At 40.8% G+C, this 122,810-nt stretch overlaps 1 protein-coding gene and 1 pseudogene across 2 annotated transcripts; both read right to left on the reverse strand.

The window, feature by feature from the left end:
• Positions 1-36,891: 36,891 nt before the first annotated feature.
• Positions 36,892-40,765, reverse strand: LOC113177105 (HLA class I histocompatibility antigen, A alpha chain-like). Of its 2 annotated transcripts, XM_077802150.1 has the most exons (8): positions 40,657-40,765; positions 40,097-40,363; positions 39,608-39,883; positions 38,733-39,008; positions 38,489-38,605; positions 38,047-38,079; positions 37,847-37,894; positions 36,892-37,686 (listed from the first exon to the last, which is right to left on the reverse strand). In XM_077802150.1, exons 1-5 carry the CDS (start codon positions 40,727-40,729, stop codon positions 38,517-38,519), a joined length of 981 nt encoding a protein of 326 aa, XP_077658276.1. In that variant the 5' UTR covers positions 40,730-40,765; the 3' UTR covers positions 36,892-37,686; positions 37,847-37,894; positions 38,047-38,079; positions 38,489-38,516. The 2 variants fall into 2 exon arrangements, with proteins under 2 accessions (XP_077658276.1, XP_077658277.1); XM_077802151.1 differs by lacking the exon at positions 38,733-39,008.
• Positions 40,766-58,970: 18,205 nt separating this feature from the next.
• LOC113177102 (patr class I histocompatibility antigen, A-126 alpha chain-like) lies at positions 58,971-114,676 on the reverse strand (annotated as a pseudogene).
• Positions 114,677-122,810: the final 8,134 nt, after the last annotated feature.

Here is a 122,810-nt window from a genome sequence, read left to right on the forward strand (position 1 = left end):
AGACTCTGATATCTTTTATCATTAACCTCATCTCATATTCAGTATATTTTATATCTTAGACATTTTTTCCTCAGAAGTTTCACTTTGATTTTTTATATATCTTTCATGTCTCTTACTTACCTTATTGAATGTATGTCATATACTAACAATAAGCATTTTAAAATCATCAGCTTCTAAATTCAACCTTAGTGTCAGCTCTAGGTTAGTTCTGATTGATGCTTTTCTCTATCTTCTGAATTGCATTTTCTTATTTTTATTGTATTCTTTGTGACTTTTTATTTGATGCCAGACATTCTGACTTACTCAAGTTAGGTGCTAGATATTTCTGCATCCCATAAACATTTTTCAGCAAATTGAGTCATTTAGAATCTGTTTCATCTTTTGTTCTATATTTTAGCATTTTTCAGGTAAATCAGAAAGTGTTGAGGCCAGGATAATTATTCACCACTACAGACATGAGACTACTCTGAGTATTCTGTCCAATGCTCAGGAAATTATAAGCCTTTCCAATATTGCTAGTGGAAGCAGACACTGTCATTAGCCCTGTGTATCCCTACGTACCACTGTGCCCTCTCGTCATTTTTGGTCATTCTTTCCCTCTCCTTGGATAATTTTCGAATGTGCTTTTACTGAGCTGAATACTGAGGGGAGCCTCCTGAAGACCTCCATTACTTTTATTTCAGTGATCTAGGGGCCTTCATTTTTCATATTCTGGCTACCTTGCAATCTCCAAATTCACAACTTTCCAACCTCTACTCACTGAGAGAGTTGGGCTGTGTAGGGCTCCTTCTCCCTGCACTGTGTCTTGGAGATTCTGCAGGAAGGAAGATGGACAATGTCAGACCTCACCTCCTTCATTCTCTTAGTCTCAGAGATGGCAGTCTCTGAGGTGCTTGTTGTGCAATCTGAATACCTATGTACTTTTACATATTTATTTTTCTGAATTGTTTAGTTTAAGGTGAGAATAAATCTGGTTTCATAGCTTGCCTATTGAAAATTGAGCTGCTATAAACATTGATGTGGCTGCATCACTATGGTATACTGATTTTAAGTCCTTTGAATATAAGCTGATAACTTATGGGATAACCTCATGGTGGTTCCACTCCAAGTTTTCAATTCAGAATACCCAAGCTATGGAACCAACCTAAGTGCCTTTCAACAGATTAATAGATAAAGAAAATGTGGTATATATACATAATGGAATATTACTTACTATAAGAAGAATGAAATTATGGCATTTACCAGTAAATGAATGGAACTGACTTTGCTAAGTGAAAGAAGCCAGTCCCACAAAACCACAAGTAGAATGTTCTCTCTGATATGTGGATGCTAACCAGTAACAAGGGAGGGTATGGAGGAGATGTATAGAAGTTCATTGGATTAAAACAAAGGAGAAGGAAGAGAAGGGTGGGGGAGATGGGAATAAGAAAGACAGAATGAATCAGAGATAACTTTTCTATGCTCATAGATGAATACATGATCAATGTAATTCCACACAGTGTTCAGCCACAAAAATGAGATCAAACTGTAATGGGTTGCACTCCATGTATGTATAATATGTCAAAATACACCCTACTGTCATGTATATCTAAAAACAATATATTAAAAAATGACAAATCTGTCATTTGCTTTGAATGATTGTATTACTAAGGTGAATTCCAGGAAAGGAAACCTCAGGGTCAATTATAAAAATAGGTAGTTATATAAATAAGGGGTTTCAGGAGTATTGCCTTTAATTTTAACAAAAGCAGAAAAAGAAATTTCACATACACTGACTAAGCAGCATCTAACTGTAGTCCCATCACCCTTGGCATAAGGCATTTGTAGTATGATGTGGAGAACACAGTGGCCTCTAGGCTCAGGCTATCTGGATTCAAATCTTGGCTTTATTATTGACAAACTGTGGGAGACCAACCTTACACGTGACTGGGTCACACTCCCCAGCTGGGTGCTGAGGCACCCAGTCGCAGAAATGTAGCAGAGCTTTCCCCACCCTTCTTGGGTTAGAGGATCAGTGTCTCCTGCATGGGTGTGTCTTGCTGCAGCCCCATGGGTGAAACTATGTTCACCTTTCCTTTGTAATATAACCCCTTGCCCTGTTTAGGATAGAATCTTCCATGGAAGTACCTTGTGTATGTCCCTTTCTCTTACTTGCCCTTGGGTGTGGCCTAACCAGGTGTCAGTCAACCTGCTGACAGTGGACATCATGAAGACAGACTCAGCCCCCTGAAACCTAACCCCTTGCCTCATTTGAATAGCTTCTCCTCAATAAAAGGGGTCAGCACTTGCTCTCGCTCTCTCTTTTCTTGTGGATCCTTAAGGTCAGAGGAGCTGTCACAGCGACCCCAAAGAAAAAGGTATTTGTGTCTCTTGTGTGGTTATGTTGTGCAGCCCAGTTAGCCCAGTTTAACTAGAGTGACCCCTGAGCCTTTTAGTCGTGAGAACAGAAACCCGGCACCATATGACCTTGATCAAATCTCCAAACCTGTATTTATCTTTAAAATGAGTATGATGATAACACTTGTTTCATCAGGTTGTTAAGATGAAGATATTCTGTCTGTGCAAAATGTTTATCACAGGTTGGTCATCATTGCAAAGGAAGGTGTTGGGTCACATGACTAAACCAGTCAGGATCACCCCAAGTGAATTTGGGGACTAAATAAAGACACAGACACAGAAAGTACCTTTTCTTTGAGTTCAGTGACCACTCCTCAGCCACAGCTCCCACAAGGGGGGGCAAGGCAGGGAAGAAAGAGAGCGAGGAGCACCATTGAACCCTTTTATTGCAGAGAAACCATTCAAATGAGGCAAGGGGTCAGGTTTAAGGAGTTGAGTCTAGCTTCTTGATGTCTTGCTGTTAGCAGGTTGACTGACATCTAGGAAGGCCACATCCATCTCATGTGCTGTGTGGGGGATCATAGGCAGAGATAGCAAAAAGACAGTTATGTAGCCTGCCCAAACAGAGGGGCAATGTCAGTTCCGTCCATCCTGTGCACTCAATGCTCTTATTTCACACACACACAGCCCATGTCTGGCTTGCCACATCTCGATGCTCTCATAGCTCAAAGCTAAGGGGCGCTCGGTTCCCATGTGGCAACTCCCGACAGGAAGGGACAGTGACTGAAATGCTAGAGAGAGAGGCAGGACCACTTATTTTAATAGGGTATGTTGAGTAGGAACCGCATGCTAGTCGTTATACTTTCTTTTTGTTCTGACCCCCAAATCCCACCTCAAGCCTGATCCTTCTTACTAGGTTTCCAGAGAACATGGGATTTTGCAACACACAGAAAAACCAGCAGCATATTCCCGAGGAAACCTGGCTCAGTACAGAAACCAAGTATGATCAACTTGCTTCCTTTTGGTCTCTTCTTGATGAGGTCCACAGAACTAGATCGGGTAGCACAGATGGAGTCCCACTTGTAACCATATGAACTGAGCCTCTCTGTGTTCCTGAAATGGGGTTTTAACCTGGTGTAAACGTTGGTACTCTTAGACAATAACAGGAAGTATGATTCAATCTGGGGTAAGTTCGAAGAAAAGCATGATTGTGAAACATTTTATACAAGTTAAATCCTATAAATATGATAAATAATAAATATTTATATTCTGAAAAAAAATCTGGGTTTTCTTCCTTCACCATGATGAGAGGCCGTCACATCATATGACCAGAGTTTTATTCTCCTGATTGGTTTAGGCACTGCAGGTCACTACCTGTGATCTGGCCACTTTGAAGTAGCCGAAGACAGTAGCCCTGATCTTGAGAGTAGTAAAAATGCAACCAAATGTGTTTTCATGCACAGGCGTGCCTTCCTGCAGCCTCATGGGTCGAGCTACGCTCACCTGTTCCTTTGTGATATAACCCCTTGTCCTGTTTGGAATAAAATGTTCCATGGAAATGTCCTTGGTGTGTCCCCTTCTCTTACTCTGCCCTTGGATGTGGCCTTCCTAGATGTCAGTCAGCCTGCTGACAGCAGAAATCATGAAGGTAGACTCAGCCCCTTGAAACCTGACCCCTTGCCTCATTTGAATGGCTTCTCCTCAATAAAAGAGGTCAGCACAGGTGCTCTCTCTCTCTCTCTCTCTCTCTCTCTCTCTCTCTCTCTCTCGGGACCCTTAATGTCAGAGTATCTGTCACAGGAACCCCAAAGAAAAAGGTATTTCTGTCTCTTGTGTGGTTATTTTGTGCAGCCCAGTTCCCCTGGAATGACCCTGAGTGTTTTAGTCGTGTGAAACGTGGCAGTTAGCTGCTAGGGAGGCTCTTTTAAGGCAGCACCTATACTTTCACGGAAGAAACTGCTGCCCCTTCAAATGCCAACATCCATTAATTTTTTTTCCTATTTATTTTCTTCTTCTTTTTTTTTATTTCTTTATTTCTGATAAGGCCTTCCAGAGTAAACCACAAGGAGTCTATTAAACTGGCCAAAGATGCCCAGCCCCTCTTCTAGGTAACTTAGAATAAACTTTACTCCTTATAATGCTAAATCTCTGTCTTCTTTCTTATCAGGCCACAACAAGATACATACAGAAATGGTAAGAGTAAGCAAGTAAGCTTCTACTTTACCTTGTCCACATGGTAACAGTCAAGCAAAGGTATGCACATATGTTGAGTCTTTGCATCTGCTAGGAACAGTTAAGACATCAGCTGTCAATACGCCAGTTTGGGTAGCCAGGCAGCTACACCAGCAGGGTGCTTAGACTTTTTTGGGCTGTCAAAGAAAAACAACTGATGAATATTATGGACACTTTCCCTATGTGAATGTACAACAAAATATAAAATGAACATTAATGTCAGACCATTCATTCATCCTTAGCTGTTTTCCAAACCTGAGTTTCTTAATTCTAGCAACAGACAAAGACATACTGCCTCACTCACAGTCAGAGACCTTCCAATACCTCCAGGTCCACACATTCTATCTGTATTGACAACCTCCTCTTGATGACTCTGCTCCAGTGACACAAACTTCCTTGTTCTTCCGGAATGTGTAGACTTGAGCTTGCCCCAGTGCATTAGCACTGACTGTTCCCCCTGCCTAAGAAACAATTCCCCAGAATCCTCATGACAGATTTCTTCATGTTCCTCAAATCTTTCACTTTCCCAACAGGCTCACACTAACCCTAGGGAAATAGTCACCTTCCCTGTCCCCACACACTCACACTCTGGATCACATTCCCTGTAACATTGACCACCTCCTCACATTAATTCTTTCCTTACTCTGCTTAGGGTATATCATCTACTCGTTCCTAGTGAAACACATGCTTCACAAAACTAGAAATTTTACTGTTTTGTAGTTCCAACATAGGTTCTAAATGCAAAATATATTTATCATAGACAGTGCTCGAAAAACATCTGTAGAATAAATGGTCCTTGTAGAGCACCTCCATAACCTAGAGACAGTATCTTCATCAGTGGAAACTTAGAACAAAACTTCTCTGTGGCAATTGTAGGACAAAGTCCTCTCATACCAATATCAGGGCTGCCTGGGCCTTTTTTCTCCTGATGCTTGCCCTCCCCTTTAATCCTAGGCTCATGGGTCCTGTTTTCTAATCAAATGAAAATCTCAATTAGACTTTGGCTTCATCTACCTATGGATTTGGATAGAAGCCAGTACTAGGATTACTAGGACTCTCTCAAGTATTAAGAGTTGTCCTCTGTTTTTAACAAACCCATCAACCACATCTCTTATTTTCAGTAGAAATGTTAGAAGTTACAGCTGAGTGCACCATGAAGTTGAGACAGGGATGGAGATAACCCAGCCACATCTCTGCCGGAACAGGAAAGTTGACAGGGAAAAAGGGCAGGGATCAGTGTGGGCTGTGGTTCTTATTGCTCTGGGACAGACCACTGCCCCATTTCCTTACATTATGTGAACAGAAACACACACACACACACACACACACACACACACACAAACACAGACACCAGTTGCAAAAGAATTCAGGAGCTTTTCATGTCACAGTAGGGATGGGGGATAGACTACAACAAATCTTGTGTTATCCAGTCCCCCACAAGGCAGATGTCTCACACTATATAGGAAAATAATTATGAATGAATTCAGATCAGTTTGTGTAAGAGGTGACACTATGAACAACCCATCACACAATCAAATAAATGTCTATACCCAGAGTCCCCATAATCCAGTTGTGTTCCCATTGCCCTGCCTGCTCTCCCCTTCAGGACTCCAAGGACTCACATTTACAAGTGATGAGAGAGGCTTTGGGGTTGAGGCAGACAATCACTATCTGGGTAGAACAGAACAGGAACTGATCAAGCCCACAGAAGATGTTACTAAAAGAGAAATTGCATGGTAGGTGAGCTCCCCCAGGGGCTCCCATCTAACTCACCCAGAGATCAGGGATCAACTCTACTCACATGTACATGGAGCCTGAGCATAGCTCTCTCTTTCCATCTGTAAGAAGAAAACAACTTAGGAGAAGCCAAGGAGGAGGCAGGGCCAGGAGGGCCTAGAAGAACCAGAAAATCCTGAACCTCAAGGAGTTTTACAGAACTGTGATGGCAGACCCACAAAAACAGAAAATAAGAGGAAAGAAATGTGAAGGGATTGGGACCAATTTCCCTCCTGGAGATTCCCCTCTGACCTCTGACTGCAGGGAATCAGGTTCAATCACTCCAGGCATCAAGATCATTAATCTGTCCTTTACTTTTCCTCAGGATACACTATAATCTCTGAGGAGAAAGTTAGAATTTTGAAGAACTTGTATCCATCACCCCAAGCCTGACAGCTTCCCCATAATTATATTCTGTTCCAAGGCATCAGCGATAATGTTAGCAAATGTGGACTTTTGATAATTTGCTGTTAAGTATGTCAACAGTGGAAAAAAATTTTGAGCAAACAATGCATTGCTTTTTTAAAAACCATACTTTAGCAAGAGATCCATTCCATGTGTAAGATAGAAATATGGATTTTAACATGACAGAATATGAACTATTTGGTGATAGTGTTCTGATTTCCATATTATTGCAAAGAAGCTTTAAGTTAACACTTGTGTCATTATAGTTATCTCAAAAAGTTATTAAAACATTCCTCCTACACAATTGTGTGAGGTCAGATTTTTTTTTCACTTGCTTCAGTCAAAATAACAGGATAAGTGCAGGTATAGGTATAAAAATCCAAGAATCTTCTAATGAGACAGACCAAAAATAAATAAATCCATTGGCAAGCAATGCATTATCATTCTAAATGAATTAAAATCTTTTAAATGGTTCTAATTTCAAATATTATAAACATAAAGGTAAAATTTACATAGTCAAAATTACCTTGCAATTTATACTAATTTTGAGGAAATTCTGGGGTGGGAACCCTAGTGTTGGAAAGTGAAAGGGATGGGGACATCCCCTCACAATGTCACTTTCTCTCTCCCAAACTTAGTCAGATCCTTCTGCCTGGATGATCAGGATGAAGCCCCATTTCTCGTTCTTTTGGGTGCTGGGGTTTTAGAGAGGCCGATCAGCATCACTGTGGTTCCCCTTGTTAAAGTCCTCACACACCCACCTGGACTCAGATTCTCTTCAGACCTGGGGGATGGAAGTCCCCTCCTGCTGCTCTTGAGGGTCCTGGCCTTGACAGAGAGCTATACAGGTGAGTGCTGGGTCTGCTGGGAAAATGTCCCTGCTGGAGAGGAGATTGGGGTCCACCTGGCCTCCAGACCCAGGGGCTGTGGAATCTGTGCATCCCTGGTACAGACCTCCTGCCACACCTTGGCCTCTCCTTGTCTTTTCCTCTTGCTAATCCTCAACTCCCTATTTTCCCAGCCACTCCCCACCCCACCTCTCTCTGGCTCTTCCTCCTCCTTTCTCCACTTTTCTCTCTTGAAAACCAGATGCTCCACCTCTACTTCAAGTGGCCCCAGCCACCTGCTACCTGGGGTCTCAAAATCCTTGATGTGGATTTGGAAGGGAACTAAAGTTAGTCTGGCAGCAGTGCTGTTGGAGAAAGCACTCTGTTTTGATGAAATAGTTCTATCTCTGCACCTTCCAGTAGGGTAGCCTCTAGTTTCCTGTGACTATTAAGCACTCAGATGTGGCTGGCCCACTAGAGAATTAAGTTTTAAGATTCTTTTGTTAACTGAAATGTCAATAAATATGTGAGGCTCACAGTTACTCTTTCTGACAGTGCGCATCTAGTATATTGTTAATATTCAGTCTCCCACCCAGAAAGACACACTGGGACTCCTAGATGGGAGTCTGTTAAAGTTATCTTCATATGAAAACCATGGTCTGTCTTAGTAAAAAGGTGTTTGAAGGATGTGATTTGGGATTGGGAGTTTGGTTGGATGATATAGGGGATGGCTAAGAAAATAGGGGTTCACTCTAGATTGGGTGTTGTCGAGAAGCAGGAGCAATTGTAGGATGGAGTGTCTTAGTAAATCTTAGTCATAATAAGTATTATTATGACCAGAGCAAAGACAAAACTAATTTGTAAAAAAAGCTACTATCACTCATATCAACCAACCTAGGGAACTGGCTAGTGTTTTGTGACTTGCACAGTTCCTTATTTTGCATGTGCTTAAGAAGTTATGAACTGCTCTTGCTTTGTCTTACTTTGTGTGGTTGTAGAATGAACATGTCTGACATTGCTTCTTAATATGCCTTTTGTCCAGCAGGGAATAGCATGGCCTCACTGTGAGCAGTAGGACAGCTCCTAACTACTCTGATGTCTAGCTCTGAGTGTCAGACCAGTTCCCAGATGTCAGGATCTTCTTATTCAGAATTTTTTAGTGCCTACATCCCTACTCAGAAAGAATAAAGAATATTTGTGGGCAATTTGGAAAAGAAGAAAGGCACATGTTAAAAAAGTTTGTTAGCAATAATCCATCTTAGCTGCACTGTAATGAGGGACATGCACATTCAGCAGAAATTACAAAGATAAATTTAACATCACTCCCAAGCCATACAGTGTGAGAAAAGTTTATGGGTTCATGGGGGAAGATAAGCAGAAGACCTCACAGGACCACTGCCACTATTCTCAATAAAATATAAAAGATGCAAAAACCTCTGTAGAATTTATGAAATAAATGTGGAGAAAAGAAAATATGACATAACAGAGTTTATTACAAATAGATATACTCCAAGAACAAAAGAGCTTGGAAGTTAAAAATTGATCATACAAATGAGTAATTCAATACATGATCTGTCTGGGGACAAGTGCATGGAGTACTGCAATGAGGCATATGTTAAGGGCACCTGAGTGGCAGGCCACTCCCCTGTGCTAGGTGCATGAGTGGCCACCCCGTAGGCACAGCCCTGGGTGTGAGGCCACGTGTTGCAATCCCTGCGCTTGCTCCAAGATCTGCTCATCGATTAGTTGCTGCAAGGACAGCTGTCCAGAAATTGCATTGGTGGCTGCCTGTAATCTGCTTAGCTACTGCCTGAGTATACGTACATGGTAACTGCACAATAAAATCAGACCTGCTTCCAGTTTAGTCTCTGGAGGTCTTGATTCGTGACTCCACAGCCACACTTTCCTCTACCCATTTCTGTGGATCTTTTCACTGGACAAGAGACAGCCCATACAGATCTGGAAGATTAAAGTTGGGGGAACACAAAGTATTACAAATGAAGAATCAAAGGTAGGTAGGACAGAAGTACTGCAAGGATAGAAACTTAGCAATCAAGAATCTCTAACACCTTGATAATATAAGTTCCAAAAGAATGGAGAAAAAGAAATGATTTTCAAATGTGTGGAGAATGAATGAGCCCTGGTCATTAGCTGAACTTGCAGTTTCAGCAAAAGTCAAGTCTGGGAGACATTCCTTGCCAAAGGCAGGATATGTGAACAGCCTTGACAGTTGGCTCTGATGCTAATAGTTGTCAGACATTGCAGTACAATAGGTTTTCTGGGTACAGCAGGATAGTCATAGATGGTTCTAACACTGAAACATTTTAGTGCACAAAGAAACCCTTTGATAACTCAAAGGCCTTGAGCAATTTGCAGAGCTTCTGTAGATGATGAGAACCTATATAATAAAAATGCTGAGCTAGTTCTGGGTCACTGTTCCTCTGTCAGAGGACATTATCCCACCTGGCCTCAGCTTTCCTTAAAAAATATCTTTTCTTTTTTTCTTAATCTCCTGTTGCCCCTCTTGGAGATTTTTTGTTGTTGCTGTGCAAGTCACAGCACAAATGTCAACAAATATTTCCAGAGTTTATAGACAAAGGTTTTCACTTTGAATGACTGCAATCAAGTGCTTAGTGCAACGAGGAAAGCAGACCCCCACTAGGATATATCACATTGAAATTTCAGAAAGCCGGGGGAAAGAAGTGACCTTAAAAACTTTGAGAGGCAAGAAAAACAACTTGACAAAGCTAGAAAAAGTTGATGTGATGTCATACAAGTTCCAAAGGAAAGTATTCTGAACAAAGAAGTCTGTACTAAATCAAAGTTGGAATAAGTTCTGGGGTGTCCTAAAGGCATCATCAGATGCTTAAGGTTTCAATATTGTATAGCTCATAAGATCCTGCTAGACAAAGTGGGGAACAAGGGGTTGAGGATGTGGCTCAAGCGGTAGCGCGCTCGCCTGGCATGCGTGCAGCCCGGGTTCGATCCTCAGCACCACATACAAACAAAGATGTTGTGTCCGCCGAAAACTAAAAAATAAATATTAAAAAAATTTCTCTCTCTCTCCTCTCTCTCTCACTCTCTCTTAAAAAAAAAGTGGGGAACAAATAATGAAGAAAACCCAAATGGGACACATGGGATCCCAGCAACAGAGGAGCCAGCATGAAAGTCAGGCAAAGACTGCCCAGGATGAAGTGAAGGAGACGGGAGATGTCAGCCCTGCCCCAGGTGTGCAGGCATCCTGTCCAGATGTGTCAGGGCTGAGGCCTCAGCACAGGCATCTTCTCAAAGATGAAGCTGGTGGAATCCTGGATGTGTTTGCTGGTGTCTGTGTTGGCCCATCTGTGCTATCATAAGATGGTCATACAGATTGAATAAATTATAAAGAACATAAATTGATTTTCCCACAGTTGTTAAGTTTGACGAGTCCAGATCAAGGCATGAGTATCTGGCAAAATCCTTCTTGCTGTGTCTTCACAAGGGGGAAGGTGGAAAGTGGAAGATAGAAGGACAAGAGAGAGGGTTGGAGAGGCAAGAGGGGGCAGCATACCCCCAAGAACATATTCTTATGGACCATCATCCTATATGTGCTCTGTCATTGATCAACATCCTCATGTGATCAGTGATTATACGACTTATGTATTTTGGGGGCAGGGCATACTTGCTGTCTGAGTTTTTTTTTTTCATTGCTAATAATAAACCACAGACTGGATAATTATAAAGGATGGAGGTGTAATTTGGTTCACAGTTAAGGTCCAAGGTTGATCAGATGCATCTGTCCATGATTTTATGCTGGCAGAATCCTGAGGCAGAACAGCACAACACACTGTGATAGACAGGGGGTGTGGGTGTCCATGCTCTGATCTCTCTCTCCCTCCCTCTCTCTTTCTCTCTGTCTTTTCTTTTAAAGTCACCAGTATCCAATCATGAAGCCTGAAGTATCCACTCTGAAGACCTGGTCTAATCCTACCACCCCTCCATTGCCCCACCTTTAAATACCTCCAATTGAACTCAGTTTCCAACATCTTTATAGCTCACGATGGGGATTAAACTCCCACATAAGCCTCTGAAGGGACAAACTATATTCAAACCACTGTAGTTGTCTGTTTTCATTATTGAAAGTTCTTCTCTGTCTCCAGCAGTCCTCCTTGTCTTGAAGTCTATTTTGTCTTATAACATAAAAAGTCTGCTTTAACTGTGCTTACTCTCTTATAAGACCTTTTCCTCATCCTTTAACTTTCAATTAATTTTCATTTTGAACTTAAACTTTCTATTATACATAGTATATTTTCTGTATTGATTCTTATCCAGTGATAAGCTTAGCCTTTGATTTGAATTTTAGTACCGATGTATTTTAATGTGATTATTAATACCACTGTATTTCGTCAACCATTTGGCTGTTTGTGTTTGAAATGTCTTATTTCTTGGTCATCCTACTGTTCCTCATCTACCTTTCTTTGTTTTGAGTAAATATAATTTAGTTTGTGATTTTAATGCCTTTACTAGCTATTAGTTGTATCTATTTGCATTCATTTCTTATCATTTTTGAGAAATTGAAACCTGTGCCTTTAACTTTTCACAATCTATTTAAGGTAATGTTGAACTGTATCCAGTAAAATATAGGAAACTTATAGCCTCATGTTTCCAGTTAGCCACCTTTCTGGTATTATCACCATGTATACTACATCAATGTTCATTGTAAACCTAACCAGACAATGTAATACATTATGCTACAAAAAGTCATCTGTCTTTTTAAAAAATTAAGAAAAATATATGTAATATTCTGTTGTTAGTTATTTCTTTCTGTATGAATTAGTTACCATCTAACATCATTACACTTTAGGCTGTTCTTCATTTCAAATTACTTGTGTTTCTATTTGTAAGTGAAGAATTGCTAGCAAGGAATTGCCCATTTTTGTCTATTAACAGATATATGTGAAATAAAATTCATTAATTTGGGGTGTAAATATTGGCTATTTTTTAGAATCATTAACCATCACTGTGACCAGGATATGCATTCCCTACCCTTGCCCTAAAAAGTGTCACCATGTTCCTTTCTATTTGATCTTCTTCTGTAAGAGGGGTCCGGCGGAGCGTCGGAGGGAGAGACCATACACAAGAGACTTACTCCATGGAATTGGCAAAAGGGGATTTATTGGGGATCCATTCCAGCGCGCTGGGACTCAAGAAGGGAGCGCAGCTCAGAGCCCCGAGCAGAGGTTCAAACAGAGCTTAAGTACACTTTTTGGGGAGGGCGGGAGGCTTTGCATACATCAGAACAAATCATCATGAGGCGCGGGGAAATTGAACAACAACTCTGAAATGTGATTGGCACATTCATTGGTGGGAACAGATTGGGCGCGGGTTGATTGGTCATTCGTAAGCGGGTTACACATTCAAACTGATTGGTCCAGGCCCTGTGACGAACTGCACAGGGCCCTAGGCTAAATGGCCAGTAGGGTGTTGTCTTAACTATCTCAGGAATCTGGGTGTAACAGAGGAACTTAATAATACCTAATCTTTTATATTCAAGCTTTCCAGCTTAGAAACTTTACCCTTTCACTTCTACACCCTAGCTCTAGGTGACCACCAATCTCCTTTTTGACTATAATTTTGAATAGTCTAAAAATTCTTGTATGTGCAATCATATATTGTCTTTTTATAACAATCATTTCTAAGCACTGTTGTACTATTGTATGTGTATTAATATTTTGTCACTTTCCACGATTTAAACACTCAAGGTCACTCCAGGTGAATTGGGCTAGCATGAAATAATCACAAAAGACAGAGAATTACCTTTTTCTTTGGGTTCTGTGATGGCTCCTCTGACCTTAGGGGTCTGTGGAAAGAGAGAGAGGAGCACATGCTGAACCATTTTATTGGGAAGAAGCCATTCAAATGAGGCAAGGGGTAGGATTACAAAGGAATAGGTGAGTATAGCTCAACCCCCATGGGAGACACCTATCCTGAAGGCATATCTTGCTTTCTGAGTTGGGACAATGCCTAAGTCAGCAGGAAATGTAGTGATTAGTCAGAGCCTTGTGCTTCAGGACTGGAAGGCGTGGTCATTCAGAGCGGCTCCCCACAACATTTTATTTATTTTTGTTAGTGAATGTTACTGAAATACTCGTATCTATTAGATTTTGTACTGAAAATTTGTAAAACAGGTGGGTAATTCCCAGTGTGGATCTGCTATAAATAATGGCAACTGTGAGTGCTTGAGCATAGTCAGTTGGTGTAGGTATGTTTTCCTTCCTTCTGGCTAACGCCCAAGACAGAGGTTGCTGGCTCATAAAGTCAGGGTATTCAATGATATTAGGATTTGTGATATTGATTTACAAATGTGTTGTAATTTTTTTTTTGCATTTCTAGCAGTGATGTATCTGATTTCCAGTTGTTCCACATCCTGTTGATATGTGGTATTGTCACAGTGTTTTTAACACTATCTATTCTAGTTGAGGTGAAGTGGTCTCTCATTGTGGTTTTAATTTGTATGTCTTTGGTGACAAGTGGTGGTGAGCATCTTTTCAATACTTATTAGGACTTTCAGGGTTATCCCTACCCTTATCTCTCGTCCATGGAGCTAAGGGCTGTTTGCCTTATTATTGGTTGTAAATATTCTTCATATATTCTGGATACTGGCTGTATGACAAATATATTCCTGAAAAATGTTATCCTTTTCTGGGTCTTATGTTCTTATCTCCTTTACCACAGTTGTTAAAAGGTATGTTTTAAGCAAATTTAAATGCACTTCATCACTTTTTGTTTTATTTTATGCATTTTGCTTTATGCTTTGTGTAGTCAAAAGTTTTGGTTAACCCAATTTCAATAAATTTTTCTCTATGTTTGTAAAAATATGTTTAATAATTTTGTTTATTAGATATATTGTGATTTAATTCTTTATTATGATGTGAGTGAGAATTGAGCTCCATTTCCCATATGGATTTTCTGGTGTTCCAGTAACAAATGTTGAAACTCTACATTTTCTTCATTGAAATATATGGGCATCTTTGTCAAAAAACAATTGATAATAAAAGTGTGGTCCCATCACTGGATTTTATCATGTTAGAAATGATATATGTGTCTATTCTTACACCAATGCCATGTTTTGTCGATTACTGTGATTTTATGTCTTGAAATAAAATATTTTAAGTCTTTCAACTTTGTTCTTATTTTTCAAAATGATTTGGCAATTCTAGGTTGCTTTTAAAATGCATGGGGAAAGGTATAATACCTATGTATGTGTCAGTGTTCTATGACTGTGTCTAAAGACCTGAGATTTAAAAAAAAATTATGAGGGGCAAATCTTTATTTGACGTCAGAAGTTTTAATTCCATTGCCTTTGTCATGGTGGGAACTCACAGATAAGAAATCACTCACATCATGATATCCAGGAAATAAATACAGAATAAAGAAGGAGCTGAGTTCTCAATATCCACTACAAGGGCCAACAATCCAATTACCTAACTTCCCTCCATTAGGCATTTAAAATAAATGTTCCAGGACCTCCTAGTAGAGCCATGGGATTGAGGATCAAGCCAACATGTGGGAAGACACTGAAGCTCCAAACTAGAGCAACCTAGAATCACTAAATGACTCCTTTGTGGTGACTGTTCAGTCAAATATCACTTAGCCAGAAATGAATGCAAGAGAGAGCAAAGCAAGCAGGTAACCCCATGTCTTTTTGTTAGAACATCCAAAAATGCCAGCAGAAAACTTCTAAAACTCATATATAATTCATCAAAGATGAATTATTTTATAAATTAAAATAAACCATAAATTAATATACACTGTTTTTGAATCAGCTGAAAAAGAAATTAGGGAAAAATTCCTTTCACAATAGCCTCAAAAAATATATATATCTTGGAGTCACTCTAACAAAGAGGGGAAAGACCTCTACAGTGAAAACTACAGAACACTAAAGAAAGAAATTCAAGACAACCTTAGAAGACAGACAAATCTCCCATGTTCTTGGATAGGCAGGATTAGCATTGTCAAAATGGCAATTTTGGCTGCACACCATTGATTCTGCTTTGACTCTTCCCTAGAGGTAAATTTAATAAGTCCAGCCACATTCATGGGGAGGGGAACTAGTTTTCCTTCTTGAGTATCAAGGAACTTGTGATCAGTTAAAAACCACCATAGACATCCTTCTAACCACAAATTATTCATATTCCTTCCACATGAACAATAAACTGCTTTCCATTCCAGGCCTCCAAAAGACTCATTTCATCACCTAATCAGTGCAAACCCCAGAGTCTCACCATCTGAATCAGATTCAGCTACTGATGAGGCTCCTTGAATGAACTGAGGTCAGTGCAGCTCTCCATATTCAGTTCACAAGAGCTCACCCTGTGGACTAAGAGAAGAGCTAGCTGCACCATGACAATCCTAAAACACCATGGTGAGGCATAGATGCTGGTCCCAGGATGTCCTGGCTTCTCTGGATATTATAAGAAGTCTCCAGGGACTCAGAAAGAGACAAACAAATTTATTTGGGCCACATTTACTCTTAAGGAGGTTAAAACGTGAAAATTTTTCTTTCTTCCTAATGCACTCCTCCCACTTTTAAAAGCATTTCTTGTCCCAGGGCTTTTCTGACATGGAATTTTTGAAACAATTTATATTTTGTTCATTTTCCTTCAAAGATGGCTTTGAATAAAACCCATTTTCCACCAATTTGATTTCAAAATGTTGTGGGGCAGAGAGCATTATGGCCTGGAGCTCCCACTCCAGTTTCCACAGGAAATATTATAGCTGCCCAATAACAACTTGAGTCCTACCCTCTTCTTCCCAGACTGGGATATTGTGCTGCTTGGTAACAACCTGGCCTTTTTGTGTGGGTTAATGGAGAGAGAGAGGAGAAGGAGAAGCAGAAGGAGAAGAACTCTTTTATTACTCTTATATGGCACCATTTTTGTTAGTTTGGGGCTGCACCATTTCCCTCCCTCCCTCCCTCCATTCTTTCCTTCCTTCTTCCCTCCCTTCCTCCTTCCTTTCTTCTTTCCTTCTCTCTTTCCACTCTAATGATCATATTTAGCCTCAATTATCTCTTAAAGACCAAATCTCTAAACACAGTTACATGGGGATTAGAAATTCAACAAATGAATTTTTTGTGGGCAGGGGCACAGGGTTTTACAAGCACTCTGTCTCCCCCAGACCCTTGTTGCATGCAGAACATTCATCTATTCAATAACTGAATCATAACTCATCTGTTCAATAACTTAACTTCAAATCTTAACTCAATCCAGAATCATTTTTAATATTTTATGTTTCTAGTGTCATCTAAATGTCATTTAAATTATATATGGGTCAGACAGACACATGGTATAATTTATCTTGAAGTGAATGTCTCTCCAGCTGTGATCCTGTGAAACCAGACACCAGGGCTCAGTGGGCACTCTGACCCCCAGGCTCCAGGAGCAACAGCCTGGCCTGTGGAAAGTGCAGTGGGGTCTCTTTGAGTCCTAGTTGGAGGCAGTCTTGTCCCCAGGCCTGTGTACTCTTATGGAGTGGTGGCCTGTGCAGGGAGTGGCAGCCCTGATTTTCTACTGCCATGGAAATTCCCTTAGTTAATTCTCTTAAAATTTTTTCACTCTCTCTCTATATTTTTTTATTGGTTGTTCACAACATTACTAAGCTCTTGACATATCATATTTCATACATTAGATTGAAGTGGGTTATGAACTCCCATTTTTCACCCCAAATGCAGATTGCCAAATCACGTCGGTTACACATCCACAATTTTACATAATGCCCTATTAGTAACTGTTGTATTCTGCTACCTTTCCTATCCCCTACTATCCCCTCTCCCCTTCCCTCACATCTTCTCTCTCTACCCCATCTACTGTAATTGATTTCTCTCCTTGTTTATTTTCCCATTCCCCTCACAACCTCTTATATGTAATTTTGTATAGCAATGAGGGTCTCCCTTCATTTCCATGCAATTTCCCTTTTCTCTCCCTTTCCCTCCCATTTCATGTCTCTGTTTAATGTTAATCTTTTCTTCCTGCTCTTCCTCCCTGCTCTGTTCATAGTTGTTCTCATTATATCAAAAAGACATTTGGTATTTGTTTTTAGGGATTGGCTAGCTTCACTAAGCATAATCTGCTCTAGTGCCATCCATTTCCCTACAAATTCCATGATTTTGTCATTTTTTAGTACTACTAATACTCCATGGTGTATAAATGCCACATTTTTTTATCCATTCATCTACTGAAGGGCATCTAGGTTGGTTCCACAGTCTAGATATTGTGAATTGTGCTGCTATGAACATCAATGTGGCAGTATCCCTGTAGTATGCTCTTTTAAGGTCTTCAGGGAATAGTCCGAGAAGGGCAATAGCTGGGTCAAATGGTGGTTCCATTCCCAGCTTTCCCAGGAATCTCCATACTGCTTTCCAAATTGGCTGCACCAATTTGCAGTCCCACCAGCAATGTACAAGTGTACCCTTTTCTCCACATCCTCGCCAGCACTTGTTGTTGTTTGACTTCATAGTGGCTGCCAATCTTACTGGAGTGAGATGGTATCTTAGGGTGGTTTTGATTTGCATTTCTCTGACTGCTAGAGATGGTGAGCATTTTTTCATGTACTTGTTGATTGATTGTATATCCTCCTCTGAGAAGTGTCTGTTCAGGTCCTTGGTCCATTTGTTGATTGGGTTATTTGTTATCTTATTGTTTAATTTTTTGAGTTCTTTGTATACTCTGGATATTAGGGCTCTATCTGAAGTGTGAGGAGTAAAAATTTTTTCCCATGGTGTCGGCTCCCTATTTACCTCTCTTATTTTTTCTCTTGCTGAGAAAAAACTTTTTAGTTTAAGTAAGTCCCATTTGTTGATTCTTGTTATTAACTCTTGTGCTATGGGTGTCCTATTAAGGAATTTGGAGCCCGACCCCACAGTATGTAGATAGGAACCAACTTTTTCTTCTATCAGACACAGAGTCTCTGATTTGATATCAAGCTCCTTGATCCATTCTGAATTAACTTTTGTGCATGGCGAGAGAAAGGGATTCAGTTTCATTTTGTTGCATATGGATTTCCAGTTTTCCCAACACCATTTGTTGAAGTTGCTATTCTTCCTCCATTGCATGCTTTTAGCCCCTTTATCAAACATAAGATAGTTGTAACTTTGTGGATTAGTCTCTGTGTCCTCTATTCTATACCATTGGTCCACCCGCCTGTTTTGGTACCAGTACCATGCTGTTTTTGTTACTATTGCTTTGTAATATAGTTTGAAGTCTGGTATCGCTATACCACCTGATTCACACTTCCTGCTTTTGCTATTCTGGGTCTTTTATTTTTCCATATGAATTTCATGATTGCTTTATCTATTTCTACAAGAAATGCCTTTGGGATTTTGATTGGCATTGCATTAAACCTATAGAGAACTTTTGGTAATATCGCCATTTTGATGATGTTAGTTCTGCCTATCCATGAACAGGGTATATTTTTCCAACTTCTAAGATCTTCTTGTACTTCTCTCTTTGGGGTTCTGTAGTTTTCATTGTATAAATGTTTCACCTCTTTTGTTAGGTTAATTCCCAAGTATTTTTTTTTTTTTGAGGATATTGTGAATGAGTGTTTTTCCTCATTTCCGTTTCAGAAGTTTTGTCGCTGATATACAGAAATGCCTTTGATTTATGCGTGTTGATTTTATATCCTTCCACTTTGCTGAATTCATTTATTAGTTCTAGTAGTTTCTTTGTAGACCCTTTTGGGTCTTCTAGGTATAGAATCATGTCTTCCACAAATAGTGATAATTTAAGTTCTTCTTTTCCTATTTTTATGCCTTTAATTTCTTTCATCTGTCTAATTGCTCTGGCTAGTGTTTCAAGAACTATATTGAATAGAAGTGGTGATAGAGGGCATCCCTGTCTTGTTCCAGATTTTAGAGGGAATGCCTTCAATTTTTCTCCATTCAGAATGATGCTAGCTTGAGGCTTAGCATAGATAGCTTTTACAATGTCGAGTGCCGCAGTCTGACTGGGCACAATTCAGGAGCCACTTGTCAAAAGAAACAAACTTTATTTTTAAAACTACAAACGCCAAACAAAACAGCTCCTCAGGAAAAACCCTCAGAGCCCAACTGCCACCACCGGCTTCCACAAGCCTCTCCACACACCAACCACCACCTCCCACAATCCTCCTGCTCTTGAGGCCGATTGGCTAGGTCGCGTGGGCGGAGCCAAAGAAGTCCCCCAATGAGCAGTTCCGTAGTCTGAAGGGCAGGGAAACAGCCCAATGAACATGACTGCAGAGGAGCCAATCAGCTAGATGTTGCTGGGGCCACTGTGAGCCAATCATCAGCTGGCAGCTTGAAGGGCAGGGAAACAGCCCAATGAACATCACCGCAGAGGAGCCAATCAGCTAGATGTTGCTGGGGCCACTGTGAGCCAATCATCAGCCGGCAGCTGGAAGTTTGCTGGCAGCTGGAAGTTTGCTGGGGCCCCTTTGGCTGTGGCTCTCAACATCTCCCCCTCTCTGTTTAAACGACAAGCATGTGGCTTAGGGACCGTGCCTGCCTTAGGTTGTCCAATACTACATATGGTCCTTACCCGTCTTCGGATGAGCTGACCTCAGGGCGTCAGCCTCCTGTCTTAGGTTGGTACCATTGTAATTGGATCTTACCCGTCATTGACTACCGGTCCAGTATACAGCCACACCTGTGGAGAGGTACCAGCGGGGGGGGGGTGAGGTTCTTTGCCTCACCTCTGTTGGCCCCCAAATAGCTGAACGATCATTACAAGCAGAAGGGAGGAAAATATACCAAATCAATACTCCAATACTACCACAAGTCGCTGCACCAACAGATAGTTCACAATGCATACAAGTGAGTTCACAATGCATACAAGTGACACATAGTTTAGGCAAGTTCTGTAAGCGGTTCAGTGATGGCTATTGCAGAGACTGTAGATTAGTTTTATCTTTGTCTTCACCGGCACAGGGATGAAGATAGGAATTCTGGCAATAATGGCTAAAGAAAAAATTATATAACATTCTAGAAGGTACTAAAAGAAAACAATTTTCTTAACAATTTACATTGTCTTCACCGGCACTGGGATGAAGATAGAAAGTCTGGCAATAATAGCTAAAGAAAACATTGTGTAACATTCCAGAAGGCACTAAAAGAAAACAATTTTCTTAACAATTTACATTATCTTCACTGGCACTGGGATGAAGATAGAAATTTTGGCAATAATGGCTAAAGAAAACATTGTGTAACATTCCAGAAGGCACTAAAAGAAAACAATTTTCTTAACAATTTACATTATCTCCACCGGCATTGGGATGAAGATAAGAATTTTGTCAATAATGGTTAATATTAATAATTGTGTATCATTCTAGAAGGCACTAAAAGGAAACAATCTTCTTAACAATTTACATTATCTTGAAAAGAATTATTAAATATAATGAAAAGGATAGGTGAAAGTAAACAAACAGATCTGTTAACCTTTTTTTGTTTACATATTAAAACAATTCTTAACAGTTATTTACCCAATTTAAATTAAACCATTTAAATCACGTGAATAAAAAAAAAATTTTTGGATCCTTTTTTTTTTTTTATGAGCGCTCATCATATATGATATATGGACATATGTACATTCAAACACATAACACAAAACACAAGTGTGCACACATAATACATACAACACATAACATAATGGTAAAGGCCTTATAACTTTTTACAGGTGAAATCTCCATTGCAATGTTTAACAACTCTATAGTAAAAAAAAAAATATATAGAACTGATCAGCAAAACATTAACCTAGGTCTGTATGAGCTCAAAAAACAAAATAGAACTTCATGATATGGGAAAGGGCAATAATAAAATAGATATTGAAAAAAGCATCCTGGTTCTGTCGCAGATGTAAGGATAGCCAAATTGGAGTTTTGGATATCAGCTGTTATGGATTTGAGCCAAATCATCTTCTTTTTGGTCTGTAGAAATTGCTTTAGTTAATCTCTCTGGAATCCAAATCGGCTGCTGTTCTCCCTGTGGAAACACAAAAACAGGCCCCCGACTCCAGACAATCACTGGGTCAGGACTTTAGTTAATCTCTCCGGAATCCAAATCGGCTGCTGTTCTTCCTGTGGAAACACACAAACAGACCCCCGACTCCAGACAATTACTGGGTCAGGACCTTTCCATTGTCCTGTTAGAATATCTTTCCAAAGTACCTTGGGCTTATGTACATTTTTTGGACACATATGCCTTTCTGCAGCACTAAGTCCTGATGAATCCAAATTTAAAAAGTTTAGAGTAAAAAGGGTTATTTTAAGTTTATCTTTGGGGAATATATACCCCTTCCCAATTCCGTCTTTTTGCTTTAATAAGTACATTTTAATAGTTTGATGAGCTCTTTCAACTATGCCTTGTCCCTGTGGATTGTATGGGATTCCTGTTATATGAGTAATGCCAAATGATGAACAAAATTGTTTAAAAGAAGTAGACGTATAACCAGGGGCATTATCTGTTTTTAACTGTTTTGGAATGCCCACAGTGGCAAAATTTTGTAAGCAATGAGCTATAACATCTTTAGTTTTTTCTCCGGCATGAAGGGAGCCCATCAAAAATCCAGAAGAAGTATCAACTGTAACATGCAAATATTTTAATTTTCCAAATTCTGGCAAGTGTGTGACGTCCATCTGCCAAATATGGTTAGGTATCAATCCTCTAGGATTGACTCCAAGATTAACTTGTGGTAAAAAGGTCACACAATTTTGACATTGTTTTATTATTTGTCTAGCTTGTTCCTTAGTTATTTTAAAACGCTTTTGTAAAGTATTAGCATTGACATGGAACCTTTTATGAAAATTTATAGCTTCTTCTAGTATAGAGAAAATATGAATGTCATGTGTAGTTTTATCTGCTAAATCATTGCCCAAACTAAGGGCTCCAGGCAATCCTGTATGTGCCCTGATATGTCCTATAAAGAATGGATCTTTTCTGTCCCAGATTAAACTTTGTATAGTGGAAAACAAAGAGAAAACAGTAGAAGAAGGGGAAATCCTACCAGCATCTTCAAGGGATACTATAGCATTAACTATATACTGACTATCAGAAAATAAATTAAATACAGAATCTTTAAACATCACAAAAGTTTGTAGTACTGCATTAAGCTCTACCTTTTGAGCTGATTGTTTGGGTACTAAAAATGTAAAAGTTTGATCAGGGGTAACTATTGCTGCTGTACCATTATTTGATCCATCAGTGAATATATTTGGAGCATTCATGATAGGTGTTTTTCTTGTTATTTTTGGAAAAATTACAGGATGCAATGACCAAAAAGACAATAAAGGATTAGATGGTAAGTGGTTATCAAATAAAACATTAGATTTGCACATGATTATTGCCCAAGTATTTAACTCATTAGCTAATTCATCAATTTGATTCATAGTATATGGAGTAATAATTTTATTAGGAGAAATTCCAAACACTGCCTTTGCTGTTTTTATTCCTTTGAGTATTAATTGTCCTACAGCCTCAGGATACCTAGTAAGAATATTGTTAGGAGAATAAGATAAATGTATCCATAATAATGGACCTTCTTGCCAAAATACTCCTGTAGGAATATTCTTTGTTGATAGTACAATAAATAATAAAGGCAAACTTATATCAATTCTATCCAAATGCATATTTTCCATATATGTTTCAATGATTTTTAATGCCTTTCTTGCTTCAGGCGTTAACATTCGGGGTGAATTTGGATCTGATGGACCTTTTAGGATATCAAATAAAGGTCCCAATTCTCCTGTTGGAATACCTAGATAAGGCCTTATCCAATTTATGTCTCCTAATAACTTTTGAAAGTCATTAAGTGATTTGAGTTGATCTACTCGTATTTGAATTTTTGGTGGACGGACCATGGTTGAGGATAATAGAACTCCCAAATAATTAATTGGAAAATTTAATTGTACTTTATCTATTGCTATCTCTAGATTATAATTTTTTAATAAGTTTGTAAGTGTGGCATAACATTCTAGCAATGTGTTTTTAGCTTTGTGTGCTAATAATATGTCATCCATATAGTGAAATATTTGTAGCTCAGGATTTTGATTTCTAAGTGGCTGGATTACTTTGTTAACATAAATTTGACACATAGTTGGGCTGTTAGCCATCCCTTGAGGGAGTACTTTCCATTCATATCTCTGATCAGGACCTTCATGATTCAGTGCAGGGATAGTAAATGCAAAACGTGGACTATCCTCAGGATGAATTGGAATTGAAAAAAAACAATCTTTAATATCTATAACTAAAACATACCAAGTTTTTGGCAAAGCAGACAACTGAGGAATCCCCGATTGAGCAGGTCCCATAATGACCATTTCATTATTAATGGCTCTTAAATCTTGCAATAATCTCCATTTACCAGATTTCTTTTTGATGACAAAAATGGGAGTATTATGGGGAGATACAGAAGGTTGTATATGTCCTTCCACTAATTGTTGTTTGACCAGATCATGGGCTACTTGTATCTTTTCTTTAGTCAAGGGCCACTGAGGGACCCATACTGGTCTTTCTGATTTCCAGGTAATTTTTATTGTCTCAGTGGCCCTTTGTGAAAATCCAACCCATGTCTGTCTGTTCCTTGATTTATTTGTATTGGTGCTGCTATACCTTGTTCTTGTTTTTCTAATCTTTTTCCTTTCCTAAAACCTTGTCTAGCCATAATAGTGGGTGCATTTTGATTGATATTATTTGTTAATGTCAAACCTAATTGATCTAAGACATCTCGTCCCCATAAATTTACAGGAAGATGATCCAATACATATGGCTGTATAGTTCCTTCACATCCTTCAGGATCCTTCCAATCTAATACCATTGCACTTTTATCGGGATTATTCGCCACTCCTAGGCCTCGAAGCGTTTGAGTGGCTTGTTGTAATGGCCAATGTTTTGGCCATTCTTGACGAGAGATAATGCTAAGGTCTGCACCTGTATCCAGTAGCCCATTAAATTCATGTCCTTGAATATTTAGTTTTAGCATGGGGCGAGAATCTAAATTTAAAGAAAGCATAGCCCAATCTACACCTGTGGAGCCTAATCCCTTGGAACCTCTTTCTACAGTATGATTGGAAAATTTATCATGTAGGCTTGGTATTATTAGTAATTGTGCTATTCTATCTCCTGGTGAAATTACTGATATACCCTTTGGAGAACTGGCTATAATTTTTATTTCACCTTCATAATCGGGATCAATTACCCCAGGACTTATCAAAAGTCCTTTTAGAGTAGAAGAGCTGCGTCCCAATAATAAGCCTACTGTTCCTTTGGGAAGAGGTCCTTTCACCCCTGTGGGAATGATTTGAACTCCCATCTCTGGAGTTAGTACTGCTCTGGCAGAGGCGCAGATGTCCAACCCTGCGCTCCCTCTGGTTTGTCTGATGAGGGATCTGATGCCCTGGGCACTACCCTGATGGGGTTGCTGGGGTTGCTGGGTTCCTCCAGAGCTCCGTATATTTGTGGTTTGGGGCCCCGGAGCATTGGGGCCCCCTGTCCGTTTTTTGGCAACGGAGCCCGATGCCTTTGTCCACGATATTGTGGATAAAAACCTTGTCCTTGTTTGTTTTTTGATAATGGAGTACCCTCTATGGTGGTTTGAGAACGGCATTCATTAGCCCAATGTCTCCCTCTACGGCATCGTGGACAAATACCCGGTATTCTATTCCTTTGATACCTAGTATTGTTAAACCCTCCTCCTATGGGGCAATTCCTTTTAAAATGTCCTGCTTGTTGACAATTGTAGCATGTTCTTAGCCCGGCATCTAAAGCCTGTTTTACTGCAGCTGCCACAATTTGCCCTTGTTCATTAATGTCTCTGGCATCTAAAGCCTGTTTTACTGCAGCTGCAACAATTTGCCCTTGTTCATTAATGTCTCTGGCATCTAAAGCCTGTTTTACTGCAGCTGCCATGACTTGCTCTTGTTCATTAATGTCTCTACACAATTTAATATATTTGTTTAAATCTTCCTGTTTCCATGGTCTAATGATATCTCTGCACCAACGATTCGCTTGGTCATAAGCCAGTTGTTTTATTAATGGCATTGCTTGTTCTGTATTCCCAAAAACTCTGGTAGCTGTTTGAATAAGCCTATCTACAAATTCAGCATAAGGTTCATTAGCTCCTTGTATTATCTTAGATAATTGACCTTGTAAACCTCCATGTCCTTGTAAAGTCTTCCATGCCTTAAGTGCATCTATAGCAATTTGTGCGTATACACCAGGATCATATGCAAGTTGTTGCTGCCGATCCTCATAAGGTCCCTTTCCTAACAACATATCTAGATTTCTCTGAGGATAACCAGCTGCTGCATTTCCCATAGCTGTCTCCTTGCAAAATTCCTCATTAGCAACCTTCCATAACAGGTATTGTCCTCCAGTTAGCACAGCTTTACACATATTAGCCCAATCTGCTGGCGTCATGTTTAAGTTGGTAATGGATTCGATCAAGCTTACAGTGAAGGGTGCTTGAGGACCATAGGTTGTTACAGCCTCTTTTAGCTCCTTCACTGTTTTGTAAAATAAACCCTGGTGAATTCGCTGCCCTCCTACCTCAAATACAGGGCATACTTGAGATCCTGTCTCAGGATCCCAACTATCAACTGCGGGGGTTGGGAGTCTCTTAGCATATGGAGGTGGTGCTGTTGATTGGACACTTATGCCCTCTGGTGATAGAATGCTGTTAGTAGCAGTCTCCTGTAGAGGTGGTGCTGTTGGTTGGAGACTTTCGCTCTCTGATAGAAAGGTGTTATTAGCAGTCTCCTGTTGTAACTTTTCCCCTGATGGCTTTTTCTGCTCTAAACTTCCTTCCTCTGTCTCACTAGCTTGAAAGACCTTCTCTTGTACTTGAATCTTTTCCTCATTCTGACTAACTTGAGAGACCTCTTTTACTTGAATCAATATGTCTTCTCCTTCCTCTACCTTTGTCTGATCTGAAGGCTTTGGACTAAGCAAACCAGATACGTTCGCCCACAATGTCAATGTGCCAACTGGCAGAGTCCCTGGGTTGTACTTTTCTATTCTTTTTAAATCTTCACCATGATGGTTCCATTGTGATATATCTAACAACTCCTCCTTAAAAAGCCATGGGCTATATTTTTGTATTGTATCAACGTATGCCCTGAGTATTCTTGATTTTACTGAGATGCCTCCTTCGTCTAACAATTTACTTAACACTCTTTCGGTTTGTTTTTTACTAATTGCTGATCCCGTATTTCTACTATAATACAACCCAGCAAGATAACACCAAACCAAACCGAGACAGAATCCAATAAAAATGGAACAACAAAATTTCATTATAGCCTTTCTATCCTCCTGACATGTGCATCCGTCCTTTCTCCCTATCTGTTCCTCAGACGCAAATAGTTTTTCCTCAGTTGTGAGCGGTTTTTCTTCCGTCTCACTCATCTCCAGGGACTGAAATGTCCATCCGACCTTTCTCCCTATCTGTTCCTCAAACGCAAATAGTTTTTCCTCAAATGTGAGCGGTTTTTCTTCCGTCTCACTCATCTCCAGGGACAGGCAACTTAAAACAAAAATGAAGCAAAACAAAAGAGTAAACTTAGAATGGCTACCCATCCTCTCGCCCTGCCCTCAGGGGCGAGCAGTTTACTTACCCTCAGTCGCTCCCCGTGCGAGCCACCAAATGCCGCAGTCTGACTGGGCACAATTCAGGAGCCACTTGTCAAAAGAAACAAACTTTATTTTTAAAACTACAAACGCCAAACAAAACAGCTCCTCAGGAAAAACCCTCAGAGCCCAACTGCCACCACCGGCTTCCACAAGCCTCTCCACACACCAACCACCACCTCCCACAATCCTCCTGCTCTTGAGGCCGATTGGCTAGGTCGCGTGGGCGGAGCCAAAGAAGTCCCCCAATGAGCAGTTCCGTAGTCTGAAGGGCAGGGAAACAGCCCAATGAACATGACTGCAGAGGAGCCAATCAGCTAGATGTTGCTGGGGCCACTGTGAGCCAATCATCAGCTGGCAGCTTGAAGGGCAGGGAAACAGCCCAATGAACATCACCGCAGAGGAGCCAATCAGCTAGATGTTGCTGGGGCCACTGTGAGCCAATCATCAGCCGGCAGCTGGAAGTTTGCTGGCAGCTGGAAGTTTGCTGGGGCCCCTTTGGCTGTGGCTCTCAACAGTCGAGGTAAGTTCCTGTTATCCCTAGTTTTTCTAATGTTTTGAACATAAAGGGATGCTGTACTTTGTCGAATGCTTTTTCTCCGTCCATTGAGATGATCATATGGTTCTTATCTTTAAGTCTATTGATGTGGTGAATAACATTTATTGATTTCCGTATATTGAACCATCCTTGCATCCCAGGGATGAATCCTACTTATCATGGTGCACAATTTTTTTGATGTGCCTTTTCTTCCAATTTGCCAGAATTTTATTGAGAATTTTTGCATCTAGGTTCATTAGAGATATTGGTCTGTAGTTTTCTTTCTTTGAGGTGTCTTTGTCTGGTTTCGGAATCAGGGTGATGTTGGCCTTATAGAATGAATTTGGAAGAGCTCCCTCTTTTTCTATTTCCTGAAATAACTTGAAAAGTATTGGTATTAATTCTTCTTTAAAGGTTTTGTAAAACTCCGCTGTATACTCATCCGGTCCTGGGCTTTTCTTGGTTGGTAGTCTTTTGATGGCTTCTTCAATTTCATCCATTGATATTGGTCTGTTCAAATTGTGTGTATCCTCCTGACTCAGTCTGCGCAAATCATATGACTTAAGAAATTTATCGATGTCTTCACTATCTTCTATTTTATTGGAATATAGGTTTTCAAAATAATTTCTAATTGTCTTCTGTATTTCTGTAGCATCTGTTGTGACATTTCCTTTTTCATCCCGTGTGTTAGTAATTTGAGTTCTCTCTCTTCTTCTCTTCTTTAGCATGGCTAAAGTTCTGTTGATCTTATTTATTTTTTCGAAGAACCTACTTTTAATTTTGTTAGTTTTTTCAATAGTTTCTTTTGTTTCAATTTCATTGATTTCCGCTCTGATTTTAATTATTTCTTGCCTTCTGCTACATTTGCTGTTGTTTTGCTCTTCCTTTTCTAAGGCTTTGAGATGAAGTGTGAGCTCATTTATTTGTTGGTTTTTCCTTTTTTTGAGGAATGACCTCCAGGTGATGAATTTCCCTCTTAAAACTGCTTTCATTGTGTCCCATATATTCCGATATGTTGTGTCTGTGTTTTCATTTATCTCTAAGAATTTTTTGATTTCCTCCTTTATGTCTTCTGTAACCCAATTCAGTAACATATTGTTCATTTTCCATGTGATGCAGGATTTTTCCTTCCTTCTTTTATCATTGATTTCCAGTTTCATTCCATTATGATCAGATAAAATGCATGGTATTATCTCCACCCCTTTATATTTACTGAGGGTTGCCCTATGGCATAATATATGGTCTATTTTTGAGAAGGATCCATGTGTTGCTGAGAAAAAAGTATACCCATTTGATGATGGTTGATATATTCTATATATGTCAGTTAAGTCTAGGTTATTGATTGTGGTATTGAGTTCTATAGTTTCTTTATTCAACTTTTGTTTGGAGGATCTGTCCAGTGGTGAGAGAGGTGTGTTGAAGTCACCCATAATTATTGTGTTGTGGTCTATTTGATTCTTGAACTTGAGGAGAATTTGTTTCATGAATGTTGCAGGACCATTATTTGGTGCATAAATATTGATAATTGTTATGTATTGTTGGTGAATGGTTCCCTTTAACAGTATATAATGTCCTTCCTTATCCCTTTTGATTAACTTAGTCTTGAAGTCTATTTTATTCGATATGAGGATGGCCACTCCTGCTTGCTTACGAGGACCGTGTGCGTGGTATATTTTTTTCCCATCCTTTCACCTTCAGCCTGTATATGTCTTTTCCAATCAGATGTTTCTCCTGGAGGCAGCATATTGATGGATTTGTTTTTTTAATCCATGATACCAGCCTATGTCGCTTTATTGGAGAGTTTAAGCCATTAACATTTAGAGTTACTATTGATACATGGTTTGTACTTCCAGCCATGTTTGATTATTTATTTATTTTTTAAATTTAGTTTGTTTCTCCATGATTATCTTTCCCCCTGCCCTCTGTCTTTACGGAGGCACTTCCCACTGATGGTTTTGTTTATTGTTTTTCATTTCTTCCTCGTGTAGTGTAGAAGGGAAGGGAAGAAGTCACTAAAGAGAAGGAGAGTAAGCAGGTAGAATTCAAGGAAGGGGGAATAAGAAAATTGAAAAGAAATGAAAAGACAAAAGAAAAAAATAGAAAATAAAAAAATAGTAAATAAAAAAGGAAAAAAATGTTTTAAAAAATAATAATAATAAAAAAAGTAAAATTAGAAGAAAACAATTAAAAAATTAAAAAAAAATTTAAAAAACAAGAAAGAAAAATGAAAATGAAAAAAAAACCCAAATCAAAAAAACAAACAAACAAACAAACAAACAAAAAATAATAAATGCAGTCTTAGAGTTTGATTAACTTCTCTTCCAGTAGGTGGACCTGTGCCCACCAGGCCAAGCTTCTCCTGTCAATACGCGGGAACCAATCACTGTGCAGCAGCTCCTCCTCCCAGACTGGGCTAGTCTCCAATCCTGAGTGCCTAGGGCCTCCTCTTGTGTCGAGTCACTTCCCCACTTTTCCTCTAGCCAGGCCCCTCTCACCGGTGACGCTCACCACAATACTGGCTACACACCAGGTTTGCTGTTCCCGGGAGCCCTGTTTTCATGAACGACTGGGCACACTCTCCCTGTTTGCCATTCCCTCAGACCCTAAGTTTGTAGAGCTTGGGGCTGAGAATCCTCAGTGAATTTTACTTGCCCTCTGGTAGCCACGCCCCTGGTAGCTGGTGCAAGAGACCTCAGTTGTCAGCACTGGCGGGAGCGGTAGCCGGGAGTTCTGCGACGCGGGTCCCGCGCCACTTCTGATTCCCTCGGTCTGGCTATCGCGTTCACTGGAGAGCTGGGAGGGGCCCTTAAGGGAGAGCTGGGAGGGGCCCTTAAGGTTTCCCCGATGTGTGGAGAGGGAAGACTAGGGGATTTCACACCTGTAGCCGCAGGTTTCAATGAAGTTATCTCCTCCGCCGCAGTCTGGTGATGTCAGTTCTCTGCCATGGTGGTATCTCTTGCAAATGGCCATAGTTCGGTTCCCTTTGCTGGGTGACCAATGCAACGGGTGGGTCCTTACTGTCTCTGCCAAGCCCCGTTTCAAACCTGTGGCCTCTACCTATGAAGGCTCGGTTGGCATTTACCTCCGTAGGATCTGAAGGGCTGACCAGTTGTTTCAGCCGGATGGATTAGTGCTGAGTCACAGCTGTTTGTCTGCGGGAAGCAGGAGAATGGGAGCTTGAATTCAGCCGATCCGGGCTCAGTGTGTGTTCTGAGAGGCCCAGACTGTTCGCCCCAGATCCACATCAGCTCAGCATTGCCTAGTGATCCTGAGAAAACAGAATTTAGACTGTTTACGACTCCCTATGCCCGCACAGCTGAAGAGGTCAGAGACTTGATCTCTCCGCACCCGCCGCCATGTTGGATCAGCACTACCATGTCTTTCTAACTGGTCACCCACCCCTTCTAATCTATCCCCTATGTCGCTCTGGACTGATCATTCTAAAACTCAAGTTTAATGCCAATTCCCTTCTTGAAACAGTTTCCTGCATGTCATTCAGGAGGAAGCACAAAGTCTAGCTGGATCAGAAGGTCCCTTGTGATCTGGCCCTAAAATGGGGAAAACTTTCTAAGGAGAACAGTAAAATATATGAATACTTTGAGTCATATTTCCAGTCACTGAAAGATTTCTGTAGTGGGGACAGAAACGTTTTCTGGCCCTGTGTGTCCCTAGGTACCATTGTTCCCTCTGATGCTTTTGCTATCTCTCCCTGTCCTTGGATGGTGTTCTTACCTGTGTGTCCTGATGGACTGAGGACTTGAGAGGTGCCCTCTAGACCTCCAGTGCTGTTATTTTCAGCAGCCTTCCCTATGTGCCCTAATCTTGCCTATTCTGCAGTTGTGGCCTGTCCAGATACATGTGTCTGTCCCTTCATGTCTTCTAGGCTCCTCGTCCCTGCACTATGTCCTGGAAGGATGATGGACAACTGAAGGCGTCACTTCTTTCATTCCTTTTCTCTCAGAGATTGCAGTCTCTGTCATACTTGTCCAATGTCTGACTGTTTTTCTACCTTTTCACATGTTTTTATGAATTTCTAGTGTTTCTTACTCCATTATGGCTCAGAGCAGGAGTCAATGAACTGGATTTTTAAAATAACTGAATTTACTTTCTAATAACTAAATTTGGTGACTTTGAAAAACATCTAGGTCATGGTTAATTTCCTCTTTCTGCAGGCATTTTGAATCTTGTCATATTTTTCTTTGTAGATAACACTGGTTCTGATATGAAATTTCCTGTTTCTTAATTCAAATATAGACATTTTTTGAGCCCCTTTCCACTATTGCTTGTTTCTACTGATTTTTGATCTTGCTGTTTTCATCATGTACTTACACAGGAGTACAGGGTGGTGATTACAAATTCCCCAAATACTTGTGTTTCTTCTCCTGTTTTTCTTTTTCTTTTTTTCCCCCCTGACTTAAGGTAAATTTCCTAAGAATAATTTTGGGTGGGAAAAAATGCTGGGTGCAGTGGTACATGATTGTAATCCCAGTGGCTCAGGAGGCTGAAGCAGGAGGATCATGAGTTCAAAGCCTGCCTCAGCAACAGTGAGGCACTAAGGAACTCAGTGAGACCCTGTTTCTAAATAAATACAAAATAGGTTGGGGATATGGCTCAGTGATCAAGTGCCCTTAGTTCAATCTGCAGTACCCACCTCTCCCAAAAAACAAAAAAGATTTTCACTTCTTGCTCAGAAGGTACAAATTTTTTGTTTCTCAGATTTAACAGAAAGCCAGAATGTCTCCCATTATACTCCTATTCAGAGTATGTCTGAGAATAATCATCCATGTGCTTGTTGTAATTGAATGATGAGTGTTTCTAAAGCCTCTCTGCTAGAGGCTTGGTGTCTACAGGGAGATGGTGAAATCTTTGAGGGTTGTGGCCTAGTGGAAGGTCCTCAGGGCATTGGGGGCTGTGTCCTTGAAGGACATTATTGAACACCCTCCCCTTCTTCTCCTCCTTTGCCTCCTGGTGAGGAGGTGAGTGGTTTTGGTCTGCCCAGTGCTCCCAACATGATGTGCTGCCTCACTACAGGTGTGAAGTGGCAAGACTTCATGGAATCATCCTTTAAAACTGTGAGCCATAACAAACCTTTCTCTCTCTATTTTAAAAACAATATGTTCTAATTAGTTACACATGGCAGCAGAAAGTATTTCAACTCACTGTACACAAATGGAGCACAACCTCTCATTTCTCGGCCTGTACATGATGCAGAGTCACATCATTTGTGCAATCATACATGTACATAAGATAATAATGTCCATATCATTCTACCATATTTCCTACCCCCACACCTTCTCCCTTCCTGACACTCCCCTCTGCCCAATTGAAAGCTCCTTCATTATTCCCTATACCCCCTGACCCATCGTTATGGATCACCATCCACACATCAGAGAAAACATTTGGCCTTTGGTTTTTTGGGATTGGCATATTTTGCTTAGCATGATACACTCCAACTCCACCCACTTATCTGCAAATGCCATAACTTCATTCTTCTTTAAGGCCGAGTAATGTTCCATTGTGTATATATATCACAGCTTCTTTACCCATTCATCTGTTGAAGGACATCAAGGTTGGTTCCATAGTTTGGCTATTGTGAATTGAGCTGCTATAAACATTGATGTGGCTGTGTCATGGTAGCATGATGATTTAATCCTTAGAGTATAAACCAAGGAGTGGGATAGCTGGGTCAAATGGTGGTTCTATATGTTAGGAATCTCCATACTGCTTTCCATAGTGGTTGCACCAATTTGCAGTCCCACCAGCAATGTATGAGTGTGCGTTTCCCCCCACGTCCTCACCAACATTTACTGTTGCATGTGTTCTTGATAATTGCAATTCTGACTGGAGTGAGGTAAAAATCTTAGAGTAGTTTTGATTTGTATTTCTCTAATTGCTAAATGTTGAACATCTTTTTCATATATTTGTTGATCAATTATAATATCTTTTTTCTGTGAAGTGTCTGTTCAGTTTCTTAGTTCATTTATTGATTGGATTATTTTGGTGGGTGTTTTTTTTTTGAGTTCTTTATATATACCAGAGATTAGTGCCCTATCTGATGTGCATGTGGTAAAGATTTCTCCCATTCTGTAGGCTATCTCTTCGCATTATTGATTGTTTCCTTTGCTGAGAAGAAGTTTTTTAGTTTGAACCCATCTCATTTATTCATTCGTGATTTTATTTCTTGTGCTTTAGAAATTGTGTTAAGGAAGTCAGGTCCTAAGTAGGCCTAAAGATTTGGGCCTACTTTTTCTTCTATTAGGTGCAAGGTCTTTGTTCTAGTGCCTAAATCTTTAATCCACTCTGAGTTTTGTGCAAAATTTCATTTTGTAACATATGCATTTCCAGATTTTTCCAGTTTTCCCAGCAACATTGGTTGAAGAGGTTATTTTTTCTCTATTGTATGTTTTTGGTGCCTTTGTCTAGTATGAAATAACTGTATTTATGTGGGTTTGTCTCTGTGTCTTCTATTCTGTACCATTGATCTCCATGTCTACTCTGGTGCCAATACCATGCTGTTTTTGTTACTATTGTTCAGTAGTATAGTTTAAGGCCTGTTATTGTGATGCCTCCTGTTTCACTCTTCTTGCTAAGATTGCTTTGGCTATTCTCTTATTTTCCAAATGAATTGCATGATTATTTTTTTCTATTTCTATGAAGAATGACATTGGAATTTTAATAGGAATTGTATTATATCTGTATCATACTTTGTGTAGTATGGTCATTTTGACAATATTAATTATTCCTATCCAAGAATATGGGAGATCTTTTCATCTTATAAGTTCTTCTTCAATTTCTTTCTTTAGCATTTGGTAGTTTTCATTGTAGAGGTCTTTCACCTCTTTCACTAAGTTGATTCCCAAGTATTTTTTTTTTTTTTGAGGCTACTGTAAATGGGATAGGTTTTCTAGTTTCTCTTTCAGAGTATTCATCACTGATGTATAGAAATGCATTTGATTTATGGGTATTGATTGTATATCCTTCTACTTTGCTGAATTCATTCATTAATTCTAGAACATTTCAGGTGGAAGTTTTTGGATCTTTTAAATATAGACTCATGTCATTAGCAAATGGTGATAGTTTGAGTTATTCTTTTCCAATTTGTATTCCTTTAATTTCTTTTGTGTAATTGCACTGGCTAGTTTCTACTTTCCTCTTTATAAGTTAATTATATCAGGTATTTGGTTCCTCTGAGAGGAATCTATCCCAGTAACAGACCTTGAGATTAAGAAAAAAATCAAAGCTAAGCTTTCTCCAGTTTGGGCAAATGCCTTGGGACAAGTGTAATTTTTCTCCAAGAATTTCTGCCTAGCTTTATACTCTGAGCTATCGAATTGTCCTCTTACTTCTCTACCTTTGGATGTGTTTTCCATTTTATAAGTTCTTAGTTGATTTTAGGGGAAAGGGCAACCTTAAAATCACATTACTATAAATGGAATCATCATGAACTACTGATTCCTTCCTGCTTTTAATCTGAAATCAGGGCAGATGCTGGAACACTCCCTGCTACCTTGAGAGTCCTCCCATCTCAATTGTATACTCAGCTCAGCAGTTAGTATGACGCTTTGAAAAATGCACCATGTCGGTCTTTGCTCAAAACTGCTTCACTCGATGCACAATTCCTTTTGTTAACATCCAGATCTTCAGCGACTGACTGTGCCTCTGAGCTCCCCTCTGACTCTGCTCAGGACATCCCAGATCCTTGCTCTCCCCAGAAGACACACAGGATCCTGCCCTGGTGCATTTGGACGGCAGTTTCCTCCTGCCTAGAAAGATCTTCCTCCAAACATCCTGACAAATTCCTTCATGCCCTTCAAATCTATCCTCAAAGGTTACCTTGCTAATAAGTCCCATGCTGAGCACCCTCAGAAAACAGTCATCTTCCCTGTCCCCACACACCCACTCTGAGACCTGTCCTGGAACACTTTCCACCTAACATGGACACCGTCCTCACTGTGCTTAGAGTGTGTCTTCTTCCTCTTTCCTATAGAACACAGGCTCCACAAGGGTGGCACTTTTGGTTTGTTTTCAGTTCCCTGATGTGTGCTTGGTGCAAACTGTGTGCCATCTCTTCAGTACTCAACAAATAAGAGCTGAATGAATGGTCAGCGTAGCCCTCCCTCTTCTAGGAACTCTGTCTTTATTAATGGAGCCTCAGAACAAATGCTGCTGGGCATCTGGAGCAAGGGCTTCTCAGTCTGAGGTCAAAGCCATCTGGGCTTTTCTCACAAGTGCTGCTCTCCCTCCCTCCTCACCAGCCCTCCTGCATTCCACCCAAGTACGTTTTGATCTTCAAGAAAGATGATCCTAGACTAATGGGTCATATTTTGCAGCTAAAAAGAAATATCTATTAGACTCTGTTTTATTGATCAAGGAAACTGTAATGGAGCAAGTTCTAGGATTAGTATTGTTAAGGACAGTGAAACTGCAGAATAGAGAAGATAGAACCCTAAGAGAAATTTATCTAGGATGAGAAATCATGAGCTCCTTCCTCTCTTCTATTCCCATAATCTGGGTCCTTTAAAAATATTGGAGGGATGATGGAAAATAGAATCCAAGAAACTGCTCTGGGATTTTTGGGACAATGACAGAAAAAAAAAAGAGTTCTGCTGCTATCAATGATGAGAGATACCCAGAGGAGAAAGAGCCCAGACATCATATTAATAATAAGAACAAGGATAATTTTCTATAGAAGCTGAGAAACAAAAAAAGATGGTAGCAGAAGGTCAGCTTCAGGTCTCATCCTATTCTGAACCCACAACATGGTGCCCTCCCTGCCCATGATCCTGCAGACAGGATGAGCCCTGGTGATGCATGAGTCCCTGTCATCACAGGTCCTGGTGGGATGAGGTTCAACTAGAGGGACAAGACTAAGGAGCAGGAAGACGATCCAGTTGAGGAGTGACCATATCAGAGACTAGGATGCACTGAGCAGAGATTGGGTGTCACCTTGTCCACTCTCAGCTGCTTTCAGTCATCTCCTGTCCCCACCTGCAGCAGACTCAGCACAGCAAACATGGATTCTAGGAGATTTCAGGCTTTATTTTCTCTTTGAAATTTAGAAATCTTCATTTAATTAACCCATCAACTGTTACAGTTAAAGCAACATCCTGGGGTTTCATAAATTGGCTTCCAGAACACTCAGGTATAATCGAATCAAGCTTTTATTGAAGCTCATCAGTGGTGACTGACCAGAACATAAAATGTTCCCCTGATCAGCCCCAGACCATTGCAAGGGCGCTCCTTATAAGCCTAAAAACCACAAAAGAGATATTTTGGGATCTAGCCAATGCAAGCAAGCCAGGTTACAGAAATGGGAGAGTGCAGTCAGGTGGCAGGTAGCTTAACCAATTAATTCACAATTAACCCAGTCACCCCAATTACAGAAACATAGCCCCATTATGCTACTTATAGAAACAATGCCCCATTAGGTAGCTCCATGTTCTTAAGGGTTTCTATAGTAAAAGAAAAAGAACAACTTGCCCCAGTCATGCCCTTTCTATTTGGAAGGTTGTTTTACAAAATGGAGTTACTAAACAAAATGGAGTCACTTTGGCTTGACTATCACACAACCATATTTTGTGGCATAAATTTGAAATACAAATCAATATCCAGATTCTGCTTTTCAGTAGAGAAGGAAGAAGCTACAGCCCAGGGCAACATGAAACTACATCAAAAATGGAGACATGCCAGCCCCACATCTGCTATATAGGAAAGTTGACTGAGGAAGAGAACAGGACAGTGTGGGGAGGGATCTTGGTGGTCAGGGATGTGCTCTTCTCTGCATTTCCTCAGTGATGATGATAGGAACACAGACACATAGACACAGTTAGATGCCAGCTGCACAGAGAAGTTAGAACCTCTTGAAATCTCAGTAGGGAGCAGGGATGAACTAAAGAAGTCCTGTACTGCCCAGTTCCACAGAAGGCAGCTGTCTCACACTGTAAGAGAAAGAATTATGAACAGATTCAGATCACTCATTGCAATGGAGACACTCTGAACAACCCATTAAACACTCAAAATGTCAGAAATCCCTGAGAAAGTCCCTGTAGCCCAGGAGTCTCTCCATTCCCCAACCTCTCTCCCTCTTCAGAGTCTCACCTTTCTCAGCAGTGAGAGACGCATCAGAGCCCTGGGCACTATCATTACCTGAGCAGGAAAAACAAAAAACAAAAAAACTGAACCTGGTCAGAGCCCACAGGAGATGTGGGTAATGGAGGAATTATGGATGGATCAGCTCCCCCATGGCTCCCCACTAGACTATTCCTAGGGTCTCAGGGATCCATATTCTTCATACTTACAGGCAGCTGGAGTATAGGGCCCTTTTTTTACACCTGAGGGAAGAAAGCATTCAGTGAGGGAACAGTTTAAAGACAAGTCTTAGAGGTGCCCCCTAGTGCTGGACACCGGGACAGTCTCCAGATCTGTGACTGCAGACTTAGGGAAGCATCAGGAGACAGGAAGAAAGTAGATACGTAGGGATGGAGCCAATTGCTCTCCTGGAGGTCTGTCCTCAGCAGGAAGATTCCCCTCTGGCCTCTAAATTCTGGGAATCAGGTCCCATCACCATAAAAATCAAGAGGATACATTGTCCTTTAGATTCTATGCACAAACAGTAAATAGGGTCCAGGTTGGGTAAGGACACATGTAGATTTTACTTCCCATTAACAGGGCAGGGCACACTTCTACCAGGTACTTGAAACCATCAGTGGGTCAAAAATTCAGACCCTGCACTTTCCCTACCTGTGTTTTTCTTCTTCCACATGACAAATTAGATCACAGCTCCAATGACAACAGCTCCAAGGAGAACTACTGCAGCATCAATTCCCAACATGGGGCTGGTGGCCTGAGGGGGTGACTCTGGGAGAGAAAGGGTAGTCAGGTGAGGGGCCCTGATCAGCAGCTTTCAGTCTCTACCCTGCTGAGGGTTTCCAGAAAGTCTCCTGCTTTCCTGACAACAGGCTCTGGGCCCTCACCCCCTCCTCACCCCATCTCAGGGTGAGGGGCTCAGGCAGCCCCTCATGATGCACATGGCATGTGTATCTCTGCTCCTCTCCAGCAGGCACCACCACAGCTGCCCATTTCTGGAAGTTTCCATCCCCTGCAGGCCTGGTCTCTATAAGTTCCATGTCCTCGGTCTGGTCCTCCCCATCTAGTTGCCAGTTCAGGGTGATCTCCTTAGGGTAGAAGTCCAGGGCCCAGCACCTCAAGGTGACATCCCCTTCAGGGCTAGGGTGGTGAGTCACATGCATCTTTGGGGGGTCTGACCGAAAGAACACAGAAATTCAGACATTTTTGGCATTTCCTTATGGACCACTCAAGCAGTGCTCAGATGACCATCCTGAGAGTGGACAACATTACTGGGGTGGGGAGGAGCACAAAACCTAGACACAAGCAGGAACTGATTTTTTTTTTTTGGCATAATCTATTCCTTGGAAAGTTCTAGAATCAGATTGAGATATCCCAATGGAGGAGGCTTCAGGTCCCTAAGAGGGACTTCAGATTCTGATTTGGGTAGAGGCTGAGACATGTGGAAAAGCTGGAGTCAGACCTCCGAGGACACTAGGCTGGAGTGGACCTGAGATTATGTCTTTGATGCCAAGGCTGCTGCCAGGGACTTGTGGTCGGGTATTTACTGTCTTTCCCACCAGCGAGGGAGAGAGGAGAGACGGGATCCCTCACTTGTCCTGAGAGACAGTGGCCTCAGTTCCTCTCTAGGGCAGCCCCTGGGGGTCCAGGCCCACTCACTCCCCCCTGGACAAGGAGCAGGAGGTGTCCTACTGTGGGCGCCATTCTCCTCCCTCCTTGTGGGGAGCTTGAGGAGGGACCTCCAGGGGATCAGGCAGGTGAAGCCCCTCACACCTGTGCGCAGCAGCGTCTCCTTCCCGTTCTCCAGGTATCTGCCGAGCCACTCCACACACTCCCCCTCCAGGTAGGCCCTGCGGTGCTCTGCGACACCCGCCGCCTCCCACTTCCTCTTGGTGATCTGAGCCGCCGTGTCGGCCGCGGTCCAGGAGCGCAGGTCGTCGTTCAGGGCGATGTAGTCCTTGCCGTCGTAGGCCAGCTGACGGTACCCGTGGAGGAGGCGCCCATCTGTCCCCACGTAGCAGCCATATGCGTCCTGGAGGGTGTGAGAGCCTGTCCCCGCCCCGTCAGCCGCGGCCCCGCCCGCCCGCCCCGCGTTCTCCCTAAATGAAACCGAAACCGTCGCAGTCCCCGGGCGCTGTCTGGGTCGGGGTCCCCGCGGGTCCCAGCCTTGGGGTGGCCCTCGGCCCGGGGACCCTGACGACTCGGGGCCGTCCGTGAGGGACTTGAGGGGTCGCGGCCTCCGCCCGGGCTCCGGTCACTCACCGCCCGCGCTCTGGTTGTAGTAGCCGCGCAGGGTGTCGAGGTTCCCTCGGTAAACCTGGGCGGTGCCCTTGAGGTTCCATGTATCCCGCTCCCAGTACTCCGGCCCCTCCTGCTCTATCCACGGCGCCCGCGGCTCCATCCTGGGATTCTCGGTGTCGCTGTCAAAGCGCACGAACTGCGTGTCGTCCACGTAGCCCACGGCGATGAAGCGGGGCTCCCCGCCGGGGCGGGACACGGAGGTGTAGAAATACCTCATGGAGTGGGAGCCTGGGGAAGGGAGCCGCTGAGACCCCGGGATCCTCTTCCAGGCACCCGACCCAGGTCCCAGGTTGACGAGGACAGGAGGAGAGGAGCGGGTCTAGAGGCGCTAAGGGGGTGGTGGGACGCGGGAGGGCAGGACTTAGGGTCGCGAGTGGAGGGTCAGGATGAACCACGCCAGAGTGGGGAGAATCTGGGCTGAGGGCGACAGGGATGGCGCTCTCCCGAGTCCTGCAAGCTGACAGGATGGTGCCCTAGTTCTTCCCTAGCAGAGGCCATTTCTCTCCCCACCCCGCACTCACCCGCCCAGGTCTGGGTCAGGGCCAGGGCCCCGAACAGCATAAGGAGCAGCGTTCGGGGGGCCGTCACCCCCATCCTGCAGCTTTGCGGAGATCTGGGACTTTGCGGGCGGGTGGGACTTTAAAACCCGAACCGCGATGAAGCTGATTGGCTTCTCTTGGAGCAAGACACGCAATCGGAGTGAGACCTGCGGCCGCGTCAGGAGTATCCAGGCAGAAGGACCTGACACGGGTTGGGAGAAGAAGAAGTGAAACTCCAGAGAGAAGAAAATCCCCAGTGCTGGGTGTCCACACCATGGCCCCCTCTAGACCCTGAGAGCCACGCCCAGGGCTGGGACTTTGCCCTGAACACTCCTCTGTACTAAACATTCTTTGTCACACTGTCCCCTGTTTCCAGCTTCAGGGTGTAAAATCAGTAGTTCTCAAACGTTTTGGTTTCAGGATCTTCACATGCTCTTAGAAAGCAGTGTGCACTCCAGAGTGATCGGTTAATGGGGATTATGTCTGTCAATATTTACCATATTAGAAATTAATTCCACGTTAAAGATATGTTATTCCTTCTGAGTATTTATAACTAATTGCATGTAACAAACAGCAATTTGAAAGAGAAATAACTGTTTTCCAAAATCAAAAGATTTAGTCTTAACACTTAATGTTTTTTCTTTTTACAAGTTGAAAGTCCTTTCTATTTGTCATAGAGAATGCTAGATATCATGTGTTCTGCATTTATCCTGTGACTTTGAAACAACAACAACGAAAAATGCATCCTCCATATTACCAAAAGCACTCTACAGATTCAATGCAATTCCGATCAACATCCCAATGGCATTCCTCACAGAAATAGAAAAAGCAATTATGAAATTCATCTGGAAAAAAAATAGAAACCCAGAATAGCTAAAGCAATTCTAAGCAGGAAGAATGAAATAGGTGGTATCACTATATCAGATCTTAAACTATACTACAGAGCAATAGTAACAAAAACAGCATGGTACTGGCACCAAAACAGGCTTGTAGACCAATGGTACAGAATAGAGGACACAGAGACCAACCCACAAAACTACAACTACTTTATATTAGACAAAGTGCTAAAAGCATGCAATGGAGGAAGGATAGCATCTTCAACAAATGGTGCTGGGAAAACTGGAAATCCATATGCAACAAAATGAAATTGAATCCCTATCTCTCACCATTCACAAAAGTTAACTCAAAATGGATCAAGGATCTAAGAATCAAACCAAAGACTCTGGGTCTAATAGAAGAAAAAGTAGGCCCTAATCTCTATCATGTGGGGTTAGGCCCGAAGTTTCTTAATAAGATGCCTATAGCACAAGAATTAAAACCAAGAATCAACAAATGGGACGAATTCAAACTAAAATGTTTTTTTCTCAGCAAGAGAAATAATATGTGAAGTGAATAGGGATCCTACATCCTGGGAACAAATTTTTACCCCTCATACATCAGATAGAGCTCTAATCTCTAGAATATAGAAAGAACTCAAAAAGTTAAACAACAAAAAAATAAATAATCCAATCAACAAATGGGCCAAGGACCTGAACAGACACTTTTCAGAAGAGGATATACAATCAGGATATACAACAAATACATGAAAAAATACTCACCATCGCTAGCAATCAGAGAAATGCAAATTAAAACTACTCTAAGATACCATCTCAATCCAGTAAGAATGGCAGCCATTATGAAGTCAAACAACAACAAGTGCTGGAGAGGATGTGGGGGAAAAGGTACACTTTTAAATTGCTGGTGGGACTGAAAATTTGTGCATCCAATTTGGAAATCAGTTTGGAGATTCCTTGGAAAACTGGGAATGGAACCACCGTTTGACCCAGTTATTTCTCTTCTAGGACTATACTCAACAGACCTAAAAATGGCATACTACAGGGACACAGCTACATCAATGTTTATAGCAGTACAATTCACAATAGCTAGACTATGGAGCCAAACTAGATGCCCTTCAATGGATGAATGGATAAAAAAAAAATGTGGCATTTATACACGATGGAATATTACTCAGCATTAAAAAATAACAAGATCATGGCATTTGCAGGGAAATGGATGGCATTAGAGCAGATTATGCTAAGTGAAGTTAGCCAATCCCCCCACACACAAAAAAAAATGCTGAATGTCTTCTCTGATATAAGGGGCGTGGGATGACTCAAAATGGGGTAGGGAGGAAGAGCATGAGAAGAAAATTACCTCTAGATAGGGAAGAGATGTGGGAGGGAAAGGGAGGGAGAAGGGGAATTGCATGGAAGAGGGAAGGAGACCCTCTTTGTTATATAGAATACAGGTATGATGATGCGAGGGGAAAAAAGAGAAGTGAATCACATTAGATTGGGTAGAGAGAAGTGATGGGAGGGGAGGGGAGGGGAAGGGGGGAATGGAAGGACAGCAGAATAAAACAGACATTATTATTGCTGTGGGTATATGCGTGACTGCATGACCAATGTGATTCTGCAACCTGTACACTCAGAAAAATGAGAAATTATATCCCATCTAATTCAAATGTATGATATGTCAAGATCATTGTACTGTCATGTGTAACTAATTAAAACAAAAAAGAAAAAGAAAAATGCAGCCTCAGAGAAGTATCAGGAAGCATGTTTTTAACAAAGTTTTTAGTAACAGTGGCTATTGTCTTTGATACACTAACTTCATACAAGTGTTAGCTTCTTAAAGGTTTTTTGCCATATGGACCCTGAAACATTACCATGGAATAGTTCATATTCTGTTGTATTAAAGACTGTGGGTGTGTCTTGCAGATTGAATGGATCTTGTGCTAATGTGTGATATTTTTTACAGTCATGCACTGTTTTTCATATATATATATATATATATATATATATATATATATACACACATAGATATGCCTTCTAGTGTTAACATACTTAAATGTAAATAATCAAGAGGTCCAATGTTGATATTTCCACAGATTCACCAGAAAATATTGTAGGTACTTGGGGGTCTGTCAGGTTGATAATGGTGAATGCAGGTTCTCCTAGGTTCTGATATTCTCTTGAGAGCATACATTTTATCATTGAAAACATTGCTGACTGTGATTATCTTGAAGGGAGAGACTCAGTTCATATTTTAGAATTTTGGCCAAATATTGAAGTCTAAGGAATGGGTTCTCTGTCATTCATTCTTTGAAGCAGGAATGGTATTAAAAAGAAAATGGGGCTGTTACAATTTACCACATGGCTTTTGTTGACAAATCACCCTACTTTCAAATGTAGCAGATGTGCTTTATGTGTACTTATAATTCTATCAAATAAGTGTATTTATAATGTGGATTCTGGAATGGCAATTTAATAAAGTTTATATTTTTAACACTTCAATGAGGACATGTTTAAGTGAACTTGCATGTTTTCCCTTCTGCTGTTACAATGTGCTCAGGAATACAGTAACTACTATTGCAGTTTGTTACCAGAGCTTCCACTTTGGCAAGTTTTACTTTGGTGTAAGTAATGTTCTAGTGATATTATAATAGTATTTTTGATCATATGGATCCTGTGCAATCATCTGAACACCTCCAAGGGTTCCACAGATCACACGCTGAGAACTGCTGCTCAGAGTAACCTGTGGAGAGATCCCAAATGCTCCCAATTTCTTTGCTTGTTTGTATGCCTCTACTCTCAGTAATTGCAAAAACCTGTAAAAAGACATGGTATTTGTGAATAATTAATGAAATTATGCACAATTAGGTGCAGAAGAAAAACCAAAAATAAGTTCATAGAAATTAAAAACTGGTCACAGAAATGAATAATTCTATAGATAATTTGGACAATTAAAATAGTCCCAGAAAAGAATTAGCATGGTGCTCTGTTTGAGGAGGCTCCTGGGAGCCTGTGTGCCCTTCACCTACAATAGCCACACTTCTGGATGTCTGCCACATCTGCATTGCTGACCAGCACTACAAAAATAAGACTCCTTACCTCCATAGGAAGCTAATTCTTTTTTCTTTGGTTCCTGGGATTGAACCTGGTGTGTGTGTGGGGGGCTAACCACTGAGAAACATCCCTAACCCTTTAGAGGTGGGTCTGGCTAAGTTTTCCAGGCTCCCTGGATTTGCTGCAGTCCTCCCTTGGTCTCTCCTCAGTCTCTGGGGATTACAGGCTTGAGCACCATGCCCAGCCTGGCCTAAGCTAATTCTTCAGATCAAAATAAGACTAGCATGTTGAATGAGAGGGTCAGGAGTGGGGGTAGAGATAATCCTGGTCTCATGGACCTTACTCTGCTGCCCTATGCAAATAGGACAAGCAGGGGTGAAAAGTGAATCCAGTTTCACCTAGAGGATTATTCCTGGGTACTCAGCTGTGAGGCCAACTCCAGCCTATTTTCCATAATCCTAATTTCTAGTGGCCAATGGTTTTGATATTAATGTTCCAATTTGGGAAATTTCCAATCCCAACACTTCAGCTACAAAGGGAATTCAGGTTTTTACAGCCTTTCTCTGGGTTCCCATTTTCTTTGATCCCTGTTTCCAGTGGGCCCCCAAAGGTGACTGGGAATGTGGGGACCTGCCGGGGCCCTAGCCATTGCCTAGGTCTGCATGGGAAGATGGCTCTCTGCACTCAAAATCCTCCAACCTCAGCCAGGTAGTTGGCCTCACAGGCATGTGCTACAACCCAGCTGAACATTATCTTTAATAAGCTGTTTTCTTGGGAAAAAAAATTAGTCTATGGTAAGGAACAGAGAAGAACTGTAAGAGCACAAGGCTGTAATAAAGGATTTTCAACAACTGAACAATATGAATTGGAGAATAATTGAGAGTAAGGAATGATTTTAAAACCTCAAGACATTTTCTCAGCATTTAGAGTTCCCCACAAATTACATTGAATTGCCTCAAAGTAAATGAAATAGACCTATGCCAACATAGGTTACGATGAATTTCAGAGAACAGGTAGAAAAGAAGAGATTCTGAACATTTCAAGAAGCAGGAAAAACAGTTTTGGAAGCTCAAAAATGTTGAAACAATATCATGCACACTCCAAGTAAACGTATTTTCAACACAGAATTCTGTACTAAGTTAGAGTTGGAATGAGAGCTAGGGTGTCTGAAAGACATTTCAGATGTTTAGGGTTTTAATATTTTCTGTTCCATGTTCCTGTAGGATATGGCTAAATGAAGTGAGAAACAAAAATGATGGAGAAAACGCAAGAAAAGGGAATATGGGAAATGTAGTCAATTGGGAGCCAGCATGAGACAGGGAGGCCTTGTTCCCCCATGAGGTAAAGCAGATCCAGAGGGTCAGCCTCACTCCAGTTGTGAAGGCATCCAGTCCAGGTCTGGAAGGACTGAGAGCTCTGGGACTGGTGTCTTCACAAAGACCAAGATGGTGGAATTCTGGACATGCTTATACTGGTAGAGACTGTCTTAGTCTGTTTGGCTGCTCTAACAGAACACAACATATTGAGTAAATTGTGAAGAACAGATATTTATTTTCTCACAGTTATTAAGGTTGGGAATGTCACGAGCCATCCATGGGCTGTGAGTGTGAGCTATGAGCATTTGAGCAATAAGACTGGTCTTGCTTTGTGCACTGATTGGGCTGTGCAACATCAATGTGCCTTCCTCTTGCTCTGCCTGTGATGCCGCACAGTGTGAGTGGCCAAGATGTCAATCAATCTTCTGACCACAAGACATCACAAAGCAAGACTCCACCTTCAAAACCCTATCTCAGGCCTTCTTTGGTGAAAAACATTCCATTGAACCTCCTTTGTGTGTGTCTCCCCTATAAAATAAAATAATGGAGGTGCATGCTCTCTTTCCAGTATGGAGCTGTCACCTGGGGTTCGCTGAGCAGTCCCACCCTCAACTTGAGAAACTCATGTTGTGTGCTCCATGATTTCTTGATGGTTTTCTTTGTTATTACTGCATCCAGCTCCTTTAAACCCAGCTCATCTCTTCAGCCTGGCAGCTGGTGACAGGAAAGTCCAAGGTCAAGGCACTGGCATCTAACTAGGGTTCTCCTGCTGTTTCCTTATATGATAGAAGGTGTAAGGGCAAGCAGAGGCAAGAGAGACAGGAGGGGCCAACCCATTCCCAAGATAACAGTACTGATCTATTTATGAGAGAGCGACCCCCATGACTCACCCACCTCCCATTAGGTCTCATCTCCCCACACAACTGTGTTGAATATCAAGATTCCAACATGTGAACTTTGGAGCACACATTCAAATGATAGCAGAGACCCTGGAGAAGAGTTTGGGAAATTTCCAGTAATGAGAACAACAGAAACTAAGCAAATGAAGGAAGAACACTTTTATTAACAGCAGGGAAGTTACAAATCAGTTCAAAGAAACAAAGTAATGAAAGCTACAAGCCTAGTTGTGAATAACATTTCCATATTTTTCTGATTGAATATACATTAGACTCATCTATCATCTAATGACAAGAAATGTGTTCTGATTCTGTGAAGCCAGTATCACCCTGATACCAAAGCAGATTAAAGACAATCTATATATCAATATCCATGGTGAGCATAGAGATGTAAACAACATTGATCTAACCAAAGTTATAAAATGACTAATGAGAGGATAGGGCTTGTGAATGGCAGCTCTCCATTAAGAGTGCAACATGAAATGGACAAACAAAGAAGGAGCCCTGTTGGCATTCTGTGTGGGGACACAGAGGAAACAGGTAACAATAAAAGCAGCCCAGGCCAAAGAAGTAAAGCAGGCTACCTCTGGGGATCAAGAAATGGGGCTGCATGGAACACGGGATCATTTGTATTTTTACTAAGGCTTGTAGCAGTATTTTTCCTTTCAAATGCTGCCATGATTCCACCAGAAATACAAAAATACCATGTTTAAAAGGACAACATTAAGAAGGGACTCAGACATCACTCTATAAAGTGTATCAGAGAAAAGAGGCAGTAATGGGAGGGAGACATAGGATCAGGCAGTGGATATTTATGGAGGGATTTTGTTTTATTTACTGAGGTTATTTGTTGGTTTTAATGGGATATATTGCAGAATTTTGAATGTAGGAATGAATGAGCCACAGAGAGTGGAAGGTGAGGATGTAGGGGAAGGAAGGGGCCAACCTTGTTCCCAAGTGCAGAAGTGGCCTTGTCAGCAACAGACCATCCATCAGATGTGGGGCCTGTGATGGGACTATGAAGCCATTCTTCCCTGAGTCCTAATTTTTTTTCAAGTTAAGGATGATGCATTTTATCTTCTCTGAATGAGGAGTGAGGATATAGTACTGGGGTGTGAGAAGGGAAGAGAAAATAAGAAATTGCCCCCTAAGGGGATCAGAGAGTCAACTCACCTGGGAAGTGACATTTGCAGAGGGCAATGCTGGGAGTCACTGAAACCTGTGTTCCTCATGTGAGGGAAAGAGGGACTGAGAGAGAAATATGAAGCATTCAGACTGTAGGAAGAAGAGGATAACAGACTAGAAGGGAACACAACAGAATTTTTCTGGTCTAGGCATACGGATAATTTTTAACTTGCCATTTGTCTTTTTCAGCATTTAATAATTTTTCTATATTAAATACACATTATAATCATCTATCATCTAATGGTAAGAAATGTGTTCTCATCCTATGAAGCCAGTATCACCCTGATACCAAAGCAGATTAAATACAATCAAGGGAACAAAAGTATATATCAATATCCATGATGAGTATAGAGATGTAAAAATCCTTAATCAAATATTAGCAATCTCTGTTCAAAAACACATTAAGAAGATTATACACCACAATCAAGTGGGTTTTATCCTGGAAGGCAAAGTTGGCTCAGCATATGAAAATCAATAAATGTAAAATATCATATAAATAAAATGAAAGACAAATATCACATGATCATCTCAGCAAATGCAGAAAATCTCAGCAACTCCAGAAGCTGAGGCTGGATGATAGGAAGTGTCAAGCCAGCCTCAGCAAATTAGGGAGGCCCTACGCAACTTAGTGAGAACTTCTCTCAAATCCAAAAGAGCTGGGTATGTGGCTCAATGGTTAAGCACCCTTGGTTTAATCCCTAGTAACAAAACAAACACCTAATGAATAAATGAGTAACTCATAGGAAAACAACGGATCTAGTAAATCTTAGAATAAACAGGGAGAAGTAAAGGGAATCAATTAAGAAATAAGTCTAGAAATAAATATCTATGGGGCTAACTCCTGCCCTGTTTTATTGAGATCATTGCAATGTTAGGATTTATAGCCGTGGGTTTCTCAATGTAGGTCACAAGGGAAATTTCATTAATGGCACAGGTGCACTAAGATAAAGTTTGCCTGCTCCTGGAACCCAGCACCTGTATTCACACAGGATTGTTTTGTGGATGAAGTCCCCCTGAATGGAATGGTTGCCATGTCAGTTACTGAAAGGACCAACGAGGGTCAAACACTACCTGCTCAACATGAAGGAGGAGTTCAGTATCAGATTGGTGAAGATTGCAGAAGACGGACCCACCTTCTCCTGCCAAACATCAAACTTAATAAATTTGGAAGTAGTTTCCAGTTTCCTTTGTGCTTCTCTGCTGGGGGATGGATGACCCACTCTCTTTCTCTCTTAAGAGCATTCTTTGCTTGAGCCTCACTTTGACTTATAACAAAATTCTCTTGCTTGGCTTTTCGTGTCTGGCTCTAAATTTTCTTTCATGGGACACAAGAACTGAGGCCTGGAGTTTTAACTATGCATTTACCTGTGACACTGGTGGGACAGGAGTGAGAGGAGCCCCTGGAGTGTTGGCCTAGGGTGGTGAGGGAGCCTCCTGAAGAGGTGAACATGGGGAGGAAACAGGGACATTAAGGAAATGGAGGCTGAAGAGGGGAGGGGAAGGAATCAGACCAAAAAAAAAAAAAAAAAAAAAAAAAGAGCCACGGGAAGGGCCAACCTAGTGAACACTTGTGGCAGGGGATGGGTCTGTTTGGGGAGAGGTTCAGGGTCTTCTAGCTGGGGTGCTGGAGGAGGGCTCCATTTTTTACTAGGCTGGTAATTACATAGGTATTAGCTGTCAGTCATCAGTAGGCCATAGGATGTTCTGGACAGTCTTCTGTGTTACATGCATAGAGTAATTCACTCACATACAGGGTAGAAATGTGAAAAGAAGCAGATGCAAGAGGGGAATTAATGAAGGGGATCCCTCTTTTCCAGAGCCACACTCACTAATGCTGGGGTGGCAGGCAGAATCAAGGAGAGGAGGGAAGAGTAAGGCCTGTGGCTCATGGTGAGCCCTGCTCCCTGATTTCAGGGTTCCCAGGGTCCCCCTTATTGTGCTAAAATGTCATGGTCTTTTGTAAGCCCACCCCCAGGTATCCTGCAACAAGCCTTGTCTACCTTGATGTCATAATTCAGCAAAGTCGCTGCAGTAACAGGGGGCTCAGGGCTGAGAGTGGGCTAAACAGCTGGCAGCCAGGGAGACAGTGTTCTTAGAGGGTCAAGAATAGATGTGGCAGTAGCTGAAGACCATAGGGGGCTACAACCAGACCTGTGATGACTGAAAGCCCAGGTCCACCCAGCATCTCCCCTGATGCTGAAGTGATCCCTCTCCACCTCTCTAGACTTCCAAATGCAGATAGATGTTCAATCACCATCCCTCTGGATGCTAAGGGTGAACCTTCTCCAACAAATCAGATCTTGTACCCTCTTGGAGCCTGGAGGGCCACCTCTCTGCAACCCCAAGTGTCCAGGACACATTGTTCTGCCTCTTCTCTTCTTTTTTGGACCTAAGCAGGCATAGACCTGTTGCTACATTCCTCACCACTTGTCATCTCCAGTTCAGAAAATTAATGGTCCTATGGTTTTTTAAGAAATATTTATTTTTCAATTGTAGTTGAACACAATACCTTTATTTTATTTATTTATTCTGATGTGGTGCTGAGGATCAAACCCAGGGCCTCACACATGCTAGGTGAGTGCTCTACCACTGAGCCACAACCTCAGTCTGGTCCTGTGGTTTTGAGTTTATTTTGATCCCTGCTATGAGTCCCCAGAGTTTGGGGGCTGTGGCTGGGGGAGGCTCCTGAGGGATCCACAGTGTGCAGCTGGGGCAGGACTCTGAGATGGGAAGCCGCAGTGAATTCTCCAGCTTTGGCTACTGGGATCATCCTGCACCTGGCCAGGATCCCCCTCCTGACTCCAGGGACCTGTGAATATAGGTTAGTGGTCAGAATTCCTCTTGGTCATGAGCTTTGTGCTATGTCAAGTGTGGAGGGCACTGTAGGGCTTGCTGAGTAAGGGGTTTCATTTGGGAATAAAGCCATAAGTAGCCCCTACCATACACACATGTGCAAAGAAGACCCCCAATTACATCCAAGAAAACTACCTGCCTTTCCTGTCCTAGTTGGGGCTTCAGGGAGATCTGCTTCTTGGATTTAGTGACTCCTTAACAAGTGTTTTCAGTTATGTGCCTGGCACTTGCAAAAAAAAAAAAAAAAAAACACCAAAAAAACAAAAAACAAACAAACAAAAAAAAACAACCAAAGCCAGGCAAAATTCACAGCCCCTAAGGAGCTTACCTTATGATGGGTGATTTAATAAATAATGAGATGACTGCAGTAAATAAGTAAGTAAGTAAATAAATGAGTGTCAGAAAGTAGACCGATTTAGAGAAAAAGAACAAAGTAGGGATAACAGACATGGTTGTAAATTTTAATCATTTTAATTATTATTCTCAGAGTAGTATTTACTTAGAAGAGACAATTGATCACTGCAACACACTTCTGTGTTATACTGGGAACAACAGACTGCAGTAGGAATGGGAGTGGGCAGATTTCAGGAAGGACTTCCTGTCTGTGATTTTGGACACAAGATTTGTGGATAGATCATATGATGGCTTCTCTTTAGGAGCCTCGTGGAGTTTTCCTAAGATCCTGAAGTTTGGGGAGACTGAAGTTCCTGGTATTTGGAGGAAGGTTGGGAGAGCACGGAGCAAGCTGAGGTGGAGTTCCACTCCAACTCCATCTCTGTGCTCTTCTCTCACCTGCAGAGTTTGAGATATAAGAGAATCTGGATATTCAGCAAAAAATTAAATAAGACAACAAAAGGTAGCTTACATTACCTAAACATTGTAATCCACAATGAAGATGTAATGCTTCCTCAAGATCATAGAGAAAAATATCCAAATATAAAAACCAACCTGCGTATGGTGATACACACTCAACCCAAATTACTCAAGAGGCTGAGGCACGAGGTCACAAGTTTGAGACCAGGTTGGGTAATTTAGCAATTCTCTGTCTTAAAATTAAAAAAAAAAAAATGAAAAAGGGCTGAGGATTGTAGCTCAGGGTGTAGTGCCCCCTGGGTTCATTTCCCAGGACTGCAATAAAGGAAGAAAGAAAAAGAAGAACAAATTTTATGTTGCAAGTAAAAAATACAGAAAGTGGAAAATTTTACTAATAACAAACAATAAATTTCAAGGCAAGAAGTAGTACCCCTTTTGGGTCATCCTAATTTCCTGCATAATTATTTGTCTTTAATATGACTGTCCAGCTTCCCCAGCCAGGATCTGTTAACCTATCTCATCACCCTCCTTTCTACCCTGCATCTGGTCCACAGTACATGCTCAGTATGTGCAAATAGTCGAGGGTGTCTCTGGAAATGCACTGAGTATCATCAAAATGCCTGACTCTGAGTCTGTCCAAAGCTTCTGTGTACTATGTGCATATAATTGTGAAAGGTGTCTAAGGTATTCAGTTGGTCCCATCTTACCCACCTCTTCTCCTGTTTAACTTCTTCCTCACTTAAACTGACTCCTCCAAGAAGAAGGATCCCTCACTCTGTCCCCTTCCTGTCTTCTTATCTACCTCTGTATCTATTTTCCTCAGCACCTGCACCCACCTCCCACACATGCAGCCGTTTATTATCACATTCATTTTTCTATGAAGAACCAGTGCACCCCAATACCTTGCCACAGAGAGAAGGTACAGTCTCCTGCAATTTAGAGCTTAAAACCCATTGGCTGCCTGATTAACTTGTTAAAGATCTCAATAAATCAGAATAAACCCTTGTCTGTCCTCACTCCTGCTTCAAATCTCTTTCTAAGGAGAGGTCACACTGCAGTTTGGAGTAAAATGATTTAGATACAATTTAGGTGGTCCCTCACCTGCAAAAGTTCCAGTGCTGGCTGCTGAACCTTCTTCTCTAATTCAGAAATCAGAATCCCAAGCCGTATCACCTCCTCAGAGCCTTTAGTGATATGGCTGCTCCTCCCTTCTGTGAGCTCTTGCTCCAGCCCCACCAGCAAGTCCAACAGGAACTGCTCCCTTTCTCTCCAGAGCTGATGGCCTGTTCAGACACTGTTACAATATCTTGCCTGTGGCCCTGGGATTTTTTCTACAGTAAGTGCAGAAAGAGAATCATGATTTCTTCTGGGAAGTCAGAAAAGAAAATTTGTGTGAGATCTTTGGGGATGAGGTCAGAACAGGAATCCCACCCCCTTGATCCCCTCCAAGATCACACCCACCCCTCTCCCCTAGAACATTCTTCTTCTGTGTACACAGAACATTTTCTGGAGATTTCTCTTATGAGCAGGGCCTGAATCTCATCTTCTCCTGTAGACTGAAAATTCTGAATTCTATCCCTGTCTCCCTTCAGAATCTTCAGATGGTTTAGAATTTTACCCTATGGAAATAAACATGAATAATCTCAAGATTAAGATGAAAATGACCTCTTTCTAGGCCTTGGGTTTTATCCCCAATACCAGGGCGGGGGAAAATGGAAAGAAAATAGAGAATGTCTCAAAAAAAAAAACAAAACAAACACACACACACACACACACACAAAAAAAAAAAAAAAAAAACCAACCAACCAAACAAACAAACAAAAAAAGGAAGATGCAAAGTGATTCCACAGTGAAATCCAATAGCATTTGATTCTATGTCCTATAATAATAGACATTTGGAAGAGTTTCCATTCTAATTAATGGGAAACAAATACAGTGAACATAGGTGACTTAGAGCAGTTTCTTAAAAGGTAAATAAAAGAAAAATCAATTATCCTTACAAATACTGAGACTTATGGTATAGTTTTTATTTATATTTACCTGGTCTTTTCATACCAAAAATGCAGGCGATTTTAATGAAAATTAATTAATAATATAAAAATAGAAGAATAAAATCAAGTCAAAATTGAAGGAAAGTATCCATGCTGTTTGAGTCCATTTTCTATTACCATAACAAAATACCCAAGGCTGGTTTAATTTATAAATAAAAAGGTTTATTTAGCTCACAACCCTGAAACTTCGAGGGCAGGGCATTGGCATCAGCTCAGCTCTGGTAAGGACCTCATGGTGATGACATCACAATGGCAGCAGCACACGTGAGAGATCTAATCACCAGACAAAAAGCCAGAATGCAGCAAGAGGCTAGCAACAAACTCCCTCTAATCTCTACCTTTTAAAGGAGCACCATCTCCCAATATTAACACTTTTGAGGACCAAGCTCCACACACATGAACACTTGGGGGACTAATTTAAACCATATCCAACTATATCATATCCTAAATCCACATTATGCAAAGAATGGCTAAATTGGTTTTATGATTTCTGTCAGCCAAGGAGAAAAGGGAAACAATAAGTTGCATCATTTTTTTGTGGTACTGTGGATTGAACCCAGGACATGTGCATGCAAGGCAAGGACTCTACCAACTGAGCTATATCCCCAGCTCATTTTTTTAAAACAGACAAGAGGAATGCTACTCTGTCAGTGAAAAATGGTGAAGATGTTCTCCTCCCATTGTCTTAACAAGGTCACAGTGAGGATGAAAGTGTTTGGCAAGACCTCACTTTTGGGAAACTGAGACCATGAAATCCTTTTTTATGTAATTGGGGCTTTTTATTTTATTTTCATAAACCTAAAGAAGGCATGAGTATACTTATTGTTCAGCCAGATTGAGTTCTAGAGGGCCAAGAATATAACAGGTGGTTCATGACTTAAAAGGCTGTTTTACTATCTCTCAGGACATTGAGGACAAAACAGAAAAATATCAACAATCATTCTGGAAATGTTACAGAAACTCTAGGCACCACAATTGATGTTATCAACTAAGAATCCAAATTCATATCCTCAGTCTCTAAAAAAGCCTAAGTAGATACTTATCATGCCTATTGCACGAAGCCCACCATGTGTACCTATTGGATTAAGGATAGGTTATGGTATTCATCCAGGGGAGAAAAGGCTAATAAAAATACATTTCCCTTCTAATAGACCCTCCTTTACTTTCCACAGGGATTTATGATGAGCATAGTTGATGTTAGCGGCAGGGGCCTGACATACAGGGCCTGCCCTTTAGTTAAAGGTGACTAAGATTTAAGAATGGCTGTACTTTGACTAAGGAACAAAGAAACTCTCTGAGAAAGTGGCTCAACCAGTTTTATGAGAATAAATGTAGGCATTTTTAGATGCTTTTAGGATATATTATAAGATTGTTATAAGGGGACTTTTAGATGGGATCCTAGATTAGAAATAAAGTACAGGAGTGCTTTAAACTTAAAGGTTAACGACAGGTTAGGAGACATAGAATTTGGTTATGAAGTAGTTTGGCATCTGTTAAACAAGGAAAGGTTACTTCCTGGCAAAATCTGGAATTGTAAATTGATGATGCATTTTACTAATGATTCTGTACCCATAATGATGAAAAAAAAGTAGAGTAAAAAGAGACCCAGAGAAAGCAATTTTAGAGCTCTCTCTCTGGAGATTGCTCCAATGGAACGACTCCTTATCTCATCCCTGAGCCGATGCCACTCATCCTTCAGGACTCTCTGGGTCCTGCTGGGGCAGGAGCCTGGCAGAAATAACATTTTCTCTGATATTAAATTCTGAATGAAAACTTATACAGGAGATTTTATACTGGAAACACTATCTTCAAAAATATTTTTACAAAGATTACATGCTGAAGAACATGCCCTACCAGCAAGTCCAATATGAAGCTGTATACTAAGAGGGGCGGTGTTCTACGTTGCTCATTGAGACCCAATGCAAATGCCTCAAAACCCAACACACCCAGGCATCGGGCTAGACTTATTATTATAAAAGCTGTGGAAACTGGCATGTGTGAATGTGCCCCCCAAAGTTCATGTGTTGGAAACTTAATCCTGCAGTAGTGTAGAGAGGTGGCATTTGAAGAGGTGATTAGGTCTTGAGGGCTCTGCCCTCATGAAGGATTAACGCCATTACTAAGGGAGTGGGCTTGCTCACTGGAATAAGTTCCTTATTTGTTTTGGTCTCCCCACCCCCTCCCCCTTGTGATACTCATGCCTTCATGGTATTTTAATGCAGTAAGAAGACCCACACTAGATGCTGGCACCTGGATCTTGGATTTCTCAGCCTCCTACACCTTGAGCCAATAAACTTCGTTTATTATAAGCTACCTAGTCTGTGTTATTCTGTTATAGCAGCACAAAGCTGATCAAGACAGAAACAACCAGTTTTATCATCCAAATTCAAGAAGAGAGCTTCCAAAACTTTCTATACTAAAGCATCTTTTGGACCATCATATCAGTATAAGGGCTGCTATTTTTAAAAAAAGATAACAAGTATGGCAAAAATGTGGAGAAAAGGGAATCTTCATACATTGTTGGTCAGAATGTAAATTGGTACAGCCATTATTTTTAAAAAGTATGGAGGTTTCTAAAAAATAAAATAAAATAAAATAAAATTAACACATGATCTTGTAGCTCCACCTATGGGTGTTTATCCAAAGGAAGTATAAGTATAATCTCCAAGGGTTATCTTCATTCCTATGTTCCCTGTGGCAATATCACCAGAGGTAAGATATGGAATCAACCTACTGATGGATGAATGAATAAAGAATATGTACCATCTACATATAAGGGAATATTATTTAGCCTTAATTTAAAAAGATTACACATTATACCCAGTGAAATGAGCCAGATACAGAAAGGCAAATACCTCAAGGTCCCACCTGTATATGGAATCTAAAATAGTCCAACTCATAAGCAGAGAGCAGAATGGTAGTTGCCAGGGGCTGGGTGGAGGAAGGGATGGAAAGCCTGGGAAGTCAAAGGGAACAAAGTTGTTTTTGTTGTTGTTGTTTGTTTGTTTTTTTAGTTGTAGTTGGACACAATGCATTTATGGTGCTGAGGATCCAACCAGTGTGTTGCACATACTAAAGCAGTACTCTACCACTGAGCCACAACCCAGCCCACCCCCCCAACAAAGTTTTATAACAAGATAAATAACTTCTGGTGGTTTGTTATATATCATAATATCTAACGCTAACAAAAGGAGCACCACAGGGAGAAATCTGGAAGCTCCACCTTGGCCAGGTGAAGAAGGTTCACAGCATCAGGGATGAGTCAAGAGGGCAGTGCATGCCCTGGACATTCTGTGTTGAGCGGCATTTCATCTCTGTGGTCTCCCCAAACCCACAGCCTGGCCAACCAAATTCAAATCAAGGATCATTCTGAGCAACACTCCTCAAAAATGTGAAGGTCATCAAAAGGAAGGACAATCTGAGAAACTGTCACAGGCAGAGGAGCCTTAAAGAGACATGATTAGAATTGAATGCAGTGTGGTATCCTGGATGGTGTCCAGGAACAGAAAAGGGACATACAAACCAATGAAATCCAAAGAAAACATGCTGCTAAACGTATGATCTAATGAGAGAAGTTAACAGCATGGGAAACAGTGTGCAAGCTACTGGAACTCTGTCCTACCTTTACCTTTCTGTAAATCTAAGAGAATATAAAAATATCGAGGAGGATTTTATTCACTTATTTGGACTTATTTTGTCAGCACTGGTGATTGCAGCCAAGGGCCTTCTACCACTGAGCTACATCCCTGGGGGTTTTGTTTAATTTACTTTGGGACAGGGCCTTGCTAATCTTCCCAGTCTGGGCTTGGACTCCTTAGCCACTGCCTCCTGAGTAGCTGGGATTACACACGTGTGCCACCATGCCTGTCCAAGTCTAAGTTTAAAAGCTGCTTTTGGGAAAAGAATAGTTTGTAGAAGAAAAAATACACCTGCTCTACTTTTAATTTTCCAGGCTATTATCAAGAAATTGGGGGCTGGGGATGTGGCTCAAGCGGTAACGCGCTTGCCTGGCATTTGTGGGGCGCTGGGTTCAATCCTCAGCAACACATAAAATACAGATGTTGTGTCCACTGAAAAACTGAAAAATAAATATTAAAAAACTCTCTCTCTCTCTCTCTCTCTCTCTCTCTCTCTCTTAAAAAAAAAGAAATTGGAGAAAGGATTTACAGGAAGATTGAGGAACCTTCAGGATATTTTGTGGGAACGTCCTCTAACTTCTTTTCAGTCCCAGGACTGCTCAGAAGCATCTTCATCCTCATAGCGTTGCACCCTCTATTTATCAGCCTTGTCTTCCACAGCCTGTTCTCTCCAGAGCTGCTCAGGCAGCTTCCAAAGGCAGCGCAAAGGCGCCCCCGTGTGGACACAGGGCAGAGCACAGAAGACTTGATGGCGCTTTTCCTGTATCACCTGGGAAAACTCCTGGTCTACCTGGGCTCCCAGCTGCTTTAAACTGAGGAGCCAGTTCATAAAATGTCAGTATACGAGTCCCAACTGTTACTCAAAACACAAGAAGGAGTATATCTCCTCCCCATTCAGTGATCCTGGACTCTGGTTTCCAGGATGATGTTGCCGCCCACAGAGTGGGTGTCCTGTCTCCTATATGGGACCATGGAGCATCAAGCCCCTGACACTTGTTTCTGCTGATGCTCCTGGGTAAAGGGGCACCTGTTAGGGAATTAACACTGTATTTTTTAACAATAAGATGGCAGGGATGAGAGGGGCTTCTAGAATGTTGGCCAAGGAGGATTAGGGAGTCCATCAAAGATGTGAAAACTGGGTTATTAAGGGAATAGAGGAAAAGAGGGATGGGTAGAAATTAGTCTGCAAAGGGATATGGGAAGGGTAAAGCTTAGTGGACTCTCATGGGGGAGTGTTGGATTCTGTTTGGGGATAGAGTCAGGGGGTTTTGGCTGGGTGCTGGAGGAGGTCTATGGTTATCAATGGGGTGGTATTTGCACATCAATTATCTCTGCCATTCATCATTAGGCTATAGTAGGTTTTAGGCAGTGTTCTGTATTTACAGGAAAGATTCAAACACACATGGAAGAAATGGAGAAAGAAGATGAGAGGGGAATTAGTTTTGTGGATTTCCCCTTTTCCACAACTTGGGCCCCCAAATGCTGATACATAGGCAAAAATCATACATAGGCAAAATCAAGGAGGGGAGGAAAGAGCAAAAACTACACCACATGATGAAGGGTCAAGCCCTGGTCCTTCATTCTGAGGTTTCCAGAGTCCCATTCAATGTGCTACATTATCATGGCCCTTTCCAAGCTCAACTTCAGGCAACCTGCATCAAGCCTTGGCTTTCTGGATCTTTGAGGTCTTAGGAACTTTAGGAACCTGGGGCTTGGGTTGAGAGTCCCCAGTACCCTTGGTGGCCACAATAACAGAGTCCCTGGAGAGTCCAGAGTAGAAGTGGCAGAAACTGAAGATATTGTCTACAACCAACCAGACTGTGATGGATATGAACCTAGGCATCTGCCCAGCCTCTGCCTGGAACCCAAAGGTGTTCCTGCTCCACCTTCCCATTCCTCGAATAACCAGACATCCAACCACCAGATCCCTGAACACCAAAGTTGCGCCTTTCTCCAGACTGTAAATCACTCACCCTGAGTATGGAGGGTGCCCCAACACAGCCCTGAGAATCCAGGACACAGGAATTCTGCCTCTTCTTTTCCCTTTGGGATCTAGTTAGACAAGGCCTGTTGCCTGCATTCCTCAGCTCTCACACCCTTGCAACCTGCCTTCCTCCAAATCAGTCATCTTGTGATCCTGAACCCAGGCCTTATTTTGAACTCTGACATGTGGTCCCAGAGTTTGGGAGTCATATTAGTTAGAGTTCTCTAGAGGAAAAGAACCAACAGGATGTGTGTGTGTGTATGTGTGTGTGTGTGTGTATGTGTGCCTGTGCATGGGTATGTAATTTTCAAAAGGGGTTTATTAAATTGTCTTACAGAACCAGAAGCCTGAGAGTCTTATAATGGCTGCCTGCAGGTTGGACAGCTAGAGGAACTACAGACACTATAGGCACTCAGTCCAAGAACATGGAACCTCAGAACAAAAGATATCAGTGTTGCAGCCCCCATCTGGTACCAAAGATCTGGAATCTCCTTGGAGAATCGTTTGTCAGAGTCTGCTTTGGAAGCATGAAGGAGCAGCAGCAATCAAGAACCTGTTCAATTGTTAATAAATATATGAAAAAAATGTTCAAAACCTCTAGCACTTAGAGAAATGCAAATTAAAACTACTCTGAGATTTCATCTTACTCCAAACAGAATGGCAATTATCAAGAATGTGAGTAACAATGGGGCAGGGGCTGTAGTTCAGAGGTAGAGCGCTTGCCTCACACTTGTGAGGCACTGAGTTCGATCCTCAGCACCGCATAAAAGTATATAAATAAAGACATTCTGTCCCTCTATAACTAAGAAAAATTTAAAAAAAAGAATACAAGTAACAATAAATATTGGAAAGATGTGGAGAAAAGGTACACTCATACATGGTTGATGGGACTGCAGCTTAGGGCAACCCCTCTGGAATGCAGTATGGAGATTTCTCAAGGAACTAGGATAGGGCTGATAGGGCTGAAGACCTTGTGTTGGGACTGCCATAGCTGCTGAAGAAGCACAAGTGTCAGGGAGAAAACCCATCCCAGCTCCAAAGGGCAGTTATTTCTACCTGCAGAGCCGAGTAGATTCTCACCCCAAACTCAAGGCAGCAGTGGAGACAGACACAGTATGAAGACAAACATCCAGGTCTTCTCATCCCATCCCAGTCATCCATCAAACACTTTCAGGCTCAAGTGAAGAATTGGTGTTTTTCAGGAAAAGTGGTCTTCAAGATCCTGAAAAAACCCTAGGCCACCATTATCATGATCCCCACTTGAGATGTGTTATCAAGAGCAAACTCGTGAGAAACTAATACTCTCTTGACCAGCTGTGTGAGGGCCAAAGTCAGTGAATTTTAACGTGACTGGGAACAAGTGAAGCCACAGGGTTTATGTGGGCTTTTTTCACCAGTAACAATTTCACTTTGTGCAAACATTCTGCTTCTGTGGTTTTTATCAGTGTCTCATGATGGATCAGTTGGAAGAACACAGGGCAGAGAAGCAACACACCATGTGACACAGGGTGATAATTTACTGTGCCCAGAGGTGTATTTCATGTCCCCTCCTTTTGTCCCACCATGATGGTTTCTGACTGTCTCACTGAGAGGAAGAGTGCTCTAAGACCCGTCTGCATACCCCCAGCTCTACTGGGAAACACACTCAAGCTGCATCAGAAACAGGAGTGAGTTGACATAAGGGAGGACTTCCTTTCTGTGATTCTGAACATCGGAGTTCATAGCTCTCCTGACTGCTTCCCATTTGTGTCTCCTGGAGTCTTTCTGAGGTGCTGGAGTCTGGGGGAGGGTGAAGTCCCCATGGAAAAGAAAGCAGCAAGGTGAGGTGGAGTCCTACCCCCAATGCCATCTCTGGTCTCTTTCTCTCCTCATCTAGAGTTTGAGGTGTTCGTCTGATGTGTTCAGCAAATCCCAGTGCCCTGGATCTAGTGGACAGTTGCCACCTGGCAGGATGTAAAATGAAGGAGTTTTCAGCCCCAGTTTCTCAAAACAATAATACCTGGAAAAGGTAATCACTAAAACAATGGGAACATTTAATCAAAATCAAATATGTCATTTTTCTATTTTTATTTCTTTCTGTATAAGTGAATTGCCACTTAGCATATTTTTCCTTCAGTTGAAAAAGTTTGTTTCAAATTATTTGTAGCAGAGGATTGCTAGTGTGGATTCTGTTCATTTTTAATTATCATAAATTGAGTTCATTTTGCCTTTTCCTCCTCCTTTGTTTATTAAGATATTTAAATGAAATACAAATCACAAATTTGGAAGTAAATTTACATGAATATTGGTGATTATTTAGAATCATGTTCTGTGACCCCCACCAAGATGTGCTCTTACCCACCCTGGCCCTAAAAGCTTTCTCACACCCTTTATGTTTGAACCTCTCCTCCAGTCCAAGGTCATCACTGATCTCCTTTCTGACTGTAGTTTTTAATTTAGAATTTCATACACATAATCATGTAATATGTAGTCTTTTGTATAGCTAAAGATTTTAAAGCTTCATTTATCTTTTCTAACTGTAACTATTACTGAAAGCTAATTTATCCATTGGTTTCTCCACTGAAAAGTTGGTAAAGAGATGGTTTATTACCAGTTTGGGTCAGATATAAATATAAATATATGAATAAAACCAGTATGAACATTTGAGTGTAAGTCTTTTTAGACATCTTTCACTTTCTTTTGGATAAATGCTTAAGAATGTGATTATTGGGTCATATGTTAAGTGCATGTTTAATCCAGGATTGTGAAACTGTTTTACAAAAGGTGGTGTCATTTTTCTTTCTTTCTTTCTTTTTTTACATTTCTTGCAACAATGCATGAGATTTTTACCTGTTGGACATCTTCTTACCACATGGTATTGTCACAGTGTTTTTAATGTTAGGCATTCTAGAGGATGTGAGGGGGTATCTTGTGGTTTTAGTTTACATTTCTTTATTGACTCATGATGGTGAGCACCTTTTAAGTACTTATTAGTGGCGTGTATACCTTCTCCTGTGAACTATTTCTCATCTCCATGGTGGAAAGTGTTGTTTGTCTCATTAATGAGTTGTAAGTGTTCTCCATCTATGCTGGACACTGGCCATCTATCCAATGTATGTCTTGGAACAGTACTCTCCCTTTCTGTGGTTTTCATTTTTATTTTTATGATGTTTGTTAAAAGGTATGTTTAATCCTGATTAAGTTATTTAATCACTTATTTAATTTATACTTTATGTTTTTTTGCTTATTTATTATGTAGTTAAACATTTAGCTCAGCCCATTGTAAAAACTTTCTCCCTATGTTTGAAAAACATATTTAATAGTTTTATTACATTTAGACTTATTGTGCTTTAATTCTCTTAGTATGTGCAGAAATAATGGATCTTCATTTGCTTTTCTCTTATAGATATTCAGGTGTTCCAGTAACATGTGTTGAAAGCCCCATATTTTCTCAGCTGAATTATCTTGGTGCCTTGTCAACAAATAATAGATATAAAATATAGTTTCTTAACTATCCTCTATGAGTTTAGAGTTATCTATATGTGTACTTTTATACTAATGTCATGTTTTATTAATTACTATAGTTTTATAATATTTCTTGATATAAACGATTTCAAACCTTCCAAAGCTCCTGTGTTGGTTTGGTCCCTATCCATTGCACTGTTGAGATGAGGTTGAACCCTTAGGAGGCGGGACCATAAGAAGGGCAGTTAGGCCATGAGGGTGTGAGTGAAATGTATATTGGCACACTGGCCCCTTTTTTCTTTGTCTCTTTGTTTTCTGACAAATCTATAATTTTTAAAGTGAGTACATGTCTGGGGTTGTGGCTCAGTGGTAGAGCACTTGCCTCACATGTGTGAGGCACTGGGTTCAATCTTCAGCACCACATAAAAACAAGTAAACAAAATAAAGATTTTTAAAAAGTGGGTACAGAGGGAAGGTTGGAGAGTTGCAAGATTCCTGTATTTGTGTGAATGAATACAATGTTTCCTGGATGGAAACTGAAATGTTAAGATGAGTACTGTAACCCTAAGTAAAACTTTTATGAATATAATGTAAAAGAAAAATGCTGACAAGATAATTAAAATGGATTTCTACAAACAATGGAAATAATTGAAGAAGTTATTTTTATTTTGAAGGACAGCATTCGTATGTAGATAGCTTTCATTTGGCAGCCTTTTTTTTCTGTTCGTTATTGAGACATATCACTCCAATTTCTTCTAGACTACATTGTTGCTAACAAGAATTATGCTCTTGATTACATCGTTGTTTCCTGTACACTTGTTACAGTTTTTGGTTTGTAATAAATCTCTCCAAAACATAGCAACTTAAGCTAACAAGGATTTATTATCTTGTTGCTTTTTTGAGACTGATGTTCAAGAATTGGTTTAGCTGGGTGTATCCACCTCTGAGTGTCTCATGAAATTGCAATTAAGATATTGGCCAGGACTGGAAGAATTGATTGGCACAAAAGGACCTTCTTCATAGCTCATACCTCCTGCCCATATAGGAATCTCCTCAGATGATTAGCCACTACCATGGCAGGCGCTTACCCAGGAATGACTGGCCCAAGAGAGATCAGATCAAGCAGAAAACCCCAGTTCTTTCTCTGTGCATATGCATACTGTCACTTCTGGTTTATTTTATCTACTAGAGGTGAGTTTAGTAAGCCCAGACTCATTCATGAGAAAGGGAATTGTTTCCTGCCCTTGGGTATCAAGGGTTTTTTTTCAGTTTTTGAAAACTACCAAGTCATACTTTGAGCACAAACTTTCAATATTTCTTTCACATGTACCCTAAACTGTCTTCTATCAAATTCATCCAAAAATCTCATTCCATCACATACTCAGTGTGAAGTCCAGACTCTCATCATCTGAATGAGGTCCAGTACAGATGCAGCTCCTTGAATGAAGTGATGTCAGTGCAGCTCTTTACATATGCTTCAGGAAAGCTCACTCTCTAACCCTGACTCACACAATATGCAATGTTGGGGCACAGGAAATCACTATGGACTTACTAATTGAGAGCAAGTGAGAGGAACAAAGGAGCCCCAGGACTGCAACATTGTTCAAATACAGAGAGGTAAATATTGGAAGTTTCTTGATTATTTCTTGGTATTATTTTTTCAGAGGATAGTTCCTGGTTTTTGACTCTATACTCAGATCTGTTTTGTGTTCTTGGTGATGCTCTGCTTGTGTTGGCTTGGTCCCCATCCATTGCACTGTTGAGATGAGGTTGAACCCTTAGGAAGTGGGACCACAAGAAGGGCAGTTAGGCCATAATTTCTTCACAGCCTTTTGCTAATTGAACTTGATGACTCTCTGAGTTTTTTTTTTTAATTGCATACTATCTCTGTCCCTTGCATTGAAAACTCACAGTGTTTCTTCTATTCTAGTTCTCCTAAAGAATCCCCTCAAAATCCTTCTAAGTCTAATAATTGCCCAGTTCTAAAGCTACTCCATGCTTTTAAAGTTTTGTTATGGCAGCACCTATTTCAAGTGCTAATGTCTATTGTAGGTATCTAAAACTGAGTAACAAATATTAACAAATATTTATTATATTTATTCAGTGTTATATTTTTAAAGAAATTTTCTTATTGGTAATAAAATGGATGAAACATGAGACATTATGGTAAGTGAATTAAGTCAGGTCCAAAACCACTGCATGATCTCACCCTATGTGGAATCCAGTGTGGGGCAAGGTACTGGTCAATGAGAACAACCTCCAAGATATGGGAGATGAAGAAGTACTGGAGGTGTAATCTGTGAACATACAGCATGGTGACTACAGTTAATAATACTCCATTTTTTCATAAAATATTCAAAGAGGGAAGATCTTAAAAATTCTAACCACACACAAAAATATGAATATAAACAGGTCATAATTATTAATATTTATTCAGTTGAATTTGTCATTTTATTATTATGTTCTATGTATCCCACATTTTTTTCCCTCAGTACTTACTGTGTTTATCCTTTATGTGCCAAGTAGATATTTTATTCTATGTTAATTCCCTTAAGAGATTTTCCCTAGAGTTTTCTTAATGCTTACTTGGAGGACTTACCTGATATACTTGGTCTTACTAGAAACCACTTTGGAAACTACTATATAGGAATAGAGGATGCTACCTCCATACCTATTTTCTCTTCCTCTTCTATCTGTGCTTATTGTTAAAATATTCTGTCTGAATATGTCAGATACCTCATTTATGTTGTAAAAATTATATCATTGTATTATTAAGGAAAGTTTTTGTTCCCATGCCTTCAAAAACATTGATCTTTTCTACAATACAGGGTCTACAATTAATCTATCTTATGCCGCAGCCCGTCTGGCTGCAGCAAAATAACCGGGGGATGACGAATAACTTGTGTACGTTGATACAGCAGGAATAGGAGCCATTTATTGTAGGACAACAGAGGTATTTATACATTTTGCACAGCTTATCTTAATTAGCATAAACTAGATACATCAGTCAACCAATAAGGAATCTCCACACTTAATAGCTCACTTTTGTTACTTCTCAAACCACTCCCTCTGGCATTTTGCCAGGCACCATCCAGACTTGTTTACGAACTCTAACATTCCCCTAGCAAAATACCAGGTGTTATTTTGACTTGTTTACAGACCTTAACAATCTTATATTCAATATATTTTATATCTTAGACATTTCATTCATTGAAGTTTGATTTTGATTTTCATGTATTTTTCATGTTTCATGTAACTTACTGAACACACATCATATACTTACAATAAGCATTTAAAAATTATCAGCTTCTAATTTTAACCTTAGTGTCAGTTCTAGGTTCTGATTATCTGAATTGCATTTTCTTGTTTTCATTGTATTCTTGGTGGCTTTTTATTTGATGCCATACATTCTGACTTGACAAGTTAGGTGGCAAATATTTTTGCATGTCATAAAAATCTTTTAGAAAATAAAATCATTCAAGAACTGTTTGGTCCTTATTGCTCTGTCTTTGTATCTCTCACGGGAATCAGAAAGGCTAATTATTCACCACTACAGACATGAGACCCCTCTGAGTATTTTATCCAATAACCAGAAAACTATGAGCTTTTCTAATATTGCTAGTGGGAAAAGACACTGTCACTGGCCCTGTGTACCCCTAGGTACCATTGTTTCCTCTAGGCATTCTGGATCATTCTTCCCCTCTCCTTGAGTGGTTTTCTAATGCTCATTTACTGATGAGCTGATGACTGAGGGGAGCTCTCTGAGGACCTCTAATGCTTTAATTTTTAGGGACCTTCTCTAGGTGCCTTCAGTTTGCATATTCTGGCTGCCCTGCAATCTCCAAATTCACAACTCTCCACCCTCAACTCCCTGAGCTGGCTGGCTGTGTAGGGCTCCTCTTCCCTGCACTGTGCCCTGGAAACTCCAAAGGAAGGAAGAGGGACAATGGCAGGCCTCACCTCCTTCATTCCCTTTGTCTCAGAAATTTCAGTCTCTGGCGGGAGTGGGGAGTGGGTGTTGCACAATCTGATAAGCTATTGATCTTTGCATAGAGTTTCTGAATTGTGTTTAAAGTGTGAGAGTAAATCTGGTTTTTGTCCTTCCATCATGGTGTTAGCTACTAGGGAGGCTCTTTTAGGGCAGCACCTGCACTTGTGGGGAAGAAACCTCTGCCCATTTATATGACTGCAAACATCCCTTTTCTCCTTTGTTTTTGTTTCTTTATTTCAGAAATGCCCTCAAGAGTAAACCACGAGGAACATATTAAACCACTCAAAGCTTCCCAGCCCCTCCTCTAGGTGACTTAGAATAAACTTTACTCACTATAACACTAAATTTTTGCCCTCTTGGGAAACAGTAAAGCAAACTTATGCACACATATAGAGTCCTTGAGTCTGCTAAGAACAATTTGAACATCAGCTGTCGATACACCAGTTTTGGTAGCAAGGAAGATACACCAGAGTGTTTAGACTTTTGTGGGCAAAGAGAAATAACTGATGATGTATGGACACTCTCCCTAATTGCATGTACTGAAAAATATAAGGTTAATATTAATGTCAGACCATTCATGGATCCTTAGCTATCTTTCAGACTTGGGTTTTCAAATCCTAGCAAAAGAAAAAAAAAACAGGAAGAAAATTCATAGAATAATAATTTTACTATCCCACTGTGTCACTCTGAGGACATAAATTGGGGTAGAAGAAACCTGGACCCAAAATTGAACTATCAGAGGAATATTTTGGTAGACTTTGTTTAGAACTTAGTGGAACTCAGGTGACTGTGATGTGTTGGATCAAATCCCTTAGTTCTCTGTTCCAGGATCTGAAATTAGTGATTCCATCCTTCAACTCTCTGCTCCAACACTTGAACTCACTTCTTATCTTAGAAAAATTCCACATGTACACAATAGCAGTAGAAAGCAGAAATATTTTCCTTGCATTAAAAAGGAAAATTCACTTTTCTTAATATTATTGCATTTGAGCATTGTACCAAGCTTAGGTTCTACTGGTCAGGTGACACATGTACCAGGCCCATGACCATGATGGGTAGACACAGAACAGCTGGCACTGTGCACACTGATTTGCAAAGGTGGCATTAGTGGCAAGAGTTGTGCCCAGATTCCATGAGCAGTAATGACAGCAGTCTTTGCTGCAGAGTCCAGTGGCCAGTATAAGGTCTCAGTGGCATCTAAGTCCATCACCAGGGTCAGTGGTTCCCAATAGAGGGAAGGTTTGAGGATTGTTTATGGCTATGAAGCTTCAAGCCTGGTTCTCTGACCTAATTCAAAATTAAATCAAGTCCCTTGAACACATATGTAAATCCCTTTATGTTTAAACTGGAAAAACTGGCACTGTTTTTTTTCTTGAAAGAAGTGCCAAATAAATCATGTCTGTAGAGTGGTTTCAGAGGTCAGCATTGAGAGTTTTACATTATGGTGAGTTGAGTTACCTCTTAAATCTTCCATCTGCCTGTACCTGCCAGGACACAAAATGACTCTTATCTCCTAAATCGTGTATAATAATTGAGTAGATTTATCTTCCATTTCCTTTACAACGAAAACTAGCCCATTTAAATTCAGATGTAAGAACCCTCTCCACCCTGAACTCTCTCATCACTGACCTCAGAAGTTCCCACCTGTCCTAGTAGCTCAATTGTTGGTGGGCTCAGTATGGGAGACCCAATCCTCTCCTCAGACCTTTAATCTCAAGTATGATGCACAAGCTTAATAAATGCTTATTGAACAAGCATGAAATGAGTTTACCACTCACAGTCTAGGAATCTTGCTCTACCTCCTTACCACTGCAATAAGCAGTGTGACTACAGAGCAGCAGCAGCATCACCACCTTGTCTTAAATATGCAATCTTTTGCTTAACTCTAGACCATCTACTTGTTAAGGTGACATCCAGGGGATTCCCATGCAGGAAAGTCTGGGACTCCCTGGTCTACCTGCTTCTAGACATGGTGCCAGTACTTTGCAGTATGCTCTGGGCATGGGGTCTGATCAGGTCACTCATACTGGAGCTCTAGGGCTCAGTACTTGTTTCTTTCCCCTCTGCAACCAATCTCTCCCTTGATGACCTGTTCAGTTCTCAAGGCTTTAACTATCATTTATATGGAGGCCTCTCCCAGATAAAATCATCCAGTCTAGAAATGTCTCTCCTAAATGTATCCACATTGTCTATCCCAATGCCAGTCAGCCACCCAACCTGCATTTATGGTGCACACCTGAGCACAGCATCTCCTGCACTGAGTGCTTTGAATGCATCCAGTTATCCCCACCTGTGCTCCTGACAGAGTTCTCCCCTTATTTGCTAAGAGCAGCTCCATATTTCTCCAAGCATAGTCCCAAATCCTTGACTGTTCTTTCTCATACCTCAGATTTTGTCCATCAGAAAATGCAATCAAGTCCATCTTCAATGTTGTGTAGAATTTAGTCACTTCCAGTGTTTTCATTGCCGCAACCAGGTAAAGTGACAGACATGTCCATCCCAAAGGACTCCTTAGTTTCCTCCACTTTTCCCCACCTCCTCACGTGCCCCCTCCATACTGTTCTCAGCAGAGCAGCCAGAGTGAGTCCTTGAAAGAAGAAGTTGTCCCTGTCTGTCTTTGCTCCAGACTGCCTCACTCACAGTAAGAATCCTTCCAACACCTCCAGGTCCACATGTTCTGTCTGTACTGATAGCCTCCTCTTCTTGATGACTCTGCTCCAGTCACACAAGCCTCCTTGTTCTTCCAGAATGCAGAGACACAATCTTGCCCTAGTGCATTAGCACTGACAGTCCCCCTGCCTAGAAAACAATTACCCAGAGTCCTCCTGACGGAGCTCTTCATGTTCTTCAAATCTGTCACCTACCCATCAGGCCCACACTGACCCTAGTGAAACTGTCATCTTCCCTGTCCCTCTGCACTGCACTCTGGATCACATTTCCTGTAACACTGACCACCTTCTAACATGAACAGAATAGCTTTCCTCACTCTGCTTATGGTAGATCATCTCCTCTTCTCAGTAAAACACAAGTTCCATAAAAAATAGAAATTTTTCTCTGTTTTTAGTTCCTAGAAATGCAAAAATTGTTTGCCATATACATCGTACTCAAAAATGCCAGTTAAATGGCCACTGTCGAGCACCTCCCTAACCTAGTGACATAGCTTCATTGAAGGAACCTCACACCAAAAGCTTCTCTGTGGCAGCTGCAGCACAAGGTCCTCTCACACTGAGGTCAGGATCACCTGGGCTTTTCCCACCAGGTGATCTACATCCCCTCCTACATGGGTCCTGTTTTCCAGACAAATAAAAATCTAAATTAGACTGATTCATATACTATGGATTTGGATAGGAGTCAGCAGGAGGATTACTAGGATTATGGGCAGGAAGAGGCATAAGTGAGCAGAGAATATGGAAACCTAGCAGTAATTTATCTAAGTGAGAAATTATGTCATGCCTCCTCTATGCAAGTCTCATCATCTGGTTCATTTAAAAAGGATTAGGGAAAAGATGGGAAACACAATCTAGGAGACAGTCCTGGATGGAGGGCCAACACTGGCCAGTAAAAATTCAGTTCTTGATATCATGAGACCTGTGTGTACAGAGGCTGCTTCTGGGATTTGTGGGGACCATTTAGGGGAAAATGACTCCTGTGTCAGTTATAGGCAGGGGTCACCCAGAGGAGAATGACACCAGAAGTCACACAGAAGAATAAGAACAGTAAATATCTTTCCTGAAAGAAACAAAGAAAAGAAATCTCAACACAGGAAAGTTGGCAGCTAAGAGCCAGAGTCAGGACTGATCCTAGGCTGACCTGACCATACAAAGTTCTTGCTGTCAAGATTCTGGAGACTGGGCAAGGCCTGGACAATGTCAAAGTCCCTGTGTTCACAGATGTGGTGGGACAAAGTTCTACAGAGGGACAAGGACAAAGCAGAATATGTGATAACCTCTGAGGACTGACTCAAAGCTCACAATGGACTAAAAACCAAGTTGGCACAAGCCATAAATACTTGGCTCCTCACGGCCATCACCTGTCCTCACCTGCAAAGAACTCAGCACAGTAAGCACACGGGTTCTAGAAAGTTCTCAGGTTCAATTCTTCCATCAGGTGTTAGGAGTCTTTCTTCATTTTAATTAACCCATCCAGCACATCTCATGACAAGAATTTTACTTTTAGTAGATTAGTAGAAGTTGCAGCGCAGTGCACCATGAAGTTGAGACAGGGATGGAGACAACCCAGCCATACCTCTGCTGGAAAGGAAGGTTGAAAACAGGCAGGGGTCTCTGTGGGGAATGGATCTTCTTGCTCTGGGACAGATAACATCTCATTTCAATCCAACAGACAGACAGACAGACAGACACACACACACACACACACACACACACGGCAGTTGCAAAAGAATTCAGGAGCTCTTCATGTCACAGTAGGGATGGGGACAGACTTCACCAAATCTTGTGTTGTCCAGTCCCCTACAAGGCAGCTGTCTCACACCATAAGAAAAATAATCCTGAATGAATTCAGATCAGTCTCTGTAAGAGCTGACACTATGAACAGCCCATCACACAGAAGTCCATACCCAGAGACCCCTTTACAGGTTGTGTTCCTTTACCCCACCTGCTCTCCCCCTTCAGGACCTCCATGGACTCACATTTACAAGACATTAGAGAAGCTTTGTTGAGAAAGCCATTGTCACTATCTGGGGTAGAACAGATTTGGTCAGAGTCCACCAAAGATATTATTAAAGGAAGAATTGCTGGGTGGTTGAACACCCCCAGGGGCTCCCATCTAACTCACTCAGAGGATCAGGATCAACTCTACTCACTCAGGTAGCCTGACCATGGCTCCCTTTTTTCCATCTGTGAGAAGAAAACAACTTGGGAGAAGCCAGGGAGGAGGCAGGGCCATGAGGGCCTAGAGGAACCAGAAAATCCTGAACCCCAAGGAATTTCACAGAACTGTGATGACAGATCCATAAAAGGAACAGAAAATATGAGGAAAGAAATGTGAAGGTGATACCTCTGGATACCAGTGACGAGTCCTGCTCCCTCACATGTTGAAGTGTAACATTAGAGAAGCATATAAAGCAGGGTTTATTTAAAAAGGGGTAACATGGACTTCTCTGGTAGGGACAAGGGGGCCAGAGCTGGTATCCTGGTGTCCCCAGAAGGGTGTTTTGCCTTTATATATATATATATATATATATATATATATCCTGGTCTCCTCCCCTAATGTCTCTCCTTCCTGCACACATGACTAGGCCCAGGAGATGCTAGGTGGAAGGCCAAAAGTTGACAAGCAGATGGGCTGGAGGGCCAGGGAGGAGTGATCCAGGCAGGAAAGGGACATAGTTAACAACTCCCAGTAGGGAGGGACCATCCCTGAGACAGGTTACCTTAGCAACAGGTTGGAGTAGGGGCAGGTTATCTTGATAAGGTGTAGGAAGGGCTCAGAAAGAATTAACATTTCAATTCCTCAATTCTCTAGATCTGATCCTTGCCTATCTGCCTAAATCTAGCTTCAAAGGGATTGGGACCAACTTCCCTCTTGGAGATTTGTCCTCAGCTGGGACCTTCCCTTCAGACCTCAGGTCCCATTACTCTAATCATAAATGCCATCAACCTGTCCTCTACTTTCTGGGTACTGTATAATAGAGCCCATTTCAGGAAATAGCCCCAGGCTGGGTAAGCACATGTGTGTGGATGGTGTTTTTCAAAAAGGAGGCAGAACACTTTTCTACCTGGCCCTGACCCCCACCTGCCAGGAGCTCAGAACCCCCTCCTCACTCTTTCCCTACCTTTGTTCTTCCTTCTCCACATCACAGGAGCCACCATGGCTCCAAGGAGGACCAGAATAGCAATGATGCCTCTTAGCACAAAAAGACCAGGAGGAAGGCAAACTTCACAAATAAGCTCAGTGCTTTATTCAGGATCTAAGTTTCATATAGGAACAGGGGATGCAGCGAGAAAATGACATCATTTTACTGGTGTAACAAAGGAAGTACTGGGCTTCTATAGGTCATCCTGAGAGATGGTCTAGTGAGCTTATCAGTTTTCTTGGGCACCAGGAATTTGGTGTTTGTTCTATTAATCAGAGAAGGAGTCAGTTTGAGTGCTGAGGAATTTGAGTTCTTGGGTCAGGAGTCTGTGCTCAGATGTGGAGAGGATTTAGTCCAAGGAAGGTCAGTGCCCCTGAGAGTCTATCACCTTAGTGTGATGAGACACCTCCTTCCTGCCTGCAATTAGCACCAGGGAAACATTTGTCTTTGGAAATGAAAGCTGTCAGTGCATGGCCTTCTTTTTACTCCCCTTTTTCAGGCCACATTATTTTGGGGATTCTTCATTTTCCATATCTATTGATGCCCACATTAATGGGCTGAGGAGGTGGCTCAGGGAATGGAAGACAAAGTGAGGGACCTCCACCCTCAAGTTCAGAGCCTGCTGAAGGTGCTCCAGGTTCCCTTGACAACAGGCTCTGTGCCTTCATGTCCTCCTTATCCCATCTAAGGGTGAGGAACTCTGGCAGAAGCACATGATGCTGCACACAGCATGCATATGTATGCTCTTCTCCAGAAGACAGCATCATATCTGCTGATTTCTGGAAGTTTCCACCCCTTTCAGACCTTTTCTCCATGTGGTCCATATTCTAGGGGTGGTCTTTCCCACCCCTCTGCCAGGTGAGGATGATCTCAGCAGGGAAAAGCCCAAGGTCCAGATAGAACAATTCCAAATATAAGTGCACATAATAACCAAGCACCAAAAACATAGTCACATACCACATAATAATGTTTTTGGTCAATAATGTTTCTGCAAAATTATATTACCTAGCAATATCTTGGCTCTCTCATGTTGTATAAGTGCACTCTATGATGTCACACAAAACTCAAGACAAATGATGTATTTTTCTCTCGTGATACACAACTAAACTAGTCAGGATCACTCCAGGTGAACTGGGTTGGCATGAAATAATGACACACAGACAGAGAAAATATCTTTTTCTTTGGGTTCTGTGAGAGTTCTCCTGACTCAGCTCCTACAAAGAGGGCAAGGCAGGCAAGAAAGAAAAGAGGGAGCATGCCTCAAACCCTGATTTTATTGAGGGAGGCTGTTGCATGGAATATACCATCCATATAAGGCAGTAGGGTAACATTACAAGGGGCAGCCCACTCCCATGGTGTAACGCCCACTTCCAGAGCTGTGCTCTTCTGCTGAGCTGAGATGGGGATCCACCTGCTTTTCCTGGTTAGGGAAGCCAGTCTCCACATTTCCATCACTCAACGCTAGGGGGTGCTCAGCTCCTATGTGGCAGCTCCAGGCATTTCTCAGTATCCCTGTTGGTAAGCAAAGCACAACTATGCAAGAAAACAAACTTGGTAAAAATGAAGAGAGAAATGCAAAATCCAGAAATGTTAGTTGAAGTCCTCAGTATTTCACACTAAGTGATAAATTAAACTACTAAACAAGTGATAAAAAGAGATTTGAACAACACTATAAGCCATCTAAATCTATAAATACTCCTCTCAACAATGGATGAATATACATTTTTTTTAAAAGTGCATGTGGAACATTTTTTAGGATGCACCATATGCTAGTCTAAACATTAATAAGCATTAATGCATTTGAATGCATAAAAATAATATAAACATCATCTCTGACCACAATGAAATGAATTATTAATCAATCAAATAATAAAAGAAATCAGGAAATGTCACAAATGTAGGTAAAATTTACAGAATAATCAATGGCTTAACAAAAGAAAAAAGAAAGTTAGAAAACACTGTAAAGGAAAACATAACTCACCAAACCTATGAGACAGTAATCAAGGAGCACTTAGAGGTTAATTTATAGCAGTAAATTGGTAGGTATAAATGCCTGCATCAAAAAGGAAGAAAGGATTCAAATGAATAACTAAACCTTCCACCTTAAGGCACAGAAAAAAGAGCAAACTAAACCCCAAACAGTCAGAAGAAAGCAGTAAAGAAAGAGTAGAAGATAATAGCAGGAAATAGTAGAAAATTATGAAGTAGAGAACAGAGAAGCAATCAATGGAATCAGATAAGATGGTTTGGAAAGATGAACAAAATGGACAAATGGTCAGCTGGACACACTAAATAAAACAAGACTAGAATATTCATAATCAGAAAAGAGAAAGGGTGCAATATTACCAACTTTACAATCATAAAAACAATTTGAATTCTACTGTGAAAAATGGTATTCCAAAAAATTAGCTAGCTTACATAAAATGGACAAATGGTGGTAGAATCAGCAAACTAACATACTAGTAATGTTGACTCAAAAATAGACATTTTGAATATACCTAGAACAAGTGAAGACACTGAATTAGTAATATTATATTTTATAAAAATATCTGCAAAGAAAACCCCTTGTCCAAGTAATTTTACTGATGAATTGTAACAAATATGTGAAGAAAATTATTGGTGACAGCGCAGGCTCCTGGATCACTATGGGAATTCTAGAGTTTGACTGCTTGGGTTTGAATCTTGGCTCTATCATTTGTGGGTTGTGAGAACTTGGCAAATTTTTTTGAGCCATCTGTGTCTCTGCTTCCCTTTCTGTACAATGGGGTGATGCTGACTGTTGTACTGAATGTTCACTTGGTTAAATAAGTGACTGTGGTTAGAATACCATAAACATGAAAAAAAAATTGAGATACTCTGGTGGAGTCAGTAATTATTCAGACATATGACTTCAAACTTTTGACATTGTATTTCCTTCATAGGACATGGTCAAGACTGGGAGAGAGACCTAGGACACCTGGGCTTTCTGTGAGCTGTGGTGCAGGTATCCACATCAGGCAGCAATGGCTTCTGCAGCCACAGGCACAGAAACCGAATGATGAATATTAAAGGATAGAAACCCAGAAATATTCCCCTTTCCTCAAGTGGAAAACAAAGGAAACAGGAAAGTTAGGGTACCCTCCACTGGTCATGTTAGATTTGCTCTTCTATCTGAGGTAGCCATGACCTGACATAGAACTCCTTCTCTTCCTAGGCTCAGCTGTCTCTTCTGTCTAGAGAAGGAACACTTTCCTTCTGTGCCCTCTCACAGTGGTCTTCATTTTTCAATGTATTCTTTGTATATTTCAGGATGCTATGAGAATTAAAGTTGTTTTCATAGTATTTATTACAATGATCAAGAATTTCTCTATGATGTGGAGAAAAGTGGGTAACAGATTACAGAAGTAAGTAGTTTCAAGTCCAGCCAGAGCTTCTGTAGAGCTCTTACCCTTGGTCTCTCTCCAGCAGGAGAAGTGATCCTGGATCTGGTCACTGCTCACCCAAAGCTTTGGTCTCTGAGGGTGACACACATGTGGTCATGGCAGGCTTTGCTAGGCCAATTAGGTCATTACAAGAACCTCCACAACCCTTCTTGGTGAGTTGTGGAGGCTGCTCCTTTGGGACTTGATGAAGGATGGTGGGACTCTTACACTGAGGACGCTACACCTTGACTACCACTCAGGAGTATTGAGAAGGAAGGGAGGCTCTCCTTCTGCCAGGAGAGGGTCTGAACTGTGAAGCTCACAAGGAAGAGGTTCTAGGCTCTCACAAAACTGACCCTGGATGAAAATTCCCTAATGGAACAGTGACCTTGGTATTCAGGTCACAGCAAGTAACATTTGCAAATGCAGAAAAAGAGACCACACTTTTACTTTTGGGGATTATTTTACAAGGAACATAGACCCATTCTTTAACCTGTATGCAATTGGGCCATAGTTGACCCTGTGTCCCTGAGATGGACACAGCCTTCTCATGGCTCCTTGTGAGAATCTGCCCAGGAATGGGTTTCCATTTATCAGACTCTGTGGTTGCTGTCACTGATTGATCATCAGTGAGGGAACAGAGGTGGCAGTCTCCTGTTATGGTATTCCTGTGATTCCTACCATGGTCAGAGGTCTGTCATTGTCACCATCCACTGAATCTGCCCCACTGACTCCCAGCAAGAGCTGAGGCATGGTGTTCCAGTTCCTCAACATCAACATTCCATTTCCATCCTGCAGCCCTCATCTACCCAGACTTCCCACCATCTTCAGCAGCGTTCTCAAATATGATGTGCACAAGAATTGAGAGCAATTCCTGCAAATTCAGTTTCCAGCCTCCACCCCGGGGACTCTCTGTGGTAGAGATGGAGAATTCTCTTTCTAAGAAGAATTGCAGGTGTTTGGGGATCACACTCAGAGAGGATGGTCCAGAGCAGTGCTTCTGAAACTTCAGCATGCAACTAACTTGTCTGGGCAGTTGGATCAAATGCAGGTCAAGATTCTGCTGAGGGACTCTGGGCCATTCTGTATTTATTCATTCATGTGTATAACCCATTCATTCCCACCATGTCCCAGAGGAAGTTGACACTACTGGTCACACTTTGAGTTGCCATGACCCAATGATTTCTAACCTTTCCTGGTCCTCAGAGAGCAAAAATGCCAGGAAGAATCTTGGTACTAAACTTCCCCAATTCAGGTGGAGTACAACCCTTCTCTCCCCTTCTCTCAGGCAGATTCCCTTGGAGCAGAGGACCCTGCTTTGGCTTGCCAGGTGCTGTGTCTTTAGTTCAGTAGAGTCTCACTGTGGAGAGACTCATTGGGCCACTGAGGACTCTGGCAAACTGCCAAGTGCATGAGCCTGAGCACAGATTCTCACCTGGCCAAGCCGCACATGTTGCCATTCTAGCCAGAGTCTTGCTTGCAACCCAATGAGAAAACTTTTGTCAAAACTAATCAGCCTACTTGCTTCTAGTGTTGCTCTTCACAAATTGGGTGTTGTTTTCAGCTGCAGAAATATTTACAACTTTATTGAGGTATCATTTTCAAATAGAATTTGTGTATGTATACCGTGCACCACTTGATGTTTTGCTGTGTGCATACATTGTGAAATGATCACCAAAATCAAACTAGTTGATGTATCTATCACCTCACAGTTAACCATTTTCTTTCATTTTTTCTTCAAATTTTTTTTGTGTGTGTATGGTCCATCCTGTTAGCATATTTCAAGTATTCCATGTGGTATTATTAGCTACAGTCACCATGGTGTATATTAGTACACTATATCTCTAGTTCATGTGGCATATCATAAATGTAGTGCTCTTTGACTAATACCTGTCCTAACATTAGATTCCATGCATAGAGAGATCAGGCAGTCTTCTATACCTGTCTTATAGCATCTAACATAATGTCCTCCTGGTTCATTCATATTTTTGCAGAGGAGAAGATTTTCTACTTTTAAAAAATATTTTGTTACACTTTGTTCCATTGTAATAGATAACTACAATAGAAACTGACAATACTGGGGCACCATCATAAACATAACAATAACAAAAACAAACAAACAAACAAAAAACCCTGCAAAAAATTAGAGTAGCATTGGGGCTAGGAAATGGGTTAACTTTGACTTTAAAGGATTTTGAAGAGACTTTTTAGGAGAACTTGTTTAAGGAAACACTACTCCTAACTTGATTAGGAGAAACAGAACTTTAACATAAGGGACAAAGACATACAAAATAAAAAGACACAGTGCTCTCTAGTTCTATGAGCCAGAAACAGTGAAGAAATCATGTAACTGCAAACACAGGCTGCATTTCATTGAGAGAAAAGCAGTGGATCACCAAGAGTATCACCAGCTGGCTGGGCTGGGGATATGAACTGGATTCAAAGGAGCTGGCTGTATCAATAACTAAGAAAAGAGTGAAGAAACCATGCAACACAGGAACATAAATTTCTAAGGCAGGATGATTCAGCTCAGTGACCCCAAGGGTCAGCTTCAGCACTAGAAGGAGCAAGAAGCACATCCAAAACCTTGTATTTATTGGGGAAAAGACATTTGAGAAAGTTCTACCCAAATAAGGCAAAGGATTGGGTTTTGGAGGGTGGGCTCTTGCTTGGTAATGTCTGTGGTCAGCAGATTGACTGATATCTTGGAAAGCCACACCTATCTCAGGTGCTATGTGAAGTCATAGGTAGAGCAAGAGGAAAGGCTCACATGTGTCACACAGCACAATTAGGCAGCAAAGTCAGGCCAGTCCCCTTATAAACTCAAATGAACATAGTTCACACACACAGCCCACAGCTGGCTTATGACACAAGAGTGCAAAACATCTCCATGTAGAGCCAAGAAATAAGTCTGCATCCTAATCAAGAAACCTCCACCATTTGCCTGGCATATTTGAACATTTCTGCAGACCAGGGACTCCTCTGTTTCTTTGTGCTGTTGTGCTGGCTGTGTTTTCCAGAATAAAGTTACTCAAAAATGGGGAGATCCATCTTTACATTGTTGTTGATCCCAAAAAGAAAGTGTTGAGCTTTTCATAACTGAGACTGATGTAGTGGTATAATTTTATTACTCTCCCTAACCTTGTAGAGAACATTCCTTTCAATTCCTAGAGCCCTAGAAATTTTATCATGAAATGATATTTAATTTAAACAAATATTTTTCCTGTTTCCCTTGTAATGAACCTATGTGTTTTTTTACCTTGAACTTTATAATATGGTGATATAGACTTTTGTTTTATTCTAAAACAAAAGACCAATCTTCATTTCCATGATAGACAGAACCCTTGTGGACAGATGTATGGTGCTTTGTGCATACTTTTGTATTTGATTTTCTAATGTCATTTTTAGATTTTTGAGTCCAGGCTCAGAAGGGAGTTTACCTATTGTTCTTTTTCTTGTGATCTTTGACAAGTTTTGGAAATAAAATAATATTTGTCTTTAAAAGGAGTTAAGAGTTGTTTCAAGTATTTATATCTGAGAGTATGTTTATAAGTGATATTATATTTAATTAAATGTTCAACATGATTCACCAATGACAGATTATGGGTCTGGGGTGATCTCTACATGGAGGTTTTTAATCACAAAACAAAAATGTCTACAATTGGTATATGACCTTCATTTTTTCCTAATTTTTATCTCTCAAGAAATTGTTAATTTCATCTAGATTGTCAAAAGTGTTATCATAAATCCATTACTAATATTCCCAGATCATCATTCTAACATCCTGAGGATTCACCCTGGTATCCTTTCTTTCATTCTCAATGTTGGCAATTTACATCGGTTTTTCCCCTTTAAATCAATCAAGGCAGAGACTTATAAAATAATATTTTTCATAGAAAATAAAATCCATATCTCTGATGGACATAGATGTAAAAATTATTAATAAAATGCTGGCAAAGTGCATACAAAAAGATATTAAAAAGATAGTGCACCATGATCAAGTGGGTTTCATCCCAGGGATGCAAGGTTGATTCAACATATGGAAATCAAAAAATGTAACGGATCATATCAATAGACTTAAAGACAAGAAACACATGATTATCTCAATATATGCAGAAAAAGAATTTGTAAAAATACAGCATCCATTCAAGTTCAAAATTCTAGAGAAACTAGAGATGGTAGAAACATTCCTCAACTTTGTGAAAGCTGTCTACATTGAACCCAAGGCTAACATCATTCTAAAGGGAGAAAAACTGAAAGCATTCTCTCTACAACCTGGAACAAGACAGGATGCCCTCTTTCACTATTTCTCTTCAACATAGTCCTTAAAACTCTAGCCAGAAAAAATAGGCAAAATAAAGAGATTAAAGGGATTCAAACAGAAAAAGATTCAAACTACCCTATGTGCTGATGACAGATCCTATATTTAGAAGACCCAAAAAACTCCACCAGGAAACTTCTAGCACTCATAAATGAATTCATCAAAGTAGCAGGATATAAAATTAACACTCATAAGTGAATTGCATTTCGATATGCTAATGATGAATCAGCTGAAAGAGAAATTAAGAAAACTATCCTATTCACAATAGCCTCAATGGGAATTGAGAATCAATTTAACAAAAGCAATGAATGACATCTACAATGAAAACTGTATAACACTAAAGAAGGAATCTGAAGAAGACTTTAGAAGATGGAAAGATCTTGCACATTCTTGGATAGGCAGAATTAACATTGTCAAGATGGCCAAACTACCAAAAGCTGTATACAGATTTAATGAAATTTCCATCAAAATTTCAATGATGTCCTCCATATACATAGAAAAAGCAGTCATAAAATTCATTTGGAAAAATAAGAGGCTGAGAATTGCCAAGAGGCATCACAATACCAGACATTAAATTGTACAACAGAGCTTTAGTAACAAAACCAGCATAGTATTTGCAGAAAAATACGAATGAAGACCAATTGAACATTATATAGGACACAGAGACACAACCACATAAATAAAGTTATCTCATACTAGACAAAGGGGCCACAAACATATATGCAGAAAAGATAGACTCTTCAACAAATGGTGTGGGAAAACTGGAAATCTATATGCAGCAAAATAAAATTTAACCCTCATGTCTCAATTTGCACAAAAGTCAACTCAGAGTGGATCCAATACCTAAGCATTAGACCAGAAGCCCTGCACCTATTAGATGAAGATGTAGGCCCAAGTCTCCATCATGTCAGTTTAGACACCAACTTCCTCAACAAACTCCTATTGTGCAAAAAGTAAAATCAAGAATCAAGAAATAGGGTGGTATCAAACTAAAAAGTTTCTACAAAGGAAAGGAAACAATCAAGAATATGAAGAGAGAGTCTATGGAATTGGAGAAAGTCTTTGCATCTGTACCTCAGAGTATTAATCTCCAGATATATAGAAATTTCAAAAAAATGTCACACCAAAGAACAAGTAATCCAATCAATAATGGGCAAAGGAAGTGAACGGGCACTTCCCAGAAGAAGAAATAACAATGGTTAACAGATATATGAAAAAAAGTTCAACATCACTAGACATTATGAAATTAAAATTAAAACTACACTGAGAATCCATCCTACTCTAGTCAGAATGGCAATTATCAAGAATACAAGCAACAATAAATATTGGTGAGGATGTGGGGGAAAAGGTACACTCATACATTGCTGGTTTGGGGGTAAATTGGTGCAATCACTATGGAAAGCATTATGGAGATTTCTCAAAAAGTTGGAATGAAATCACCATTTGACCCAGTTATTTCACTCCTTGGGGTATACTCCAAAAACCTAAATTCAGCATACTACAGTGACATGTCCATATCAATGTTCATAGCAGCTCAACTCAAAATAGCTAAGTTATGGAATGTAGGTGCCCTTCAACAGTTGTATGGATAAAAAGAATGTGGTGTATTTACATAAGGAATATTACTCAGCCCTAAGAAAGAATTACTTGATGAAATTGCTTGCCAATAAATAGATGGATCTAGAAACTTTCATGCTGAGTGAAATAAGCCAATATCTAAAACACAAAGGTTGAATGTTCTTTCTGGTATGTGGATGCTACCACACAACAAGGTTGGGGGGGAGTGAAAGAATAGAAGTTCAGTGGATTAGACAAAGGTCATTGGAGAAAAAGGAGGAGGGGATATGAATAGGAAAGAGAGTGGAATGAATTGGTTGTAACTTTCCTTTGTTATATGAATATGCCACAGTAAATCTCCACAATATGTACAACCACAAACCTGGGATCCTAATTAAAATAAGATATACTCCATGTATGTACAAATATGTCAAAATATACACTACTGTCATTTATATCTAAAAAGAACAAATTTAAGAAAAGATAAAAGAAATAAGAAACAGATGGGTTCCATCAACTTAAAAAATTGTCTATTTCACATTTGTCTTTACTTCCTTCCTTCTACCGGTATTGGGTATGCAGTGTTTTAAGGGTAGAGTTATTAACTTGAGATATTACACATGGCTTAATATGCTGCGTTTTATTCTCATTAAGTTTAAAATGTTTTCCAATTTTTTCTTTGATTCAATAACCACTTATGTTTTTATTGTTTAATTTACAAACATTATGACTTACTGGTTATCTTATTGATACTTGCTTCTAATTAATGCTATTATGGTCACAAAATATACTCTGTATCATTACAGTATTTTCAATTTGTTGAGAATTCTTTTATGGTTCTAAAAGATGATCTGACAAGGCAGATGTACCATTTCCATGTGAAATAATGTGTATATTTTTTACATTTGTGTGCATTTTATTGATGTCAGTGAAGTCTAGTTGCTTTTAGTGATTTTCTCATCTATCTCTGCTTTCTTTTCCTCCTGTGGTTGTCTAAATTTCTGAGAAGGGTCTGAAACTCTCTGATTCCATTTCTGGAGTTGTACATTTGTATAACTCTGTCAATTTTGCTTCATGTATTTTATTTTATTTATTTTTTGCCTCATGTATTTTATTTTATTTTTATTTTTTTTAAGAGAGAGTGAGAGAGGAGAGAGAGAGAGAGAGAGAGAGAGAGAGAGAGAGAGAGAGAGAGAGAATTTTTAATATTTATTTTTTAGTTCTCGGCAGACACAACATCTTTGTTGGTATGTGGTGCTGAGGATGGAACCCGGGCCGCACGCATGCCAGGCGAGCGCGCTACCAGCTGAGCCACATCCCCAGCCCAAGCCTCATGTATTTTAAAGCAGTGTTTTGGGGACCATGTACATTTCTCAGTGCTGTGTTATCCTATTGATCCTTTTATCCTCATGAAGTGTTCTTCTTTGTCTCTAAGAATACATTTTATTTTGAAATGTGTTTTTTTTTTTTTTTTTATAGCATCGTGGTCACTCCAGCCTTCTTAGGCTTACTGTTGACATGGCGTATTTTCGCATGAATTACTTTCACTTCAGAATTCATGCTACAAATGCATATCTTGCCAACAGCACATCTCTGCCACTCAACCTAGCAGCCTTTTAATCAGAGGGGTGACTCATAAAGTTGATTGTAGCTGTTAACATCAAAGGTTTGGGGCCTACCCTGTTACTTTTCCTGTTTATTTTTCTGCAGAACCTCCTGTTCTGCCTGATGATTTATCAAAATCCATAGGACAAGAAGAAATTGAGGCAACACCTTTAAGGCTCTGAGCACACACAATCATAAGTGTATATCTAGCAAAAGTGTCCTTCAGTGGGGGAGGCCATCCTCGCATGTGAGGGCCTGTCCGTTAAGAGGCATGTCTGGCCACTGCCCTGAAGACCCAATCATTACCCGTGACCTTGGGATGCTTCCCCCCTTAATCTTCACTGGATGGGATTTTTCCCAGAATTTTTTGTTCCCCAATAAAAATCCACTCCCTGGCATGTTCGTTCTCTCCCCCACCCCTCTCTTTTGCCTCTTCAGTAAACCTCACTACCACAATAGGTGGTTGGAGGCTGGAGCTAGGAGGAGCCCTCCTGGAGCTGGTTTAAAGGTAATTAGAGTCTTGTCTCTTTAATTCAAAACTCCCTAGCGGTTTCCCATGACTCCAACATTCCTTCAAGAAGCTGGCGCTGGGGTCACAGGCTAAACTTCAGGAATGAAGAGAAAATCAACTAATGCTCCAATGAAAGGTAAAGAATTTTGTCACCAGTAGACTTGCACTATATGAAACAGTGAAAACAAACAACGCCAGTGTAAAATGCAGACTATTAGAAAATATATGTACATCAGAAATAGCAAATATCTGGTTCAATGCAAAAGACTAACTTTGCACTTTCTCTCTCTCTCTCTCCCTTTGACCTTTTGCACTTAATGAATACAAATATGGCTTTATATTGTACACTGGGTTTATTCTTTAATATAATAGATCTACTAAATATGATACTTATAAGACTGGGTACAGTTAGAAGTCTGAACAATTGTGCAAATTTTTGTTTTAATAAAATTAATTTATTCTAATTAGGTACATAGTACAGCAGAATGCATTTTGATTATCTTACACAAATGGAGCACAACTTTTCATTTCTCTGGTTGTACACAATGTAGCATCGCACCATATGTGCAGTCATGTGCCTAGGATAATGATGTCCATCTCATTCCACCATCTTTCCTGCCCCCATGCACCCACTCCACTTTGCTCAGCGAAAGTTTCTTCATTCTTCCCATGTTGTCCTGCTCCATCAGCATCCACTTATTAGAGAGAACATTTGGCCTTCGGTTTTTGGGGATTGTCTTACTTTGCTTAGCATGATATTCTTTGACTCCATCCATTGACCTGCAAATGCCTTGATGTTATTCTCTTTTAAATCTGAGTAATATTTCATTGTTTGTATATACTACATTTTCTTTATCCATTCATCTATCAAAGGGCATCTAGGTTGGTTACATAATTTAGCTATTGTAAATTGAGCTGCCATGAATATTGATGTGGCTGCATCACTGTAGTATGCTGATTTTAAATCCTTTGGGTATAGACTGAGGATTAGTATAGCTGGGTCAAATGGTGATTCCATTCCAAGTGTTCTAAGCAATCTCTATAATGCTTTCCATATTGGCTGCACCAATTGCAGTGCCACCAGCAATATGTGAGTGTACTTTTCCCCCACATCCTTGCTAACACATAATATTGCTTGCATTCTTGATAATTGCCATTCTGGCTGGAGTGAGATGAAATCTTAGGGTGGTTCTGATTTGCATTTCTCTAATTACTAGAGACATTGAACATTTTTTCATTTATTTGTTGGTCAATTGCGCATCTTCTGAGATGTGTCTTTTCAGTTCCTTAGTCCATTTATTGACTGGTTTATTTATTTTTTTGGTGTTAATATTTTTGAGTTCTTTGTATATCTTGGAGATTAGTTCTCTATCTGATATGTGTGTGGTAAAGATGTTCTTCCTCTTTGTGGGCTCTCTCTTCACAGTATTGATTGTTTTCTTTGCTGAGAAGAAGAAGCTTTTTAGTTTGAATCCATCCTATTTATTAATACTTGATTTTATTTCTTGCACTTTAGGGTCTCTATGCAAACTAAGACACTGTTAACTGGAGGCAGTGTGAAAAATTAATATGACTACTTTAATCCTAAGGAAAACTCCTATAAAATAGTGCAAAAAATAAAGCCAACAATAAAATTAAATGATTTTCTAAAACCACTGAAGTAATTTAAGAGATCACTTTTGAAGGACAGTTTCAGTGGATAAGAAGTCATTTGGCATTTTTTAAGAATCATTTATGTACATACATCACTCCAATTTCTTCTGGACTCCTTCATTTGTTTCAAAATGAAAGAAAAACACCCTTGATTGCATAGCTGTTCCTTGTGGATTTGTTACTTACTGATTTGTAATAATCACTCCAAAATAGAGCAGCTTAAATTTACTAGGGTTTATCATCCTGCCACTTTCCTATGGGTGAATAAAGAAGGCTGGAAGAAGGCTTATTGGCAGGGAAATATTTCATTCACAGCTTATTCCTGTAGCTCTTGGCCACAGCCCTCAGTTTCTGGCCATGGGGGACTCCCTTTAGATGATTGTGTAGTAGAAGATGACTTTGCCAAGGGTGAATGATCCAAGAGAGAACAGAGCAAGCAGGAAACCCCAGTGTGTTTTTGTCTGTGGCCACACACCATCGATTCTGCTTTGTCTCTTCACTAGAGGTGAATTTCAAGTCCAGCCATGTTCATAGGGAGGGAAACTAGTTCCCCTTTCTGAGTATCAAGGAACTTGGGATCTGTTGAAAACCACCATAGTCATTTTTCTGACCACAAATTATTCATATTCCTTCACATGCACATTAAACTGATTTCCATTCAAGACTTCCAAAAGTCTCATTTCATCATCTAACCAGTGTCAACTCCAGAGCTTCATCATCTAAATCAGGTCCAGGTACAGATGAGTCTCCTTGAATAAACTGAGGTCAGCGCTGCTCTCCACATACAGTTCACAAAAATCTCACACTGTGGACTAAGAGAGGAGCTATCTGCACCCTGACAAAGCTCGGATACAATGATGAGGCACAGATGCTGGTCCCAGGAAGTGCTGGCTCCATTTGATATGAGGAGAGGGCTTCAGGGACTCAGAAATAGGGAAAACCTGGAAAATTTCTCTGGGCCACAAAGACTCCTAAGGAGGTAAAGCCTGTGAAATTTCTGTGTTTCTTCCTAATGTCTTTCTTCCAGTTTTAAGAGCTTTGCTTGCTCCAGGATTTTCTGACATGGAACTTTTGAAACAATTATGTTTCATCCATCTTCCTTCAGGCTTTGAATGAAACCTGTTTTCCTCTGTTTTGGTTTAGATATGAGGTATCCCCCAAAAGGTCCTGTGTGAGGCAATGCAGCCACATTCATAGGTGAAATGATGTCATTATGCGAGTTGTAATTTAATAAGTGGATTGATCCACTGAGATGGATTAACTGGGTGGTAATTGTAGGCAAGTAGGCTGTGGGGAGGAGGTAGGTCCCTGGGTGTGCTTGCATTCATGGTGTATATTTTGTCCTGCTTCCTGATGGCCATGTCCTGAGCTGCTTTTCTCCTCCACACCCTTCTGCCCTGATGTTCTGCTCACCTCAGGCTCAGAGCAATGGAGTTGGCTGTCCAGGCTCTGAGACCTTTGAGACCCAAAAACACAAAAAACTTTTCCTCTTTTATGTTGTTCTTATTAGTTGTTTTGGTCACAGTGACTGAAAGCTCACTAAAACACCTTATAATTTTGAATTAGAGTAAGTTTGGAGGACACCTGCTCACTAGATTCAGAATACATTTCTTCTGCAGAGAGAATGAAGCTGAAGGCCAAGTCCCTGACCCTGCAGTCTCCACAGAAGATGGGAGAGAGATGCCCACTCAGGCCTGCTCACTGCAGGATCACTAAGTCTGAGTAGGTACATTTCCTGCCCATGTCACTTCCCTCCCTCTTCTTTAACATTAGGCTAATTTTCAAGATTTTGGAAATGGAACTTCTGAAACAATTAAGTTTCTTTCATCTTTCTTCAAAGCTGGCTTTAAATAAAACCCATCTTCCTACCAATCTAATTTGTCAATGTTCTGGAGCAGAGAGCATTATGGCCTGGCTTCCTTCCTCCCAGATAGTATCACAGCTGCCCAATAACAGCTTGAGTCCTAACCTCTTCTTCCCAGAGTGGGATATTGTGCTTCTTAGTAAAAATTTGTCCTCATTTTGTGTGTGTTAGTGAAGGAGAGAGAATGAGAAGGAAAAGGAGAAGAAGGGTCTCTTTTACTTATCTTATGAGGCACCAATTTTACTGGTTTGGGGCTGCATTCTCCCCTCCCCTCTTTTCCCCCTCCTCCCTTTTCATCCCTCCCTTCCTTTTCTTTCCCTCTCACCCTCCCTCCCTCCCTTCCTTTCCTCCTCTCCACTCTCATGACCATATTTAGTCTCAGTTATCTCTTAAATACCCTATCTCCAAACACAGTTACATTGGGATTAGAACTGCAACAAATGAATTTTCTGGGTGGGGTTGTATAAGTACTTGGTTCTCCCCCAGGCTCTTGTTGCATACAGAGCATTCATCTCTCCAATACCCCCCAAATCTTGACTCAATCCAGTATCATTTAGAATATTTTATATCCATATTCTCCTCTAAATATTATTTAAATTAGATATGGGTCATACTGACACATGGTAGAAATCATCTTGAAGCAGATGTCTCTCCAGCTGTGACCCTGTGAAATCAGACACCACCAGGGCTCAGCTGGGCAGCCCTGACTCCCAGGCTCCAGGCAGCAACAGCCTGGCCTGTGGAAACCACAGTGGGTCTCCCCCTTTGAGTCCTAGTTGGAGGCTGTCTTGTCCCCAGTCCTGTGCATCTGATGGAGTGGTGGCCTGTTGTCAGAGTGACAGCCTTGATTTTCTAATTTAATGGACATTCTCTAAGTTAATTCCCTTAAAATTTTCCACTATATTTTCATTAGTGGTTGCTCTAGGATTTACTATGTAAGAAACTACTTCATATTTATATTAACTTAATTTCTGCAAGATATGAAAAATCTATTTTTTAATTAATTAATTTTAATTAAGTATATATGACAGCAGAATGCATTTTGATTATTGTACAAAATTGTGACACAACTTTTTATTTCTGTGGTTGTAAACAATATAGCATTTCACCATATGTGCAATCATACATGTGCATAGGGTAATGACATCCATCCCATTCCACCATCTTTCCTGCCTCATGCCCAAGGTAGAGAAAATCTTGATAGTTGTATTTTCTTTTCTTTTTTTGTGTTTTTATCTTTAAATACATATCTGAATGTTATAAACTCAACAATATATTGTAAGTATTCCTTTGTGTATAAGATTATGTTTGTTTGTTTTCAAGCTCACTGATTTTTATTCTCCAGTGCAGGGTCTACCATTTACCCTACTGCACATTTCAGACACTTTCATCTTTGGATATTTGTGACCTCTTCTATTTATTTATCTATTTTGTGATACTAAGGATCAAACTCAGGGCCCTGTGCATGGTAGGCAAGAACTGTAAACCTGGATCATTTTATTTTATTTTGAGACATGTTCTAACTAAGTTTCACTTGAACTTGTAATCCTCCTGCCTCAGTCTCCTGAGTAGCTGGAATTACAAGCTTTTGCTACCATGCTGGATTTTTTTTTTTTTGGTCTATCTTTTATATCTCTTATGTAACTTTCTGAGCATGAGTAATTCATTTACAAAACTGTCTTAATATTAAGCTTTCTGGATTGATTTTATGCTGTTTGTATGTTGCATTTTTTTTTTTGGTCTTCATTGCATACTTGGTAACTTTTTTTTGATGCCACACATTATCCACTGATAGCATCACAGACCCTTCTGCATATCTTTCCAGTGTCTAGAAAATTTTAGGCTTTCCAGCCTTCTGTTTCCAGTGAGAACAGAAGCTTTTTCTGGCCCTGTGTATACCTACCTAATATTGCTCCTTCTGTGCTTTTGGACTCCCTTTTCCCTGCCCTTGGGATGGTGTTGTCTCATGCATGTATTGATGAATGGAGGACTTGAGAGATGCCCTCTGCAGACTCCCAGTGCTGTTATTTCCAGCAGCTTCTCTATGTGCCTTCATCTTGCATACTCTCTGTTGTGGCCTGTCCAAATACATGTGACTCTCTCCTCAACTCTCTGAGGCTTCTGGGCTGTGTAGGGCTCCTCCTCCCTGCACTGTGTCCAGGAAACTACTTCCAGGAAGGAAGATGGACACCAGAAGGTCTCACCTCTTTCATTTCTTTTCTCTATGAGATTGCAATCTGTGTCATACTTGCCCAAAGACTGAATGTCTCTCTATATTTTCATGTGCTTTTTAAAAATTTTATGGACACAATATTTTATTTTTATGTGGTACTGAGGATCAAACCCAGGGCCTGGCACATGCTAGGTGAGCACTCTACCACTCTACCACTGAGCCACAATCCAAGCCCAATATTTTCATGTGCTTTTGTGAATTTATAGTTTTGCTTAGCCCAGTATAACTCAAAGCAAATGTCAATGAACCAAAGATTTGAAACAACTGTTGTGATTTTATTTTCTAATAATTGAATTTGATGTCTTTGAAAAACGGAGAGTTCATTGTTAGTTTCATTGTTAGTTTCCTACTTAATGGAGCCTCAGACCAAATGCTGCTGTGGCATCTGCAGCACAAGGGCTTCTCATACTGAGGCCAAAGCCATTTGGGCTTTTCTCACAAGTGCTGCCCTCCCTCCCTCCACATCAGCCTTCCTGCTCTCCTCAGCAGCTAAGGACATTTTGGTCTTCAGAACAAGATGATCCTTGATTAATGAGTCATGTTTTCCAACTAAACAGAAACCTCTATTAGTCTCTGTTTTATCCATGCAGGAATGTGTAATGGAGCAAGTGCCAGGATTAGTAGAGCTCAGGGAACACACAAAGCTGAGTAGAGAAGATGGGAACTAAGAGGAATTCACCTAAGATAAGAAGTCATGAGCTCCTCCTCTCTACTATTTCCATTCTCTGGTTCCTTTAAAAATATTGGAGAATTAATGAAAAATACAATCAGGATCCACTCTGGTTTTTATGGGACAATGATAAGAAAAATGACTCCTGCTGCCATCAAAGATTAGAGATACCCAGAGGAGATGAGACCAGAACTCCTACTTATTAACAAGAACAGGGATAATTCTCTATCAAAACTGAGGAAAAAAAAGATAAGAGCAGAAGGTCAGACTCAGGTCTGAGTCCATATTAACCCAGTGGCATGATGCCCTCACTGCCCATGGTCCTGGAGACAGACCAGCCCTGGTGATGCCTGAGTCCCTGTCATCACAGATGCTGGTGGGTTGAGGTTCAACTGAAGGGACAAGAACTGAGGATAATAGAAGACAATCCAGATGAGGAGTGACCACATCAAAGCCTAGGATGAACTGGACATAGACTGGGTGCCACCTTGTCCACCATCAGCTCCTTTCATCCTTCTCCTGCCCCAACTGAAGCAGATTCAGCATAGCAGATATGTGGATTATGGAAGGTTTCAAGTTGTCTCTCTGAAGTTTTAGGAATCTTCCTTTCATTTATTCACCCATCAACCACATGTCATGGCACAAATATAAAATACAAATCAATATCCAGGTTCAGTTTTTCAAAGTGGAAGGAAGAAGCTATAGCTCAGGGCAATATAAAGCTAAGTCAAGAGTGGAGATGTCCCTGCCCTACCTCTGCTACACAGGACAGTTGACTGAGGAAGAGAACAGGGCAGTGTTGGGGAGGGGTCTCTGTGCTCATGGATGGGCTCTTCTCTCCAGTTCCTCACATTATGATGACAGGAACACAGACACACAGACATATAGTTAAATACCAGTTGCTCAAATTGATGTCTGGATCTCTTAAAATCACAGTAGGGAGCAGGAAGAGAACTTAAAAAAAAAACCCGAAAATAAAAAAAAACCAATAAAACCTTGTATCACTCAATCTCACAGAAGACAGCTGTCCCACACTGTTAAAAAAGTATTATGAACAAAAATTCAGATCCCTCCTTGTAATGGAGACACTCTGACCAACCCATTAAACACTCAAAATGTCAAAAATCCAGAGAGTGACTGTAGCTCAGGAGTCTCTCCATTCCCTAACCCCTCTCCCTCTTTAGGTCCTCTAGGATCTCACCTTTCTAAGCAGTGAGAGACACATCAGAGTCGTGGGCACTGTCATTACCTGAGCAGAACAAATACAGAAATGGTTCAGAGCCCACAGGAGAAGTGGCAACTGGCAGAATTATGGGATGGATCATTTCCTCCATTGCTCCCCTCTATACTACCCCAGGGATCACTCTTCTTCATACTTACAGGCAGCTGGAGCACACAGCCCTTTTTTTTTTTTTTTTTACTCCTGTGGGAAGAAAGCATCCTGTGAGAGAGCAGGTTGGAGACAGGTCTTAGAGGTACCCCCTAGTGCTGGACACTGGAGAAGTCTCCAGAACTGTGACTTCAGATATAGGGAAGAATCAGGAGACAAGAAGAAAGTAGCTGGGTAAAGATGGAGCCAATTATTCTTCTGGAGGTTTGTCTTCAGCAGGGAAATTCCCCTCTGATCTCCAAATGGTGGAAATCAAGTCCCCTTCACCACAAGCATCAGAAGGATAAAATTGTGCTTTAGTTTCTATGTGCTTTATAAAGAGCAAACATGGTCCAGGTTGGGTAAGCATGTTTGTGTAGATATCACTTCCCATTAACAAGGCAGGGCACACTTCCACCAGGTACTTGAAACCACCAAAGGTTCAAAAATTCAGACCCTGCACTTTTTCTACCATGTGTTTCTTTTCCACAAGACAAAAGTGACCACAGTTCCAGTGACAACAGCTTCAAAAAGGACCAGCAACAATTCCTATGATGGGCATGGTGGGCTGAGGGGTGACTCTGTGAGGAGAATGGAACTTATCCTGATCCACAGCTCTCAGTACCCACACTGCTGAGGGTCTCCAGAAATTCTCCTGCTTTCCTGACAACAGCTTCTGTGCCCTCAACTGTCGCGACCCCTTGCCCGCAAGGAAGACGCAACTCAGGAATCTTCTTTCAGCAGTTTATTCAGGCCTTTGTATTGACATGTCTTTTAGCTTCTACTGCTACTCCTACTACTACTTCTACTGCTACTGCCACTACCCCCACTCCCGTGTGCCCCAGCCTTAATAAAGCAGATAAAGCCCCAATGCACAACTGCCACGTGGACTTTTCTCATAGGGTGCCAAGTCACAGCGTGCCAACTCATTCTGATAAGGAGTTGTTTGTCACAGACTACAGGGGAAACCAGCGCCATCTTGTAATGGCGGCCACAGTTCACAGAAACGGCTCACCACAGTTCCCCCTTTTTTGTTTTATTACGACAATACAGGCGAGAGTAGAGGTCCTATCCCACTGTGCAGAAGTGGCTGCATAGTACGGCTCAGCCCTAAGGAGGGCCCTTCCCCAGATCTGAGGCCATATCAGCCGACGCCTTTTTTCGTGGGGCGGGGCGTGGACGTCCAACCCGCATGCAATAGGACATGCTCCCCTTGAGGTCCACTTCAAGGATCACTCAAGTGCAGTGCCTTGCCTCGTATCCTGTATCGTGACGATGGTGGACGAAGGGGGACAGCTGAGGCTGTCTTTGTAGTGCAGACAAAATTAAGTTGGCAACACCCTAAGAGAAAGGCACGGACAATAGAGAGGGGGAGAAATTTGGTTGTGACATCTGCCATTGTTAGATAAAGGTCAAGACGTTCCCGTGGAGCACATATGTCATGGCCTTGTGAACTGGCCACTTTGACATGCAGAACAAGGAATTGGGGGCTGGGCCCCGGGGGCCAGGGAAGGCCTGCTATCAGCAAGTTCCCCTCTTTTGTTTATTGCATGTCAAAGGGAATCAAGTAGCCCCTGTCTTAGGTCGTCCACCGCCCCTGCACTGCTTACCCGTCTCTGGGGAGGCCCCATTCCCCTGTCTTAGGTTGCAATGCAAGCGTGGAAGTTGCCCGTCACTGGGTACTACAAGATCAGCTCAGTGTGTTGTGTTGTGGCCAACAGGACATTATTATGGTAACCGCCTCCATAAACAGGACCCATGACCATCACCATCAAATGGCAGGTGTAGTTGGACTGTAAGATTAGCTAGCAAAGATCCTAGTGCAGAAAGGCAGGGAGGAGAGGTATGCACAAAGGAAAGATATGGTAGAAGTTCCAACACTAGAAGAGTGACAAAAGAAGGACATGTCGATCCCAGTGCAACGACCATGTCAAAGGTTTACTGTTTAAGATGCACAAGCCAGACTTGTGGCGAGTTGCCAGTTTCTAAAGCAGCAAGAGCTTGTATGATCATAGCCCTATCGTGAGCACTGCGGGCCTTGAGGCGACAGAGAAACCACAAGTAGAGAAACATACCAAAGCAACACATAGTACCAAAAATGTCTACTCCCACCCACTCCTTAAAAAAGGAAAAGGCAGAAGATATCCAAAATATCCAAGTGGTGAATTGACTCAAGGTCACTGGATCGACATGGGTGCTATTCAAAACAGCAATCTGAGTTAGTTGAGACTGGATCAAGTTTTCTGCTTCCATGGACCAGGTTCCGGATAGATACTCTCCAATGATGCATGAGGCATTTCTGGAATCATAAAATCTGACAGAGGTTATACATAAATGTGCTCCTTGATCAATACAACCCAAATGTACTAGGTCAGACAATTCCTCAACTTGAGCTTGAAGCAGATCTATCCTTTGATTAGCAGCCAAAATCCCAGATAAAATGTGTTGATTAATTCTGCTTTGAGATTTAGAAATTACTTGATTGTATTTTTACTGAAAAGCAAATTTATAGTAAACACATTTATCTCAAATATCTGTAACTGAAAAGGCAGAGTATCTGATAAATGTAAATATAAAACATAAATTATGGGTTTTCTGTTGAACAAAAACAATTAGGCAAATATATATTAACTAATTAATTAGGCATGTACTAATTAATTTATAGATTAACAAATATAGGTTATCTAAATATCTAAAATATATATATAAAGAATAAGAACATAACTTATAATTGTATTAACTTTATGTAACCACGTGGTCTTAAAATATTTGGATCCATTTAAATTTATTTTTAGCTAGGAGTGCACTCTTCTATGTGACGTCACTTGATGTAACTGAAATAAGATCCTTGAGTATACATTTTTATTTTTATAGTTAGCAATGAAAATAAGGATTTTTTGGTCATCACAGGAACTTTGCCGGCTTGTTCCTGTGGCGAGCAAATGCATCCTCATAACCTTCAAAATTAAAAGTAAAATATAAAGAAGTATATTTGATATCTCTCATCAATAGAACATTATTTAGTAACACAACTATAGAGAAAAAGTCAGGTTATTTAACTTAGAACTAGCTTAAATTTAGGACTGTAACATAGAAACCTGTGGAATTAAATTTTGTCTGAAAAAGATATCTTTCATTAGCATTTACAGGTAGGCATTTTGTTGTAAAAAAATACAGGCTCTGAGCAGCTCCGGTAGAAACCTGAAACACAGCAGTACAGGTTAGTGGCTGGAAAGCGGGACCAGAAGTCCTGTCTGAGTGACTGTGGAAGAACCAATCAGAAGCCCGCAAAAGTGTGGGAGGTGGGACCAGGAAGCAGCTATGCCGGCCAGGCACCCCATGGTTACCATGGTGATGCAAACACCATGGAGTCTGGTGCCCATTTTCAGGGCAAAAGTTCCCCAAGTTTTCCTAGCCGATTGCATTTTGTTTGAGTTTGTCTGCATTTTCCCCCGCCTGGCCAAGATCTTACTGGGGTAGCAGCTTGTTCTGTCTCTGCGACCTGCGGTTGCAGTTGTACATCCTGTACTTCCTGGCATTCCCCTAGGGAGTCTACAGATAGAAAGGGGTTGGTCCGTGGGAGGTGACGAAGTCGCCCACTCCCCAGGGTACCATTCCGTCCCTGGATTGCCCCATACACCTAGGCTTCCGGGGCCCGGGTCGGGCCCCTGTTTCCGTTTTGAGGGCAGCGGCCAGAACCTGTCCTGTAATATGAGCTCCATCAATATCCTTACAAGCTCGAATCATGTCATCAACACTCTTTGCTCTGGTAGATTTAATGGCATTTTGGCAATAGGAATTTGCATATTTAAGAGCCAATTGCTTAATGACCGGCATGGCTTGTTCCAAGTTAGGGAATATTTTTTCTGCTACCTGTATCAATCAGGCAAGGAAGTCAGAATAAGGCTCAGAGTGTCCTTGAGCAATTTTTGAAATTTTTGTTTTAGCATTTGAAATAGGTAGAGCCTTCCAAGCCCAAATGGCTGCTGTAGCTATCTGAGCATAGACCCCAGGATTATAATTAATTTGTTGATTTATGATAGCATATAATCCCAAGCCTGTTAACATTTCAAGGTTATGCCGTGGGAAGCCGGTGTCCTGATTGACTCGGGCTAGTTCGCGACACCTCTCTTGATTTTCACTTTTCCACAACAAAAAATCCCCTCCGGACAACACAGCCATGCAAAGCTGTTGCCAGTCACTAGGTGTCAGCTGATTGGCAGAGAAAGACTCGAAGAGAGTCAATGTAAAGGGGGCATGGGATCCGTAATTAGTAACTGCCTCCTTTAGTTGTTTAATATCCTTAAAGGCTAAAGGAACATGTACTCTGGCCGGCTGTCCATCGGCATCCAAGTTTTCAATTACTGGGAAGTTTGGGCCGTCTTAGGCTGCCACTGAACACCCCCCAGCCTTCTGGGGTTGTCCTTGTCCCAATCGGGGTTATAAGGAGGGAGCGTGACAGCGATCGGGGCTGTAGGTGCTTTAAATCTTGACTTTTACAATCGACCCTCCAGTTCCTCTATCTCCCTTTCCAATTCTTCCTCCTGCCAGCTGTTACCATGGAGCCCAGTTAGTAACTCCCTTATCTTAGAAATGTAGTCAGCACTGTGAAGCCCAGCTCAAGGCCAGAGGCCTTGTTACATATTTTTGTGAAAAACTAGTAAGGGAGTGTCCAGCACCTGGAGTGCTGATTTTTTCAGACAGTAGCCAAATAAAACAGGGCAACATGAAAATAGGAAGTTTATCTACATTAAACCTTTTTGTAGAGATTCTTTTGCTGAAAGTCCTAAAATAAGCCATGGTGAATATTCTGGAGAAGGTCAATTAAGACTTTTCTGTGGGCCTGATAGGGAGGGGGAAGATGAGAAGGCGGGGTTGAGAGCGGCTAGGGTGGATCTAATTCCTCAGAACTCTCCGAGCTACTTGTGTCCTTGGGAGTTTTTAACTCAGTCAAGTCTGGATAGATCCTTCTCCTCTGTTTAACATTTCGTACATTCCCATCCTTCTGAGATATCTCACTTCTTGCCGGAGACAGCCGCCTCCTCCCCTGTTTCATGCTCCGCACACTCCCATCCTCCTGAGATACCTCACTTTCTGCCGTCTCTGACTTCTCCTCATGTAATTGCTCTAAAACTTCCTGTCCTTTAGTAAGTGCTTCCTGACATCTGCCATCTGTGAGGCAACTACGGACCATCTTCCAAAGGGGTATCACCCCACCCTCTAATATGCCCTGCTCAGAAGCAAAGTCAAGGTCTTTGCCTAATTTATCCCAGCTAGGTATAGTAAGGCTGCCCGAGAATGTAAACCACGGTGCAGCAATATCTGTCTTCTGTAAAAATCTCTCTAAAGTACTACGTTTCACTTCCAGGCCCTTGGAACGTAACAGGTCATCTAGGGCCAGGAGGAGCGGACTTGAAGATGCGACACCCATGACACAACAACAAAAGACGCACAAAAAACAACAAGAGATACCACAAAAAACAAAAACGAGATGACACAACAAAAGAAACACAGAAAACAAAAGTGAAAGTACACAGTGCAGCTGCAATAAATATGAGGCTCTCTCTTTCTTTGTAGAGGAGCTGACCCCGCTTTGGACGCGGATCCCACTTACTGGGACTATCCCTGCTTTCATAGCAGATCCCACTTACCTGGGATTAACCGGTGCACCACCCCTGACTGACTGAAAGTTCTGGTTCCCGGGTCTCTGCGCCACTTGTCGCGACCCCTTGCCCGCAAGGAAGACGCAACTCAGGAATCTTCTTTCAGCAGTTTATTCAGGCCTTTGTATTGACATGTCTTTTAGCTTCTACTGCTACTCCTACTACTACTTCTACTGCTACTGCCACTACCCCCACTCCCGTGTGCCCCAGCCTTAATAAAGCAGATAAAGCCCCAATGCACAACTGCCACGTGGACTTTTCTCATAGGGTGCCAAGTCACAGCGTGCCAACTCATTCTGATAAGGAGTTGTTTGTCACAGACTACAGGGGAAACCAGTGCCATCTTGTAATGGCGGCCACAGTTCACAGAAACGGCTCACCACACTCAACCCCTCATTACCCCATCTCAGGGTGAGGGGCTCAGGTAGCCCCTCAAGGTGCACAGGACATGTGTCTCTTTCTTCCACTCCAACAGGCATCACCACAGCTGCCCATTTCTGGAAGTTTCCATTCCTGCAGGCCTGGTCTCCACAAGCTCCATGATCCTATCTCATTGCCAGTTCAGGGTCATCTCCTTAGGGTAGAAGCTGAGGGCCCAGCACCTCAGAGCACTTCAGGGCTAGGGTGGTGAGTCATCTTTGACTTTGGGGGATCTGAAATGAAGAATGGGGAAATTCAGACATTTTTGCATTACCTCTTCAGGGCCACTATCCAGAGAATGCATAGCAGGATAGGGATGGGAAGGGAGGATAGAGCCTACACACTAGCCTGGACCAAGGCCTTTGATATACTCTCCTATTCCTTAAAAGTTCTAGAACCCGGCTGAAACAACTCAGTGTAAGAAGCTTCATGTGTCTGAGAGGGACTTCAGGTTCTGGTCTCGGTAGAGGCTGAGACGTGGAAAAGCTGGAGTCAGACCTCTAAACACACTAGGTTGAAGTGGACCTGACAGTCTGTCCTTGAGTCTAAGACTACTGCCAGAGAACTGTGGTCAGTTATTTATTGTCTTTCCCAGCAGCCAGGGGTAGACCAGATCCCTTATGTGTCCTCAGTGAAAGAGGAAAGTTTCTTCAGTTTCTCTCTAGTATAGCTCCTGGGAATCCAGGCTGACTCTCTCCCCTCTGAAGAGAAGCAGGGCAGTTTTCTACAGTGGGTGCCATTCTCCTCCTCTCCTTGTGGGAAGCAGGTAGAGGGATCTACAGGAGATCAAGTAGGTGTTCAGCTGCTGCTCATATCTAAGCACTGCAGTGTCTCCTTCCTATTCTCCAGGTATCTGGTGAGCCACTCTACACAGGTGCCCTCCAGGTAGGTCCTGAGGTGGTCCTTGAAATCAGCCACCTCCCACTTGCGCTGTGTGATCTGAGCCGCCAATTCTGCAGGGGTCCAGGAGCATAGGGACTCCTTCTGGGAGATGTAATCCATGCCATCATCCTTGATCTGCTCATACAGGGAGCAGGCACCCATCTGCCCTGATCTCGCAACCAAACATCAGCTGGAGTGTAGGAGAGCCTGTCCCTGTTGGTAAGCCATGTCCCAGCCCCACCCACGCGGCGGTTTTCCCCCTCAACTGAGGATGAAACCTGGCCCCAGTCCTCGAGGGTGCTTTCTGGGTTGAGGATCTCAGCCATCCTGCATCCTTGGATCCCTCAGCCTTGGGGTGAAGCCAGCTGGGGACTTTCTGCTGGACTAGGGACCTTCCGTGAGGGACATGAGGTGTTGCGCCCTCCTATAGGCCCGGAGTTACTCTTGGCCTTCACTCTGGTTGTAGTAGCCACTCAGGGTGTTGAAGTCCACTCGGTCACTCTATGAAAAGTCTGAATACTCCGGCCCTTCTGTTCTATCCTAGGCGTCTGTGGCCCCATCCTGGGCGTTACCAGTGAACTAGGAGTCGTCCACATAGCCCACGTAGCCCAGGGAGATAAAGTGGTACTACCAGCAGCACAGAGGACACATCATGGAGTGGGAGCCTGGGGACAGGCAGCGACTGAGACCCTAGTGACCCTCCTCCTGTTGCCTGACTCTCTTCCCAGGTTGAGAAACCAGGAGAGAGGAATGGGCTGTAGAGATGCTAATGGGACCATGGGAGGCAGGAGGGCAGGACTTAGGGGCGGGAGTGGAGGGTCAGCATGAGACTCACCATGCTGGGGAGGGTCTGGGCCAGGGGCCACGGAGATGGTAATTCCCTGGGTCCTGAGCCCTCACTGGAAGGTCCCCTGGCTCCTCTACACAGAGGCCATTTCCTTCCTGATCCTGCACTCACTCACTAGCCCAGGTCTGGGTTAAAGCCAACGTCCCCAATAGCAGCAGGAACAGGGTTTGGGGCGTCATCAGCCTGATCCTGCAAATCTGTGGAGATTTTGTGGCCTGGCCTGTGTGTGGTGACTTTAAAACCAAACCACGGTAATACTGATTGGCTCCTCTGCGAGAAATACACCCAATGGGAATGAGAACTGGGGCTCTGTCAGGAGTGTCCAAGCAGAAAGACCTGATCCAGGCTGGGAGAATGAGCGAAACTCCAGGGTGATGGGGACTCTCCAGTTCTGTGTCCATACTGAGACCCAGAGAGCCATGCCCTGGGGACTTGAGACTGCCCTGAGTGTGCTTCAGTACCAATCGATCTTTTGTTTTTAAATTTTTTTTATTTCAAAATGCATTTTGATACATTGTACATTGTCTCAAGCCATGCATGGGCAGTGTGTGTGTGTGTGTGTGTGTGTGTGTGTGTGTGTTTGTGTGTGTGTATTACGCACATTTGAGCATATGAGGGAACTGGATTGACTTGCTGCCTGATTGGGCTATGCAATATATTTGTGCCTTTTCTCTCCTTCCTGTGATCCTACACAACACCTGAAATGGGTGTGACCACAAGACACCACCAAGCTAGACTCCACCCTCTGAAATTCAATTGCTTGCCTTATTTAGTGAGACTTTCTATCCAGTGGCTTTTCCCCAGTAAATATCAGGGTTTGGGGCATGCTCTCTCTCTTGCCTGCCTCTTGCCTCCCTTGTTGCCTTGCCTTCAGTGTGGGAGCTTGATTCGTGAAGCTGCAGAATTGCATTAAACCTGTACAGCACTTTTGGTAGTATGGCCACAAACGTAACATCTCCCGCGGGACTTTTTTCTTAAATCCTGTGGCCTCAAAGTTTCTTTTAGTGCCACGGTTAAAGCTACTGTCTGCAATTGGGTGGAGTCTATGTCAGAACACAGGCGGATATACTCAGAAATTATTCCTCTTTTATGGTGTGGCCTGAGGATATCCCGATAGAATTTATTCGAGTTTTCAAAAGCCAATTGTCTAATAATGAATTCCCTCGCTCCCCGGTCCCCGATGGACTTGTTTGCAGCCTGATACAATCGGGCTACGAAATCTGAATAAGTCTCATTGGCACCCTGTCTGATTTTGGTAAGAACTAAATTGGATTGGTCCTTGGAGACGATCTGTCTCCAAGAACGTTTTGCACAGTCAGTTATTTGATTGTATACTACAAAATCATAATTTAACTGTCTTTCTAAATCAGCGAAATCTCTGGTCCCTAAAAACATCTCTACTGGCGTTTCTATGTCCTGTCTTCTGTTCTTTTCTGCCTGTTCAGTACAAAAATCATTCCAGTAAGTCCTCCAAAGTAAGAAATCTCCCCCGCTCAGACAAGATCTGGCTAAAGAAATCCAATCGCTAGGAGGAAGGGGTTATGAGCAAATATTTTTTATCAGGTTCTGTACAAAAGGCGAATTTGGACCATACGTCTCACATGCACTTTTTAGTTCCTTAATGGTTTTAAATGGGATTACAGCATGAACTCTAACTCTCTGATTTTGCTCATTAACTTGCTCAAAAATTGGAAAAAGGTGAAAACCACTAGTATCCTCCCCCAATTCCTGAGCCTTTTTAATACCTCGCTGGACTGGGGTAAGAAAAGTCATTTTTAATCTAGCACACCTGTTAAATTTTGTCCTTTTAGCAGGTATTGGCCGAATTGGAATAGTTTGGGCAGGCGGTGTTAAATGCAGCCTATTAAAATTTCTCCGTAAGTCCTGAATTTCCACATCTGATTCTTCTTCCTCAGATTGTGAGACACGGTCGGACTCTGCATTATCGCCATTTTGAATTTGGGTTTCTAAACCACGTGGTTGAGAAGAACTCTGAGCCCCTCTAGGAATTTCTTCCATATTTTCCTCTCCAGGAAGATCGTTTACCTCTTCCGGAGGGCTTTCTAGGATTTCGGATGTTTCTCCTGTATGATGTTGCTCTGTACAATCCCCTTTCGGGCTAGCCTGATCTTGGGAGTTTAAGTTCACATTTTTAACTTTTGGCTTGGCCCCTAGTGCCTTTGTTTTTAAAGGGCTTAAGGGAAAGGGAATTAACTTAGCCTCAGGCTGATTTTCCATTTGAATAGACTTAACAGCTCATTGAATGCCTTTTAAAAGGTCCTCAGGGGGCCATGAACTCTGGCCCATACATTCAAAAAGACAAACTTCTAGAGCCATCCAAGTTTTCTGAATATTTTCTATGCTTCCAGGTAGTTCATTAGAAAGACAGAGTCCTTGTAACCTTTTTCCTAATTTGTCCCAAGTAAGTAAATTTCGAGACTCCTGTTGGCAAAACCAAGGACAATATTCACCTACAATCTTTAAAAATTGTAATAACTGAGTTTTCTTTATCTGTTTTCCTTTCTGATTAATTATACTGTCTAAAATAATCAGGTACATTTCCTTATCCATAGAAGTTGAATTTCCCATTTTAATTAATTTAAATCTCTTTCCTTCGATATCTCCAGGTACTTTTGTGACCCAAATTGTCACCTCTTCCTTTATCTTTATTTTTTATCCTTATCTTTATAGTGCACTCCCACTCAATCTAACTAATCTAGAATGCCCCCCTCTTGGGCGCGAATTCCACCATGTGGCCTGCGCGATGGTTTCATTCATTAATGAGGTTCTAGGCATAAAGTTAGCTAGATGAGATCGAAATAAAACACACAGACTCAGTTACCTTATTTATATTGCCAGGTCCAAGACGGCTCACCTCTCTGGTTCCCTCCTCTAATTGCCCAGCAGGGCAGCAAGGATTACTCAGGGCTAGCAGGAGAGAGAGAGTTTGAACATGCCTGGGAGTAGCTTTTTATTGGGGAACAAGAGATTCAGGGGAGAACTCCATCCAATGAAGGTTGAGGGGGGACTACACTCCATACACTCCAAGGTCAGGGTCAGTGAATGAATGAGGGTCAGGTACAGATGCAGCTCCTTGAATGAATTGAACACCTATGGTTCATGAAAGTTCACCCCATGCACCTGGACAAACACAAACACAATATATAATGGGTGTCATAAAAGATCATTCTGGACATTCTAATTGAGGCCAAGTGAGAGGCACAAAAGAGCCCCAGGTCTGCAGCATTGTTCAAACACAACCAGGCAAATGTTGGTTTCTTTATGAGGACTCTATCTTATTTATTCCTGAGAATAAATAGTTCCTGGTTCTTGATTTTACACTGAGATCTGTCTTGTGCTATTGGTGATTCACTGTTTTTGTTTTAAATGGAATGTAACTGTGCTTGCAGTTGCATAATTTCTTCACTGCTTCTTGCTAATAGAACTTGAGGGCTCTATAAGTTTATTTTCATTTCATCCTGTCTCTGTCCCTTGAAAAAAATCAGTTTTTCTTCTACTCTAGTTCTCCTAAACAGTTCCTTCAAAGTCCTTCCAAGTTTACTGATTGCCCAGTTCCAAAGCTACTCCATCCTTTTAAAGTTTTGTTATGGCAGCACCCCATTTCAAGTGCTAGTGTCTGTTGCAGGTATTCGTTGCTGTGGGGATAAATTGTAACAAAATATTTGTTCAGTCTTTTTAAGAAAGAAAACTTCTCATTGGTAATAACATGGATGAATTAGGAGACATTATACTAAATGAAACAATTCAGGTTCAGAAAGACTGCATTTCTTACCATATGTGGAATCTGGTGTGGGGCAAGGTATGAATCAAAGAGAACTACCTCTAAACTATGGGAGATGTAGAAGTACTGGAGATGTAATCTATGAATATAGAGCTTGTTAACTATAGTTAATAATACTCCATTGTTTACTTGAAATATGTGAAGAGGGCAGATCTTAAGTTTTCTAACCACAAAGACAAACAGGAAAAGAAGGAAGGAAAATTTGTTAATATTTATTCAGTTGAATTGACCATTTTACTCATTTTATATGTGTCTCACCTTTTTGTTTTTCAATTCTTCCTGGATTTATATTGCATGTATCAAATAGATATTTTATAGGTGTTAATTCCCTCGATAATTTTTCCCTGGAGTTTTCTTTATGGTTGTATAAAGGATTTACCATATCCACCTGGTGTTACTTGAAACCACTTTGGAAACTACCTATATAAAAATATAAGGCTGGGGATGTGGCTCAGTGGTTGAGTGCCCTTGAGTTCAATCCCTGGTACAAAAAAAAAGAAAACAAAAAACAAAACAAAAACCAAACTAAAACAAAACAAAAATATAGTAATGCTATCTTTATACCTCTGCTTTCTCTTCTTTTTTCTGTGATTATTATTAAACATATCTAATCCAAATATGTAAGACACCTCACTTATGTTGTAAAAATTATACCTTTATATAATTAAGGAAAGTTTTTGTTTATATGCCTTCAAAGACTCTGATATTTTCTATCATTAATCTCATATTCAGTATATTTTATATCTCAGACATCTTATTCCTCAGAAGTTTCACTTTGATTTTTTTTAGAGAGAGAGAGACAGAGAGATAATTTTAATATTTATTTTTTAGTTTTTAGCAGACACAACATCTTTGTTTGTATGTGGTGCTGAGGATCGAACCCGGGCCACACACATGCCAGGCGAGCATGCTACCACCTGAGCCACATCCCCAGCCCTCACTTTGATTTTTTATATATCTTTCATGTCTCTTACTTACCTTATTGAACATATGTCATATACTAACAATAAGCATTTTAAAATAATCAGCTTCTAGTTTCAACCTTAGTGTCAGCTCTAGGTTAGTTCTGATTGATGCTTTGCTCTATCTTCTGAATTGCATTTTCTTATTTTCATTGTATTCTTTGTGACTTTTTACTTGATGCCAGACATTCTGACTTAGTCAAGGTAGGTGCTAGATATTTCTGCATCCCATAAACATTTTTCAGCAAATTGAGTCATTTAGAACCTGTTTCATCTTTTGTTCTATATTTTAGCATTTTTCAGGTAAATCAGAAAGTGTTGAGGCCAGGATAATTATTCACCACTACAGAAATGAGACTCCTCTGAGTATTCTGTCCAATGCTCAGGAAATTATGAGCCTTTCCAATATTGCTAGTGGAAGCAGACACTGTCATTGTCCCTGTGTATCCCTAGGTACCATTGTGCCCTCTCATCATTTTTGGTCATTCTTTCCCTCTCCTTGGATAATTTTCTAATGTGCTTTTACTGAGCTGAATACTGAGGGGAGCCTCCTGCAGACCTCCATTACTTTCATTTTTAGTGACTTTCTCTAGGGGCCTTCATTTTTCATATTCTGGCTCCCTTGCACTCTCCAAATTCACAACTCTCCAACCTCTACTCACTGAGACAGCTGGGCTGTGTAGGGCTCCTTCTCCCTGCACTGTGTCCTGGAAATTCTTCAGGAAGGAAGATGGACAATGTCAGGCCTCACCTCCTTCATTCCCTTAGTCTCAGAGATGGCAGTCTCTGGGGTGCTTGTTGTGCAATCTGAATACTTTACATATACTATTTTCTGAATTGTTGTGTTTAAGGTGAGAATAAATCTGGTTTCATAGCTTGCCTATTGCAAATTGAGCTGCTATAAACATTGATATGGCTGCATCACTATAGTATGCTGATTTTAAGTCCTTTGAATATAAGCTGAGGTGTGGGATAACCTCATGATGGTTCCTTTCCAAGTTTTTAATTCAGAATAGCCAAGCTATGGAACCAACCTAGGTGAACTTCAACAGATAAATGGATAAAGGAAATGTGGTATATATACATAATGGAATATTACTTAGCTATAAAGAAGAATGAAATTATGGCATTTGCCAGTAAATGAATGGAATTTACAAATGTTATGCTAAGTGAAATAAGCCAGTCCCACAAAACCACAGGTTGAATGTTCTCTCTGATATGTGGATACTAACCAGTAACAAGGGAGGGTATGAAGGGGAAGTATAGAAGTTCATTGGATTAAGACAAAGGAGAAGGAAGAGAAGGGTGGGGGAGATGGGAATAAGAAAGATAGAATCAATCAGACATAACTTTTCTATGCTCATAGATGAATACACAATCAATGTAATCCACATCATGTTCAGCCACAAAAATGGGATCAAACTGTAATGGGTTACACCCCATGTATGTATAATATGTCAAAATACACCCTACTGTCATGTATATCTAAAAACAATAAGTAAAAAATGACAAATCTGACATTAGCTTTTGAATGATTGTATTACTAAGATGAATTCCAGGAAAGGAAACCTCAGGGTCAATTATAAAAATAGGTAATTATATAAACAAGGGCTTTCAGGAATATTGCCTTTAATTTTAATAAAAGCAGAAAAAGAAATTTCACATTCACTGACTAAGCAGCATCTAACTGTAGTCCCCATCACCCTTGGCATAAGGCATTTGTAATAAGATGTGGAGAATACAGTGGCCTCTGGGCTCAGGCAAGCTGGATTCAAATCTTGGCTTTATTATTGACAAATCGTATGACCTTGATCAAATCTCTAAACTCTATTTATCTTTAAAATGAGTATGATGATAACACTTGTCTCATCAGTTTGTTCAGATGAAGATATTCTGTCTGTGCAAAGTGTTTGGCACAGGTTGGTCATCATTGCAAAGGAAGGTGGTGCATCACATGACTAAACTGGTCAGGGTTACCCCAAGTGAATTTGGGGACTAAATAAAGACACAGACACAGAAAGTCCCTTTTCTTTGGGTTCAGTGACCACGCCTCAGCCACAGCTCCCACAAGAGGGGCAAGGCAGGCAAGAAAGAGAGCGAGGAGCACCATTGAACCCTTTTATTGGGGAGAAGCCATTCAAATGAGGCAAGGGGTCAGGTTTCAGGGGTTGAGTCTAGCTTTGTGATGTCTTGCTGTCAGCAGGTTGGCTGACATCTAGGAAGGCCATGTCCATCTCATGTGCTGTATGGGGATCATAGGCAGAGCTAGCAAAAAGACAGTTATGTCATCTGCCCAAACAGAAGGGCAATGTCGGTTCCGTCCATCCTGTGCACTCAATGCTCATATTTCACACACACACAGCCCATGGCTGGCTTGCCACATCTCGACTCTCTCATAGCTCAAAGTTAAGGGGCACTCGGTTCCCATGTGGCAACTCCCGACAGGAAGGGACAGTGACTGAAATGCTAGAGAGAGAGGTGGGACCACTGATTGTAATAGGGTATGGTGAGTAGGAACCACATGCTAGTCCTTATACTTTCTTTTTGTTCTGACCCCCAAATCCCACCTCAAGCCTGATCCTTCTTACTAGGTTTCCAGAGAACATGGGATTTTGCAACACACAGAAAAACCAGCAGCATATTTCCCAGGAAACCTGGCTCAGGACAGAAACCAAAGGTATGATCAACTTGCTTACTTTTGGTCTCTTCTTGATGAGGTCCACAGATCTAGATCCGGTAGCATAGATAGGGTCCCACTTGTAACCATATGAGCTGAGCCCCTCTGTGTTCCTGGATCGGGGCTTTAACCTGGTGTAAACTTTGGTACTCTTAGACAATAACAGGAAGTATGAGTCAATCTGGGGGAATTTTCGAAGAAAAGCATGATTGTGAAACATTTTATACAAGTTAAATCCTATAAATATGATAAATAATAAATATTCATATTCTGAAAAAAAAAATCTGGGTTTTCTTCCTTCACCATGGTGAGAGGCCGTCACATCATATCTTTCACTTTCCCAACAGGTTTACACCAACCCTAGGGAAAAAGTCACCTTCCCTGTCTCCACACACTCACACTCTGGATCACATTCCCTGTAACACTGACCACCTCCTCACATGAATTCTTTCCTTACTCTGCTTAGGGTATATCATCTACCTGTTCCTTCTGAAACACATGATCCACAAAACTAGAAATTTTGCTGTTTTTAGTTCCAACATAGGTTCTAAATGCAAAATATATTTGTCATAGACAGTGCTCTAAAAACATCATAGAATAAATGGTCATTGTAGAGCACCTCCATAACCTATAGACAGTATCTTCATCAATGGAAACTCAGAACAAAACTTCTCTGTGGCAATTGTAGGACAAGGTCCTCTCATACCAATATCAGGGCTGCCTGGGCTTTTTTCTCCTGATGCTTGCCCTCCCCTTTAATCCTAGGCTCATGGGTCCTTTTTTCCAATCAAATGAAAATCTCAATTAGACTTTGGTTTCATCTACCTATGGATTTGGATAGAAGCCAGTACTAGGATTACTAGGACTCTCTCAAGTGTTAAGAGTTGTCCTCTATTTTTAACAAACTCATTAACCACATCTCTTATTTTCAGTAGAAATGTTAGAAGTTACAGCTCAGTGCACCATGAAGTTGAGACAGGGATGGATACAACCCAGCCACACCTCTGCTGGAACAGGAAGGTTGACAGGGAAAAAGGGCAGGGATCAGTGTGGGCAGTGGGTCTTATTGCTCTGGGACAGACCACTGCCCCATTTCCTTACATTATGTGAACAGAAACACACACACACACACACACACACACACACACACACACACAAACAAACACAGACACCAGTTGCAAAAGAATTCAGGAGCTCTTCATGTCACAGTAGGGATGGGGGATAGACTACAACAAATCTTGTGTTGTCCAGTCCCCCACAAGGCAGATGTCTCACACTATATAGGAAAATAATTATGAATGAATTCAGATCAGTTTGTGTAAGAGGTGACATCATGAACAACCCATCACACAAATAAATGTCTATACCCAGAGTCCCCATAATCCAGTTGTGTTCCCATTGCCCCACCTGCTCTCCCCTTCAGGACTCCAAGGACTCACGTTTACCAGTGATGAGAGAGGCTTTGGAGTTGAGGCAGACAATCACTATCTGGGTAGAACAGAACAGGAACTGATCAGAGCCCACCAAAAATGTTACTAAAAGAGAAATTGCATGGTAGGTGAGCTCCCCCAGGGGCTCCCATCTAACTCACCCAGAGGATCAGGGATCAACTCTACTCACATGTACATGTAGCCTGAGCATAGCTCTCTCTTTCCATCTGTAAGAAGAAAACAACTTGGGAGAAGCCAAGGAGGAGCAGGGCCAGGAGAGCCTGGAGGAACCAGAAAATCCTGAACCCTAGAGAGGTTTACAGAACTGTGACTGCAGACCCACAAAAACAGAAAACAAGAGGAAAGAAATGTGAACAGATTGGGACCAATTTCCCTCCTGGAGATTTCCCTCTGACCTCTGACTGCAGGGAATCAGGTTCAATCACTCCAGGCATCAAGATCATCAATCTGTCCTTTACTTTTCCTCAGAATACACTATAATCTCTGAAGAGAAAATTAGAATTTTGAAGAACTTGTATCCATCATCCTAAGCCTGACAGCTTCCCAATAATTATATTCTGTTCTAAGGCATAATAATAATGATAATGTTAGCAAATGTGGACTTTTAATAATTTGCTGTTAAGTATGTCAACAGAAGAAAAAAGTATTTTGAGCAAACAATGCATTGCTTTTTAAAAACCCATACTTTAGCAAGAGATCCATTCCATGTGCAAGATAGAAATATGGATTTTAACATGACAGAATATGAACTATTTGGTGATAATGTTCCGATATCCATATTGCAAAGAACCTTTAAGTTAACAATTTTGTCATTATAGTTATCTCAAAAAGTTATTAAAACATTCCTCCTACACAATTGTGTGAGGTCAGATTTTTTTTTTCCACTTACTTCAGTCAAAATAACAAGTTAAGTGCAGGTATAGATATAAAAATCCAGGAATCTTCTAATGAGACAGACCAAAAAAAAAAAAGAAAGAAAAGAGAATATTTGCAAAATGTGTAAAGAGCCACTCTCCTCACTATACTGTTTTACTCTGGAAAATAGTTATTTCTCAAAAATAAACAAATAAATCCATTGGAAAGCAATGCATTATCATTCTAAATGAATTAATATCTTTTAAATGGTTCTAATTTCAAATATTATAAACATAAATGTAGAATTTACATAATCAAAATTACCTTGCAGTTTATACTAATTTTGAGGAAATTCTGGGGTGGGAACCCTAGCGTTGGAAAGTGAAAGGGATGGGGACATCCCCTCAAAATTTCACTTTCTCTCTCCCAAACTTAGTCAGATCCTTCTGCCTGGATGCTCAGGATGAGGCCCCATTTCTCGTTCTTTTGGGTACTGGGGTTTTAGAGAGGCCGATCAGCATCACTGTGGTTCCCCTTGTTACAGTCCTCACACACCCACCTGGACTCAGATTCTCCTCAGACCTGGGGGGTGGGGATCCTGAGGCCTGGAAGTCCCCTCCTGCTGCTCTTGAGGGTCCTGGCCTTGACAGAGAGCTGTACAGGTGAGTGCTGGGTCTGCTGGGAATAGGTCCCTGCTGGAGAGGAGGTTGGGGTCCACCTGGCCTCCAGACCCAAGGGCTGTGGAATCTGTGCAGCCCTGGTACAGACCTCCTGCCACACCTTAGCCACTCCTTGTCTTTTCCTCTTGCTAATCCTCAACTCCCTATTTTCCCAGCCCCTCCCCACCCCACCTCTGTCTGGCTCTTCCTCCTCCTTTCACCACTTTTCTCTCTTGAAAACCAGATGCTCCACCTCTACTTCAAGTGGCCCCAGCCACCTGCTACCTGGGGTCTCAAAATCCTTGATGTGGATTTGGAAGGGAACTAAAGTTAGTCTGGCAGCAGTGCTGTTGGAGAAAACACTCTGTGGTGATGAAATTGTTCTATCTCTGCACCTTCCAGTAGGGTAGCCTCTAGTTTCCTGTGGCTATTAAGCACTCAGATGTGGCTGGCCCACTAGAGAATTAAGTTTTAAGATTCTTTTGTTAACTGAAATGTCAATAAATGTGTGAGGCTCACAGTTACTCTTTCTGACAGTGCGCATCTAGTATATTGTTAATATTCAGTCTCCCACCCACAAAGACACACTGGGACTCCTAGATGGAAGTCTGTTAAAGTTATCTTCATATGAAAACCATGGTCTGTCTTAGTAAAAAGGGGTTTGAAAGGATGTGATGTGGGATTGGGACTTTGGTTGGATGATATGGGGGATGGCTAAGGAAGTAGGGGTTCACTCTAGATTGGGTGTTGTCGAGAAGCAGGAGCAATTATAGGATGGAGTGTCTTAGTAAATCTTAGTCATAATAAGTACAGACCAGAGCAAAGACAAAACTAATTTGTAAAAAACTACTGTCACTCATATCCACCAACCTAGGGCAGTAACTGGCTAGTGTTTTGTGACTTGCACAGTTCCTTATTTTGCATTGCTTAGAAGAAGTTATGAACTGCTCTTGCTTTGTCTTACTTTGTGTGGTTGTAGAATGAACATGTCTGATATTGCTTCTTAATATGCCTTTTGTCCAGCAGGGAATATCGTGGCCTCACTGTGAGCACTCAGCTCCTAACTACTCTGATGTCTAGCTCTGAGTGTCAGACCAGTTCACAGATGTCAGGATCTTCTTTTCTTTCTTAAATTCAGAATTTTTTTAGTGCCTACATCCCTACTCAGAATGAATAAAGAATTTTCGTGGGCAATTTGGAAAAGAAGAAAGGCACATGTTGAAAAAGTTTGTCAGCAATAATCCATCTTAGCTGCACTGTAATGAGGGACATACACATTCAGCAGAAATTACAAAGATAAATTTAACATCACTCCCAAGCCATACAGTGTGAGAAAAGTTTATGGGTTCTTGGGGGCAGATAAACAGAAGACCTCACAGGACCACTGCCACTATTTTCAATAAAATATAAAAGATGCAAAAACCTCTGTAGAATTTATGAAATAAATGTGGAGAAAAGAAAATATGACATAAGAGAGTATATTACAAATAGATATACTCCAAGAACAAAAGAGCTTGCAAGTTAAAAATTGATCATACAAATGAGTAATTCAATACATGATCTGTTTGAGGACAAGTGCATGGAGTACTGCAATGAGGCATATGTTAAGGGCACCTGAGTGGCAGGCCACTCCCCTGTGCTAGATGCTTGAGTGGCCACCCTGTAGGCACAGCCCTGGGTGTGAGGCCACGTGTTGCAATCCCTGCGCTTGCTCCAAGATCTGCTCATCGATTAGTTGCTGCAAGAACAGCTGGCCAGAAATTGCATTGGTGGCTGCCTGTAATCTACTTAGCTACTGCCTGAGTATATGTACATGGTAACTGCACAATAAAATCAGACCTGCTTCCAGTTTAGTCTCTGGAGGTCTTGATTCGTGACTCCACAGCCACACTCTCCTCTACCCATTTCTGTGGATCTCTTCACTGGACAAGAGACAGCCCATACAGATCTGGAAGATTAAAGTTGGGGGAACACAAAGTATTACAAATGAAGAATCAAAGGTAGGTAGGACAGAAGTACTGCAAGGATAGAAGCTTAGCAATCAAGGATCTCTAATACCTCGATAATATAAGTTCCAAAAGAATGGAGAGAAAGAAATGATTTTCAAATGTGTGGAGAATGAATGAGCCCCGGTCATTAGCTGAACTTGGAGTTTCAGCAAAAGTCAAGTCTAGGAAACATTCCTTGCCAAAGGCAGGATATGTGAACAGCCTTGACAGTTGGCTCTGATGCTAATAGTTGTCAGACATTGCAGTACAATGGGTTTTCTGGGTACAGCAGGATAGTCATAGATGTTTCTAACACTGAAACATTTTAGTGCACAAAGAAACCCTTTGATAACTCAAAGGCCTTGAACAATTTGCAGAGCTTCTGTAGATGATGAGAACCTATATAATAAAAATGCTGAGCTAGTTCTGGGTCACTGTTCCTCTATCAGAGGACATTATCCCACCTGGACTCAGCTTTCCTTAGAAAATATCTCTTCTTTTTTCTTAATCTCCTGTTGCCCCTCCTGGAGATTTTTTGTTGTTGCTGTGCAATTCGCAGCACAAATGTCAACAAATATTTCCAGAGTTTATAGACAAAGGTTTTCACTTTGAATGGTTGCAATCAAGTGCTTACTGCAATGAGGAAAGCAGACCCCCCACTAGGATATATCACAATGAAATTTCAGAAAGCCAGGGGAAAGAAGTGACCTTAAAAACTTTGAGAGGCAAGAAAAACAACTTGACAAAGCTAGAAAAAGTTGATGTGATGTCATACAAATTCCAAAGGAAAGTACTCTGAACACAGAACTCTGTACTAAGTCAAAGTTGGAATAAGTTCTGGGGTGTCCTAAAGACATCATCAGATGCTTAAGGTTTCAATATTGTATAGCTCATAAGATCCTGCTAGACAAAGTGGGGAACAAGGGGCTGGGGATGTGGCTCAAGCGGTAGCGCACTCACCTGGCATGCATGCGGCCCGGGTTGGATCCTCAGCACCACATACAAACAAAGATGTTGTGTCCGCCAACATAAATTGATTTTCTCACAGTTGTTAAGTTTGACGAGTCCAGATCAAGGCATGAGTATCGGGCAAAATCCTTCTTGCTGTGTCTTCACAAGGGGGAAGGTGGAAAGTGGAAGATAGAAGGACAAGAGAGAGGGTTGGAGAGGCAAGAGGGGCCAGCATACTCCCAAGAACATATTCTTAGGGATCATCATCCTATATGTGCTCTGTCATTGATCAACATCCTCATGTGATCAGTGATTGTACGACTTATGCATTTGGGGGCAGGGCATACTTGCTGTCTGAGTTCATTTTTCATTGCTAATAATAAACCACAGACTGGATAATTATAAAGGATGGAGGTGTAATTTGGTTCACAGTGAAGGTCCAAGGTTGATCAGATGCATCTGTCCATGATTTTATGCTGGCAGAATCCTGAGGCAGAACAGCACAACACACTGTGATAGACAGGGGGTGTGGGTGTCCATGCTCTGGTCTCTCTCTCCCTCCCTCTCTCTTTCTCTCTGTCTTTTCTTTTAAAGTCACCAGTATCCAATCATGAAGCCTGAAGTATCCACTCTGAAGACCTGGTCTAATCCTACACCCCTCCACTGCCCCACTTTTAAACACCACCAGTTGAACTCAGTTTCCAACATCTTTATAGCTCACGATGGGGATTAAACTCCCACATGAGCCTCTGAAGGGACAAACTATATTCAAACCACTGTAGCTGCCTGTTTTCATTATTGAAAGTTCTTCTCTGTCTCCAGCAGTCCTCCTTGTCTTGAAGTCTATTTTGTCTTATAATATAAAAAGTCTGTTTTAACTATGCTTACTTTCTTATAAGACCTTTTCCTCATCCTTTAACTTTCAACTAATTTTCATTTTGAACTTAAACTTTCTATCATAGATAGTATATTTTCTGTATTGATTCTTATCCAGTGATAAGCTTAGCCTTTGATTTGAATTTTAGTACCCATGTATTTTAATGTGATTATTAATACCACTGTATTTCATCAACCATTTGACTGTTTCTGTTTGAAGTGTCTTATTTCTTGGTCATCCTATTGTTCCTCATCTATCTTTCTTTGTTTGAGTAAATATAATTTTGTTTGTGATTTTAATGCCTTTACTAGGTATTAGTTGTATTTATTTGCATTCATTTCTTATCATTTTTGAGAAATTGAATCCTGTGCCTTTAACTTTTCACAATCTATTTAAGGCAATGTTGAACTATATAGAGTAAAATACAGGAAACTTATAGCCTCATGTTTCCAGTTAACCACCTTTCTGGTATTATCACCATGTATACTACATCAGTGTTCATTGTAAACCTAACCAGACAATGTAATACATTATGCTACAAAAAGTCATCTGTCTTTTTAAAAAATTAACAAAAATATATGTAATATTCTGTTGTTAGTTATTTCTTTCTGTTTAAATTAGTTACTATCTGACATCATTACACTTTAGGCTGTTCTTCATTTCAAATTACTTGTGTATCTATTTGTAAGTGAAGAATTGCTAGCAAGGAATTGCCCATTTTTGTCTATTAACAGATTTATGTGAAATAAAATTCATTAATTTGGGGTGTAAATATTGGCTATTGTTTAGAATCATTAACCACCACTGTGACCAGGATATGCTTTCCCTACCCTTGCCCTAAAAAGTGTCACCATTTTCCTTTCTATTTGATCTTCTTCTAACTCCAGCTCTGGGTGACCACTAATCTCCATTTTGACTATAATTTTTGAATAGTCTAAAATTTCTTGTATGTGCAATCATATATTTTCTTTTTGTAACAATCATTTCTAAGCACTGTTTTACTATTGTATGTATATTAGTATTTTGTCACTTTCCACGACTAAACACTCAAGGTCACTCCAGGTGAACTGGGCTAGCATGAAATAATCACAAAAGACAGAGAATTACATTTTTCTTTGGGTTCTGTGATGGCTCCTCTGACCTTAGGGGTCTGTGGAAAGAGAGAGAGGAGCACATGCTGAACCATTTTATTGGGAAGAAGCCATTCAAATGAGGCAAGGGGTAGGATTACAAAGGAATAGGTGAGTATAGCTCAACCCCCATGGGAGACACCTATCCTGAAGGCATATCTTGCTTTCTGAGCTGGGACAATGCCTAAGTCAGCAGGAAATGTAGTGATTAGCCAGAGCCTTGTGCTTCAGGACTGGAAGGCGTGGTCATTCAGAGTGGCTCCCCACAATATTTTATTCATTTTTGTTAGTGAATGTTACTGAAATACTCGTATCTATTAGATTTTCTACTGAAAGTTTGTTAAAACAGGTGGGTGATTCCCAGTGTGGATATGTTATAAATAAAGTCAACTATGAATGCTTGAGCATAGTCAGTTGGTATAGGTATGTTTTTCTGCCTTTTGGTTAAAGCCCAAGACAGGGGTTGCTGGGTCATAAAGTCAGGGTGTTCAATGACATTAGGACTTGTGATATTGATTTACAAATGTGTTGTAATTTTTTTTTTGCATTTCTAGCAGTGACATATTTGATTTCCAGTTGCTCCACATCCTGTTGATATGTGGTATTGTCCCAAATGTTTTTAACACTATCTATTCTAGTTGAGGTGAAGTGGTCTCTTATTGTGGTTTTAATTTGTATGTCTTTGGTGACAAGTGGTGGTGAGCATCTTTTCAATACTTATTAGGACTTTCAGGGTTATCCCTACCCTTATCTCTTGTCCGTGGAGCTAAGGGCTGTTTGCCTTATTATTGAGTTGTAAATATTCTTCATATATTCTGGATACTGGCTGTATGACAAATATATTCCTGAAAAATATTATCCTTTTCTGGGTCTTATGTTCTTATCTCCTTTATCACAGTTGTTAAAAGGTATGTTTAAAGCAAGTTTAAGTGCACTTCATCACTTTTTGTTTTATTTTATGCCTTTTGCTTTATGCTTTGTGTAGTCAAAAGTTTTGGTTAACCCAATTTCAATAAATTTTTCTCTATGTTTGTAAAAATATGTTTAATAATTTTATTTATTAGATATATTGTGATTTAATACTTTATTATGATATGAGATGAGAATTGAGCTCCATTTCCCATATGGGTTTCCTGGTGTTCCAGTCACAAATATTGAAATGCTACCTTTTCTTCATTGAAATATATGGGCATCTTTGTCAAAAAACAATTGATAAAAAAAAGTGTGGTCCCATCACTAGATTTTATCATGTTAGAAATGATCCATGTGTCTATTTTTACACAAATGCCATGTTTTGTCAATTACTGTGATTTTATGTTTTGAAATAAAATATTTTAAGCCTTTCAACTTTGTTCTTATTTTTCAAAATGATTTAGCGATTCTAGGTTGCTCTAGTTTGGAGCTTCAGTGTCTTCCCACATATTGGCTTGATCCTCAAACCCATGGCTCTACTTCGAGGTCCTGGAACATTTATTTTAAGTGCTTAATGGAGGGAAGTTAGGTAATTGGGTGGTTGGCCCTTGTAGGGGATATTGTGAACTCAGCTCCTTCTTTATTCTGTATTTACTTCCTGGATGCCATGATGTGAGTGATTTCTTATCTGTGAGTTCCCACCATGACAAAGGCAATGGAACTAAAACTTCTGAGGTCAAATAAAGCTTTGCCCCTCATAAGGTTTTTTTTTTTTTTTTTTTTTAAATCTCAGGTCTTTAGTCACAATCATAGAACACGGACACACACACATAGGTGTTATACCTTTCCCAATGCGTTTTAAAAGCAACTTGTCAATTAAAAAATAAACCTGTTTGGATTTTCCTTGAATTACAAACCCAGGTCTATAAGACATGAAAAGATCCTTGTATGGTCTAATATTAATATTAATTTTTTTTAGTTTGTTGTATATGCACATATTTCTAGGTAGAATAATCACATAATTCATTATTTTGATTGCTCATAAATATCTACAACTCTCTGCAAATGTAACTGTCATTCTACCCAAAGTGGTATATTGATAGTTGATGTCCAAACTGTTTTTAGCAGACTCAAGTACTTGATGTAATTGAACACCTGTGCTTGGCTATTACCCCTGTGGGGAAAGTAAGGCAGAATTTTACTTGCTTGTTCTCACCATTTCTGCATGTATCTTGTTGTGTCTTGCTAACAAAGAGGTAAGAGAATTTAGCACTATAATGCATAAAATGACTAGAGGGAACAATGTTACTTAATGTACTAGGCCAATTACAGTGTCTGTTTCCACTAGCAATACTGGAAAGCCTCATAGTTTTCTGAGCACCGGATAGAATACTCAGAAGGATCTCATGTTCAGAGTGGTGAAAAATTAGCTCCCAACACTTTCTGGTTTACCTAAGAAATGTTCAAAGACAGAATAACCAGTCCTGACTTCCCTGGGAATAAATGCTAAATATTTATGGTGTGCAAAATATTTGGCACCTAACTTGGTTAAGTCAGAATGTTGGCATCAAATAAAAAAATCACCAAGAGTACAATGAGAGCAAGAAAATGCACTTCAGAAGGCATAGAAAAGCAATCAATCTGAACTAACCCAGAACTGACACTAAGGTTAAAATTAGTAAACAATGATTTTAAAGCACTCATTGTAAATATATGTCTTATGTGCAATAATTTACATAAGACATGAAAGCTACATAAAAAGCCCACAAATGAATCCTGCAAGAATGCACATGTCCAAAATGCATTCTACTGTCATGAAAAACTAATTAGAACAAAGAGAAAAAGAAGAAGAAAAGAAAAAATGCAAATGTGAAAATATAAAATACACTGGATATGTGATGAATTAATGGTTGACCTGCATTATAGGAAAAATAGAGTCTTTGAAGGCAGTAGGTGAATGTATCCACATCAGGCAGCAATGGCTTCTGCAGCCGCAAGCACAGAAACTGAATGAGAGAAATTAAATGATAGAAATACAGAAATAGTCCCCTTTCTTAAGAAGAAAATGAAGGAAACAGGAAAAGTCAAGGCACTCCCCACTGGTCATGTTAGAGCTTCTCTTCTATCTGAGATGCCATGACCCGACACAAATCTCCTTGTCTTCCTATCTCAGTTGTCTCTCCTGTCAGGTAAAGTAACACTTTACCTCTGTTGCTCTCACATTGTTCTTCAGCTTTTAAACATGTTCTTTGTATACTGTAGGATGCTATGAGAATTTAAGTTGTTTTCATGGTAATTTATTAATAATGATAAGGAATTTCTCTATGATGTGGGGGAGGAGGGTAACAGATTACTGAAGTGAATACTTCCAAGTGGAGCTAGAGTTCCTGTGGAGCCCTGACCCTTTGTCTCTCTCCAGGAGAGTGGTCCTGGATCTGATCACTGCTCACCCAGAGCTCTTGGTCTCACACGTGGGTCCATGGTAGGCATTGCTAGGCTGATCTGCTCATATCAAGAGACTCAATAACAACTCCTATGTGCTGAGTTGTGGGGCTGCTCCTCTGGGACTTGCTGATGGATAACAGAAGTCTTGTACTAGGGATGCTACACCTTAGATGTCACTCAGGAGTACTGAGAAGGAAAGGAGGATCTCTTCCTGCCAGGAGAGGATCTGAACTGTCAAGGTCACCAGGGAGAAGTTCTGGACTCTCACAAAACTGACCCTGGATGAAAATTCCCTGGTGGTACAGTTATCTTGGTTTACAAGTCACAGTCCATAACATAGGCTAATCCAGAAAAACAGACCACCCTTTTTTACTTTTCACGATTATTTTGCAGGGAATGCAGTCCCATTGTTTAACCTGTATGAGGTCGGGCCATAGCTGACCCTGTGTCCCTGAGACAGACACAGTTTTACTCATGGCATCTTGTGGGAATTTGCCCAGCAATTGGTTTCTAGTTATCAAGGCCTGTGGTCGCTATCACTGACTGGCCATTCAGTGGGAGAATAGAGGTGACAGTCTCCTATCATGGCGTTCTTGTGATTCTTGCCATGGCCAGGGGTCTGTCACTGCCATTCTTGACTGGATATGCCTCATTGATTCCCACCAAGAGCCAAAGTATGGTGTTCCAATTTTATTACATCAATATTTCATTTCCATCCTGCAGCTCTCGCCTGCCCAGATTTCCCTCCCTCTGCAGCAGGGTTCTCAAATGTGCTCAACAACTGAGGGCACTTGCTGAAAATGTAGATTCCTGCCTCCACCCCAGGGACCCTCTGTCATACAGATGGAGAATTTTCTTTTTAAGAAACTCCAAAGCTAAGTTTTGAGAACAAACTTAGAGAAGGATGGTCCTACAGCAGTGCTTCTGAAACTTTAGTATGTAAACAAATTGTCTAGGCAGTTTGTCCAAGTGCAGATGCAGATTCTGTTGTGGGACCATGGGCCATTCTATACTCATTCATTTGTGTACACAAGTTATTCATTTATACCATGTCCCTGATGAATTTGATGCTGCTGGTCACACTTTGAGTAGCCATGACCCCAAAATTTTTGACCTTGCCTGGTTCCCAGAGAGTAAAAATGCCAAGAACAAATTTGGTATTAAACTTCTCCATTTCTCACCCTCATTCAAACAGGTCCCCATGCAGGAGAAGGCACTGCGCTAGTTTGCCAGGTGCTGTCTTTAGTTCAGCAGATTCTCACTGAGGAGAGACATACACATTGGGCCACTGAGGCCTCGGGCAAACTGCCAAGTGCATGAACTTGACAGCAGATCCTCAGCTCTGGCCAAACCTGCACATTATTGTCATTCCAGCCAGAGTCTTGCTTGCAACCCAATGAGAAAATTTTATTCAAAACTACCCAGCCTACTTGCTCCTGGAGACCTGTTCTTCACCAATTGTTTGTTGTTTTTAGCTACCAAAATATTAACAGCTTTATTAAGGTACCACTATCAAATAGAATTTGTGTATGTGTAGCATGTACAATATGATGTTTTGCTATGTGCATACATTGTGAAATGGTCACCAAAATCAATATCTATCACATATCTATATATGACATATCTATCACCTCACATAGTTCCCATTTTCTTTCCTTCTTTCTTCTCATGTATTTGTGTGTGCAGTTAGAAAGCTTAAAATCTGCCTTTTTAGCATATTGCAAATATACAATGCCATGTTACTAGCCATAGTCACCTCGCTGTATATTAATACCTTACATTTCCAGTTCTTCTTCATCTTGCCTACCTTAAATGTTCTTTGATCAGTACATTGGGCCATACCAGACACCACTTAGGGTGAGATTATGTAGTCTTTTGTACCTGACTTATTTCATTAGCACAATGTCCTCCTGATTAATCCATGTAATTGCAAATGAGAAGATATCTCTTTTTTAAAGGCTGAAAAATATTTTGATGCAATTTGTTCCAAGCAATATGTAACTACATCAGACCATCATTAAAAAACTTTAAAAGGAGTATATTTGGAGTTAGGAAATGGAATGTAGAGCAGAGCTTTTGAAAATTTTAGTATGCAAGCATATTGTGTGTGCAGTTTGTTCAAGTGTATCCAGAACAATTAGGCAAAAGGAAGAAATTAAAGGGATACAAAGAGAAAAAGAAGAGCTCAAGCTATTCCAATTTGCCAACAACAAGGTCCTATATTTAGAAGATCAAAAATAATGCCACCAGAAAACTTCTTAAACTCATAAATGATTCGGCAAAGAAGGAGGACATAAATTAAAATAAACCATAAATTAATATACACTGTTTTTGAATCAGCTGAAAGAAAAATTAGGGAAAAATTCCATTCACAATAGCCTTAAAATATATATATCTTGGAGTCAGTCTAACAAAGAGGTGAAAGACCTCTACAATGAAAACTACAGAACTCTAAAGATTGAAATTGAAGACAACCTTAGAAGACAGAAAGATCTCCTATGTTCTTGGGGAGTCAGGATTAACATTGTCAAATTGCCATACTACCAAAAGTGCTGTACAGGTTTAATGCAATGCCAATTAAAATTCCAATGATGTTCTCATAGAAATAGAAAAAGCAGTCATGAAATTAATTTGGAAAAATAAGAGGCCCAGAATAGCCAAAGTAATCCCTAGTGAGAAAAGCGAGGCAGGAGACATCACAATATCAAACCTTAAATATATTACAGATTTATAGTAACAAAACAACCTGGTATTGGCAAAATACACATGAAGGCCAATGGAACAGAAGAGAAGACATAGAGACAAACCCAAGTAAATACAGTTATCTCGCACCAGACAAAGGCACCAAAGACAAAATGGAGAAAAAAAAGTCTCTCTCCAACAAACGATGCTGGGAAAACTGGAAATCAATATACAGCAAAATGAAATTGAACTCCTATCTCTCACCTTGCACAAAACAAAACTCAAAGTTGATCAAGGACCTCAGCATTAGACCAGAAACCCTTTGCCTAGTAGAAGAAAAACTCTCCATTATGTCAGCTTAGGAACCAACTTCCTCAACAAGACTCCTAAAGCCCAAGAAGTAAAATTGAGAATCAATAACTGGGACAGTATCCAACTAAAAAGCTTCTTCACAGCAAAGGAAACAGAATATGAAGAAAGATCCTGAAGAATTGGAGAAAATGTTAGCACATACCTCTTAGATATATCATTAATTTCTAGGATGTAAAAGAAGTAAAAAATTTAAGATCCTAAAACCAAGTAACCCAATCAATAAGTATTTGGGCAAAGGAACTGAACAGACACTCACAGAAGAAGAAATATGATCAGTCAACAAATATATGAAAAAATGTTTAGCATTGCTAGCCATTAGAGAAATGCAAATTAAAACTACACTGAGATTTCATCTCACCCAGTCAGAATGGCAATTGTCAAGAATACAAGATAATTGTGATAATTTGGGGAGAAGGTGCACACATACATTGCTGGCTGGAATGCAAATTGGTACAACCAGTTTAGAAAGCAGTATGGATATTCCTCACAAAACTAGGAATGAAACTACCATTTGACCTGGCTATCCCACTCTTGGTATATACCCAAAGGACTTACAATCAACACACTAGAGTGATGCACCACATCAGTGTTTACAGCAGTACAATAGGTAAGCTCTGGAACAAACCTAGGTGCCCTTCAACAGATGAATTTATAATGAGAATGAGGTGTATATACATAGTGAAATATTTTTAGCCATAGAAAATAATGACTTGAAGAAATTTGCTGGTATATTGATGAATAGTAAATGGATAGTCTCCAGATTATCATGCTATGTGAAATAAGACTGTTCCAGAAAGTCAATGGTTGAATATTCTATTCAATACGTGGATGTTAACACAAAATAAGGTGGCGGGAAGTGAAAGAATAGAAGTTCAGTGGATTAGACAAAAGGCAATGAAGAGAAGGTAGAGGGGAATAGGAATTGGAAAGAGAATGGAATGATTCTGACAAAACTTTCCTATGTTCATATATGAATATACCTCAGTGACTGTCTACATCCTATACCACCACAAGGCTGGCATCCTAATTAAAATATGATATACTTTATGTATGTATAAATATACTCCACTTTTATGTATATCTAAAAAAAGCAAATTTTTAAAAAGGTAAAAATAATAAAATCCAAATTGGGTCCATCAATTTTAAAAATTGTCTTTCTATTTCACATTTGTCTTTATTTCCTTCCTTCTACTTGCATTGGGTATGCAGTGTTTTAAGACTGAAGTTATGAACTGGAGATATTCCACATGTTTTAATGTGCTGCATTACCTTATCATTCAGTTTTAAATTATTCCTAATTTTTCTTTGATCCAATAGTTATTTAGAATTTTATCAATTTCCAAATATTTATGACTTGTTATCTTATTGAAATTTTCTTCTAATTAAATTCTATTATAGTCACAAAATATACTTTGTATCATTACAGTATTTTCAGATTTGTTGAGAATTGTCTTATGGTTCCAAAAAATGATCTAGCCTAGCAGATGTACTATTTGTACTTGAA

The sequence above is a fragment of the Urocitellus parryii genome, chromosome 8 (genome assembly GCF_045843805.1).
Source record: "Urocitellus parryii isolate mUroPar1 chromosome 8, mUroPar1.hap1, whole genome shotgun sequence".
Classification (NCBI taxonomy): domain Eukaryota; kingdom Metazoa; phylum Chordata; class Mammalia; order Rodentia; family Sciuridae; genus Urocitellus; species Urocitellus parryii.

Bases quoted from the DNA above. Each gene is read 5' to 3' on its own strand.
- LOC113177105 (XM_077802150.1), bottom strand. From the start codon at position 40,729: ATGGGGGTGACGGCCCCCCGAACGCTGCTCCTTATGCTGTTCGGGGCC. The intron at 40,364-40,656 runs GTGAGTGCGGGG...TCCCTTCCCCAG, and splicing joins CCTGACCCAGACCTGGGCGG to GCTCCCACTCCATGAGGTAT. The intron at 39,009-39,607 runs GTGTGAGGGGCT...TCTTTCGGTCAG, and splicing joins GGAGACGCTGCTGCGCACAG to ACCCCCCAAAGATGCATGTG.